A 122160-nucleotide genomic window follows, 5' to 3' on the forward strand; every position below is an offset into this window, starting at 1 on the left:
CAGTCCTTCACTTTGACCCCCTCACAGCCTCCTATTCCTCCAAAGCTCTCATCAGCCCTCAAAGCCACCCTCATCACCCCTACGTCAGCCCCTCACAGCCCCTCCATCGCCCCTCAGAGCCCCTCACAGTCCGTCACAGCCCTCACCGTCCGTCACAGCCCCTCATAGCCCCTCACCACCCCTCACAGCCCATCACAGCCCCTCACAGTCCGTCACAGCCCCTCACAGCCCGTCACAGTCCCTCACACCCCTCACGGCCCCCACCACCCCTCACAGTCCGTCACAGCCCCTCACAGTCCATCACAGTCCGTCACAGCCCCTCACAGTCCGTCACAGCCCCTCACAGTTCGTCACAGTTCGTCACAGTCCCTCACACCCCTCACGGCCCCCACCACCCCTCACAGCCCCTCACGGCCCCTCACAGTCCCTCACCACAGCCCCGCTCGGCCCCAGGGCCGCGGACGCTCCGCGCGCGCCCGCCCGGCCCGGCCCCGCAGGACCGCGTGCGCGCGCCCGTCCCACCGCTGCCGCGCCCTCTGCGCAGGCGCGGGGCTGCTCGCGCCCCCAGTCCCGCCGGACGCGGCCCGGAGCGGCGGAGAGCGGTGAGGGCGAGCGCGGCTCCGGGAGTCGACTGAGGGGGATGGAACTCGGTGTCGGGCGGTAGCATCGCGGCAGCATCCTCCGGCGAGGGGCCGGGAGGGAGCCGGAGGGGGCCGGCTCCGAGACCGGCCTTCGTCAGGCCCCCGTGTCCGGGCCGCGGGTCGCTGGCTGTGCTCGTGCGAGACCAAGCAGCAGCTGCGGGTGAGGCTCGAGCGGGCCCCAGCCGCTGTGTCTGGCCGCGGGCTCCAGAATCCGGGGCGGAACCTCCGGCGGTGTCGGTGACCGGAGAGCGGGCGCTGGTCCCTGCGGCGAGCCGGCCGTGGGGGCTCTGGGCTGCGCCTGGGGCTGGCTCGGTGTGTGGAGGGGCTGGAAGATGTTCGAATGGCTTGCGTGAGCCTCAGGAGCCGGGCAATGCCTGAGGATCTTCTGCCCGCTGGTGACGCTCGCCCTGGCACGCACAGTTTACCCCTATTCTGCCAGCCCACCCCCGCAGCGGGGCAGCGGATCTTGGCAGGGAGAGCTCTCTAAGCCTAGCACTTGTGTTCTGCTGCCTCTGCCTTCAATGTTTTTGAAATTTCTATAATGAAAGTAGAATTTTGTTGAGAGTTTGTTTTCACCTTGGTCTTTCCGGCCCATCCTTCAGTGAAAATTGCTGCTGGAATATTTGGGCTGGCACACTGTTAGCCACCAAACACCAAATTTAGAGTGCTGGCTGGAACCTGCCAAAATGCTCCCCAGCCTCTCTGGGCCTGTGAACAAGCAAGCAATAGCCGGGTGGATGCAGCTGATGCTCAGCTGATTCTGGTCCCAGGGCAGCAGGAGGGAGGGCACCTCTCAGGTGCTGTGGACTTGTGAAGAGAGGACAGTGAGACCTTCTCCTTTGAACTGTATTATCTCAATCCTTGTGTTTTTATATCCAATTCCTACAAGAAGCTGGAGCATCTGAAAGCTTTTCTGGCTTAGAGGTAATCCCAGTAGGATTTTCAGAGCATACAGGAGTACCCAGAGCATAGAAATAATATGGATCATATCTAGGGCACTGTATTACCAGAACAGGGAATTCCCTGGTGTTGGAATTTCCTTCTCTCTGTAATCACTAGCTGTTAGACTGTTGCAAAAGACTTCTCCAAGGTGGTTACTCAAGAACAACAATGATAACTCAAGTTCAAGGATTCCAGCAACATTTTATGGTAACTTTTTGTTCCTTCCAAGCAATACATGATACTTATATCCTTTGTAATTTTCAAAACAGCTGTGGATAGTATTGAACAATAATTAGCTGTTGGGAATCTTTGTACTGAAAGTCTTTTCTGTCATTAATATTTGAAAGTTTGCAGGTGTTCCCATGGCCAGAAATTTTAACCAAAGAAAAACAGCTTTCTCCCTGTTTTTCTTTGGGTTTGTTTATTTGTTGGTTGTTTGTTTGTTTTGAGGGGGTTGTTGTTTTGTTTTGTTTGAGATTTTTTGGTGGGGGGGGTTGTGGTTTTTGTTTTGTTCTTTGTTTCTGGGGGGTTTGTTTGTTTGGGGCTTTTGGGTTTTTTTGCTGTTAATGATTAAGTGCTGCCAAGTAAATGTTTCTAGCAGGCTGTTTGTGGATCCATCACATATTTAAGTACCTCTGCTCTTCCCAGCTCACTCCTTTTTTTTTTTTGATCTTTGTTTTCTCCCTTTGGTTGTATTCACTTATTTGTTCTGTTAATCTGAAATCTTTAAGGGCCTCCATCCTCTGATCCCCCTGTTATTTGGACTGTAAAGAAAAATGGGAAAAGAAGCTATCCCTGTACTAAAATAACTGTCTGTGTGTTTAAGGCAAGCAAAGCAGTCCACACTGCATGGGTGTCTCACCATCTCCAATACCAAGGTTATTGCAGTCTGATAATGCATTGTTTAGGCATTATTGTTGGCTTGTGTTGTCTGCATTGTCTGGCATTTGTTTAGGTTGTAAGTGCCTTTGCTTTAGTGCTGAAGAGACATACAGCCAGGGACAAGCACATTATTGGTAACATACCATAACTTAGGTCCTTGCTGTTGTTCTGGCTCTGCAGAATTCCCCCTGCCTTCCCTGTTAGGTTGGAGAGGCAGCTGGAGCTGCTGCTGTTGGGCTGTGTGGCTGCATGCTCAAGCACAGATGAGTCTGTGTTACCACTCAAAATTGATAAACTGTGTTACTGGTCTGAAAGAAAAGTAGCTCCTTTTATTCTGTCTGTACAGCCTTGAATTAGGACCAAAGAACTACAATTTTTCTCAAATTTGTTTGGGGATGCCTTTATTTTCAGGTTTATTTGCAATAGTCTGACACAATTGAATGGAGTGTGTTGGCGGGTGCAGTAGGTTTTGTTGCAGAAATGGTGTTCTTGAGCTGTTTCCTGCTTTGGTACTTGACCAGTCACCTGATACAAAAATAGGTCTTATTGCACTATAATTAATGACTGACTGGCTTGGCGTCCACATGTGTTGGTGGGAATATGTGCTGGTGAGGTCCTGTTCTGGACTCGAATGTTTTAAAATCTCTGACGTTAATGGAAGTGCTTGTATCTGTGGTGTTCATACTCTTAGGCTTTAACAGAACTCATTTTTTCTCCTCCTGCTTAAACTTCTGCAGTTAGAGAACAATTGCCTGAACTTTCAGAAATGTTGCAAAAGACCATGAGCTGTTGATTCCCACTGTCTTGTGAAGGAGACTCAGGAGATATCTAGGCGACTGCCAATGTCTGTGTTAAGGAGTGTGCTGAATGTTGCTTGAGGTGTAGGCAGCTACATCACCACAGAACCACAGAGTGGTTTGGCTTGGAACAGCCCTTAAGGCCCATCTTATTACACCCCCTGCCATGTCCAGGGATACCTTCCACTGTCCCAGGTTGCTCCATCCAGCCTGGCCTTGGACACTTCCAGGGATCCAGGAGCAGGGATTCCAGCTTCTCTGTGACTGCCAAGGCCTCACCACCCTCACAGAAAAGAATTTCTTCCCAGTATCTAATCTAAACTTACTCTCTGTCAGTGTAAAATCCTTTCTCCCTCTCCTGATTATGTTGTCAAATAAGTGTAACTCAGGTGTAGCTGCCAAAATTCACTTCATTATTTTGTTATTTTTTATGGGGAAAAAAACTTAAAGGAGAAATAAATCATCCACAAGTACAAGTGTAGTGACTGTGTTTCAGAAAACTTGTACTGTTATTGCCAAATCTGCTACACTGACTATCAACATTTTGAAAAGAAAAATAACATTCAGATTAGTTTGAATTTTTCCACTTAATAGGACAAGGGCCAGCTACCAACTCTCAGCAAATCAGCTGTTCTAACCCCATTGTCCACTGCATATCATCAGAGTATAGTTGGGTTTGTTACAGAACTGGTGATTCAAACACTGCAGAGCTGGAATTCCAAAATCATGTACCTATGCAGGAAGTACCTATTAGTCCCTGGAAGAGAGACACTTTCCAGAGATTGCCTATTTAATGTAGACTTTGTACATCCTGTAGAGAATAGGGGGGGGCTAAAAGTATTTGTGACACAGCTGCCACAAGTAGTAATCCTGCTTGTGATTTTAGAGACTGAAATGAGTTGTTGATGCTGCAAGCACTTTAATAATGTGGTTATTTAGCTGTTCTCTTTGGTGAGGGTGTTTGTCATCTTGTTTTCTATAGCACAGTTTTAGGAATGAAGGTTGGAAGCTATGCATGCAGATAACTTTTTTTTTTTTTTTAAGGTGTGGAGGTCAGTGGCGCACCTCATGCATATCAGCGTTGCCCAGTGCACTGTTGAAAAAACAGTCTAGTTTTTACAGATTATTTTTCACCTCACAAACAGACCAAACAGAAGGTAGTAAGTTATAAGAAGATCTGTACAGTCACAAGTTCTAAGATAAGGGTTAATAAAAGCACTTCAGTCTGAGTGGCAGAGGAGTTTTGGGATTCTTTTTGTTTAATAGTTTTGTTTTGTAATATCTTCATTCTATAAAGAAAATGTTTGTTTTCTAATCTGGATGTGGAGACAGGATTCTGCTTCTGGTTTACATTTCAATATGCCTGTATCCTCCAGGTGAGAGACTTGGAATCCATTGGCCAGTACAGTGCCACTGGACAGAGAAGTAGGTGTGTTGTGGGAGCGTCGGGGGGTAGGACGGAGACAGAGATCTCTGAAGCCAGGTCGTGGAACTTGGGGTTTATTGCAAAGGGCCTGGGGGCAGGGCCAGCCACAGCTCAGAGCAGGCCCAAGAGAAGAGAGGGGTAGACAGGATGAGAGGGTAAGAGAGCGAGGTTCCCATTCCAATACAATAAATCTTCTTCTGTGTTGAATATTCTAATTCTCACTAACCAATCTAGTACAAGATACAAATCCTATAGCATTTACATACAGCCTATAAGAATCATTACATTGCCATACTGTGTTACATTTTAAACCCTATAAACTCCTCTTTGGGCCCCTTCTGCCAAGCTGTAGGGTCTGCTCTGACCCTTGGGCCTGTCTGCAAGCAGAGGGTATTGTTTCATCAAAAGGGAATCACCTTCAGCCGGCCATACCATTGTTTTCCAGTTGTTCAGTAACTAAGATGTCTCAAAGCTTGCTTTTATTTCAATCTCACTTATAGTTTCCATATTCTCAACATCTTTTGCCAGACAATCATATTTATAAGGCTTTCCTGTTTCATCTTCCCCAACAGTGTGTCACGTGTGTTAAATCTCTTCAAGTTTGCTCAGAGACAGCACATGGGTACAGAGCACCCTCAACAGCAAAGCTTCCTGTAAAACCTGTGCCCTGGATTCTGAACTCTATGACAGGGCCAGTCACCCAAAGTTCTCTCCCCAGAAAGACTAGAAGATTAGCAGTATAGTATACACTAATAGTAAGATTATAAACTTTGCAACCCGTCTGTTGTCATTTTGAAATCACAATCAAAGTAATGCAGGACTAGTGTGGGATTTCACACTCATCAGTTTTTCATTACGTGGTGCTGTTTCTGTACCTTTGCTGCTACACAGGAGTGTTTGTTGCTATTATTTTAATCGAGCATAAGTTTAGAAAGATGACAGAAATAAGTACCAAGATAAAGCAACGTGTTGTTCCAGTTCCCTGAAATGGAGCTTTTGGCTGAGCTTAGGTTCTCCTTTACTTGTAAAGTGTAGTAGGTGTCTGAATATCTCCCCTGTGTAGGGTAATCTACACTTGATTTCAGGAAAGGGTAGTCCATTACAGGGCATACCAAATTATTGAAGCTTTTCTTCTGAGCAAGGTCAGAAGAAAGGAAAAAAATCTGTAGGGTTTTGCAGGGCTGCAAAAAAATTATATTCTGACTAAAATGACAGCTTTAACTCTTTTTTATAGGCTCATCTTACTGTAAATTGGCTTTTGCTTTCCAAGAGAAAACTGCTGTGCCCTTATACTTAATGTATACAATCATGCAATAGTCTGAGATAATAAGGTTTCCCTTCCCTGTTTTTAGCTGCTGGCTGAAGTTATGGGAACACAGATCTCCCCTGGAATAAAAACGTTGTGGGGATAACTGTTGGCAGGAATGAAGTGTACATCTCCATTTGTTTACTACACATACAAGAAGTGTGTGTAGTGATTTCCATATGCTCAGCATGGATAAGGATTTGTGTGCTCCATTACACCAGGGTTACGGCTGCATCCACACCCTTCCCAATTTAGGTACCCCTTAAGCTCTCCAACACTGCCCCTCAAGGCTTTATATGTTCATGTGTTGTTGCACTGAGGAGATCTTAAACCACTATAAACATGTATTATCAGTTAATTTTACAGAAGAATTAAACTGGCAGAAGTATCCCCACAGATATTTGAATTTTTTTTTACTAAATTGTCTTTTTGTTCTGTTTTAAAGATGATATGGGGAATTGGGACCTTGGCTGGTTTCCTTAACAGACTTTAAATGGCACCATTCATATTTTGAACCTTTCTCAAGAGAGAATGTCCAGCAGTCATCTGTGTGGGTGTGTTTTTGAATATTGGGGGGAAAATTATTCTGAGCATTAGTTTTTAAAAATGACCATATGTATTTGTTATATTGTATATATACAATATATTGCCATGCACTGGGAAAGGCTTCTTGGCAAACATCTCTCCTAGGGATGCCCTTTCCTGGTATTTCAGATTGTGTCTTCTGCTTTTGAAAATATACCTGTGTTTCCATTCATGCTGTGAACTGCTGTTCTGGACCTGAAGAAACTCTAAATTTAAAGAAATAACACATGGCTGCATGTACCTGTAAAGTACATGTTCCTGCACCTTCTGGTTTAGATAAGAGGAAAATGAATAAATCAGTGTTTGACAGAAACCAATGCAGTCACTCTGTCTGAGAGAAGAAAATATCATCAACAGATACTTAAATATGTTTTTCTGCCAGTAAAAGTAGTGGAAAAGAGTCTCAAGGTGATAGATGTCAAACTGACAGCATCCAGTGCAACAGAGAGGGAAAAGGGATTGTATTATTGTGTATGCATTTGATACCATATCAAGTTTATCACTGACAGTCAACACTGTCTTTGGTTCTACGTAGCTGACTGTACTTCCAAACAGAGAAAGATATAAGTGTTATGGGAAAGTTAAAATAATAAGACCAAAGATTGTATGTTCAGAGTCAGAGGTTGCTGTTGAGGGGATACATGTTTGTAGTTATTTCCAATTTTGCAACCAAGGGAAGACAAATAATTAGCACAGCATGAAGGATTTTTTCAGCCTTACAGTTTGGAAGGACCAGAAAGAAAACTCAGGCTATGTAGTCAGAAAATTGTATTGATCTTTTTGCACTACTTTGACAGATATCTTTTTTATAATGGATCATTTTTAATGCATCATGTAAGATAGTTTTGCAGTTAAGTGCAGTTTTCGTCTGGAGGCAAAAAAGGTAGGAATTACCCTCTCTTTAATTTTACTGTTTGTTCCTTGAGTGTTTTTATGGTGTAGGCAGGAGAGAAAGCTACTGACCTATGGCTTTGATAACGTTTGCCTCCAGTATCCTCTTACAATGCTCTGCTCTTTAGCCTTTTTGAACCTTTGTGGAGCCATTAACCATTTCTTTCCTCTTACATTTTTTCAACAAAAATGTGTTGTGTTTTTCCCCAGACTTTTATCTTGTTTGGTTCTGTGTGTGCCTTTTTGGTATCTTACTGCTCACAGCACCCACAGGGACTGGACATCAGAAGTGCTTGTGTCATCCCAACCCAGAGATGGGAAGGAGGGGATGCTTTGTAAGTGCTTGCAGCTATGAGATGTATTTAAATTAGATGTTAGGAAGAAATTCTTTCCTCAGAGGATGGTGAGGCCCCGGCAGAGGGTGCCGGGAGAGGCTGTGGCTGCCCCATCGCTGGAAGTGTCCAAGGCCAGGTTGGACTGGGCTTGGAGCAACTTGGGACAGTGAAAGGTGTCCTTGTCCATGGCAAGGGGTGGAATGAGATGATCTTTAAGGTTTCTTCTGACCCAAACTGTTCCATCGTTCTATGGCATACACATTCTCCTAAATATATGCTACTATCACTTACCTGCCCAGCAGTGAGGAAGTGCTGTGTCTGAATGTGCGTCTGAACTTTAATGAAGTGCACAACAAATTAATTACAGATAATTTAGACTGTTTAAGAAGGTGATAGTATGTTCCTAAGAAAGAAAACATGGGATTCTAGGACAAACTCTGTTACTGTGCTTCATACACAGTGGTAATATCTCAAGAGAAATCATCTAAATGCCTAAAAGTATTTGCCCTGTAGCGTGCTCTGATATCAGGTCTTTATCAGTTACTTGGGAAATTGAGAGGTTTTTAGACTTTGTCCTAAGAGCATATCAAAAACCCAGCAGGAAGCATCTAATAATCTGCTATCACACTATTGCTAAACTTGTAATAGAACATTGTCAGGAATTTTATCGTGGCACCCAGCTTGAGAGTACAGAGTGCCCAGGGCACATAGAGATCGAACTGCATTTAACCACGTTAAAGCAATCCATCGAGCTCTGTGTACTCTGCTGGAAGGGATCATCACTGCACAATGCAGCCACGTGCTCCCAAACACTCTGCATGAAATGAGATGGTCGCTTTCTGATGCTAAATGGAGTGTTTAATTCAAGCTTTGAAACACATGTGCACCAGGGAGGGGTGGCAAAGTTACCGTTGAGGCTGTACAACTGTACTTCTGATCAGGCGGTGTTTGGGTGCAGGGGGAACAGTGATGTCCAGTCTTGTTCCCAGATCCATGTAGCAGAGATGTCAAGGTGTGCTGCTGTAAGTCCAGGATTGGGAAAGTTGCAGGATGCACTGAAATACTGGGGGAGAAGAGAGAAGCTGCCTGCCACTTGTCTTTTGTTCTGCAGTTATTACTACCTTGCTGAGTTGCTTTGTGCTTCTGTCAGACTTTTCTTTATGAAGCAAACATCTCAGAGGTGATTGAGTACCCCTCAAGATTGGAATTCATCTCAGACTTTTGGGGTTAATTTCATCTTACTGGGAAAAGGACTAGTAGCAAGCAGTCTTTAGGAAGCAGTTCTCATTATCTCTTCGTGTGCCTTCTGCATGGATTAGTTGCACAAGGTTATGAAAAAGAATAAATTTGAGTCTTTTCCATGCCTACAACACTGTTGTGAGAAATATAAACAGAATTTCTGTTGTCAGAAATATAAACACCAAAGGATAGGCTGCAGGTCTGGAGGATTACGTTACTCTTGATTTGAAGGGCAGCAAAAAGGAAAATTAGCTTTCTATTAGAACCTTAAAAATTGCCTGCCAAAATGTTGGTTGTAAGTATCTAACTGTATCTGTACATAGCAAAGAGCTAAATCTAAGGTGGTGTAACTGCTCATGCACGAGATGAAAAATGTAATTTTCAAATTTGGTAGTTCCTTTTATAGAGCAACTACACTGGATTAAAATAAGTGTTTTAATAATCTTTTAAGGTGTAGGCAGACTTTCAGAACACAAAGTTGCAAGAATACCTAAATGGAATGGGGAACCAGGATCTGCTGATTAATTATTGCTTGGGGTTTTAGGACACTCTCTTATGTTTATTAAAAGCAATATCAAATAATGTAATCGCAGGCTTCAGCCAAAGTTGGAATTATTTTTAAGAAGTTTAGACTGTGAATATGTTACTACTGTAGAGTATTTTATGTGCTGTCACTTTGAAAGAAATAATTGCCCTCTGAGTTAGTTGTAGTTCAGATATTTCAGTTTGCTAGTTCCTGCATTTTGTAAAGAAAAAACAAACAAACCCCTTTAATAATAAGATAATTATTCTAAATAATAAAATTGTTGAACTTGCCCTCAGCCATGTTATCTTTAGTAAAATTGTAAGCTTATATTCCCAAAACTGAAAATAAGTAATAATTCAAATATTTTTTTTTTCTGATATGTTTTTAAACACTTTCTTAGAATTTTTCTTTGTAGACAGTATGGGAATTTCCCTGTCACACTTGGCTTCACTGCTGTGTGTTTTATACAGATTCAGACAGTTTTCAGCAGTCTTCTGAAAGCAGTCCAAAAGACAATGGGAAGAGCTAAGGGAATGAAATGGAAAATGTGGCTAGAATAGCAAGCTAAATATTTCCTGAAAATTCAGTCATTGACTTAAAATCATGCAGGTTGCTGTGGGCTTTGCTTGGGTTTAAATTGTAATGGTTGCTTGCCTGCTTCAGAGTTTAAACTTAATCTTGAAAAAGCTTTTGCCTGTGCTGCAGCCATTGTTGGCAGATCCTCAGTATGCATTTTTCTTGTTCTACTTCTCACTTGTGTACTTGCTTTTTTTTTTTTTTTTCTATATTGCACTTACCTGAAGAGCTCAGTTAAAAACTAATAAATTTAACAATCTACAATTGCAGGGTAGGTATGAAGAAGAAAGCTCTTTCTCCTGATTCTGTTCTTCTATGTTAATTCCTGCTTTTTTTTAAAGTCAGTCTGATTAGAAAGGATAATGACTGCTTACTACAGAACTTGAAAGTTTTGTGGCTGCTCAGGGAAGCTGTAGCTGCCCCTGGATCCCTGGAAGGGTTGGACAGGGCTTGGAGCAGCCTGGGATAGTGGAAGGTGTCCTTGCCCATGGCAAGGGGTGGAATGAGGTGAGCTTTAAAGTCCCTTCCAACCCAGAATGTTCTGTGTTTCTATGGTTGTTACAAATAATGCTTTTTTTTTTTTTTTTTTTTTGGTACTTTATCCAATGCCCTTATCATTCTATGCCAACACATACTAGACTGCATTTCAGTTCTGTGCTGTTCAGGCGCTCATCCCTCCTGTTGTCTCCGTCTCCAGTTAGAGGACATTTACCATAACATGATGTTGACTTCTCTAAAGCAGGAGGGAAAGTGGTTTGCTGCAATAAGGGGCTGTAAATGAGTCTCTGCCTGCCTATAGCCATATCTGTATATATACATTTTATTCTGAAATGGTTTTTTCTCTTCTGCCTGTCTTACCCTCCTTTATATGGAGGGGTAAGCAAGGTAGTTCAGGTGAATATGGGACTTTGTGACACAACTGAACTCTCACACAGCCATCCTCTAGTTTTACCCCCTTACTGAAACTCCAGCCTCCCTCCAAATACAAGTCTGTACTGCCTGCTCATTTCCTTGTGGTGGGAGGGTTGGGCAGGAGACAGCCCTGACTCACTGGCTTTTGACTGCTGAGGGCGACATCTTCTATCTCCTCTTCCCAGCAGCCCAAAGTTAAACATTGCCCTTTACACGATTACCAGAAGAGAGAGAACTTGCCTCACAGAAGGGGAGGATGATTCAGAAAGAGTTGAGGAGGAGTTGAAGTCTGGCTGGAATTTTCCTGAGATTTCTTGGGCTCTTCTGTGGCAAGTAAATCCTCCCTGTTTGAGGCCTGCTGGCTTACAGTAGCTGCTGGCAAGGTATCAGGAGCTATGCACCATTACACTGGAGCACACAAGTTCTGTTGGTTTTGCAAGCACAGTTAAGAGCTGGTCATGCTCTGGCAGCCCTGACAATGCCCAATTGCTTTGCTGTCACTTTTTATTTCAACATCTAGACCTGTGAAAAGTATAAGCAGCCAGACCTACTTGCAGACCCCACAGATTTATCCCAGCCAAAAAATGTATAAAACTGTGAGCTCAAATTAAAACTTCTGGCAGTCTGACTGCCACGGATTTCAATGAGCTTCAAGAGCAGATATTAATGAAATTCATTAGTTCCTGGAATGGGCAATAATTGCTAGAGTGAAAAATGTCTGTTTGATGCAGCCTCTAAGTATGCCTGTGTATCTTAAAAAATAAGACAGGAGAAGAAGGTTTACAGGGGAAAAAAGAAAAAGCCAAAATGAATCTGGGTGTCTTAGAAGTTGTCTTATATTATGAACATTTTACTTAACCCTCCCTAATATAAATCTAAGCAGCTCCCAAGGGATGATGGCAGAAGGTAGAAGCGTGCTGGAGATACCAGCAAGCACAAGGCAGTGATAGTTTCTATGCTGAAATGTCCAGGAACAGAATGGTTCATCTTCCCATGCTTTTGCCACTGCAAAGTAGGATTAAATTTCTCTTCTACAAAAGGACGTTATTTTAGGATTTTAATTAAAAAGGAATGTTTCTGTGATTCCCAGGTGGAGAATTACTGAAAAATGTTCACTTCCCTGGAGCTGACATTGGCTCTGCGATGGACTGGTGTCCTGCTGTTACTGGATCTCCAGGAAACACATGCTGAGCTCACACTGAGACCCCACAGCTGAACTGTGTAAGATATCTCACTTTCAGAACTGGAGTCAGGACTATGTGTTGCCTCCTTTAATTACAGTCTGAGAATTGGTTTTATATGTGGAAGAATGCAACAAAAAGAAATGGTGAGCATTTCTGTATTGCTCTTACACTGTAAGAATGATGATCTAAAACCAGTCTTCTTTTTATAAAAAAGGCATGAATTAAATATGGTAGAGAAGAGCCATCCAAAAGCATTCTCTGAAAGGCTCCTGCATGCTGCTGCCAAACTTTTAAAAGAGGAGTTAAATTTGGGACTTTCAGCATGTGATTCCAAAATACCTAGGTTAGCATTTACTCAGAATCTAGAACTGTCTGGATTGGCTGCTATGGCTGCTTCAGGCAAAATGTTTGATTTTCTTTTCCAAAGGTGCAGCTATGAGGATGAGATCTCATCTTGATGGTATATCTTCCTTAAGAGCTTCAAACCATTTTAAAGCACCTGATTTATGGAATGTAGCAGTGTGGAAAATGGATGGTGTTTGCTGCTACCTTCCTGAAAGCATCTTCTGAGAAAGCCGCTCGGGCAGGCACAGACAGTTCCTCAGTCCACACTCACACCACAGATAGGTCAGCGAAAAAAGATGGAAAAGGTCTCTGTAAAGAGTTCCAGCAAGGCTTATTGTAGAGTCATGCTGAAGGAGTCCAGGGACAGAAGACAACGAAGCAATGCAGTGTCCTGGGTTAAGTATGGGTCAGGGGCGGTACAAGGGCAGGGCAGAGGGCAATGACCTATAGGTAAAGGGCAGTGACCTATAGAGAACTGAGGTAAATTAGCATAGTGCTGCAGAGCACCATGGGAAAAAACCTTTTCCTCTCACCCTAAGCAGTGACACATTCTCAAAGCCTATGGCAGATTCTTCCGGGGCATTAGAAGTTCCCTTAATAGGCTCAAAGGCCTCCAGAATGAAAGACCATGCCAATAAAGGTCAAATTCCATGCGTTTTTCAGTCTATCAATACCAGAATGGCTAAGAGTTCTTTGGAGGCCTTTCAGTGAATATTTTCATTGCTTTAACCTTGCTATATAACATCTTAATTGGACAGAACAGTTTTATGGGCCTGTTGGATTTTATAGGGATTGTCTGCCTTTGCAGAGTGTGCAGCTTCCACAGCCGTGTTTGCAGCTTCAGTTGGACACTGAGGGCACATGGGCAGAGGTTCCAGCACTCGGCAGAGCTGCTGCAACAGTGGAGGTTATTGTGCATCCCCTTCTGGCTTTGCACTGGCTGATTAAAGCCGGTTTGGATGTAGCCTTTAGTGGTCACAGCCACACTCTCTGCTGGGACACAGGTGTGCTTTGAACCTGGAGCCAGCAGGTAGATCAGGTAAACCTGGCACAAGGCACTAGAGACCTGATGTTTCAGCTCCTGGTGCTGTCACAAAGGTTTCTGTGGCATCTCCAATGGGAGAGCTGTTGTGTGCCCCTGTCACAGGGCATGGCCAGCATCCAGAGCAGCACTTAGAAAATCTAAGTGCTTTAATGAAGGTGTTTGAAACTGACTTGACCCTGTGCTGCAGTCTGGAAGCCGGGTTCTTGTCCTGCACAAGTCTCTCTTCTGGCACTAGCAGTGATCTGGCTGACTGTACAGCTGCACACTGTCATTGAAGTTGGAAAAGACCTCCAAGATTGAGTCCAACCTTTGACCAATCACCACCTTGTCAACTAGATAGAGCACTAAGTGTTACATCCCATAATTTCTTGAATGCTTCCAGGGATGTTTCTTGAACACTGTTCAGGGACAGCGATTCCACCACCTCCCTGGGCAGCCTGTTCCAATGTCTGACCACTCTTTCCATGAACAAATCTTATCCAATGGAAGAGGAAAATTGTACCAGATTAACAAGCTAATCTCAGTGACTATGTGGTCACACAAGTGTTATTACAAAGAAATTACTTAGAGGATGTGGCTGTGGTTAGTAGGAGCACAGTGAATCTCCTCAGTAGCTGCACTGTCTGAGAACAGCGAACACTACCTATGAGACTGCATCCTTCTAGTATAAGTGTCACTTTATACTTCCCCAGAGAAATGGAAAGAGAGATTGCAAATTGAACATACTTTGCAATATGTTTTTGTTTTTTTTGCAATGGGAGTCTTCTGTTCTCTTAAGTAGGATGTTAATATAAAGGTCCGTGCCTCAGCTTGGACTTTCAGTTAGGGAAATTAATTTCTTGGAGACATGTCCTCAGGATCAGCCTCTTGGCTGGCCTTTGATCAATTACTGCAGTAGGAGTTACTGACAGAATGGAAGAAAAGTTTGGCTTAAAAATAAAAAGGCATCTTTAACTTTCTTTGCTTTAGAAAACAGTTTTGCCATTGCAGGAACAAGTATGCACAGATCTGTGTTCATAAAGAAAATAAGACATTATCTGTTACTCAAATGTCTCGGTTTTTACTTCCCTTTTGCAGAAAAATCCAAGAGTCCATCAATGACTAACTAAAGTCTCAGTTTTCATGATTTATGTGATTTGCTTCTCCTGGAGCCATGGATGAATACAGCCGCTTTGTGGACTGGGACAAAATGGATGTGAGTGCCCAGAGCCAGGATACAAAAGAGCTCACCTGCACAGACTTACATGAGCTCAAGCAGCTCGCCCGGCAGGGCTATTGGGCCAAAAACCACTCTCTGAGAGCCAAAGTGTACCACAAACTCATCAGCAATATCCCATGCCGTACAGTGACCCCAGATGCAAACGTGTACCGGGACATCGTGGTGAAGATCATTGGAAAACGCAACAGCAGCTCCCTTCCACTACCAGAGTTTGTGGACAACAGCCTGATCCCCACGTACTGTCTGAACGCGGAGGGCGTCGGGGCTGTCAGGAAGATCATCCTGTGCATCGCCAATCAGTTCCCGGACATCTCATTCTGCCCGGCACTGCCCTCGGTGATCGCGCTGCTCCTGCACTACAGCAAGGACGAGGCCGAGTGCTTCGAGCAGGTCTGTCGCATCCTGGCTTGCAATGACCCATCCAAGCGGCTCATCGACCAGACCTTCCTGGCCTTCGAGTCCTCCTGCATGACCTTCGGGGACCTGGTGAACAAGTACTGCCAGGCAGCCCACAAGCTGATGGTGGCAGTGTCTGAGGATGTGCTGGAGGTGTACTCAGACTGGCAGCGGTGGCTCTTTGGAGAGCTCCCCATGGCATACATTGCGCGGATCTTTGACGTCTTCCTGGTGGAGGGGTACAAAGTTCTCTATCGTGTCGCTCTGGCTCTTCTGAAATTCTTTCACAAAGTCAGAGCTGGGCAGCCCATGGAGTCTGACAGCATCCAGCAGGACATTCGAGCCTTTGTGAGGGATATCGCCAAGTCGGTGTCCCCAGAGAGGCTCCTGGAAAAAGCCTTTGCTATCCGCCTTTTCTCTCGGAAGGAGATCCAGCTCCTGCAGATGGCCAATGAGAAGGCTTTGCAGCAGAAGGGCATCACGGTCAAACAGAAAAGGTAGGGCTCAGCACAGGTAACCTGAGCAATCTCCTGAATTTTCCCAGTGTGAGGAGCAGTCCTGGGTGACTGGTGGGGAAGCTCCACTGGTGCATGCTGGTGTCTGCTGATGCACTTTCTCTGCAGAAAAACTCAGCAGCTCCAAAATCAAGTGTTGCTGGGATTGTAACGGGAACTTTAAATGAAATACTGTGATACAAGAGGAACAGAAGTTTCTTGTAGTTTGCTCAATTATGAATTTATATGGGTATATATTAATTACAAGTATCATATCTCAAAAGTGTGTTTAATAAGCAGTTCTCAAACTAAAAGGCATTTTAGCAAAGTTGGTGTAGTGGTTTTGGTTCGCCAATTTGAGATTTCCCGACCAACGCACCAATTAATGTAGTGGGTCTAGTGCTAGCTAAATGCTAGTGCACCCACTATAATATACTTACTTATTTCCTGCTGTGAGGTAGGATTAGGAGGAGGGCAAAGAAGACTCAAAGCTTCAAAAGGGTGTAAAGAAAGCTTTATTAACAGTAACTAAAAGAAAGAATAATAAGAATCAGAATAAAACCTTTAGAACACTTATCCTCCCCCCTACAACCTTTATTTCCCACTCACAACATATAGAAACAATTCAGTTTATCACTTCTAGAATAGTCTTTCTTCAGTTCACTTAGGTAGAGGAGTCCCTCTTGTCAATTTAAAACAGTTCTCTCCTGGCTTTTAATTTCCATGAACAGCAGCCGCCCAGAAAATCTGCTATCGTGAAGTCCCTCCCATTTTTCACAGCTTTTCCCACAGCATGGGCCATGTCAACGTATGGTGTACTATTTTTAGGATGAGCTGTTCAAGAGCAAAGGTTTTCTTTATCTATCTCTGAGATCATCTTCATCTCTAGGAACAGAGGTCTTTTCTTCTTTCCCTGGAGCAGAGGGTCTTCATCACTCTTTCATCACTCTTCTCTCTCTCTCTCTCTCTCTCTCTCTCCCTCTCCCTCTCCCTCTCCCTCTCTCCCCCCCCTCCCCCCCCCCCCCCCCCCCAACTTCTCATAGGATCACAGCTATTTTAACATCTGCTTACTATTGTATTTGCTGGGACCCCTGTGGCAAGAAGGAATGATGAATCTGACTGCATGTTCTCAGAAGGCTAATTTATTTTTTTATGATACTATATTATATTAAAGAATGCTATAGTAAACTATACTAAAGAATACAGAAAAGATACTTGGAGAAGGCTAAAAAGATAATAATGAAAACTCGTGACTCTTTCCAGAGTCCTGACACAGCTTGTCCCTGATTGGCCAAAGAGTGAAAACAACTCACAGCAGAACCCAATGAAACAATCACCTGTTGGTAAACAATCTCCAAACACATTCCAAAGGAGCAAAACACAGGAGAAGCAAATCAGATAATTACTGTTTTTCTTTTTCTCTGAGGCTTCTCAGTTTCTCAGGAGAAAAATCCTGGGCCGAGGGGGTTTTTCCAGAAAATGTGAATGCCACAGCTTACTGTAGCTTGGAGGCCTTTGCTCATATCTACAATTTGAACGCTTCATCTCCCCATATTTTTCAATGAGTCACAGGGAAAAGGAGTCTGATGTATCAATTACATCCTTCTCCATAGCTTTACAAGAGAATTTCAGCCCTAAGATCAAGGCATCTTCTCATGCCTCCCATCTGGGACTTGACTCTTTCTTCACTGACCTTGGTGTCTTCGTGTTGTTCTTCTACATGTTCTCACTCTGTCCTTTTCTCTCATCTGAGGGAGGACTGAAGGTTTGCAAGTCTCATCTGTGCACTGAAAGAGTCAGTGTCTCACCCGGGGCCTGCAGGCGGTCACCTGAGCCCGGCCAGAGCTGAGGCTGGGCCGGGCGGGGCCGCGCTGGGGCAGGGCCAGGATCTCAGCAGCCAGGCCAGAACACCGCAGCAGCACGGCCGGGGCCGATGGCTTCTCTTCCCCCTGCCCGGGGGTTGCGGGTGAACCCCGACGGCGGCAGAATCTTGGCCGAGCGGGCCCGGCCTGGGGCTGCTCCCAGGGCCCGGCAGAGCCCAGCTCAGCCGGGGCTGGCGGCGGGGCAGGGCTCAGTCACAGCAGATGCTGCAGCCGCAGCCCTGGCCCGGCCTGGGCCCCGCGGCCTCCCCTGCCCCTGGCCGGCAGCCGATGGGGGTCTGGCCCCATGGCAGAGCCCACCCAGTCCAGCCGAGACAGGGAGGGGCCGGGCTGGCCTTGTGACCTGCTCTCAGGCCAGAAGAGAAAAAGAGAGAATTCCCGGCATTTTTCATTTTTAACATCGGTGTTCACAGAGGCATGTTCGGCTTTCTAGTGGCTTAACAAAGTGTCAATATTCAACACCACTCACTGATTAGTTTTATCAGGCACAGAGGAAGCTCTCAGCAGCTCCAGTGATAAAACCAGCACTGATAAAGTACTTGGAAGAAACATACCAAAAGAAATGTGAAAATTGATTCTTAAATATGATATTATTTGTATAAAATGTCAATTTGATGCTGCCCAGTACTGTGAATTCAGCAGTTTCTTTAGTGTAAGACACTGTCACAGCTGGGAACATTGTGCCTGACTACGGAGCTGTTTTAACAGAGCAAGGAAGAAATATGTCTTATTTTCAGGTTACTTTTTAAATAAATTTGACTGCAAGCCTCCTGGAAGTCAAGAGTGTAGTACTCACAGGTAGGAGTTGACCTGTTTTGTGGCAGGTTCATGTATTATTAGAAAAAATAATTTTGAGAGAACCATGGAAGAGTGACTATACAGATCCAAGAAACTGTTGCAAAATCACAAGCTCTTCTCAGAAATAAGGGGAAGAAGAACTAACTCTGAAACCAGTAAATGAAATCCTGCTCTGTTGTGACAGTAGAAGTCATACTCATAAAAAGCTTAGCTGAAAGGCCTCTCGATGGATATAGAAAAGGCACCAATATATTAATCTGAACAATATTAGCATCTTGGCAAGTGCAAATGTATGTGCAGGTAAGTAGTACATGTTCTGTTTTTCCAGAGGCTTCTGACAGCAGAAAACTTCTCCCAACCATTTCTGAACTCTCAAGTTCAGAACTGTTGGACAGTTTTATGAACTGCCCTCTGAAGAGAGGTGACTTCTCAAAGTCCCCTGGGTCAGTGAGTGTGGTATCTGGAATTTGGTGTTCTAGACGCACAGTCTCACTTTCTCTAAATCTCCACTGATGTAGTAGGATCTTCCAGCAAGCTGCGATGCTGAGTTAGTTACAGTAGTTGCAAAGTTACCATTCCATGGCATGGCAATACATACACAGTACATTTCAGCCTAAAAGATGACACAAATATTAGCTGAACCTCCTTCATGTGTCTACATACCTGTAAAGCTCCCCCTGGTCTCTTCCAAGGGTTAATTTTTTAGACTCACAGCTTGGTTTAGAAACAGCTTCAGTATTTTCCTGTCAGTCTCAAATATTTCAAGGTCTTTAGCCACTGGATTGTCACACTAGAGGCAGTTCAGACCTTTGTATTTGAAACTTGTAACAAAATATTGACTCCTCCATTGTGTCTTCCTGTTGGGAAGTTCAGGAGAGTTGTAATATCCTTGAGTATATTGTTTAAATTGGAATTAGAGCTTTAAATTTAAAAAAAAATTAAATAAACCAGAGAAAAAGAAAACATGCATCAAGCAACTACAGACGCTCCAAAAGCTCCTGCTGTGTTAAATGTTGCAGGGAAATTCTCACAGCAGTGATGCTTTCAAGGCCAAATACAGTAATATGCCCAAATAAAGCCAGTAGTTACTGCTATGCCAGGCAGAGTTGTCACTGAAAAATTTTCACCCTCTCTTGGCTACCTTTGTAAACCCACTGAAATTTCTCAATGTCCCTAGGCACGGGGCTGCTGGGAGTTTGGCTTGGCTCAGTTTGGATCCCAGTGTGGGCAGATGGAAGTGCAGGAGAAGTGAGCTGTTCTCCATCGCTCCATGGGGTGCCAGTGAGTTCTTTTCTCCACCTGTGTTTGGCCTGTCCAAGGAGAAGATGATTTATTTTCCCATCACATAACAAAACAGGGACAAAATAAAAATATAAATGTTTTAACCTGTCTGATTATTTTTTAGTGCTTGATGACTCAAATCAAACCTTGCTTTGTTTCCCTCCAGGCTCCTTTCACTCTCTTTGTCATGGATGTAGGAAGTCACTGATCTTTTCTATCTTTTTTGTCTTTCTCTTTGTATGTTCTCCTTCTGTCCATTCCATCTCCACTGCACCACTCCTGTATGCAGTCTTGCAACTTCCAAAAGGTAGGTTAAAACACTGGAGTCTCTGCACTTTGCTCATTCCTGCTGTCTTTGGCTTGTTGTTTTTTCCAAGGTGGTCAATATTGCTAACATTGGGGCAGGAGAAGCATGCCAGCAATCAGAGCACCCAATTGCTGTGCCACATCTCCAGAATACCCTCCTGCAAAGTTAGTTCATAGCACCTGCAAAGCTGTGAGAGAAGGGATAGTGGGCCCAAGGGCACAGCAATTCAGACAGCAATACACCTGTGTTTTCCAGAGTGGGCAAGAGTACTGTACATAGAGAAAGTACATGCTGGGATTATGGTTATGGCTATAAAAGGCCTTTATAATAATGGTCCTTTCTACTCTGGAAGAAAAAAATGTCATTTTTTTTAAACATCTCAACAGCTCAGAAGAGCTGTTAGGTATCATCCCAACTCCAAACCTGGCATATGCTGTTGCATTAGGTTTGAAATAGAGTCAACTTTTTATCTTCTTTTGAAGCTTTCTGCAGTTAATTGGAAAATTTTTGAACTGACCCCAACTAGGCACACTCCTAAAAGTGACCTGTCTCTATTCACAGTAGCTTATATTTGCTTTTAAGTAGGTAGGGGTTTTTTAGAGCCAAGACAAGACTCTCTTTCTGTGTCAAGGAGGTCAGAGTTACTCAGCTGTAGAGCATTAATGGTTAATGAAGTCATTTATCAAGTCTTGGCCTGAAAAGTAAATCTTAAAGAACGAAACCCAGTGAATGGATTGTGATGTCTGATAAGCAGAGAACTTGGAAAGAGAAAGGCAGCCCTGTGAGTATTAAATACCAGAGATGTTTGGGTTTAAATTCATGCCTTTGAGAATCCTCTGGCCTTGCTGCAGGTGCCCTGAGTTAACTTTAGTGAGTGATGCACACTAACATCTGTACTAATTTATAAAATCAAAGCTGGAGTTAACTTCCTCATGTCTTCATGTTTGAAAGAACACCTTAAGAGACTTAGCAAAGCATGTTTCATTCCGTAACTTCTGTGTTGAGGATTTTACCTCTGATAAATCAAAAATCTGTTAATCCCAGTCAAGCGAATCTTCAGCATCTGTGTATTATTTTTGCAGTTAGGTTGTTCTGAAAGCAGCAGAAAGCCTCGATTTATGCTAGGAAGCAGTTTGGATTTGAGGGGACTTAGGGAGAGCAGGGTGTCTGTTGACGCTGATCTGGACACAGGATTAAGTTTCAGGCTTATATGTCACAAATTACTTATATAGCTGTTTATGACTGAAAAAGAAACCTCCTTTTACCACACAATTATGCCCTCACTGAAATTATAATGGATTTCAAGGTTAATGCATCTCCTCTAAGATTTGACCCAAGCCAGAGTAGAAAAGGAAGGTGCCATTCGGTAAGTAATCTTTGGAGTTGGGTATTTTTTGTTTTTTGAATAATACAGGGCACATCCACTTTGACAGGTGCCACTGCACGTCCTCAACCTTGGCTTTACCTTTGGGAGCTTTGAGGTCTCTGAAGCACATAGTATTAATGATAATAGCTGGAAAAGCAACATTCCTATGAAATTAGCAAATGCTGCTTTATTAAACAGTAATTGTGCTGGGTTTCAAATCTAATTCCTTGGAATAATAGCAGTTGAACAAGTCTTTCTAACATCAGCAACCAAGAGAAAGATGTCATGGCAATCCCAGTAAGTGAGGAAAACACTAATGCAGGGTAAAACCTTCTGAATTTGTTCAGTCCTAGTGGTAGACTTTAATGCTGTCCAAATTTACTGGTCTCTCAAGCTACAATGTTTTCACAGGTGACCCAGAAAAGAGTGGAGCGGTGAAGGCTAAACTGAATTTTCCTCAGTGAATAAAAACCAAAACACTTGGGTTTTTTCATAGCCCACTTGTGTTCTGTTCATTTTCACTCATTTACTACTTGGAAAAGCAACTACCAAAGTGAAGGAGATGATTTTCAGTGTCATTAGATAAATACTGTTAAAAACAAAGATAATTAATACAGGTTAGATTCTTGTAACTAGTTGCAATTAATACAGATTGGATACTTGTAACTAGTTGCAATCTGGAACTCCCCCCAGAAAAGTTATATTTTTGCTCAGCAGCATGGAGTTTGGTTTGATAGGTGCAAGCTGTATGTGGACACTTCTCAACACAGGGTCAGGTTTCAGTCTCAACCATCCACAGCTGTGATTTGTTACTGGGAAATAACACATCATTTTGTTTCACATTCTTTGGCTATGTTCTTTGGTTTAACTAGATGGTGCCATTAAATAGAAAATTATTTACCGTGATAGTCAAAAGGCAGGAACAGTATGCCTGGTACAGTTTTAAATGGTCAATACAGTGGTAAATTCTTTCTAGTAAATCAGAAAGATCTGTTTGAAAAGGTGATACTCTACCTACATTAAAGAGTTGTGGGAAGGCACAGGGTACTGAAAGAGATGTGTTCAGAATGCTGCTGAACAGGCTTTGAGAAGGGTTTGGGTAGGAAAGTCTTTAAATCAGCAGTTTATAGTAGCCAGGAGAAGGAAAAAGTACAAAAGCAAAGATACTCTGAGTGAGAGCCTTTTAGGAAAAAAGAACTGGAGTTTAGTTGCCCAAACAGCTCACAGAAATGTGAAAAATGTACAGACAAGGTACACAGATAATTCTGAGGCTTGCTTGAGGTGTCAATTTAAACCTGTTTTGATATTTATTATTAAGTCTTAGCCTATTTATCACCATTGCTTTCCTGCTGGAAATTCATTCTAATAAACAGTTGACTGCCCTGAATATTTTTTAATTCCTTAAATGTGGAGGGAGGAAAAATCTTAATTTCTGCTGAGCTGAAACCAAGTCTTAGTCTCTCAGCTCTGTTCCATAGTGACATCAGTTTTAGCTGCAGACCTGCCAGAACACAGAGGATGAGACCTAAAGTAAGATTCTGAACATGGAGGTTCAAGGCTTAGTCCCTACTTTGTTTCAGTGGATCTCTCCTTTGCCTCAGATTGCTGTGTTTAAAAGTACAAATAATGTTCCTAGTCAGCGATACTGTAAGTTTTAAAATCCATAAATAGTTACAGCTTGCTTAATAGCTGCCCACAAAAGTTCCTTGCATTAAATAATGCAGGGTAGCAATGCAAAGATTGATTTCATTCATTTGGCTAAAATAAGCAGTAATGAATAGTCACTTCATTCAAATTGCTGACACCAAGGTGCCTACAGTGAATTCCAGATGCAGTTCCCAGTGTCTCCAAGCAGGCACTGCTCTGCATTGCAAATGCTGCTGATTTTTTGGTACTACGAGCATGAAAAATAAAATGTTTATATCTTTGGTATGTTTTAGGGAGTGAGCTAAGGTATCCAGATCCGTGCAGATGTACAATCCTCAGATGTACTGAGGGCCCCTTCATGATCATGAAACTGAGAGAAAAGAAATGTGTAATTGTCAAAAAAACCCCATCAGAAATAGGCAAATACTTGCACCCAAACCTTTGCATGCAGAGCAAAGTAATAAAGCTTTATTTAACACCTGGCTGCCCAGTAATTCAGTGACTTGTGTAAATTCTGTGTCCTTGGCTGTCTCCATTGCATTTTAAGCATTTAACATAGACCGTGGAAGCAAATAACATTTAATGCCCAGGCTCTGGGTTTGTGTGCTTGTTTAATTAGAGAAATGAAGACTGGTTAAGATGGTGATGATTGTTACCTTCAAGTGTTTAAAAGCCATGAATCAATCCTAACTGTATCAGACCCTTCTGGGGGGTACAGGGATTTCCTTCCCAGTGGCTCCATCTGTAACCATGATCCCAGGAACATTTTTGTTTCATAATGAAGTGGAAGTCACTGGTAATTGCATGTTTCCAAGAGGTGGAACTTCTCAAAAGCTTCAAATATTTGCCTTGGATTAAAATTGCTTACCCTGGTAATACTGATTCCTCTAAAGTTTCTGAGGGGTTTAGGAATTCTCTAGTCACATGATACGGGCAGGACTTCAGAGGTAGAAAAAATACTACCCCTTCCTCTCAGATCTTGTCTCTTTGTTTGGGTATTCTGTTCTGTGCTTAAACACAAGTGCCAGAGAGAATTACAAACAACAAATATAAGGCCATGGTAATTTTTAGTGGCTCAGTGTTGTGTCCTCTGTGTGTAAAGGTGCAGGCCACAGCTGCCTTACAGAGGAATAGAAAATACAGTCAAGCCAGATCTCTGCCTCTGAGGATTATGTTAAATTGCAGTAGTTTATTACCTTCACCAGGGCACGACCACCTAATTCCGTGGACTGAAACTTTGACCAATAATTTGTATTCTGGAGTCTGTTAGCATTCAGCTGTCTTCTCATGTTTCAGTTCAGTAATCTGAAACTTGTTAAATTATTGCTTCTCAGTGTTTTGTGTTGTATTTCTCAGGCAGAATGTGCACTTGGCAGTTCATGCTGAGAACTTCAAATCAGAAATTGTCAGTGTGAAGGAGATGCGGGATATCTGGTCGTGGATCCCAGAGCGATTTGCACTATGCCAGCCCCTCCTGCTTTTCACCACCTTAGAACATGGCTGTAGTCTAAACAGGTAAGGAAAACCTTCCTCTCTCTTCTCTACTGTAGGGCAGAAAGGAGCAACTGATGAAGTATTTGCTGGATTGACAAAAAGCCCATGCTTAGTCAGGATTTGATCTGAAGAATATCATTAATGATGGAATATAAATGTGACAAATTCCTGTTGCCTACAGCATTTGACTGGGATATTTCCTATGCCATAGTATTTTAAACTGTTCAAGATCTATTGGAAAAGTCAAACTTGGATCAGTTCACAGATTCTGCAGGTCTGAGTCTGGTTCCTTAAGGGTTTGAATGGTTTAACTCAGTGGCTGCTCTGCAGGCACTTTTGATAGATAACCACATTCATATTGATCCAAGGAAGAAGAGAACTGGAAACTGGAAATTACCTATGAATGATTGGGGTTTTGTTTAAGTGAGATAAACTAGGTGTGAATTGTCCTTGCACCTGGTACGGAGCACTATAACCCTATAGCCCCTAATAATGACTTTGACAACAGCAGGTACTGAGGCAGGAAGTGACCTGCTCTCCCAGCCTTATATGCCTATGAGGAAAAGCAAAAGCAAGCAAAGGGAATACATCTCAATTAATTTCCTTGAGGACCTAAAGCCCTTCAAACATGGTCATCAGTCCTAGACTTTTAAAATCTTTTAGGTTGTTTCAATTCAAAATGCTGTAAAAGGCTGCAGTTCATCTAGGTAAGCTTCTAGTTATTCTTCAGAGACATAAACTGTACAGGGGACTGAGTAGAGAGCAACTGCTTCATAGTATTTGCTTACAATCAGCTGTATTATTTACATGGACTGTATAAAGTATTTGCAGGAATATTCTCAGTCTTCAGGTGGTTTTTTGCCATGGCACCATGGAGAAGGAGGCGGTGCCTGACATTGAGGAGGAAAGGAGCTGCAGTTGGTGGCAGTCGAATGCTCACTTTGTTGTGCTCTGCACTTCAGGTTCTATTCCCACAGTGAGGGACATGAACCAACTCTGCTCCTCATCAAGACAACAGCAAAAGAGGTGAGTGAGGCGAAAGACAAGTGATTAAATTGGAGTTTGGGCAGTATGTAATGCTGTGTTGCAACACACAGCTGTTTTTAATAAAATGAATAAGCAAGCTTTGGCTTTGTTTTTTTAAGAATCCATGCTTTAAATTATTCTATTTGTTGGTTATAGGAATATGTGTTCTTGGGCGGACCTTGCAAACCAGGTCTTGGTTAACTGCTTTTTCTCTTGCAAGTAGTGTGGGGTGATGGACTAGAGTAGCTCATTTTGCTCTTGGACAGAATGGGAATCAGAGGGACAGAGTGGGAATTGTGCTAAAGTTATGATTTGTAGAAGACATTTTCATTTTCTCAAGGATATGAGGAAAGAAAGTAGCAGAATTTAAATGGTATGAATAATGTTGGACTACATGATGAGAAAACAAAAGTTAGTTGATCTCATTCTTGATTGGGAAAAAAATAAGCCAAGAAAGCTCTGAGGACCTGAGGAGGAGTGCACATGTCCCTTTTTTCTGCTCCTGTGTGTGACAATATTGGACAGCATAATGTGAAAACAGCAACATGCTTGTTTAAAAAAATTAATAACTAACCAAGAAGTCTTCCCAGAACCTTCTCAGGAGGGCACACACAAACTTCCTGTAATGGTGTTGTTGTCCATGCCACTGTACATGACTTTTAAATATTCTTTATCTAACATTAAGCTGTTACTGCAGCCTTTATTCCTGCTTATCACTGTGGGCTTTATTCCTGTCTATACAGAATCACACACAGAATTACTGGGTTGGAAGAGACCTCAAAGATCATCGAGTCCAACCCAACCCCAACACCTCAACTAAACCCTGGCACCGAGTGCCACATCCAGGCTTTTTTTAAACACACCCAGGGATGGTGACTCCACCACCTCCCCGGGCAGAACATTCCAGAACTTTATCACTCTTTCCATAAAAAACTTTTTCCTAATATCCAACCGGTATTTCCCTTGGTGCAGCTTGAGACTGTGTCCTCTGGTTGTGTCAGTTGCTGCCTGGTGAATGAGACCAACCCCCACCTGAGCACAGCCACCTTTCAGGAAGTTGTAGAGAGTGATAAGGTCACCCCTGAGTCTCCTTTTCCCCAGGCTGAGCACCCCCAGCTCCCTCAGTCGTTCCTCAGAGGGCTTCAGTGTTCCAAGCCCCTCACCAGCCTCGTTGCCCCCTCTGGACGCGCTCAAGCGTCTCAATGTCCTTCCCAAACTGAGGGCCCAGAACTGGACACAGCACTCGAGGTGTGGCCTCCCCAGTGCTGAGTACAGGGGAAGAATGACCTCCCTGCTCCTGCTGGCCACACTATTCCTGACACAGGCTATTGGTAGAGGATGATACATTCCTGATCCAGGCCAGGAGCCATTGGCTTTCTTGGCCCCCAGGGCACACTGCTGGCTCACGTTCAGCCGGCTGCCAACCAGGACCCCCAGGTCCCTTTCCACCTGGGCACTGTCCAGCTACCCCGTCCCCAGACTAAAACATTGCAGGGGATTGTTGTGGCCAAAAAGCAGGACTGGGCACTTGGGCTGATTAAACTTCATCCTATTGGACTCTGCCCATCCCTCTGGACTCTGTTCCAGGTCTCCCTGCAGAGCCCTCCTACCTTCCGACAGATGGACGCACGCTCCCAGCTTAGTGTCGTCTGCAGATTTACCAATTAAAATCTCAATCCCCTCATCCATGTCATCAATAAAGATATTGAACAGGGCTGGCCCCAGCCCAGAGCCCTGAGGGACACCACTGGTGCCTGGCTGCCAGCAGGATGCAGCAGCGTTCACCTCCACTCTGGGCCCTGCCATCCAGCCAGTTCTGAACCCAGCACAGAGTGCTCCCGCCCAAGCCCTGGGCTGACACCTTTTCCAGGAGTGTGCTGTGGGACACAGTGTCAAAGGCCTTGCTGGAGTCCAGGTATACAACATCCACAGCCTTTCCTGCATCCACCAGGGGGGTCACCTGGTCATAAAAGGAGGTCAGGTTGGTCAGACACGCCCTAACCCTCCTAAACCCCTGCTGGCTGGCTCTGATAGCCTGGCCATCCTGTAAGTGCTGTGTGATGACACTTAGTATAAACTGTTCCATTACTTTACTGGGTACTGAGGTCAGGCTGACTGGCCTATAGTTACCAGAATCCTTCTTCCCACCCTTGTTGTGAATGGGCATCACACTGGCCAGCTTCCAGTCATCTGGAACCTCACCAGTGAGCCAGGACTGTTGGTAAATGATGGAGAGCAGCTTGGCAAGCTCATCTTCCAGCTCCCTCATCACCCTGGGGTGGATCCCATCTGCTCCCAGGGATTTATGAACATCCAAGCAGCTCAGCAGTTCTCTGACTGCCTCCTCCTGGATAACAGGGGCCCATTCTGTTCCCTGACCCCATCTACCAACCCAGGAGGACAGCTGTCCTGGGGACAAGCCATCTCCCCACTAAAGACTGAGGCAAAGAAGGCGTTAAGCCCCTCTGCCTTCTCTTCATCTGCAGTTACTATATCTCTGCTGGATGGCTGTCCATGAACAAGCCCATTTCTACTCTTATTTACACCTACATAATGCTCACCCTCCAGGCCATTTCATAGTTTTGCATGTGGTTTATGTCCATTCAGGCCTGTATTGAGATGCCAGTGGTTTATGGAATGCCCCTGGTCTCTGAAGGGTAGAGGGGGGAACAATTCTTTTGCTTCTTGTTTTGGAACCTGTCAAAAGTCTGGCTTTGTAAGGGATTCTGTTTTTTATAGGTTTGTTTCTTACCCCTCAAAAAACCATGTATTACCCAAAACAAACAAACAAACAAAAACTAGGATAAAAATATGGGGTTTTTTTTCATGCTTATGAATTTGGAGGGTTTTTGCAAAGGGTTGTTCATCCTTTATCCATATGTCTATGGTTAACTTTTAGAATGAGGAAAATTTGCCTTCTGATTTTCTGCCTCTCATACCCATCAGGCATATCACATCAAATGGACTTCTGGATATTTAGATTTAATTCTAAATCTGAATTTACATTTAAATCTAAATACAGATTTATCTATGTAAAACAAATCTGATCTTCATTAATTTTGTCCTAGAAGTTCTGCTTGTAATGTTTGTGGAGGCCAAACAGCAAATGTACCGTAGAACAATTCTGTATAATCATAATTGTTTTTCTGATTTCTAGGGAGGGAAAGCACAGATGCTTTCATCCCACTTTTGGAGCTTCATTGTTTCCTCTGTGTGCACATGGCAGTGATGTGTGTTGCTGGTAGCAAAAACTTCTAGTCTAAACACAAGACTGCAGAGACCAGCTCAGCCCTCAAACGGTGCTTCTCTTTATTGGAAACTAGTGGCCCCCATGTGGTTTGAGTGGATGCTCTAAATATCTGAGCTAGTTCAGCATTTGCTTAGCTAAGCTGGCTTTAACCTATACTTTGAAATGTCAGAAAGCCACCAAGGCCACTGTTTGACTAAAAAGTGTTCAGGCAGAGCTGCTCATATTGTTACTTGGGACAGCACTGCTGCTTTGGTTGCCAGAGTGAGTGAGTAGGAGTCAGGCTGTACAGGCCTGGAGTGATCTATATTTTGGTACCTGAGGTTGTGTTAGAAAATTGTGTTTAGAACATTTCTCTTTTAAGGCATCAGAGGTATGAAATAATCTATGACACTCTTAGGATTTAGAGGTCACCAACAGCTTTAAAGCAGCTTAAATCTGTCTTTAGATATAAGTGCTTGTGCTGCTTTAATCCACTGGTGTAGAAACTCTGAAACTCAAACTGAAGTAAAGCCTGCAGTTTTGCTCTCTTAAATGTCAGTATCAGTGGGTTTAACACACTTTCTTCTTCAATGGGAAGCCTAACTGTGCTGTCTGTGCCAGGTCTGTGGGGCTTACCTGTCCACTGACTGGAGCGAGCGCCGGCGAGGAGGGAACAAGCTGAGTTTCTTTGGAACGGGGGAGTGCTTTGTGTTTAGGGTGAGTAAAATTTTGTTGTTACTGCCCAGTACCAAGACAGAACAACTGTACTGGTTAGCTTTCACCTCCCTTCCACTTCAAGAGTCTGGATTATGTGGAGGAAAAATTTTACTTTTAAGTTTTGTGGTGACTCTTTTTCTCCCCTTGCACAGAACATTTTCTAGAAAGATCATAGAATCATCAAGGTTGAAAAAGACCTTTAGGATCATGAAGTCCAATCACCAACCCAGAAATACTATCATGTTCATTAGTAAACTGTGTCCCCAAGTGCCACATACACACATTATTTGAACACTTCTAAGGATGGTGTTGTTGTTTGACACTGACCAAATGCCAAGCACCCATGAAATCTGCTCACTCACCCTCTTCTGCTACAGCTGGGCAGAGGAGAGAAAATTTAACAAAGGGTTCATTAGTTAAGGACTGGAAAAAAACACTCCAAAGGCAAAACAGGCTCAACTTAGAGATATAGAGTGAATTTATTATTAACAAGATGAGAGCAGGAAAATTAGAAGTAAAGTAAGCCCTTAAAAACACCTTTTTCCCCCCAACCCCTCCCTCCTTCCTGCCAACAGTGCAACGAGACAGGGCCTGGAGGGTTTGGTCAGTTCATCACCCTAGGTTTTTTTCCACTGCTCAGGGAGAGGGGTCCTTCCCCTGCAATGCTGTGGGGTCCCTCCCACATGAGTCAGTTCTCCATGAACTTCTCCAGTGTGGTTCCAATCTCTGTGGTTCCAAGCAGCAGCTCCATGCGACCTACTGCAACATGAGCCCCTCCCACAGACAAACAGTCCTCCCCAAACTGCTGCAGCGTGGGTCACTCTTCCACAGGGTGCACTCCTCCAAGGATGGGCTGCTCCAGCCTGGAAACAAGGGCCCCCTCTCTCCACCAGGTCTCCAGGGCTCACAGCCTCCACCAGTACCCACCTGCTCTGGCCTGTGCACCTCCCACACAGGCTGCGGGTGGATCTCTGCATCCCCATGGACCCCCACAGGCTGCAGGTGGATCTCTGCATCCCTATAGACCCCCACAGGCTGCAGGTGGATCTCTGCATCCCCATGGACCCCCACAGGCTGCGGGTGGATCTCTGCATCCCCATGGACCCCCACAGGCTGCGGGTGGATCTCTGCATCCCCCATGGATCCCCACAGGCTGCAGGGGGACAATCTGCTTCACCACTGCCTGCAGAGGAATCTCAGCTCCAGCACCTGGAGCACCTCCTTCCCCCTCCTTGGTTATCACAGAGGCATTACCTCCATTTCTAACTGGCCCAGCCTTGGCCAGCAGTATGTCCATCTTCAGAGACATCAGGGATTGGCTCTGCTGGGCATGGTGGAAACTTCCAGCAGCTTCTCACAGAAGCCACCTCTGTGGCCTCCCCACTATCAAGAACCAGGGTGTGCAAAACTGACACAGGTAGTCACTCTACCCCTTCCCTGGGCAGCCTGTCCCAGTGCCTGACAACCGTTTCAGTGCAGAAATTTTCACAATATCCAATCTAAACCTTCCCAGGCACAACTTGCAGCCATTTCTTCTTGTCTATCTCTTGTTAACTGGGAGCAGAGCCTTACCCCAACAGACTCCACCCTACTTTTATGCAGTTGTAGAGAAAAATATCTAGAGATGAGAGATGTAGTATGGTAACTCGGGAGTTATTGCATCATTTCTTCAACCACCTAAAAAGCAAAGGAATAAGGGATAACATCTGGCCTAAAAGAAAGATCGAGCCAAGCTTTACTGCTGACTGTGCAGGTGGAGACTGAGGTGCTGGAATGTTCTTTTCTGAGCAGAACTCTGTGTAGTGTGCGTACACTAATGTCAACTCTGCCCTTTTCTACCTCTCTGCAGCTGCAGCCAGAAGTGGAACGCTACGAGTGGGTGATCATAAAACACCCAGAACTAGCCTCGACTGGATCAGAGACAGAAAACCATGCCCAACCAGTTTCTAGCACCCTTTCCTCCAGCAGCATTCCCTCAGATCCTTCAGATCGCCTTTCTCCCTTCTTAGCAGCTAGGCACTTCAACTTGCCTTCCAAAACAGCCTCCATGTTCATGGCTGGCAGCAGTGAGTGCATCATTGTAGGTGAGTCCGTGTGAGAATTCGAACACAGATCCTACGCATTTCTTCCTGTCCACCTTAGAGAGATGATAAACATGTACCATGTAAACATGGTACCTGACCCCTTTATCTATTTCAGTATTGCCACGGGTAGAGGTAAAATTGCCCAAAACCTGACATCATTTCTCAACCAAAATTTTCTGTGGGAAAACCTGCATACAAGCATTTTAGAGAAGAAAGTAAGTCATGGCTTGAAGTATAGCCGTTACTTCATACTGCCTAATTCACAATGAGAAGTAGTTCTCAAAAGGACCTTACTTTTCATCAAGGCTTTTGAAACACAGAGTAAGCTATAAAACATGTTAATTCTCCAGGAACTTTATTGGATCTGTGGTGCTGCTGACTTTGGCAAAAATCTACTTAGTAAGGTTGTCACTTAAATGGGATTTACAAGGAACAGATCTAAAATCATAGTTGTCATTTTCCCAAAAGTCTTTACTTGACACTTGTTAGGAGAGCAACTGGCCTATAATTTCCTCTGTAATGTCAAGTGTTGGCTGGTTTCCTACTTGGCAGCATGTGCTCTAATCATAAAATCATGGAATTGTTTAGGTTGGAAAAGCCCTCTAAGACCATCGAGTCCAGCCATTTCCCCAGCACTGCCAAGGCCACCACTAACCCATGTCCCCAAGTGCTACATCTACATGGTTTTTGAACACTTCCAAGGATGGCGACTCCACCACTTCCCTGGGTAGCCTGTTTAAGTACCTGACCACCCTTTCAGTGGAGAAATTTTCCCAATATCCAACCTAAATCTTCCCTGGTGGTTGAGGCATTTTCATCTTGTCCTGTTACTTGGTCCTTGGGGAGCAGAGCCCAACCCCCATCAGGTTCCACCCTCCTTTCAGGGAGGTGTCAAATGTGATGTGTCTCACCAGCTCTTTCTACCAGCTTTAGGTAAGGGAGTCACTTATATTTACTGTATACTACACTATACTCTACAGGCTTGGGTAGTAGATACATGGAAGTGAGTGTTGTACACAGCTCCAGCCGTGGACCAGAATTCCCACCCTTTTGATTCTTCAGATGGCTTTAGTAACTGTTCTTTGATGGTTGCCCAATAAGCAATAGGGAATCTTCCTTTTTGTTCTCCTAACATATTTCTGTCTAACTTTATTTCACTTCTCTGTGTTTTCTGACTGAAAGCTCTGTGAACCTTGACATAGACCCACAGATAACCAAAATGCTTTTAACACGTACATGGTTTATAATTATTTTGAAGACCAAGCCCGTGCTGTTACTTACTGATCTTGTTCTTCTCCCAACTTTGATTTTTGACTACTAACAGAATTGTTTGGTTTTCCTTTAATGGAGAAAAATTTGAAGTTGTATTCTGATATCCTCCAGCACTGAAATACAAATCTCAAATGCGGGTAGTTTTTGTTCTTGCTGAGTTGCATTACTTTTCTTTATTACCATTGAAAGAAATCATCCAGTTCTGATATTATCATTAAAAACCTGTACATCTGATCCTATACTGTTACATCTGAAGACAGCAAGCAGACATTACTGAGGGCTTCCAGTTGTTCCCCATGGGAAAAGCACTAAAGTATTTGTAGAGCTGTTTCCCATGCCAAGAAATGCGGAGATATCCTTACCCTGTCTTTGTCTCTTCCCAGGAGGTGGTGATGGCCAGGCTCTGTACCTTGATGCAGATCTGAACCACGGGAGAACCAGCCACTGCAACACTTTCAATAACCAGCCACTGTGTTCTGAAAGCTTCCAGATCTCCATCCTGGAAGTGTGGGGCTTCAGGGACACCATGAATGGTTGATGTGACTATCATTAATCAGCTAGTTTTCCAGTTGTCCAAGGTAAATTCCGATACAGGAGCTAAGTTAGAACATCCTTTCTGCTGGGCTCAGTGCTGTGAGTCATTCCTAAGTGGTGCACTTGGATGCAAGCCTAATTGTTTACTATTACTTTATTTAAGACAGGTCAAGGTGAAGTAATGTATCTGGTTAACTGTTTGTCCCTTTACCTGTAGAGATCTGTATTCAGGGACTGTTGGTAAAAATGAAAATGTGATGAATTCAGAGCCATGCTAGATGGATACAGGCCCTAATCATGGGATAGGTTTGAGTCCACAGTTCCTCAGAGGCACAGCCCTGGCTGAGCTCTGCTGCAGAGCTCTGAGCCACTGGCACCAGTTCCCAGCCTGAGCCAGGAATATCAAATGTCTCCTCACAGGGAGCACTGGTGACCTCAGATCTGACATAGAAGAGTAGTTGATAAAATTGGTGCCCTCCTATGAGCAGATGTTGTATAGACAAATCAGTATCACTAAATTATGAAGCTCTTCGTTCACACCAGAATATGACTGCTGATCTTCTTGTACCAAAACCTTTGACATGTTCCAGTTGCATATGTTAGAGCAGTCTGCCTCTGAGAAAGGCATCCAGGCTGGACAGTGATATCTCCAAGTCTTGATTTTGTTTACATTCCTATTCCATATCAGTATGATGACTTCAGAGTGACTTCCTGTGTCAGGCAGCTGAAAGCCAGAGTGTATCTGCAGTGCTCAGAAATGTTCATTTCCTCATCTTTCCTGGGAACTGAAGTGAAGCTTTAAATCTGAAAATGACTGTGCTGATATCCCTGTGTGTTTGGGGAATTAGACCTGGTGATAGTGGGAACTTAATCCTCTCCCCTCAAGTAAAGAAAGGAAGGCAGGAGGCTAATCTGGGAGTGAATGGATTCCTCAGGAGAACTAGAGGCAACACTGTTTCTCCAGATGTCTTCCCAGTGATGAGATCCCTCCTGAGAAACTAACACTTTTCTTCCTGTATATTCTGGTAGGGTTTGGGTAATGAAAAGAGGCTTTGCTCATTCTTGAGCATTCCTGCATTCTCTGCAGGCATGCCCTGTGGCATGTGGTGTCTGGAGGCAATTCCCCAGAGTCTTTATCCAAAAATTGCATTATCTGTTGTGGAAATTCTCCCACATGAAGCACAAATACATAGAAGTCAGTGAGTAGTCCACAGTATACAACAGGATGCTCAGAGCTTCAGTGAGTAACTCACTAGTAAGATTTATCACTAGTAAGATTTATCACAGGGAAAATGGAGGGAAAGAGAAATTGCTGATTTTCTAAACAGTTCAATCTAAAAAATTGCTGTAGAGTGGGATTTTTACTTAATGTCATTGCTACTTAAGCTTGAAGTTCATTAAAAGAAAAAAATTTAATAATGTTAAAAGCTAGGTTGGACAGGGTCACATTCATATTCAGAGGTCTGAGGTGAGTTTTTGGTCATGCTGGCTTGTCCAACTTGCCAGCTATGACAGTACTTCATGGCTTGGGAAAGAGTTGCCTCTTGCAGAGTATGTGAATAAACTTGGCAAAGATAAGATTTGCTTCTTAAGGTGCCATTTTGAATTTTTGTCAAAGTAACTCTTTGAAAAATTAGCCTATGTGCAGAACAGTTTAAGATGTCTTTTGCACCATTTGTATTTGCAATTGGATTCTCTCACCCTGTCTGAGAGTCAGCATTGGGCCTCCCTTTCTCCTTCCCACACAGTGAGTTCTGCCCGGTTGTCTTTCCACAGGTTTACCATAGGCTTGATTGAACTGCAAGAGGTAATTCAGTTATACTGATATGTTTTGATGTGGAAGAACTCAGTCATATCTGGCTTTTTGCAAACACGGCTGATGCTGCCTTCTATTTTTCCAAGCCACCCATGTCTCTTTGCCCTTGCAGGTATCCCACAAGCTTCCTCAGACAAAAGAAATCACTCAGAAAGTATAGATTCTACTTACTGTAGGTGGGATTTCAGTTTGGTTTGCATCTCCTGTTTTGTGCTTGTCTAAGGAGGTGCCCTTGGGAACAAAAAGCAACTCAAAAACACAATAGTAATAATTTCCAGTTTGTCAGAAATTCCCTGGAGCTGTGTGTTGGTAGGATTTGTGGGAGTGTAATGTTCTACTCCAAATGAATAAATTTTATCTGCAAAAACTTGGCTGCATCTGGCAGTGTGATGGGATTTCCTCGCTCCCATCCCTGCTGGGTGCAACTATGTCAAAACCTTGTCTTAAGCCATATCTAAGAAACATTCCTCAGAAACATGTTCTTTCCCTGCTCTGTTCTTGGTGCACAGAGCACCAAGATTTGGGTGTTTGGAATCTGAAATAACTCGTGGTTCCTCAGAAACTCATCATAGGATATCAGTGCAAGAATCCAAGGAGCAGCACTGGATGCCAGGCATGGGACTGGTTTGGCTTGATGAAGTACTGCCCTGTCACAGCCACCATGTGGGACTGATCTGTGTGGTTCGAACTGGAATAGCCTGGATGAGCAAGAAGCAGCAATAATCCAGGGAGAGCTGTTCTGCAGTGCTGCAGCAACTTCACACAATCCTTGTGTTCAGTAAAAATGGATATTCCTTGTCATGTGCAGGTCCTCATCCATCATTCCTGTTGTGGTTGTGAGACACCTTAGCAGAACAGCATTTTGACTTGGTTATCTTTCTAGTAGCAGAGAGGCATTTTTCCTGTCTGTGTAGTTAAGTTGTTGCTGACTAACTGTATATCTAAGTTCAAACCCTTTGTTTCATGCAAAACTCTTGAGATGGAGGCCACGGGCTGGTTTTGAAGACAGTGGCTACAATGGACACCTTATCAGAAAGTGGAGTTATCTCAAGTACTCCAACCATGAAGTGCTTTAGTCAGTTGTTACTTGCAGCTCTGCACACCTGTTGAAGTAGGCTGTAATCCCTGTTTGTGATCCTGCTGGCAGTAGCAAGAGTACCAGAGTTACAGGATGGGCTTGGGCTGGGAGCTGCAGGCTAGGCATCTCAGTTCTGTGAGAGCATCTGTGCTTTCCTGAAAAGCTGCTTTTTGCTTTGTCATATTCCTTGAAGGCAGAAAATATTAGAACCTCCTGACATCAGAAACCTGACTTCACTGTAAATGGCAACCAAACTGTTTGCAGACCATGGGAACTGTATCCAGCTGCAGCCAGGCTGAACAGACTTCATTGCACCTGAAGTGTCTTTCCTGCAGCTCCTGCAATTTGCCACACTCCTTTTTCTGATGCAGCATGTTAATCAACCTCCTGTTAATAGAGACAAATCAGCCAAGGGAAAGGAAAAATTCTCCTTTCCTCTCTGATGACATATCTGAAGTCAAAATGGAGTGGGAGCCAGTACTGTTCTTTGAAGAGTTAAACCATGCCAATAGAGATCTGTGGTGAGCCACAGAGGGGTGACATATGCAGATCCATGAACTGCTCATCATGTGTGTGTATTGAAATTGTGTACCTTTGTCCTTGGAAATTCATCCTCATTTTTGGTGGGGCATAATCTCCTCTGCCTATGGGGACACTGATGCCACAGTCAGGAGCTGATCCACAACTGTGGCTCTGTGAGATCTCAGTTCCTGCCAGCAGCACTGAGTCGGGCTGTTGGGTACAGCTGAGGCGTGGGCACCTGGCTGTTCTGCAGCTCTCTGTCATGGATTTCAGACTATTCATAGTCAGAATGAATGTGTGTGTACTATTTGGGGTGATGTTTTCCTCAGATGAGTGGTGATGTGCTGCCGAGTTGGTTTTCTACCCTATCTTGGAATCACTGCCCTATGTCAATGGTATTTTTGTCACGGTGCAGAATCTTGGGTATTAAAGGTATTTGACTGTGGAGGCTGCTGCCTTTGTCCTTTATTCTTGTCTTTTCCTTCCTTTCGGGCTCGTAGCAAAAGGCACCCTAAGACCAAGAGAAACTCTGGAGCATGTGTTCTCTGACAGAGCTCTCACTGTGGTGAGGTGGTGACATGGTTCCTGATCATTTCAGATCTCACAAGACTTCCCCTGAGATCAGTTGTCAGACTAACTCTGAAGTCTCTAGATAGCAAATTCTGACATGAGTCTTCTTCCCTTTGCAGGGCCAGAGAGCACGGTTTGCTCCAGCCCAGCCTAGGTTTAAAATGGAGGTTAGGGGTGTCCTCTGGCCACCAGCACCTGTAAGTTGCAATCAGACCATACAGTGACTAAGGAATTAAATGAAAAAAGTGGAATTCCACAAAATCTGGGGGTTTAAACAAACTGCTGTCAGGCCAAAGAGATTTGGGTATTTCCTCTCAGAAATAGTCCCACCCCCCTATATCCACCTCATACTCAAATCTGGTCGCCTCGTGCTGCTGTACATTTCCAAGAGCAGAGCTGTGGTTTAAGGCAGTGCAGTGTGGAAAAGGGATTGCTGAGCTGGCAGACGCAATTCCCAGGTGATTAATTCTCCGGCCAGCTCTGCACTGCCAGGAGGTTTGCTGCGCAGGAAGCCCATGGCCACTAGAGGTTCCTCTCAGCCTGGTCCTGTGCTTCCATCACCAGTAAATCTATCCTTGCAATCTTAAAGAGCTTTCTTTGCATGGTTTCCAAAGGTGACCTGAGCAGTCATAAATGCCATAAATCAGAATTTTACAACTCCCTTGAAATCTGTAAACTTAATCATGAAGGTGCTTAGTAGCAGGAAGGTGTAAGTCAGGGATAGTAAGGAGCTGAGCAGCGCAGGCAGCTGTTTTGGGACCTTGCAGCTGCTGTAAACCCAGTGACTGAGACCTGAGAGGGGAATGTGCTTGATTGCATCAGGCAGCAGAAGCTTGGTGTCCTGCCTAGAAAGCAGGGTTGTGGGAAGGTCCTGGATGATGTCTCAGGGCTGGTAGCAGCTACGGGAGCCTGAACTGGAAAAGGAAGGCTGTGCTGTGTCTTGCTGTGCTGCCACAGTGTGAGAAGAGCCTGATGTTTGTCAGTTGTGCTTTTTTTTCTGGATTTTCTGTACAGGCTTTCATGTAAATGTCTCAGAGACACGTGCTTCCTTGAGAGATGTTTTATAACTGGCTGTGGCACAACATTGCCTCTGGCAGCAAATTAGAGGGTTTTCTGCCTTTTCAAGCCCCTCACTGGGTGTTTTCAGCTCTGCCCTGCTATTGCCCTTCCCAAGCACTGCTTTGGGCTGCACAGCCTGTGCCTGAGCCTCTGGGAGGGTCGTGGCTCCACTCCTTGTCTGTATTCTGGTGACATAGACTGCTGCTGACTGATTTCAGACCACACAAACAGCTCTTGGGTGGAGCTGGGTACAGAATTCAGCTGGGGAAAAGTGGAGCGTGTTTGTTCCTGCTTTGCAAACCTGCTGCTGGGCAAGGGTAGATAAGGCACCAGGACTGTTGGCACTGTCCTGAAACGGGGGATGCACCTCCCAGTGCTGACACAGCTTCAGTCCATGGCCTCATGGTGAGTCACCTCCCTTTGCATGGTTAAATGTCCTCCAGAGTTACGGCTGTGCCCTCCAAATGTCATTGAAGGGTTTCTGGCTGGGCTCATCCTCCTGATCCCTCAGCCATGAGATGAAGGAGGTAGGTCTGGAATCCCATGGGGAAAAGTGCAAGCCCAGCAAGCCAGTGATCAGTACCTCATCCTCCCAGCCTGTGTGATGCTGAATCCTGTATCCCCTAAATGATTGGGAGTACACATTTTTGATCCGTGAGCATTCCAGAGCAGCATTGGCTGCACCAGCTCAGCAGCCCAGCTGGCTGCAGCCAGAACTCTCCCACTGGCAGTGGCTGGGGCACAGTCTGTTCCTCTTCCTTAAACATCCTCCTCATACTGAAATCCTCCTCCTTAAACTTCTCTGGGTTTATGTGAAGACGCATTTTTGCTTCCTCACTCTCTGAAGCTCTTGGCCAATCCCTCTCCTAGAACATGTTTTTTCCTTTTGCATTCTTACCTGCTGCAGGGGTCTGAGTACACCATTCTTGGCACTCTCAGCTTGATGATGCTCTGAATTCAAGCCAAGAAAGACCACAACTCAAACAATGTTGGCTGCTCACTGTGAATCCTGCAGAGCAACACCTTGTCCAGTTTTGTTCAAGGGAAGTTTAGGGCTGAAACTCCACAAGCTATCACTGGTGAGCTGGGTCTAGGTGTACATCCAGGCCAGTATGTTATCCATGGACTTCCTGCATGGCAAATCACACCTGCCTGAGGATAGCCCTGCCAGCTCCAGCAGCACAAAGCCAGGGGCTGTGCGGCTCCTGCTGAGCTGTGATGCCCTGCAGTCTGGGTTCTGGCAGCCAGCTGGCACAAGGGGTACATCTGCATCAGTCCTTGGCACCCCCAGGACCAGCTGTGTCTCTGTACTGCAGCACACCACAGCCACCCACACCCCTCAGCTGGACAACAGGATAACCCTAGGGCACAGCGCAGCAGTGGAGGCAGCTTCCTCGCTGCCTTCACAGCCAAAAGGACTTCCCCATGGCCCCACTCAGACCAAGTTGTTGGGGAAAGAGGCAGCAATGTCTCAGAGATCTGAATTTCCCCAGGTTTGGCTGCCTGTTCCACAGAACCAGGCAGTGAACTCCAGCACTGCTTCCCACACAGAAGGGCTGTGGTGGGGTTGGAGCCCTGCTGGGGAGTAGAATCCCCCCCAGTTCCCCACCCTTCGGACAAAGCCAGAGGAGAATGGATTTCAGCGGTTCCACAGCTCACAGAAATACTTGTGGATGCTCCTGTAAGGATCTGCCTAATGAACTGCCACAACCTCTCTCTCAAGTTCATTAAGCTTTTCTTGCACTCCAGAACACCAGCCACAGCTCCTGTAGGATGCTGTACTCTTGTGGGGTGAAGTATTTCCTAGAGTCATGGCTTTCCTCGCAGCCCACCATGGGTTGTGCCGCAGGGTTGACTCCAGCTCAGAAGCTGAACTCAGCAGTTCAGCTGAGTTCAATTTAAGGACTGCAGAGCCATAGCTCCCAGAATTCTTCAGAGTGTGTGTCTCCTCAGGATGGCTTTCTTCCCTAATGAGCAATAACAGACTCATGAACAGATTTTTGAAATTGCAGAAGTGGAAACCACAGGAGGAATAACTGACTTACTGAGGAAATCTTATTAATGTGTTTGACAGAGCCTTGGGGTGGAGGCAGGGGCAACTTAAGGCTTTCAAAGGAAGTGTGGGAGCACCTCTCCAGACCAGCTAGCTGCCTGCCTTGTGCTCAACCCTCTGACAATGTTGGAGACGCCTCCGGCTCAGACAAATCTCTTGGGGAGCACTTCTAGCTCATATTTAGGAGGGAAATGTGCTACTCCTCTGGTTGGTGGGAGCAGATGTTTGCTCCAGCTTATTCCCTGGGTCAGAGCAACCTCTATCTGGGTCAGATCCAGTCCCAGCTCCTGGGCTGTCCTGAGAGATGTTTACAAAGAAGAGGGTCCAGAGCTGCCCAAAGGAGGAAGGGCAGGCTCTTATCCTGTAAACCAGCACAATACACACCAGGCAGAAGCTTTTGGCCTGATTTACTCGTGACCTTTGCCGTGGTCCGTCCCTCAGGCAGCCAGAGCCTGCTCGCCGGCACTGGATCTGTGTTTCCTTGTACACACAACAAGGGTACACTCCAGTCAGCTCCAGCCCTGCCTTTACACTGGTTTTCTCAGGCAGGGGATGTTTTTAGGGGTTTAATATTTAATCTGACCCTACTGAAGAGGAGAACTTCTAGAGGTTACAAGAGCCTGGGAGATGGCTGCTCAAGGTCCTCGTCCTTCCCAGACTCTGTGTGCCTCCAGCCTGGGAGGTTTTCAGAAAGGCATTGATGTGCCTTTCAAAATTCAAATCCAGGGATGTGAATCCATGTGAAAAGCCACTTGCCAGAGATGATGAAAGGCACATGATGAACATACCCCTCCAGGCTGGAGAGCTGCACTGCAAGCACATGGTAGAGGGAAAATGGGGAAGTTTTGAATTTCTGGGCAGTTTTCTGCAGAAACACACTGCTCTGGGCAGGAGCAGCCATGTCCAACAGTGAGCTCTTGTGGCTCCAGGCACTGCCACAGCAATGCCGGTTCCCCTGGTCACACCAAGGCTGCAGAAATGGGGATTATCCAACAGGTCCCCCTTGATGCCTGGAGTCAGCCACTGTCCCCTGTGGAGCAGCCCTTCCCTGGCCCCAAACAACCCTGGTGGTTCTCCAAAGGACCTTGTCCTGAGCCCATCCTCCCTACTGCTGGTCCCTCACCGTCACCAAAGCAACCACGGATGGATCTGCCGTGAAAGCCCTTAGGGGCCAAGAATCCCTATATCCGAATCCCAGATGTTCCCTACTGTCCTTCCTGCATGCTGTGCCATCCCCAGGGCTGCCTGGTGAGATCCAGCACATCGAGCTGCCGCCTCCCACCCAGCCGGGAGCTCTGAGCCTGCAGCTCCCAGTGAGATGCAGAGATCTCCATCCAAGGGCTGTTGCAGCACCTGGAAGTTTTCCTGCAAGCATGGAAATGGGGAGGGAGGGCTGGACCATGAGGATGAGAAGTGCCCAGGGAACAAGCAGTGGCTGTTCCAGTGAGCCAGTGCCTCAGCAGATATTACTAATACACATGTACAGGCGTTCTGAAATAACCAGCTATTCCTGAGCTCAGCTTCCCCATGTGATCCTGACTTCTGTCAGCTGATGGGAAAAAATCTCTGTGTGGAAGAAACGGCTGTTCCTTGAAAAGGCCTGAGACTGTGCAGGCCATCCCTCACCTCTGGGCTCAGCCAGCCTGGAGCCAGCTGTGTGTGAGGGATGGGTGAGGACAGAGCTTTGTGTATCCTGGAGGGAAGATGGACAAGGAACAGAACTGAGATTTGGTTGAGATGTTTGGCTTGGTGGAGGCTCCCTGTCCTGACCTTAGATATGGGGCTGCAATCTAAACACAGTTCCCGTGTATTGCAGGGAGGTGTCCTCCCTTTCCCAGCATACACCAAGAGTGTCCAGCTGCTTTCTCACTCCAGGAAGAGGAGAGTGTTTTGAAGGTGAGAGTCCAGTGCAGGACCAGGCTGTGAGGACATTGTGTAGCTGCACTCATCCCAGCTGTCTCCAGTTTCCTTCAGGGCCTAAAGGTGCTGGTATTTCCCCCTTTCCCAAAAGGAGTCACAAAGTTGGTTTTATGCTCACTGTAAAACCTCTTGTTTTTTTAAACCCTTGAAGCAGTGCTGGAAAACACAGTGCTTGATTGTCACTTTTATTATTCCCTGGGCTTCATGCCATGTCTGTCCTTACCTCTGGCTTTCTGAAGAATGCACAAACTTTCTGAACTAAGAAATAAAATATATAAAATCAGCTTCTTTTAATCTGTTCGACATATGCTGCCCTTTAATTTCTATGCTGTACTTAGGGGATATGATAGAAAGAGGAACCAATTGTTTTCATATCTCCCCCACATCTTTCCACTGAGTCTCCTCTTCCTCTTCCCCTTTTCTGAGCCAACATCCCTGTATGATCTTTTGTCATCTGCAAATGCTCTTGCCCTTTTCATCTGCAGCCACTGAACTTTGCCATCTTGGCTGTGTCTTCTGCAAAACTCAGTGATTAGTGCAGCTCTGCCCCAGCAAGGAGCCCAGACTGAAGCTGTCTCTGCAGTAGGCAATGCCTGCAGAGCCCATGACAACTGCCTGTGGTCAAGAGTAGCCAGTGACACATGGCCTGTACCAGCCATGGTGTGGCAGCAGGACCAGGGCAGTGACCATCCCCTGTGCTGGGCACTGCTGAGGCACCTCCAGTCCTGGGGTCAGTTCTGGGGTCCTCACAAGAAGACAGACATGGAGGGACTGGGGCATGTCCAGGGAAGGGAACAGAGCTAGGGAGGGGCTGGAGCACCAGGAGGGGCTGAGGGAGCTGGGAAGGGGCTCAGCCTGGAGAAAAGGGGGCTCAGCCTGGAGAAAAGGAGGCTCAGGGGGGACCTTGTGGCTCCGCACAACTCCTGACAGGAGGGGACAGCTGGGGGGTCGGGCTCTGCTCCAGGGAACAGGGAAAGGAAGAGAGGGAACAACCTCAAGTTGTGCCAGGGGACAGATTGGGTATTAGGGAAAATTACTCCATGGAAAGGGTGGTTTGGCACTGGCACAGCTGCTCAGGTAGTGATGGAATTGCTATTCCTGAAAGTGTTCAGGAAACAAGTAGGCTTACAGTATCTGGGGACAAGGTTTAATGGTGGCCTTGGCCAAGCTAGAGTAATGCTTGAATTCAAGGATCTTGGCTGCCTTTTCCAACCTAAACAATTTCATTATAGATGGGCAGCCTAAAAACCACTAGAAAAGAGAGGACTGGGCTTTGGAAACCCTGGGGTCATTATCCAGATCTTTTGCTTTGGTGTCATTGACATGAGCAGGTCCATGGCTCACAGTAATTTCTCCTAGCAAGTATCATCTTTCTTGGGTATTTCAGCCCCAAGGGCAGCACACCTCCTGCCAGCAGTGGTGGTCATGGGCTGAGGCCTGGGGTGCACCTTTGACACAAGTGTAAGTGGCCAGCAGGAACCTGCAGGTAACCAGCTGTCCCCCACTCTACTGGAACTTGAACTGGAGCCTTTGGGGGTCTCTGAATTTCCCTGTGGTGTGTTCTCTTTGCTACAACAGGTCTGAATAAGACCATCTTTGACTAGGCATGATGGAGCTTCCTTCAAAGGAGGTATTGGATGCCACACCCATGGCCAATGATGAGCTTGGGCAGAAGAAATCCCAGTCAGGCTCTGGCACACAGGAGAGAGGTGAAACAGCCCCAGACTGAGGTCCCACATCCAGTGCATCCAGCCCCCACTTTTGCTGGCTGCAGCCAGAGACATTCAGGGCTCAGTCCCCTTTGCAGTGTGACAAATCCCAGCCCCTGGGGCTGGGCTGGTGGTGAAATCTATGGTTTTTTCTTCTTCATCCTGTCAAGGCAGTTCTAAAATACCGTCTCTGTCTCCTGGGGCTGGGTATGTCCCTGGCTCCAGGCACCAGCACTTTGGTCTCCAGAGGCTTAGGGGAGAAGGCAGCACATGAAGCCAGAGAGAGGGCAGACCCTGAGAGCTCAGACCAGTGTACCTGGTCTCAGGATATGAATTTTGGGTTTGGGTGAGCATTTCTTCCAACCCAAGAGGAACAGAAACTCCCTCTCATTGCTGCAGCTTTTTCTGCTTTCTGGTAGTCTGGATCCTTCCCAACTTGCTCGTTCCAGAGGAGGTGCTCATGCTTTTGGAAAACAGGCACTGGTCCCCGCAGCTGCCAGTGGGTACTGGGCTGCCTGCCCCGGGCAGGGCTCATACAAGCAGATGTCACCTCGTCCCCATGATTAGCCAACTGTCCTCTTGCCACGGCAGGACTTTCACAGAGGGGGTTGGAGAAGAGGAACTGCCCACAAGGGAGATGCTAAACCCAGGAAACACAAAAATTATGCTTAAAATAAAAAGGTCTCATGCCTTTTTGCTCAGCAGCAGCTCCAGGGGCATCCAGGGCTCGATTTTCCCCAGCAAACTGAGCAAGGAAACACCCTGAGAGGGGAATAATGATAACAAAGGAAACACATTCCTTCTGCCTTTCAGTTTGTCTTTCCTCAAACAAAGTAATAACTGAGTGCTGGTTAAGTTGGCTCATCCACAATATTTTAGGTTGAGTGGTCCTGGGCAGCAGGGACACGGCCAGGAAAGGCACTGGCTGCCACATCCTTTGTCCAATAGTGGGGCAGGGAGGTGAGGCCGTGGGGTGTCCTGCCCCACTGTGAACTAATGGGGGCTGCCAGGGGTCGGAGCACAGCTCCCGTGGTCCCCCTGACCAGCAGAGTAAGACTGGGGCACTGCCAGCACCCACACCCAGAAATACATCTGCAGAAAAACTGGTCACCCCAGCCCATGAACAGAACAATTGCTGGGGACAATCTGACCCTGTTTTCGCAAATTTCTTTACCCAGTCAAAAATATCCTTCTCTAAGTGTATTAGTCAAGCCCAACAGACAATGTGTGCAGGAGGAGAGTGGGAGGTGGGGGTAACACTGCATCCATGAACTACAGAGGACAGGAGCTTCAGGGGCTCCCAGACAGCTGCCACTAAGCTGCCACTGGCACCAACACCATCTCAGTTTCATCTCTAGCTCTTGAGGGGTCCAGAGGCATGGGAACCTGGAGGAGAGGCCGGCAGGCACGGCATGCCAGAGGTGATGCTCTGTCAGAGTGCAGGAGCCAAGGCAGGAGGAGCACAAGCACAGCAGCTGTGTAGGAATACTTGGGAAGTGACAGAGGTACCGATGCAGGATGACCCCCAGCCAGGAAATAACGTGCAAAGACTCCATGATTCAGAAGGCTGAAGAATTGCTTTATTATAGCTATACTATATTATACTATACTATACTAATACTATACCATACTACTAATGTACTAAAGAAAACCTTTGACCCCTTACAGACAGTCACAATGCAATTTTGACCTAATTGGTCAATCATTCAAAACAACCATCACCAGAGTCCAATAAACAAATCCCTTTCGGTAAACAATCACCATAACACATTCCACATGTGCCAAACAGGAGCGGCAAGTATTTTCTCTTCTGTCTTTGAGCTTTCTCGCTGCCTTTCCCAGGAAAAATCCTGGGAGAGAGAATTATGTCTCTCTCTGTTCAAAGAATATGTGAATACCACACAGAGGGATTGGATTTAATTTGCTAATTGGTAGTGAGGACCCTAATATGTGCTGAGCCAGGCAGGGAGGGAGACAGGGAGAGGAGAAGAGACTCCAGCCCTGGTGCATCTCGCAGCAGCGGTTCTTCAGCACCTCGTCCTCAGCAGCTCTGCAGGAAGGTGCTGTTCTGCCAGCCAGCCAAGGTTTATCTCTCTCCCTACCTGCCAGGGCCACAGGCCAAGGGAGAGCTGGCAGCACAGAGAAGAAGCAGGTTGTGAGGGCAGAGCCATGGCACTGTCCCAGCTCAGTGACAAAGGCCGCGTTGGGAGCAGTGCAGCACATGGTTCTGAAGCAGCTTCCACCCGGGCAGCAGAAAGTTTCTGCCCTCACCAACCTGGATTTTCTCCCCAAAACTGAGTGTAGTGACCCAAAATCATCCTTCCCTTCCTTGGTGCCCTGTGGCTGCCTATTCTCAGCATCTGCCAGCAGCTCTATCCTCAAAAAGATTGTGGCACCCTGGGCCTGGATTTGTCCTGCCACATCCTGTCCCCAATATGCTCCTCTCCCCGTGTCTCCAGGGCAGCTCCCAGTGCTGGAAAACATACCAGTTTAAAAATTTTTTATATAACTTTAGCCAGGTTTGTTCACCTTTGCCCTGGGGAAGGGAACTGAAGCTTTGTTTCCAGGACATTGTTTCTCTAGATGAGGCCTGATGGACTTGGAGTAGCCCATAAATACCCAGAAAGATAAAAGGCCATCAACGGAACATCAGCGGCCATCTACCATCACCTACCCCAGACTCTGCCTCTGGCAGAGTTAGAGACATCTCCTCCAAAGAGGACTTATGAAAAATCGAAGAATGAAGATCTAATTAACATCAGAGGTGAGGAGATTCGGATCCAATGGGAAACTGAATACTGGGGGTTACTCAACTCTGGACCAATGAACTTTAAAAAAGTGCATCTCTATGGGGTTTGACTATATAAAGTTTGGGGAAAATCTTGTAAAAGAATGTGTCATGGAATTATTCTCTCTGCATACCCAGACTATGTGTGGATGAGATTATTTCTGTGGTACATCCTGGCCAGATAATAAAATAATGCCTTGACTCTCTAACATAAAAGTGTTGTTGGAGGCTTTTTGTTTTTCCCACAGTTTCAGTGACACCAGGGCAGCAGGAGAAGATCCACAGACAGGAGAGTCCCAGTGGCATTCCAGGCTAGCTCCAGGCTCTCTCTGTGGGGTGATGTCTGCCATGGCTGTGGGAAGATAACAAATAGTGCCTGCACTCACAAGTCTCTGGCAAGAAAAAGCTATGGCTGAAAGGCTCCAGTGCAGGCTAACCTGAGCACTGGGTTTGTACTTCTCTGGGTGTTTCTGCAGGGAGCCCTGGAGCACAGCCCACATGTGGCTCCCAGCCACCAAGCATCCCTCCCACGCTGCATGCCCATCTCACCAAGCATCCTGCCTCCAAAATTGCCTCTCCAGGTTATGTCAGCTGTTCCAGGCCCCCATTTGCAAACCAGCTTCCCAAAAACCAAGGGTGGGAGGTTGGTGTGCTGGGTCTCAGTGTCTGCTTCTAAAAGCTCTCAGATGCAGTGTAGGGACAGGCTATGTGCTGGGAAAACCACATTGGCTCCTCCTAGAAATACAAACCCTGTGACTGGGGACTGAAAATCCCCAACAGCACTGCAGGTACAGCCAGTGGGTTGCTGAAGGGTGCTAAGGGGGAAGGGGGTATCCCATGCAGAGCCCACCCAATGCCCAAGAAATTCCTGCCTTTTCCATGCATGAAGGTGGAACTAGACAGTGATGCCATAATGGAGAGAATGTCCCAACTCAACAGCAGGAGCCACATGACTTCCACCAGTAACTATGGTAACCCAGAGCAAATAAATGCTATTTTCAAACCATGGGCAGAACCTCCTTGTGGGAAGCCTGGGCTGATCCCCACTGCCAGCTGAGTGCTGGGAGCCAGCATGGATCCCCTGTGGAAGGAAGGATGAAGACCAGCCCCACACAGTGTGCAGTCCTGGATAGGGCATTTCAGGAAAAGGATGGCAGAAAAAACCCAGCTTCTCTCCACACCATTCTCAGGAGCTGAAGAAACTGTAGGAACACGGATATTTTCCCAGCTGCATCACACAGAAATGTGGTGTGGAAAAGAGGAAGATCAGAGGGTTTACATAGGGTAGGGAAGTCCTGGACAAAAAGATGAGAAGAGAAAGAGATTAGGATAGGATAGGATAGGATAGGATAGGATAGGATAGGATAGGATAGGATAGGATCAGAGGCCCCTGATTGCCTTATCGGGAAGTCCAGCACTGGGGAAATCCCAGGAAAGAATTAACAACTCAGGGTGGGCATCAGTTAATTAAGACCCAAATAGAGCAAGAGAAACCCCTTTTGTAAATGCCCCAAAGTCCTGACTCGGGGAGGGAGGAGGAGCCCGGGGATGGGCACCAAGGCTGTGACTCCTGCCCTGTGATTCAGTGCCTGCAGGAGGCACTGAATGAGGAAATGCTCCATAGGTTTTGCTCTGTGGCTGGCCAGCGCTTGCTGCCGAGGCTGTGAGCAATGCATCCACTGCCAAACCTGCATTTCTCGTTCCCAATCCCTGCACCAGCTCAGCTCCACTGTGTCTATCAGACCTCCAGACTGAAAGCCCACCTGGGCTTGTCCTGAGCTGAGCTGCATTTTTAACACCTTAACACAAAATCTGTCATGGTACCGAGGGGGCCAGAGCATTCCCTGCCTGTTCTGCAACAATGCAATCCCACCCTGGCATCTCTGTACCCAGACCTGTCCTGCAGGGGCAGGGTGCTCCCAGCTGGCTTCACAGATGCCTTCCACCTTGCTTCATGACATGGGCAAAACCACCAGCACTGCCGTTGCTTTTAGAAATAGATCCTCTGGTAAACAACTCTCCAACTTGCCAAAAACCAGCTGGGTCAGGGCAGGTCAGCAGCCCTGGAGTCCCATATGTAGCATGGAGCAGACAGTGTCCAGCTCCTGCTCACTGGAAGCAGCTGACAGAAGCTGGAGCCCTCTGAAATTGCTCTCCAGGGTGTTTGGTCCATGCATAGACAAGGCCCAGGGCAGTGGGAGAGTCATATGCCATGAGGCCACTCAGAAAATACCCCTCAAAAGGTGGTGGCACCTCTCCCCTGAAGCTGCTGGAAAGCCCACTTCATGCCTCTGCTCCTTCCTTGCCATGGGAACAGGCAATCCAAAATCCCTCTCAGGCTGGGTTTGGTTTGGTGTGGTGCCATGCCATGCCATGTGGTGAATCCAGCTCAAAAGGAAAAGGCAGCACTGGAGGTGCCACCCTCACGTCCCCCTGGTGAGTGTGGGCGTGTTGGTGCCAGCCTGGCGAGCGCCTGGCGAGGGGGTGACTGCTGGTTGCTGTGGGAACAGGAATTCATTTGGGTTCTTCTGCATCCAAGCTCTGGCCATTTATTTGCCTTTGATGTTGTGTTCACCTCCCAGTTTGCATTGAATTTTGTTCCTCCTCCCGTTGCCCTTTCCCTGAGGAAGAAATACCCCTGCAGCTCCACAAGGCAGAAGCAGAACTGGCATGAGAGCCTTGGTGTCCCCACTGAGGGGTGGCAGGGGGGCAGCGACATCCTGGGGAGAGCTGGCTGAGTGCAGCAACCATGGGGCCAGAACAGAGCCAGGTTTGACTGAGAGCCCCCAGCCAAGGGTGCCATCACTGCCGGGCCTGCAGGCGCAGCTGCAGCAGCCATGCTGCTGGTGCTGGGAATGCCACGGTGCTTTCGAACAGCCCTGCTCTGGGAAGGACTTCAGTTACTCTTGGGTACCTGCTGCAACACACCGGGCATGACAGGGAGCCCGGAGAGGTCACGTGTCCTGCTGTCACCAGTATCCAATGAGTCCTTCCTCTCCTCTGGCCCACGTGGGCTTTGTGCATCCCTGTGTCCCCTCACTCCACCGATCACTGCCACACCCGGGCCACCAGTGTGGCTTCACGGGCATCTCAGGAGGGTGCCTGGCACACGCTCCCTCCATCGGCCTGGTCAGTCTAGGGGGGAGTGGAGAGAGTGAGGAGGGCTGGGCAGTCCCGCATGGGTGAAAGGAGGTGGATGCTCTCATTTCCAGCACCCAGACCTCCCCTCTGTGCAAACCCTTAAGAGTGTTGGCGCCAGTATGCGCAGGGGGAACCACACTGACTCCACCATGACCTCCATGGCTCCACCCGGGTAGGAGGAAGCTGAATAAATACATGCAGCAGGGAAAATGTAAAATGCAATGGTTTGAAAGGAAATTTTGTTGCCAAGACCTTAAAAGTATCCTTGCTGTGAATCAGCAATTTCAGGTGAAACCCAAACAATTTATTGTACCTTTAAGGCTGGAGAACTGAGACCCAGAGACATTGAATGAGTCCCAAATGAAGAGCATGGGAGGTGGAGAAGGAAGGAGAAGAGGGCTTGGCTCAAGGTGCTGGAGCACGATGCAGGGGCAGGGAGACTCCCGGCAGTTCCAAAGGGTGGAGGGAGGCGAGCTCGGCCCTCGGGGCGCCGCTGCTCAGCCTCTCCGGAGACACGGCATCCCCGGAGCGGCACCGCCGCCGCAACTCGTGAGCTCCCGGCTACAGGAGGCTCTTTGTGGGCCGGGATGGCCGCTCGCCGGCAGATGGAGCGGGGATGGGGCCGGATGATCGGCGGGCAGCGCCGGCCGGGAGGAGCTGCGGGAGGAGGAGGCGGCAGCGCCGCGGCCACGGAGCCGCTCCACGGCAGCCAGGGCTGCCCACCGGGACCCGGGAGAGGCACAGGGGGAAGAGCATCCTTTAGGGGCCCTTAAAATCCACCCTGGGCCCTGGGTCCCTGCTCCAAATATTGTTTCTGGTGTTGCTCCAGTCTCTTGGTGTCCTTGGGGGTTTGAGGCTCTCGCCCAACAACACGACAGCACCCATCACCCACAGATAAATTCCAGGGGGCAGAGATCTGGGCTCATCCCTGCCAGTCAGCATGCGCATGGCACTCTCTTTGGGCTCAGCACCTTGCAAGGTCCCCTCACTGCAGCCAGGCCAGGCACAGTGTTGGGAGAGATGCCCACTACAGGTGAGGGCTGGTGGCAGCGTGGCCAGACCCAGCCCAGGTGAGCACCAGGAGGGCACAGACATGAGCACCAGGGTGGGATGAGGCACCACAGGCCAGGCCACATTTTCACTCACCAGCCCAAATCTGGTGAACAAACTGCTGATGCTGCCAGTGGCCCAAGGGGTGAGAAATTCACTCAGTGACCAATTGCTCTGGAGCCTAGAGGCAGGGATTGTCCTGTGACAGTGAAAGGTTAATTTGAGGTGCTGGAAACACTGCTAGCAGTGACAGCCACCACCACAGAGTGATGACAACAATGACCACACTGAAAAAGTTCGTGTCCCACTGTGGACAAGCAGCAATGGGGGGAGTGGTGCTGGTGGTGGCAGTGATGATGATTGTGGTGCTGGTGGCGGTTATGATGGTGGCAGTGGGGATGCTGGTGACAGTGCTGGTGGCAGTGGTGGTGGTGACAGTGGCAGTGTGCTCCCCAGATGGGATGCACAGCCCCTGCACCCACCTCTGCCAGGGCTTAGGACAGGCTCCACCTCTATGGCTGACCCCCAGCCCACTGCTCCTCTTTGTGCCTCCAGCCAACCTCTGCCATGGGCCATGTGCTGGATGTCCCCATGAAGACTTGGTGACAGCCTGCCACAAGACAGTCTCCCCCTCAGAACCAGCGTGCCCTGCTGCCAGTCCCCAGCACATGCCAGCCACCTCTGCCCACTGAAGTGCCAGGGCCCTTTGTGCTCAAGCAGCAGCAAGGAATTTGCCAAAGTAAATCCTGTCCTCACCTTCCCTGTGGGCTCTAACAAGGCTGAGGGGGACAGAAAAGTGGCAACACAGGGGAAAAGGGAGGTGGCCCTTGAGTAATTAAGAGACCTGGTGTTTTGGGACATGGGAAGCTCAGCCAGATTTATGGCAGCAGGAACTGTTAATGACCCCCCAAATTCTGGGTAACAAAATGGCATGAGTCACCCTTCCAGGATGGGCTGTAGGAGCATCCATCTGGGATGATTTGGGATAGGTTTGGCTCAGGGGAGTGCCTGCAGGAGAGAGCAGGTGGCAGAGCCTATGGAGGGATAATACCACGGTTCAGACCCAGCCCATCCACTCACCTCCAGCCTGGGGAAAAGGATGGGCCAGGGGCTGGCTGTCATATCCAAGGGAGGAGGATCGATGGATGGGACAGCAGTAGAACTCCAACAGATGCTACTGGTACTGTACCCTTGGAAGATGTGGAGTGCAAGGGCTGGAAGGCCCTAGAGGGGACCCCAAGCCAGCAAGGCCCCACGGGCACAGCTGATGCCTCGTGGGAAGCTCACAACAGGTGACCACAGCTCAGGTGACAGGGTCTGACAGGAAAGGGGGCACAGCACGCAGGCAAGGCACAGGGCAGGTGGCACCTGGCACACAGGATGTGCTGGGGAGGACATGGCATGGGGAACACGGCACATGGGACACAGGACATGGCACCGGGATCACGGCACATGGGACACGGGACATGGCACCGGGGTCACGGCACATGGCGATGGGATGCACCGTGGGGGATGCGGCACCGGAACACGGCACACGGACATGGGGATACGCGGCAGGAGCCGCGTCCTGGGGTCAGGTAACGGGACACGGCCCAGGCGGTGCTGCAGGGACACGACACACAGACAGGACAGGGGGACGGGACAGGCCAGGGGCAAGAGACACAGGGACACTACTCCAACATCACCAGCCCGAGGCAAGGCCGCCGCCGGGTGGGCGGGGCCGTGACGGGGCACGCCCCTTATGCTAATGAGAGCTGAATCACGCTCAGCGGACCGCGGCCGTCGGGCCGGACGGGCTCAACCAGGCAGCGCGGAGGGGGGAACGAGGGGAGGGCATCAGAATCGGGCAGCCAGCGCAGGCAAGCGCCGCCGCTGCGACCTGTGGGCGGGCGGGGAAGCCCGGATGCCGCTGACCTCGCCGGCGGCCGCGCCGCGGAACCGGGATCGGGGCGCGGGGAGAAGGAGTGAGGAGCGCGTGAGCGGGCGTCCCCCCTGCCGCGCGCGTGGTGTGCGCCGAGGGCGGGGCGGGCGGGGGCGGTGTGTGCGATCACGTGACGGGCGGGCCGCCGCCATTTTGTCCTGCGGAGGCCGTATTTAGGGCGCAGCGCGCGCGCCGCTGCCACTCCCGCCGGGACGGAGCTTCCGCGCCCTGGGCCCCGCCGCCGCCCGTCCTGCGCCCCCACCCCGGCTCCCTCTGCCCCGCCCGCTCCCCCGCCATTTTGTGGCCGAGCATTGCCCGCCGAGGACCGGCGCCGCGGCGGAGCTTTCCGCCTTTCCCCCGCCCTCTCGCGCTCCGACTCTAGCGGCGCCTCGGCCCGGCCCAGCTCGCGCAGCCATGTCCTCCGGCGCAAGCCCCGAGTACGCCTCCTTCTTCGCCGTGATGGGCGCTTCGGCCGCCATGGTCTTCAGCGGTGAGCACCGACCGGCAACGGGAGGGGCCGGGGGGAGGGTGGGGAGGAGGGGGAGCACGGTGTGGGGGAAGCGGCTTCTTTTTCCCCGTCACTCCCCTGCCCCGGCGAGGCGCCCTCGCCGGCAGGGGCTGGGATTCTTGGGGGCGCCCCCCCCCCCCCCCCCCCCACCCTCTCCCCCGTTCCATCCGGGCTCTCGGGGGCAGCGCAGGGTCCGTGCCGGTGACGTCACCGCCGGCGGAGCCCCCGAGGCCACGTGACTGCGGCGGTGCCGCCCGGGCCATCCCCCCCACCCCCTCTTCCTCCGGGCAGCCGCGGGCCGGGGTCCCCCCGGGGCTGCGGACGCGGTGCTGGTGGGGGGTCGTACACCGGCGCCGGCTGCCCGCGGAGTCCCCCGGCTCTGCCTCCACTGGCCTCCGCGGCGGCGGCGCTTCTCCCACTGTGAATCGGACGTGGTGTCTAAGCCATTCCCCGGATAACGCAAGACCGGTTTTTAACGAGATTAAACATAAATGTGCGGTCGTTTGGCGGGCAAGTCGCCTTAGAGACGTTAATGCCTTTGCGGGCGATGGACGGGCTCCTGAGCTACCCCGTGGAACGGGGATGGCAGGGCACGGGGGAAGCCCTGCTCCATGGCCCTCCCTCTGCGTCTCCAGGCAGCGAGCTCAGTGCGGTGTAAATTGGGTCATCCTGCGGCACTGCTCTTCCCACTGAAGGAGCACAGATGTAGGGACCATAAATGCTGGTTTACACCAGAAATACCATCCTTTAATGCATTGTCTCTCAGAGCCTTGTTAAACCTACAGAAGGTGACTGCTGTTCCTGCACAGGGTTTACTGGTCTTTGGTGGGTGCAGACCTGCTGTTCCCTTTTGGATCTAACATGGGGAAGGCTTCAGCTCTTTTTTTCCCAAATGCAGGTATCACAGTAATTGGGAATAAAACAATTAGGAACCAATCTGGCTTTCCTTCCTGAAGGCTTAGCCCATGTCTCCACAGACGTGAACATACTTACTGGTCTTTGGCTCCCTTCTAGTCCTGAATTGGTCGTAGCTCAAGCTGCGTAAGTGCTGTTGAGGTGCTTGGGATCTCATTGTGTTAATATGGCCTCTGGGATGGTGGCTGGGTCTGCAGGATGGATTTTTGGGAAGCTGCTCTTGATTGATGCGTGTGGGAGATGAAATCATGCAAAGAGTCAAGTGGACAGTAAGTTAAAATTAGTGCTTGAGAGGAAGCTGTCTAGCCATGCTGGTGTGGGCACCATGGACTGGTTCCACACCAGCCATGTTTGTGACTTAAATTTTTGATAAAACAAAAGCTTGGTTAGGTGTGTTTAGTCTTGCTTAGTTTGTACATGGTGGTGGGATGCAGATGTTCATGCTGAGGGCAGTCAGTGGCCTGCCACCTTGGATTTCAGACATTGTACTCACACTTGACAGGTAAAAATTTTCTTGAAACTCAACGGTTGAAATGCCGTAGTAGCCAGAGTTGGGACTGCTGACCTACTTGCCTATTGGCTACTGAAGATAATGGAGGAAGAAACTAAGACTTAGTTACTTGTTGGGAAAAAATAGTCAATGGTTCACTGCATTTTGCAAAATGGTCCTAAATACTGAGCTTTCCTTCCAAGGAAGGAGTTGCTGATTTCCTCTTGCAGAATGGATTTTGGAAGCAGAAGAACATGTATGGCTGTATGGCTTTAGACACCATGCTTGTGATGTGTGAGCGTGCCTCAGCTGAAACATCAGTGAGGGATGCAAACTTGAGTCAGCTCTTTAACAGGAGTTTGGAGTGGTGCTGGCGTGTCTGAACCAGCAGAGAAGCCTTTCCTAGAAGCTGCAGCATGACAGCATGGTGCTGTGGGATTGCAAGGGGAAGGAAGGTTTGAGTAGGAGAATGCAAAGTCAGTGCATAAGCTGTATTGATGAAGGTTTGGTGTCTGTTGCATTGCAGCTGTTTTGTGAGAGGTCCTTGATGCAGAATCTGTCTAGTCAATACATCTGAGAACTTAAAAAAACACCAGTCCTGGATTCAATGAGTTCAGAGGTCTATCCTGACCTTAATGATGCTGTAATACCAGCAGGTCTGAGCCATGCAGGTACTCTTGCCAGGGCCAGTGATGTGTTCAGGTGCTGGACAACAGGTTATAGATAGTGCTGATAGGAAATTATTTCTTAGATGTGGCTGTTCAGTGAAGCAGTTTGTATTTTTAAGGCAATATGGCAGAGGTGTCAACAGAGGATAAACTAAAACTTGCAGTGTTATGTAGCTTTTGTAACAGGCATGTTGCATCACAGCATGTTCTGATGGTAGTTGTTAAAAAAACCCCTGATTTTGAAGTAAGGAGCTAAATCTGGACAAGCAGTTAAAAGTCTAAAATTTTCCTGGATCCGTGTTAATTAGTGCAGTGAATCATGTCTGACTCATGCTATAGCTAAAGATCACATTCTTGTGGAGCTTGTAGTTCCAAGATATGTTTCTAGTAAACATGTTCAGGTTCTATACTGTCCAGGCTAGCTTGATGTGAAAACAAGCGACTTGGAGCAGTCCTATGTGCTATGTGAGCACTACTTGCTGATGGTAAATAGATAGCAGAACTTGTTCTGGTCAGCAAGAGACAAGAGCAGGCTGCTGTGACCTTGGCCATCTTTGAGCCTGTCTGGTTATTTGCAGATTACAACTTGTTCTCATTGCTGCAGTTCCTTATTTCCCATGTGTGAAATGTGGTGGGTCAGGTGCTGTTGAGTGATTAAATTATTGTAGCTTTTTCATGTGATTTGAGCACACCAGAATGGACAAGTGTGGTGCTGGGCAGACCTGTCTGGTTCTGTGTGTGCTGGTGCTCTGTGCAAAGCTGTCACAAGTGTGCCCACTGTGCCCTCCATGGTGAGAGGAGTTGTCCTTAGGCCTGAACTCCAGCTGGGCATTCAGTGCCTTCAATACCTGCTGTACTGCCAAGCAGCTGGAAGATTCTTCATGAAGAGAACTTTAGCCACCAGTGTTAAATTAATCCTAATTTAGTGTCTTCTAATTTTTGCTGCAGTGAAATAGTACTTTTGTTTTAAACTAGGGCTTTAGATCTCATAGCAGTTGGTTGGCTTTTAAGGGACCTCCATGGTGAATTAGCTGGCTCAGAACATGTAGTTTGGTGCAGCTGACAGCCCTGCACAGTCTGATTGTGGAAGGCATCATGACTATAAACAGCTTGCATCCTCAAAGGCAAATGGCACCTGTGCTTCCCAAAACACTGTCTGAGAGGTGGGGAGCTGGAACAGGAGAGCCGCTTGCAGGTAAAAATAAGATGGTGGAGTGCAGCTCAAGGTAATTTTCTGCTTCAAATGAGGGTGCTTGTGATGTGGGCAGGTGTGTGAACTACCAGACTGCCTGCAATAGAGATTAGCTTAAGCTTTTGTCCTTTGCAGCAGGTAAAGTAGTGGATGGCTAAGACCTAAGTGCTGTAACAGAAGTGAGGTAGGCGATGTTTCTGCAGCTTGAGAATGAGGGAAGGCGTCTCAACAAGGGCATCGTTTCCTCTCAGTAAATGCCAATCTTGGGAACATCTGAGAATGAGATGGATCATCATTATGAACCATTGGCTCTGCGGAACATGACTTAAGCAGTTATGCTGCAGTTTGTACTTAGGCTTCCTGATGGATCCGATCTGTGTCACCCTGGAGTCACTACACAGCCTGCAGGTGTTTTCCCTGTGGTGGGAACAGCTGCCTCAGGACCTCTTGGTCAGCTTTTTTTCTTCCTAGAACTGGCCTCTTCCATCTCCAGAACATGACTGGTTTTACACAGATGTTGCAAAGTGAACAACATCCCAACCTGACCAGGCTGTTGGGTACTCCTTGAAGCAATGGTTTACAGCACTGTGTGCTTCTTCAGTGAGTGTAACTGGCTGCACTCACTTCCTTCAGACTGTGAATCCTATGAGCCTGAGGCTTTCGGTCAGGCTGCTGTGGCCACAGGAGTGTCTGCTGGGTGCAGGCAGGGGCTGTCCCATGCCACAGCAATGGGGCAGCAGAGCTGTGGGTGCTGCTGAGTGTTAAGCTCCTCTGAGACCTGCTGGTTAGGAAGGGGTCTTGCTAAGTGGTATAACACACTGCTCTGCCAGTCAGTACCTGGAATACACTGATCACCTGGTTTGTGAAATGGGTCGTCTTTAAGGTGTTGTGAGGGAGCCTCTTTGATGATAAAGATATGTAACAAGTGTCTGGATGGACTTTGCTGCTTGCAGGAGGACAAGCCTGTGCTCCATGGCATAAGTGCTTTACCATATTTAAAAAATCAAAGAGCTCTGTGTGCTGTGTCAGACAATCCAGAGTGCCAGTTGAAGCAGTTCATGGACAGTTGGCTGGCAGATCCTTTATTTTCCTTGAACTGCTGCTATTACACCAATGTCTAAAGGAGCTGGTGTTTTTTTAAGTTCTCAGATGTATTGACCCAAGACTAAAAGGCCTGCCAGTCTTGGAGAATTTTTGATAATGCTGTAAGCTGACACTGTTAGCTGCCTTTCATTACATTATGGAAGAACAAAAAGTTATCCCTACTCCTGAAACAGGTGACTCACTACAGGGTTCAGAGCTTACAGCTTCCTGTAGAGCAGCTTCACTGTTTACTCCTCGGGTTTTCATTGGGGAACAGGCTTCAGCCAGTGTGATGAGAATTTGCATAGGCTCCAGTACAGTTCCCCTAAGGAAGCTTGTCTGTTCTGTGCAGCTGCACCTGGGCAGAGCAGCAGGCTTTTTCCAAAAGTATCCATTACTGTAACTTGAGGTGGAGCTGTTGAATGTGGTGGGGTGGGAGGGGGCAGGGCCAACCTGTGGGAAGCAGCCTGTTTCTTTGGAAGTGTCCAGGTTTCTGGTATGGCAAAGCAAGGACTGTACTTCACCTAGATGTCACCTCGAACATTTCTCCAGCCTTTTAAGAACAGCCTGCTCAGGGATAAATAGATATTGGTGAATTGGTGCCTGTCTGCTCCCAGGGAAGCCTGCCTACTGCAGAGGCAGCCCAGTTGATAATGATTAGTTTTAAAAGGCTCCAAATGTAAGTGCTCATCCCAAATGGTCCTTCATGCTTGCTGTGATAGTAACCAGTGGTATCCTAATTGGAAAGCTGGCTTTTATTACTAGCTCACTTCTTGTGCAGGCAAGTTCTGCATGTTAGTGCTCTGCAAATCTCTCACATGCAGTGTGGAAATCTGCTTCACCATGGTGGGACGTGGGAGGAATCCCTGTTTTTGAATGGACCAAACGCTGCTGGAGTGTATGTGGCTGGTTCTGAGCCTGTTTTTGGGCTGAGCCTGTGTGAATATATCAACTGGTGAAACTGGATCTGTGCTACTAGATCTCCTGACTTGGAAGGCTCCTCACAGCCTCTTTCTGTATCAAGGGAGTGACTTGCATCTGATTTAATTGCAAGGTTACTCTTCTTGGTGTGTGACCTGACTGAGCACAGTCACTTGCTGGAGCTGGAAAAGGTTGGTTCTGATGTAGGGACTGCCCTTGATCTGAAGAGCAAAATGCTGGCGGAGCCCTGTGGAAAGCTGTGGCAGTGGCAAGAACACGACCAGTCTTCAGTCTTTGACACTACAGCCTATCTGGCAAGTGTTTGTCTAGTTTATACTTGATCCTGGAGCTGCACAGCCCCACCCCCTCTGCTATCACTTTTAAAGGGACAGATATAGTGAGGTGCCAGGCAGTATATCCTCAGCCCAGAGGGGAGGGCATTTTGCCCCCAGGAGCAGTACATAAATCAACTCTGGGCTGTGAATTCAAGGAGTAAATCAGGTATTTCACAAGGGGGTTAACCTTTGAAACAGGATTACTGGGAGTATGTGGTCTTGAGTGATGTGCATTGCAACTTCTCTGTATTGTAACATCATTGAACTTCTAAATGGCACAATTCCTGGTTAGAGACCAGCATGGATTCTGTCTCTGGTGAACTAGATAGGTGAAGTGCTTTTTGACCTGCCAGGTAAATGTTTTGGCAGGTCTACCTCTTTAAAGGTAGTGTTTGGAGCTTGCTTGGCCTGTATGTTAGAGGTGAGGGAGCTGGATGAGCTGACACAGAAACCCAGAGTCCTGGTGTGTAGGAGAGGTACAGCTCTTGCCCCATTTCCAGTGTCTGCCACAGAGCTCTCCTGAAACTCTGTTTAGCAGGATTTTGGAAAACACATCCTTCCAATCGATCAGGGATATTTAAATGTAGCATATGAGTATATGTGCTTCAGTTGTTTGGAGCTGCTGCAAGGTAGAGGTGAAGGAACATTGTCCAGGGTGTCCATAGCCCAAAACTGAGTGGCTGTGCCACTTAGCGGCATGGTGGGAAGCAGGTATTGTCTTTGCCACCTTCCCTGTAATATTGAGATAATGTCAAAGATGCAAGGACTACTTGCCAGACTAGTAAAGCTGCCTTGTAAGGTGCTGGAGATGTCTCTTGATTGGGGTGGTGGTAAAGGCTTCCTTGGGAGCAGATGTTCCAAGCTCTGAAGCTCTGTGTGGCCACCAGTGGGAGTTCAGTAGAGTTTCAGTGACATCTAAGACTGTCATGTGAAGACTGGTAAACCATAGGCTTTCTTTCAAACTGTATCTAAAATAAGTTCAAGGCATAAGATCTGGCCTCTTCTGGGATTTTAACTGGGAACTGACAAACTCATGCTGCACTGCCCCTCCACAAAAGCTTGAGCAAGCTGACTTTCTTGTAAGTGGGGTTACAAAATCACCTTCTCTAATCCATCACTACATTAATTGGGACACCCTCAAGTAGGCTTCATGCTTTTGGAGGAAGTGATGACTGATAAAACTTTAAATAGTGAACTTCCCTCATAAGCCTCTGCATTTTTTTGAGAGGTTTGTAAAAGACTGTAGACAGGAGAAGTGGTTTCTGCTAAATTCTATACCCAGAGTAGACAGTGGAACCAGGATTCAGGCTTAGTTCCTGCTCTTAGAAGGTGCTTTGTCAACAAAAAGGTTTCCTAGTTCAAGTCAGTGATTTCTTTCTTGAGTTCCTAAGGGCTAGACCCTAAACAGAGCCATCACTGAAATGGCTGATTAAGTCCATGTGCTCATTTCCGGGTTCATCTTATATTTGCAGCTAGAAGTTGCTCCTGGCTCAAGCTTCCTAAGTTGGGTTCTAGTTCCGAGTAGCCCAAAATAGCCCTTTATATCACTTGGTGCCAGTCAAGGTTCAAGAGCTTTGCTAGCACAGAACAAATTGGTAGTTAATGAGACTTTCCCTTCAGGTTTTTATAACTAAAACTGAACTTCCTTCTGAGAATGAACCTTGTGTTAGTGCAGCGGTGCTGCTTGTATGAATGGTGTGGGGTTCTAGTGGCAAGCCAGGAGGATGACTACTCTAAATAGGGGCTTTATGGGAGTGCTGAGTGAGAAGCAGGGAAGCATGTATCCAAATACCTCCCAGCTACTCTTCAGGACAAGGTGCACAATCTCACGCTTTGATACTGGTGTAAGGCAGTGACACATCTTTGTGGAACAAGCAGGTCTCCCTTGGAGAAACCTTCGTTTTCTCTGGGTGGAGCAGAGTAACTATTAGGTCTCAGAACAGTACAAAGACTTTAAATGCCCACAGTTTAAGTATACTCCAGCAGCGTTTTAGAACAGATGCAAGAACATTTTCTTGCCAAAGAGGATTGACCTCTGAGGATGATCTTGATGGTGTCAGAAAAAGAGACTGCCTGCCCTTCCATATGCCTGTCTCTGCTGCTTCAGGGGCTTATTCCTGGCTGGCAGTTGACATGCATATCATCTCTGGGTGATGGTGAATACAGTAGGAAGCTGTGGAGTTCCAGAGTACTCCCCAGTAAGGCTGAAAGGAATGATGTCTTTTCAGGTACTGCAGAATCAAAGAACAATATATTTGAGGAAGTTTTCAAGGCAGAAGTTACTTAGGGATAGTGCTTTGGACTCTTCCAGCAGGTCTCGGGTACAGGTGATAAACCCATCATCCTGTGCAGGTCTCTGCATGCTCAAGTGTTGACAGAGATGATGAGTAAACCTTAGGTGTAAGGTGGTTGTGGTCCTCTATAAACTACAAGCAAAACTCTTCTTTGTGGTTCCAGTGGCTGGATTGACAAGTGTTCAGACCAGAATCCTTCATAGGTGAGGTCACACTCTCCATGTGCCAGAACCTTTCTCCAATGAATGACATGGAGCAGTAATATTTGAGTTGATTTCTATCTCGGTGATAAAGCTGCAATGGCACATTTAACTCCAGGGCCAAAGCATAGGCAAATGGGTTTTGTGGGAGAACGGGCCCCACAAAGGAGATCTGTGCAGCTGAACTCAGTTCAGGTGGCCCAGCTCTCAGCTGTGTTCTGCTGGGGTAAACAGATGTGCTTTGTTGAGCCTTGTAGTGTGGACCCTGGGAGGACACAAACACTGGAGTTCCCCTTGGGACTTTGGATTTTGGCTCCTAAGGAGGGGCATGGATGGCTGCTGGGGGTGTGCCTGCTGTGAAGCTGCACTGGGAAGATGTTCTGCTATCGGTTGTGTTTGAACAGCACTTCTTATTCATTTTTGGAGTAGGACTCTGGGTAGGTCACTTCCTCATCCTTTAAGGGAGTATTCCTGGCTGTCATGTGACTGTGTTAGTTTTTCACAATCCTTCCTTGTGCTGACTTAGCTGTTCTAACTGCAGCCTAGTGAAAGAAATGGTATTTGGGGATATGTGTAATGCATTTTTTTTCTCTTCCAGCCTTGGGAGCTGCATATGGAACAGCAAAGAGTGGCACAGGTATTGCAGCCATGTCTGTCATGAGGCCTGAGCTGATCATGAAGTCCATCATCCCTGTGGTCATGGCGGGTATTATAGCGATCTACGGCCTTGTAGTGGCAGTGCTCATTGCCAATGCCCTCTCGCCTGAAATCACGCTATTCAAGTAAGTTGCTGCATCTGGCAGTTCTGTTTCAGACTGTCCTGTCACTGTTTGATGCTCTCTGTGGGGGTGGTTTTGGCTCAAGGCCCCTGGAAGGGCTGGCAGTGCTAAATGTGCTTGGCTAGGCTTTGGAGCATGGGCTGGATTCCAGCTGTCCTGTCAGATGCCTCAGCCCCAGTGGAGTTGGCTGTACTGGCTGTCACAGATCAATTGGGCATCCCACTGCTCATGTGGTGGGGCTGTGGCTTGAAAGAAGCCATGTACAGGCAGCACTGGGAGAGGAGGCAAAGCTTGTGTCATGATGCCAGACTCCAGACCTGGATGCACAGGTGTTTCCAAAACTGTCTAAATAGATCTGCTGTTGCCTGGGAGATGCAAGTAAATAATTAATATTGCTTTTGCTGTGGTAAGTCAATCCTTGAGCTATACATCAGGCCTCTAGCAGCTACAGTCTGAAACTTAGTCTGCTCTTGGCTTCTGAAAACAGCTGGAACTGGTGTGATTGAGCCCTCTTGGAATTAAACAATGCTGCTGAAGTGACAAACAATCCTGCTGTGTTGCTGTAGAGGCTGTACCTATGAGCAGTGTGCTTGGCCTAACAAGACATGGTCTAAAACAGCAGATACAAATAGTCCTTTGCAATTACCAGGTGAGCAGACACTGATAGGGACTGCTCCACAGGATGCTCTCCTTGGAAAACCAGACCATTCCTGCCCAGCTTCTGTTGTGCAAGACACCTAAATGTGCTGTGGCTGAAGGTTGGAGATGAGCAGCTACTAACAGGCTGCAAAGTACTGTGGAACAGGCATTGCTGCAAGTGCTATTCTGACAGCATACTGAGCCTGCTGGTGGCCAGATGAACCCAGTAACTCAGTTTTGTGTATGAGCCACGATGTTCACATCAGGTGAAGATCCTTCACTGCTGCTTATCTTTTTAAGTATCAGAGTTAGGAGTGTCAGTAAGCATTGCTTTGAGACTCATTGGGCTTGTTGAGAGAGTTAGGGGCTTAAGACTGGGTGTCTTGTTCCTTGCCACTGAAATTCTTCCATCTCTGTCCCACAGGAGCTTCCTTCAGCTGGGTGCTGGCTTGAGCGTGGGTCTCAGCGGTCTGGCTGCTGGCTTTGCCATTGGTATCGTGGGCGATGCAGGTGTCCGGGGCACAGCACAGCAGCCCAGGTTATTTGTGGGGATGATCCTCATTTTGATCTTTGCTGAAGTCTTGGGTCTCTATGGCCTCATTGTTGCCCTTATCCTCTCCACGAAGTAAATGTTGCAGTATGATGTAAAGAGATGTAACAAATCTACGTTTAACAAAAAAAAAGCTCCAGAATGAAAATGGTTTCTCCAATGTGTACAGTTGTCCCAATTTGGTAGTTGATCTCTTGTAAATGCGCAATATATGTTAGTGACTCGTCTGTCCTGTGTGTACTTCAATATTAACTTGGATGGGTTGCTCCAGGCCTGCTGCATGGCTTGGGGTGGCCCGTGTGCAATTTTCCACCCATTGCTGTTAGTATTTTATGTATAAATATGAACTAGAAATGTAATTTTTTCTCTTCACTGGATGTTTATTTATAAAAGACTTGACATGTTCATACATCTATGGAGCAAGGATTTTCAATTTCCCATGCTATATATATTAATCTTATATATAGGTAGATTACACTGTGGGGTAAATTGTAAGTGCAGAGAATTCCTTGGATGTAATTTTGATTCTAAAGATTGCTGTAGTGTCCTGGTATTGGAGTATGAGAATTTTGTGTTTTATTACAGCAATTGTCCGAAACACTCCCGTGTTTCAATAGTAACTGCGTATGCTCCGGCATCAGTCGTGCACCCAGTGTTGGGTTACAAACTTCTACCATGTTTCCAAATAAAACTTCCTCACTACATTGCTGTAATGAGTCCCTGGCTCTGATTTCCAGCTGTTGCTGCTCCTTTGGGAAGTGGGTGAGGTTTCTTGAGGCAGGCAGGTTCCTGAAGTGACTGGGCAGCATGCCAATGATGCTGCCAGCTCTGCCACAGCTTTCCCTTTCTCCTGGGCTGTGGCAGTGTGGTTCCCAGCTGCTGCCATGGGCCATATTTGTGGTGAGCAGGGATGCAGGGCTGTGCTCACCCTGATCACACCTGGCTCGGTGTGGTGCTCTGTAACCAGGGGTCAGGGAGCTGCAGCCTGCGCCAAGGGCCAGGGAGAGAGGGTGCAGGCTGCAGCCTGTGACCAGTAGAGGAGCTGCCTTGTCAGGAAACAAGCAGCCTGTCCTTGTGCTGCCCCTGCAGAAGCTGAGCTGCTTGGAAGCTGTACTGTGAATAGTAATTGCTTCTGAAGTACCTCAACAATAGTCTCATCAACAAAATGGCTTCAGTCAAGAATTTGTATTTTTATCTTATAAATCACAGGACCATTTGAGCTGGGAGATTCTGGTGCTGCAGCTGCTGAGTGCCTGGAGCATCTTCCTCTGGCCTGCTAAGTACTGCTAAGCTTATATGGGAAATAGTGTTGGACCTTTTCAGTGGTAAAGCCAAAATGTTACTACTCAGACACCTTGGTACTAGCAGTGCCGTTGTCATCAAACCGGGCTGATGTATTTGGAGGGATGTTTCACGTGGTTGGGAATGAAAATACATATGTGTGTTTCACCAAGGTACCTGTCCAGTGAGTGGTGCAAGTACTGTGAAGAGCTGTGGCCAGAACATAAGGAATTCACTGAAGCTGTTCGGAGCTTCTAACCTGGCAAGGGTGGTGCCCAGCCCAGGCCTGGTGCCACTGTGTGCACCTTCTGCGCGTTCAGGAGACTATAGCTATGAGCTGGTTGGCCCATCAGGGTCAGCAATAATTATTAACAAAGAATGGGCTTATTTTTTGCTGTTTGCTAGAACACTGATCTCTGTGCAGTCACCTCTCAGTGGGCTGGTTTTGCTTGGACAGTGCTTTGCTTTGTGGCAGTGTGCGATGGTGGTGGGGCTGTACAAAGGTGTAAGCTGACTGAAGGAAAATCCTGCATGCCTGCTGAAGCAGTGGCTGGTAGAAGGAGAAATTCCCGATCTGAATGGTTTCAATCATTCCTTTCATCAGCAAAAGTAGACTAAACCTCTGAATTAGGCTTTCCCCAGGGGGTCATAAATGTTTATGGAATCTGTAGTTTAATTGTCTCTCACTGACTGCAGAGGGGGCTTTCCTGGTGCAGTGTGACATCTTGCAGCTGAGGGGTGAATCCCAATCCCAGGCTCTGGAGAGGATGCTGCATCCAGCTTGCAGTTCTGCTGAGAGGAATTGAATTTGGCAAGTCAAATTGTGTGAAAGGATAGGAGAGGGCCCTGTCTGCGGTTGCAAATATGCTTAACATTTGGTTCTAGCTTCTGTAAGGGGACCCTACTGCCAGTCTTGTATTTAAGAGAGCAGGCAAGTGCTCTCATCTCCAAAAGCAATAAGCAATTGAAAGGCCCCCAGTTCTAAGGTACCTTAAGGTCCCTTGTAAGTTGGTGACATCATGCAGAGGCAGTTAATAGGACCAGAACCAGTGCAGGGAAAATCCTTTCCAATGGCATTTTGCTTCATGCCTTAGAACTGAAACCTTAGTCATTAATATACCCATGCAAGAAGAACAGAGCTGGGGTGAGCATGAATTGGGGAAGGATCGCTTTGTGCCAAGTACCTGCAAATACACCAAGAGTCAGATTAACATTAGTCTGTAGTGCCTCAGCCATGACATGTGACGCTCTGAATCCTCTGTGATGACTCCCAACTGAAAACTCCGATTTCCAGTCCTTTTCTGGTACTATTGCATCAGCACATTTCTCAAGTGACTCGCGGCATTAAGAAGATGAGGGACCTTTGGGGTTTTTGAAATTCTTTTACTGCCAGGAGCATGGCAGATCAGAGGGCAATCCCAGCTGGCAGGGATTGACTCAGTGGTTGGTTTGGAGGAGGGGAAAGGGGGTGGCTGTGCCGGCATAGCCATGGTGCTTTTGTGTTCCGTGCGTGGCTGGGAGCACTGCAGTGAGTCAGCCCTGCAGAGAGGAGAGGAGAGGAGTGGGGCCTCTGCAGCAGCACCACAGGGACAGGGCCATCCGCAGTCAGTGCAGGCTCTGGGAGGTTCAGGACCAGATGCCAGAGCTGCCAGCACAGACAATGCCTCCACAGAACCTGCTGACCTTGTTCTTTGTTAACCCTTCCACACTTGTTTTTTTTTTTGGTTTTTTTTTTTTTTTTTTTTTTTTTTGTTGTTTTTTTTTCCAAAGGCGGCAATTTTTGTTTTCACTGCTGTTGGAGAAGCATTTTTCAGTACCAGCCTTTTATCTCTGACTGCTCAGAGATCGGCTTTCCTGGGGAGATCTGGCTTACAGAGAAGCGTAGTAACCTGGAAAGGAAAAGCTTTGGAGAAATAAAAGACCTTGTTATGAGAGACTGATCCCAGAAACTAAGTTGCTGTTTGTAATTACAGAGTAACAGCAGAGCTAATGACTACAGCTCTCAGTAAACCTTGTTTCCTTCCCAGGCTGGCCACGGGATACTGATTGTAGGGCATTCTGATGTTTCCAGCCGGCTGTACTGTCCAAACCATCACTGTGCTCAGGTGAGAGTTACTCATCTCTGATGCACAGGACTTGCAACCTCTGGCCTTAGTTTTACAGCTATTAACTATCTTTTTCTCTTGACATGATTAAATTAAACCCAGAGCACATCTTTGCAATTCCACTTGCCCTGAAGTGAGAATTTTCTGTTTCACGGTCAAAGGATTTTTCCCAAAATGTTTCTCCATTTTTGTTCCTGTTAAAGCTAATAAATGCTGTTATTTTTTCTTCAGTGAGCTCCTGACAGACACAGCTTTGCAACTTCTATCAGTGGTTTTCAGCCAAGCTGGTTCTTGTGTCACAACACAAAAGTACACAGGGAAAAATCCTGCCTTGACCTTATAGTATTTAGGGGCCGAGGCTTTTGGCACCCACACTGTACCCACAAGGTACCTACTGACCCCTGACAGCTCTCTCAGACCTGAGACCTGAGAGAGCACAAGCTGGGCAGGATGCAGCTCCTGGAGGACTGGTGGCTTGTCTTTCCCATTTTCCTTTTGCTGAGGGACAAGCTGCCCTCAACGCAGGATCAGGTTTGGCTCTTCAGGATTCATCAAGGGGATACCAGGGACTGTGTAAGTTCCAGAGCCTTTTCTGGCACTTTGAACTGCCCTGTCTGTGCTGTTACAGCTGTGCTTTCTTCCTTTGCCTTTGGCAGAGGGGAAAAGGGTGACTTGAGTGGCAGAGAGTGAATTCAGCCACCCTCTTCTAATGGCTGTCTGCATGAGGTAGGCTAAGGACAAATCTTGGGAAATCATGTATATTCCCGAGACTGGCAGTTTGTTCTAAGCAGCCTCCATGGCTCCTGTGTGCCTTGGGACAATTTCTTACACATCTTTGTGAATGCCTGTGATAATCAGAAGACAAGGCCATATTTCAACAGCCCCTCATGCAGCAGCAGTGCTGGCCCCTGCCCCGCCCCTGCAGCTGCTCCATATGCTCCCCAGATCTTCCCAAGTGTGCAGGTACAACTGCTCTTGCTGCCAGGCGGTGAACCTGATTTGGGAATTGAGCCAGATTAAAAATAACTCAATCTGAAGAAAAAAACCCCACGTTTGCTAAAGAAAATGCAAGCAAAACTACAGTCTGTGATTCCTTCCACCTGTTACTGGGGCAGTGGAGAGAAAGAATATGGAATTATTAAGGGAGTGTGCAGTATTGGCGATGCAAGACAGGGCTAATTTAATGCTGAGAAGTAAAAGGAGAACATCCAAAGGATTAAGACTTTAGCAGAACATGCCATAAGCTGGGCTGGATGATATACCTGCAGCCTCCAGGAGCAGATGCCCGTTGCTTGGCACAGGCTGTTTGCTTCTCCCAGCAGCGCAGACAGGAGGTCTCAGCACTCTAATCCAGGCTTGGGACTGGCAGCCTGAGGATCTGTGTGGCTGAAGGGTTCTGAGGTGAAGCTCTGTCACTGCTCCAGGTGGGCTCAAAGGCAGGATATTTATGGTGGGTGTTCCTATCTCTGCAGTCGGTATTTGCCTTTACCTCAGCATCTCTTCCACTGCCAGCTCAAGTTACTGTCATAGCCCTGTCAGCTTGTGTGTTCCTAGGGAAGGGACCTGTTTTGGCCACAGGCAGTTTGGGTGCTATACATGCCTTCTGACGTCCAAATTCGATTTAGCAGCTTGGATGGGCCCTTTCTTCTTCACAGACAGATAAGCAGGGCTGAGAGCTGTTTTTAGAATTCATCTTCTCAGCTTCTGATTTTGAGGTCTCCTCATCTCCACCTGTATGAAGCTAAAAATCCTTCCCAGCAATACAGTGCTGGGTGCCCCAGATCTGCATAATTTCATGAGGAAAACCTTAGAGCTCATCCAGTTCCACCCCCTGCCATGGGTAGGGACACTTTCCACTATCCCAGGTTGCTCCAAGCCCTGTCAATCCTGGCCTTGAATACTTCCAGGGATCCAGGGGCAGCCACAGCTTCTCTGGGCACCCTGTGCCAGGGCCTCAGCACCCTCCCAGGGAACAATTCCATCCCAATATCCCATCTAACCCTGCCCTCTGATAGTGGAAGCCATTGCCCTTGTCCTGCCCCTCCAGGCCCCTGTCTACAGTTCCTCCCCAGGTCTCCTGGAGCCCTTTTAGGTCCTGGAAGGGGCTCCATGGAGCCTTGTCTTCTTCAGGTGAACCCCCCCAGCTCTCTCAGCCTGGCTCTAGAGCAGAGGGGTTCAGCTTTTGGAGCATCTCTGTGGCCTGAAACAATTCTTAGCCTCAAATTCCCAAAACAGTGCTGCACAGTTTTCCCAGCCTCAAACAGCATCATTCCCATCTCTTTCAGGCCCCTTTCCCAGCATCCTGCTGACAACAGGAGTAGCTTGTAGCGTGGATAAGCACTGACATCATGGAATGATAAGCATGGCTCAAAACCTAATAAAAATCCAATTCCAGGCCAGACAGGGATATTACATTCATACACAATTACATCCCTCATCACTTTTCTTTCCTAGGAGAGATTCATCAGCAGTACCAGAGCCTACATCACTTGGGTGGAACCATGTCTTGTCAGCTTCCCTTGGGGCTAGTGGGCCCAGGGTGTCACAATGGGGATCTTGGGATGGAGGTCTCAGGATGGGTTCTCACAAGACGTCTCACAATGGAGATTGAGACCTCCCTCAATGGAGATTGAGATCCCTCCCTAGGATGGGGATCTCCGGATGGAGTCTCACGATGGATGGGGTGTCAGCATGGCTTCACGATGGGGTCTCATGACGGGGGTTCAGGATGGGGTCTCACGATGGGATCTCCTGACGAGGGTTCAGGATAGAGTCTCACGATGGGATCTCATGACGGGGGTTCAGGATGGGGTCTCACGAGGAGCGTTTCCGCCGCCGCCCTTCTCAAGATGGCAGCGCCCTTCTCGTGATGGCGGCTCTCCGGGGCCGGTCACGTGCCGCAGGGCGGGTGGGGAATCCCGGCACGTGCCGAGCGCGCTCACGTGACCGGGAGTGGGCGGTGCTGCGGGGCGAGGCCGCGCGCAGACCACGCCCCCGGGCCCCGGTGCCCCCGGGGTGGGACAGCGCCCCGGGCCGGCGCTCCTCGGGTGTCGCGGCGGCGCCTGCCCGCGTGGCCCCGTGGGGCTTATTCCTCACAGCGTCGGCTCAGAGCGCCGGGCAGGGGAGGGAGCTCACCCTCCGCCTGCCCCGGGGGCGGTGCTCCGGTGCCTCCGCCCCTCGCCGGCTGTCCAGTCCCGCGGCAGCCGCTCGCACCGGAGCCGCGGCCTGGCTTTGCTTCGCCACGCCCGGTCCCTTCCCCCTGCGCCGGCCGCCAGGGGGTTCGCGCTTCCCGCCGGCTCCCGCTGCCCCGCGATGCCGTCCAACAAATCCGTCTCGGACGCGCCCATCGTGCAGTTCACTAACTGCCGCATCCTGAGGGACCACCAGCTCCAGCGGTGAGGGTACCGGCGGTGCCAGAGTGGCTGGGGGTACCAGGGCTCTTGGGGGTACCGTGGTGTCCGGCGGTACCAGGGCTGTCTGGGGGGTATCGTGTTGTCTGTGGGTACCAGGGCTGTGGGGGCTGCCGGACAGGCTGCCGAGCTGACCTGACACCTGCAGTGCCGAGGGACGGTCGCCAGCTCCCTTGTGCACCGGCTATTGGCCCTCCCCTTGCCGCGTTCTACCATCCCATGTCCCCTCTGCCGCGTTTTGGAGGGAGATGGGGTGGGTGTGGTGTACGGTCCCTGTTGTTTTGCCCCTTCTGCCAGCCCCTTGGTGTTTTGGCCATCATCACCACCACCTTCGAGGGGCAGCCCGTGAAAATCCCACTCCTGTGAGTTTTGTAGAGCCAGAGCCAGGCAGAGAGGGCTGCTCATTGTGTCCCAGCTGAAAGAGCAGCTGTGCTCTGACAGACATCGCAGAGCCCGTGGCTGGAGCTGCCGGTGGGATGCACTCTGCTCAGGATCGCTGTCACTGGGGCACAGCCACCTGCTCCACGTGCTGCAGATGGCACCAGAGCTTGGTGTGTGTGACTGTCCCTCTAGGGAGGACCTGTGGGTGCGAGAGGGGAAGATCCTCAACCCAGAGAAACTCTTCTTTGACGAAAAGGGCTCTGCTGATGTCCAGCTGGACTGCAAGGACAGCATCATCGCCCCAGGTTTCATCGATGTCCAGATCAATGGTACAGTGAAGCTACATGCACTCACAGACTGGGGGCATCCCGGGTTTGTCCATCCCTGACCCCCAGCCCCACTGCCCATGGCCACGTTTCAGTTGCTCAAGGGAGGTGTTAGTCACCCAACCAATGACAAAGAGCAATTTTGCCTATGGTAGCTGCTATTGTGTAAGTGATCCCCTTTGGCCAGGTGAGGGTTTCCTCTGAACGCATTTTTATCTATATTTTACCCTGCCCCTGCACTGGCAGGATCCCTGCCCTACCCTTTCCAGGATGTGGGAGGAGAGGGCAAGACTTCCCATAGGAACAATAACAATTAACAGCAACAGCTCTCTTCAGAAGGAAAGAGGGGCTTGTTCTATGGTAGCTAAAGTTGGTAGGCAGTTCCCTTTTCAGCTGGGAATTGTCACATTTTGCCCTGCATCAAACTAAAAAGGTTGTGCGTGCAAAACACTGGGGTGCTGTGGGAAAGAGCACTTAATCAGGGCAGTGATGGTGAGATTTGTACTTGTGGAACCTTGGAATGTAGGACAGAAGTGCTGGTGGAGTCCTCTATGTCAGCACCCTACAAATGGAACATCTCCCTCCAGTCACACAAAGTCTTTCTGCAGTGTTTCTGGGTGGAGCACACTCCCTGGGGAAGCGGCAGTTTCAACCCTGTTTTGTTTGTGGTGCAGGAGGCTTTGGGGTGGACTTCTCTCTGGCTACAGATGACTTCAAATCAGGTATTGACCTGGTCAGTCAGAAAATCCTCTCCCATGGAGTGACCTCTTTCTGTCCCACCCTGGTGACCTCTCCTCCATCTGTGTACCACCAGGTAAGGAGCCTTCTCTCCCATCTGCAGGGTGATCAGGGACTGAAGTTGGTATCAGGAGGTGGGTAGGCCAAGACTGGGATAGCTGCCAGGGCAGAAAAGCCATGGGCATGAGGAGCTGGACTCTACCCTAGGTTTCTTGCCCTCAGCATTTAAAATGCTGAGACAGCCATATCTCCCAAGCAAGCTCTGCACACCAAGGTTTGGAGACGGCTTTTCCTTTGTGGGCTGTGATGGTCCCAAGTGGTCCAGCTACAAATCTCCCTCCAGACCTGACATTTGGGTCTGATTTGGCAGGCTGGGGGGCTGTATCTGTGTTGCCATGTCTGACAAACCCCTTTCTCTAGGTTCTCCCTCAGATCAGTGTAAGAAATGGTGGAGCCCATGGAGCGGGAGTCCTGGGTAAGTGGATTTGTCCCTCTGTGGTGCTACTCTACGTGGGCAATTATCTTGTTCATGGTTGAGGTGAAAGAAGTTACAGAGCACAAATAGGGGCTGGAACTCTCAGTGGGAGGGATGCACAGGTGGGCACAGACCCACCTTGTCCCTTAGTCTATGCCTGGCTTTTGCTGTGTTTTCTGTGGTCGTACACACTGCTCCAGCCCCTGGAACAGTGGGGTGGCTTGGCTTGGCCAGTGGCCAGCACTGCATCTTCACTGTGCTGAGCTCACAGTTGCCTGAGACGTGTTTTGCTGCAGAAAATGGCAAGAGTGTGACTGGAGCACAATAGACACAGCAGGTTTCTTGGTCCTTGGCAGGGGGAGGAAGGGTCATGGTTCTTTGTTCCTGTTTGGACAGGAGCCCACCTGGAAGGGCCGTTCATCAGCAAGGAGAAAAAGGGTGCCCACCCAGAGCACTGCCTCCGCACCTTTGAGGCAGGTGCTTTCCAGGACCTGCTTGCCACCTACGGCTCCTTGGACTGTGTCCAGATAGTGACCTTGGCCCCTGAAATGAGGAGGAGCAGTGAAGTGATCCAGGAGCTCACCAAGCGGGGCATCTGCGTCTCCCTGGGTAAGGGCTGGGGCACCCAGGGCTTAGGGGGAGCTCTGGCCACCCCTCCCTTGAGGCTGTGGCATCTCTAACAGTGTCTCAGTGCAACTGGACGGGGTGGGATTCTGGATGGAGACGACAGACCTGTCACAAATGGGGACCTCGCTTGATGCTGTCAGTCTGTCATGGCAAGGGCCAAAGTTTGTATCGACTTAGGAGCCCCTGCAGTAAACACAGGGTGCTGTTCTAACACAGGGAATAATTGCAGTCTTAGGTGGAGGTTTGATGATGTGGAAGGTTCAAACTCTGAAGTTCCACTGCTTTAGGCTTTATGTGACAGGTGAAATCATTTTCCAAAGGTTACTGTTGGTTTGATAACTCTGTTTTTTAACCAGAAGTACTGTAGGAACCGCTCCCTCCAACATCTGGCTGGCCTCTGACTTAAAACTGGCTGTGTTTCTCTTTCCCTTTGCTTCACAAACTCTTCTTTGTCTCAGATCATTGAATAATTTTTTTTTTTAAAGGGGGGAAGTTATTCAGGGTGAAATTAAACGTCTAGTGAGAAGGGCATTCATACAGCAGACTATCTCTTATCCCAAAGCCACATAAAGAACTCCAGAAAGGCAAGGTTAGCCCACAGAGCTGCTGTCCTGTTGGGGAAACAGAAGTTTCTTTCTGGATAGTTTGATTCCCATATGTTTTCCTGGCAAAGTTCCCACTGTTGTGAGGGTGTCCTCTGATAATTCTCTACAAAACATTTAAGTATCTGAGGCCAGCGGAAAGGTGTATCATTGGACAACAAACTCAGCCTGAAGACAAGATGCTGTGAGCAAGGCAGCATTGTGACAGCTGTGATGTGAATACTGAAGGAGTTTGGGTGAAGCACCCACTCCCAGAATCCCCCTGGGTCATGGCCAGGCACATCTGTGTCGAGGCTGCACCTGAGACCTCAGGCCAGGGTGGGCATTAGAGCATAGTCCAGTGATGGAGTGTCTTTGCTCCTATAGGGAAATCAGTGGAAAGATGGGCAGAGGAATCAGGCATTGGTCTGTGTTCCCAGGTCACTCAGTGGCTAATCTGTCCCAGGCTGAGGAGGCTGTGCAGCACGGAGCAACCTTCATCACTCACCTCTTCAATGCCATGCTGCCGGTGAGTCCCCAGAGGCACCTGCCCTGCTCCAGGGCTGCTTTTGGGCTTTCTCTCCTGATCCCCATGGGTCTGTGTTCTCCCCAGCTGGTTTTGTACCATGCTTTGTAATGAGGTTTTGGCACTGAACCTCTGGCTTCACATTCCTATTGCTGGATCTGAAAGAGAGTCAAGGATGTAGCAGACTCTTGAAGTTCATCACTGAGAAGGACTAGGAAGTGTTGGTGGGTGAGAGCTGGACATGCCCTTGCTGTGTGCACCCAGACCCCCTCCTGTGTGTGAGCAGCAGGGAAGGGGGGATTCTGCCCCACTCAGGTGAGACCCCACCTGCAGAGCTGCCTCCAGCCCTGGGGCCAACATCAGAAGGATGTGGAGCTGCTGGAGTGAGTATAGAAGAGACCACAGAGATGCTCCAAGAGCTGGAGCCCCTCTGCTCTGAAGCCAGGCTGGGAGAGAAGGGGTTGCTCACCTGGAGAAGGCTCCAGAGAGACCTCTGAGCCCATTCCAGTGCCTAAAGGGGCTCCCGGAGAGCTGGAGAGGGACTTTGGACAAAGGCCTGAAGTTGCAGGACAAGGAAGAATGTTTTCCCACTGCTAGAGGGCAGGGTCAGATGGAATACTGGGAAGAAATTGTTGGCTGTGAGGGTACTGAGACCCTGGCACCCAGAGGAGCTGTGGCTGTCCTGTCCCTGAAAGCATTTAAGGTCAGGTTGGATGGAGCTTGGAGCACCCTAGAATAGTGGAAAGTGACACTGCCAATGTTGGGCAGGGGTTGGAACAAGATAAGCTTTATGGTCCCTTCCAACTCAAACCAACCTGTGATTCTGTGATTCAAGGGAATGCCCAGGTTTGCCTGGTAAAGCTGCCAGGCACTGTGTGATAGAGATGGCAGCTGCATCCCCTGAAGTCTCAGCCAGTGTGTCCTGGTCCTCCACAGCTTGTCTCCTCTTTCCCCTCGAGCAGTTCCACCACCGTGACCCTGGCATTGTGGGGCTGCTGACAAGCGACAAGATTCCTGCTGGGCGGAGGGTCTTCTATGGCATGATTTCTGATGGCATCCACACCAACCCCGCTGCCCTGCGCATTGCCCACCGAGCCCACCCCAAAGGTGAGCCATGGCAGTCCCCACAGTGTTACCAGCCACTGCAAGCACTGCACCATCTCCCAGAAGACATTTGTGCTGCCCTTGCTGTCTGGAAGGTCACAGCCACATGTGCTGATCCCTCAGTCCTCTTGCTTTGGTGCGATGTGGCTGGAGACACCTGGTTCCTCTCTGGGAGGGTCAACAGAGCACAGTGCTTGGAGCTGCAGCAAAATCAGCAGCAGTGTTGACAAGGCCCCTTTCCTTGTGTTCCGTAGGGCTGGTGCTGGTGACAGATGCAATCGCTGGCATGGGGCTGGCACCGGGTCGGCACACACTGGGTCAGCAGGTAGTGGAGATCGATGGGCTGAACACCTATATTGCAGGTAAGTGCTGTCCCCCTTGCTGGAGAGCCGGGGACAGTTCTGCCACTGGCACCATTCCTGAGGAGCTGAGCACGCCTTGTTGTCCCTGTTGGCGTGTGGCAGCATTTGTGCCACTCTCTTGGGTTTTGATGCCTGGTGGATCTGCAGTGACTTGGCCTTGGGGATAATGAAATTCCTGGTAAAGAAGAGAAGTGTGCCACCCTCGTGGAGGAATCTGGCCAGTTCTAGCTGTCTGCAACATCTTGGAAAGAAAGCTTCATTGCCCAGTGTCAAGGGTGCTAGAGGTTCAGGGTATCAGTAAGGACAGAGAAATCTTAGAGATATTTATTGTCCCTTTTCTTCATTATAACACTACCACTTCCTGCTAGCTAAATTCCCTAAGTTTCAAATTCCCAAGCAGATGAAGACTGGGATGGTATTTCAGTGAAGGAGCATTCCTTTCTCCATTCCCTTCCTCTGGCAGCAGATGCCTGTGTTGTGAGCTGGTTTCACCTAGTCCAGCTGGTCTGATAGTGGAGCTGGGGATAACACCCACATACCTCTTCCTGTGCTCCAGTAGGAAGTGGCTGCAGACTCTTCAGCTTGCTCCTCCTGCAACACAGGACTTCTGCACTTCTGGTCCCATTATGCTTCCCTCGTGCCCTGCTTCTTGCTGTGAGCTATGGGCGCTGCTCAGTGCCATCCTGTTTCTTCCCAGGCACAAAGACCTTGAGTGGCAGCGTGGCGACCATGGACACCTGTGTGCGACACTTCCAAGAAGCCACAGGTAAGAGAGCCCTGTCCACAAGTTGCTGCTCCCTATGTTGACACGGGAGGAGGTCTTGCTTTTGCCAGATATGTCCATTTCACCAGGAATGTTCCCTCTCACCTGAGACATGGCAAGGGCTGGGATCAGTGCCCTCAGATGAGCACCTTTTTGAGGGGGAACTAATAGAACTAATGAGAGGTGAACTCTCCTGCTTCTTCCTCACAAAAGTGCATGGTTTTCTCTTCTCCATACCCTAGGTATTCAGTTTTCCTATGCCTGCTCTCTCCTGTAGGGATATCTCCCTTCCCAGCTCCAGCTGGCTGTGCTGAGGGTGTTCCAGCTTGGGTCCGTCAACTGCCTGGTTGGGTGTTGCCTTGTCCAGGGGGATTTGGGCTGCTCTGGCAACGGGGCTCTGGCTGCCCTAACATCTCCCAAATTCTCTGTCCAAGGGTGCTCGGTAGAGACTGCGTTGGAGGCGGCGTCTCTGCATCCCGCTCAGCTCCTGGGGATTGAACATAAAAAGGGGACACTGAATTATGACTCCGATGCAGGTACTGGTGTGGGCACAGCACGTACTGGTATGGAGACAATAGTGTCAGGGGTGCTGGAGCAAATCAGGGGCTGCTTTGTGTGCATATGCTCATCCCCTGTTTTGGTGGGAGCTGCAGGGAGACTTGCTCCACCTGGGATATGTTCTAGGCTTTTGCTCCAGTGGTTTTTCCCTTTTGCTCCAATGGTTTTTCCCTTGGATGCTGGTGGTGTTTGGGAAACCCTTTGGAGTGCCCCCCACATCTCAGCTGAGCAGAAAGCAGAGTTGCCATTGCCAGGATTGCACTGCAGTGCCATCCATTGGGGAGAAGTCCTTCTCCAATGATCTCAGCTCTCCCCAGCCAACTCCAGCAGCTCCATTCTGACAGCTGCTTTCTTTCTCTCTTGTCCAACACAGATTTCCTAATGTTGAATGACAGCCTGTATGTGCAAGCCACATACATTGCCGGCGAGGAAGTCTGGCGACAGGATGCGTCGGGCATGTGACACTGGGCTGTCCCAGTGCCCTCCAAGGCTCACTGGCACTGTGGTTAGCAGCTCTGGCAACCAGCCCACTTTTCTCTTTTGGTTTTTTTTCCCAATTCTTTCCTGCAACTCTCTCAAAGGAGCCTCATACCAAAGAGCTGCATTTTCCAGCTTCCAGTTACAGCCATGCCTGCTACAAATTTGTTGGTGCTCAGTTGGTGGTATGGGGAAAGAAGGCAGCTCTGTGCTGGCAAGGAATGCCAGTCCTGGAGTGACCTACAGAACTGCACAGCTGTCCTGCCCCCAGACAGGTGCTCCTATCACCATCTGACAGCAGTGAGGAGTTGTCCCAGCCTTTGCACAGTTTATACAGCACACACAAACCTGCTCTACACCTGAGGCAGGCTCAAGCCATTACAATTCTTCTGCCTGCTGTTTGCTTTGCTCCCAGGCAGCCATGACTTGTTAGACATCAGCTTCCACCAGCTCAGTTCACAGCTCTTCCCATGACAAGGTTTCTGTTGTGTAAGCAGAAGCTGAGGATCATATTTGGATCTCCTGACAGCCCTTCTGTTGTGTGTCCTCAGAGCAAGGCTGCCACAGCTCGCTTAGTCGGTGTCCTTGTGAGGCTGAATCCTCAGGGCAGAGATCAAACCCAGGAATACCAAGGCATTGCTGGTCCTTTGTGCCTTTACCCTGCATGGGCATTGAGTCTACAGAGCTGGAGATATGAACAGTGTTCTACCACATAAAACAATGTTCCTTTCACTCCTTGCTCTATCTGGATGGGTTCTGCAGGCTCTGTGCCAGCCATACCAAGAAGAGCCTTTGCATCGCCTGATGGGTTTGTTCATTCCTCAGGCTATGGATGGAAAACTTTGCTTTAGGGGATGCAGCCAGACTGGTGGTGACAGGTTCACAAGCCTTCAGTCCAGCTCCAGGCACTGAGGGAGAGGAAAACTGCGGTGGGATTCTGGCCTTTCAAGATGGATATGATAACTCATTATTTTGTGCTCATTATCTTCTCCAATACTTGACTGTCAGATTTTTTCCTGATGCTGGGACACTTGTATATGAAGGCTGAGGCTAATTTCGACCCTACTCAACCACTCAGAATAAGCCTCGAGATAAAGTCTCAAGACAACCATGGTTAGGGCTCAGACCACTGAGGTGTTTTTTGTAATGAGGAGAGGGCTCAGACAACGGCTAAGTCTCAGTGAGGGTGGAGATTGTAAGGCAGACAGAAGTCAGGTTGGGATTGGCAGAAATGTACCGATTTTTCCAGTACTATTTTATAATCTTTAGCAGCAACATTTCGAAGTGGTTCCCCAGCACTTTAGAGCCCTTCTGTCAGCCTTGGAGAATTTCTAACATCAACTGCCAATGTCAAGAAAAATTATAACCTCCATGGTTTGAAGCATTTGAGAGACACCACACCCTGTGCAGTGACACGCTGTGCTGCTGCAGTACTGACCTCACGGGGATCATCTGGCTGTTGTTGGAAACAATCCAATAGGGAAAAATGCCTATGAAACAAGGTGTCTAACTTTTTATTTACAAAATTAAATAATCAAAAAGAAATCTAAACCAGGAATGGGATTAGACAGTACCAGTAGGTGTGTATGAACCTTTTTTTGCCTGCCCTGGTGCTTGCTGGCATGGCCTCCGTCAGGCTGGCATGCGAGGGGCCGGGGCTGGTATGGGCGCTCCTGCGGGGATTTGGCCCAGGGAAGGCGGCACCGCCAGATACCCGCGGCCCGCTCCGTGGGCACACGTGTGTCCGGCACAATGCGCGGCTCAGGGGAGCAGGAGGGAGGCGCAGGGGTCACAAACGCGCGGCCAAGATGGGCGCTGGGGCCTGCGGCCCGTGGGGCCCGGCGCTCTCGGGCGGAACGGCGGCGGCAGTGCGGGGAGCGGCCGGAGCGCTGAGCGCGGCGCGCACCGGCCCGGCCCGCCCGCCCTGAGCCCGCAGCCGGGGGAGGATCCGGGGGCCTCCGAGAGGCCCAGAGCGGACCCCGAGCTCCAGCTGGTGGTGCCGGCCCCGGGCGGGGCTGCTCCCAGCGCCCACACGAGGCCCGTGACCGGAGGTGGGCGGTGCGGTGGGGCCGCTTCCTCCGGCGGCGGCGCGGGGAGGCCGGCATGGAGCAGGTAAGGCCCGGCCCGCGCCCAGCCCCTCTCACCGCACCGGGCCCGGGCCCAGCTCCCGCAGGTTCTCCTTAAAGGCTTTCCCAGCTCTGGTGCCTTTCCCAATCCCTGCTCGTCTCCTTATCCTGAGCATTCTTTTCGTTCCCAGTGTTTTAGTGTGCCTTGTCCCCAGGCGGGCTGCAAACCTTAACTTCCACCTGCTTATCGAGAGGCAGCCAGCGCAGAAGTATAGCACATGGGGTCTCAAGGGCTTGTGTTTAGGCTAAAGACAAATTCTGTGTGTTACCAGAGCTGTGCTAAAGGGAAATTTCCTGCTGTGGAGACATTATGCCATTGCCTAAGCTTCAGGAAAAAATGAGAAATCTTCCATTTGGGGCTTTTAAAAAGGGACAAGTGGAGAAAAAGATGAAAAAGAAATCTGTGGGAAGTCCTGGCTTGCCGGGAGTAGTAGGGTTTCCTGCTAGTAAGAGCTGTAATTTTTGTAATGAAGAGGGCTCATGTGGTGCTCTCCACACAGGACATGTGTCCCTGTGCTGTGTTGATTTATGGTATAAATGAACTGTTACACAGCACACTTCCAATGTAAAAGCCAGGTCTGACCTCCTGTGAGAAGGGAGGCCTCAGAAAACTCAGTTTTGGAGGTGAGAGATTTGTGCTTCTAATCATTCTGCCTTCCCCACACGATGTCCAAGGCTCCCCAAGGTGTGTTTCAGGAGGAGCTGGAGTGGTGCATTTCACAACTGGAGGCAGATCTCCATCTCACTCCACACCCCAAACTAGGTATGTTCCTCTTTATCAACCCACATCCCCCCTATTCTGGTCTTGGGCGTGATTTAGCGGATGTGTATGTTTTTCTGTTTCTTCTCTCCTTTATATTCCCTGTTCTTGTGTTATTTGGGATTTGTTCTAAACACAGGACAATATTGGGCTTTAAGGATTGTGTTTCTGGAAGCAGTTTTTATCTTTCATTCATTTAGTGTTTGTTCTCCCTGTTTTCTGTATTCTTTGTCATGTTCTTTTTTTCCCATATAATGACTTGTTTAGTTCTGCTACAGCTCTGTCTTTGTTTTTCATCTTAAGGAAATACTGTGCCAGCATGTCTGGCCCTCAAACACCAGTAGGTTTATTTTTGTGAAGCTTGTTCCAGGGAAAAATTACATGGAAGATAAAATTCTATAAGGTCATAGTTTGATCTCGTTAATCCAATTTGTAGAGCTGCCGACACATGTCCTGCTGCTGGTCCATACCTAACCTTGGCAGAGGACTATGAACCCTATGTAAGATGCTCAGGTGAGTGTTTGCTGGTCCACCTGAGGATGGAGCAGTGACTGACAGGTGCCTACACCTTGTGCTTGAGCATCAGGCTCCAGGAAAAATTAAGGCTTTTGGGAGAGGGTTGTGATTGTTCATCCTGGAGAAGAGAAAGCTCTGGGGAGACTTCAGAGCCCCTTCCAGTGCCTAAAGGGGCTCCAGGAGAGCTGGAGAGGGACTTGGGACAAGGGATGGAGGGACAGGACAAGGGAGAATGGCTTCCCACTGCCAGAGATAATGCTTAGATCCTAGGAAGGAATTCTTCCCTGTGAGGGTGGTGAGGCCCTCGCACAGGGTGCCCAGAGAAGCTCTGGCTGCCCCTGGATCCCTGAAGTGTCCAAGGCCAGGCTGGACAGGGCTTGGGTGAACCTGGGATAGTGGAAGGTGTCCCTGCCCATGGCAGGAGTGGATGAGCTTTGAAGTTTCTGCCCAAGCTATTCTGTGATCAGACCATTTTGTTAGAAATGTGTCCTGTACTGGTCCCCAGTGCCCAGCAGGAGGGAAGACAGCTCCTGGAGGGGAAGCAGGGGCTGAGCACAGGAAAGAGGCAGCAGAAGCAGTGCCCTGGCCAGAACAGTATGTGAGCCAAGAGAGCTCAGCAGTGCTGCTGATGGTACCCAGGCTCTGCCTGGAGTCCCAGTTGCTGGAGAAGTCTGGTGAGGAGGCTGATCCAACATCTAGCCAGGAATTCAGGGTCTGAATCAATGAGTTGTTTGGGTGTAGCACTGTATGCATGAGGTACTCAGCTTAGAGTAACTCCCAGGTGAAGGAGGGAAGCAGCTCCCTGGAGCTTTCTCTAGCTCTTGTTGTGTAACTGGCCTGGATTGCAGCTAGCCAAACCCCTTGAAACAGGAATTCATGTAGTCAGGACCCTGACACCAGATGCTGTGAAGGTACATCTCACTTCTGTCCCACCGTGGCTGGGGGTGCATCAGGCTCAGCATTGGCTGAGACAGGAAGGGGATTGTCCCACCCTGCCCTGCCCTGGGGCAGCCTCACCTCCAGTGCTGGGGCACCACAATATCAGAAGGGTCTGTGACTGTTTGAGAGTGTCCAAGGAGAGGGATATGAGGATGGGGAAGGGTCTCAAGGGGAAGCCATAGGAAGAGCAGCTGAGGGCACTTGGCCTGTTCAGCTGGAGGAGAAGAGATGGAGCACAGAGCTCATTGGGGCTGTGGCTCCTCCTGAGGGGCAGCATAGGGGCAGCTCTGATCTCTGCTTTCTGTGACCAGGGACAGGGCCCAGGAAATGGCTGGAGCTGTGTTAGGGGGTGATTTTTAGACTGGATTAGGGAAAGGTTCTTTCCTGAGAGGATGGTCAGGTGCTGCAGCTGGGAGAGGTGGAAGGTTCCCATTCCACAGTACTACTCTCAAGTTGTTCAGTAGCTTAAAATAAGTGGGACAAACACTGCAAGACTATATTTAGTGCTTCCAAGTTGAGGTCTTGGGGACCACTGTCACAGAACAACTCTGTTTTTTAGAGAATTTGTTCTAACACAAAAGCTTTGGATTCTTGTTGTGTTCAGGCTGGTTTGTAAGCAAGAGCGAGAGTCCTGCTTTTCAGGGTATGCCTTCTATTTAGATTTTTTCCAGTTTTCCAGAGAAGAGACACTGAGTTAGGTTCTGGAATTTGTCTTCTCTTGAGGGAAAGATTGCTAAGCCCTCTGTAGTTTCTGTGCCATTAGCAGTGCACTTACTGCAGTGTAAGAGTCTGACTGTAAGTAATAAGTTAAGATTTTTTTTTCCCCTCTCTGCAGGAACATGTCACAGTATTTGAGCTTCTGGAAGCACTTGGAGCTCCCTTTCAATTGAATGCTAGTTATGGATTAGTTAGAGGTGATATGAACACAGAGCACATTAAGAGAACAGTCACTCATCAGCATCCCACTGTGTGGATTTTAAGGCCCCCTGTAAACTGCTTCTTGTCTCTCTTGGTGTTTTCCGAGTGCAGCAGAGGAGACCCAACACATTTTCGAGGACCTGCACTCCCCTGCGACTCCTCTCGCAGTCAAGCAACAAGTGATGAGCAATGAGTTTGGGGATTGTCATCTCAAGATGGATGAGGGTCAGAAGAGCATTGAGAAAGGTGAGCTTCAGCTGTCTCTCGGGGGATGGTGAGATTTGGTTCTTTTCTGTAGATTTCTTAGGTTGCAGCATTAATTGAGTCACCTCTCTGGCAGTGCCTTAGAGTGGAAACTGCAGTGGCACCCCCATGGTAGGAAACTGGTTCATTGAGAACACCAGTATTGAAACAATATTCTTTGTCTTTTCTAGGCATGACCCCTGACGCAGTGGAAGTACAGCCAAGCAAGGGGCAGACTGCAGATGGTGTGAAACAGTCTGACCCAACCCCTGAGGCAAAGCCTGAGTTGTTCACATCATCTGGCAGCAGCTTCCGATTTGATTTTACACTTTCCAAGACCGACCCAGAAGCTGACTGTGGTGACAGTGGTGCTGAGCAGGTACAAAACACTGTCAGAGCCACCAAGCAGGAGAACTGGAATGGCCCCTTGAGGTTTGCTGCCTCTGGACAAGAACCCAAGTTTGCTTTCAACTTTGCCATCCCAGATGAAGACTGTCCTCATCTTCAATTACTTCCAGGAAGCCAACATACAGAGGACACAGCAGATTCTTCACTGCCTGCTGAATCAGCAGCTCTGCCACAGGCTGCAGCCTTGCAGAAGCCTGAGGTGACTCGAGTGACAGGGAATGCACCCAAAGAGGATAGAAGCCATGTCACATCAAAGATCCCCCAAACAGAGACAGCCCCTGCAGATGAGGCAATGACAGAGAAATCAACAGGAGGTGGAGCTGCCCAGAAGAAAAAAAAGAAGAAACAAAAAGCACCTGTCAGTAAAAACAAAACAGAAGAAACTGAGACCAGCAGGAAGGCAAAGGCGGAAGCTAACAGCTGTAAAAATACAGATACTTCCCATCAGGATGAGACCTCTCAGGTAATTAAATACTGATGGAATCCCATTATTTATAAACCCTCGAGCTAAAGAGACACTTTATCTCTTTGCACAGATGAACAATTAGCATACTGCCTTGAGATGGAAGCTGAAGGACCACATTTGCTGCTTACATGTTCCAGCAGCTGTTTGCTTTCTCTGCTACACAGCTGAGGAACCTGACCAGAGCAAAGGAAGTTAATGGTCCTTCAGATTTGTGCTGAAAGATTTCATATTTAGGCTTGTGACAGCTAATCCTGGGGAGCTGGATGCCATGTTTTCTTAAGAAAATAAAAACAGGAAATGGAGGTAACTGTCTTTAGTTTGTGCCAAGCTGGTGCCTTGTGGGTGCTGAGGCAGGCCCTGTAGCTCTGATGTGTGTGTTGCAGGATGAATTGCTTTCGTAGTACAAGGAGCAAAGCCAAGGCACAGAAGTGCCACCTGGTGTAGCCAAGGACTGTGGCAGAGCTCAAGGGTCCTTCCGAGAAGGTTCCTCTGTAGGGCATGGCCCAGAAATCAACTGAAATTGCAGGTTATGTGTAAACACAACATTAAGGCACACCCTGAGGTCTTCTATTCTGCTACGGTCAAGGTCTTAATTTTATTTCACTTTTCAGCACTGGTGTAGGTTTTACTAACAAACAGTGCCAGCTGATCCATACTATAACACAAGATTGCACAAAACCTTAATTTTCTTAATATTTTGCAAGGAAATTGCACTGAGTGTTCATCTGCCTTTGGAACATTTCATCCAAAAGTCTGCTTCACCTGCAGTCCTACCGATAAACACTGCTGAGCACCAGAGACATAGGAAGAGTTGAAGGTCAGGTAAAGCCCTTCCAGTCCTTTGGAAGGAGACTGTTGTAGGTAAAAGGAGACACTGTGAGGGCATTTGTATTTACATGTACATAACAGTTAAGAATTGCTTCAGTCCCAGGGTGCAGCCCTGTTTCCCTGTCCCACCGCTGAGTTAGCCGGCTGGTTTGCTCAATGGCGCTTGGCTTCCTTCATCTCCATGGGCTTCATTTTCTTTGTCCCTCATGCATTTCTGGCTGAGCAAGCACAGAGGAGCTGAGAAGAAAGACTCAGCTTCTGATTTTGCCCATTGTTTGCTGTTTTAAATTTTGTGCAGGTTTGAGGATAGGGGCTTTTTGTTGTTAATGTTTATTTCTCCCGTCTGTAAGTTTCTTTGAAAGCTGAACAGCTTTCCAGAAAACAGCGCCTTCTGAGTGGCAGCCACACATTAAATCCATCTAATAGAGACAGTGAGTTGCAACTAAACATTTGCACAGTGCTTTTCGTTTATCTGATGAAAAACACTAGAGGGAAAATGTCATGAAGTCTATTAAATGATCGCCCGAACATAGTATTTCAACTAGTCCTGACTTTATGGAGTTCCCTTTCATCCTGTGTAGCAACTGCTGCTGTAATTTTTGGGTGATTTACTTCCTCTTGCTCATGTGCCTCATGTTGATAGCAGTCAGATGAGCAGCTGTGGAAAGAGGTGGACTGGTGTGTGAACCAGCTGGAACTCGGCTTGAAGACACAGAAACCCACTCCAAAGCAGGGTAAGTATTGAAGTAAAGAAGAATTCTTTCCTGGGGGCAGCATTGGCAGGAATGCAGGGGCAGAGCCAGCAGGGAGCCTTAACGTGCGTGTTGTTTCTCCTTTGCTGCAGCTGAGGAGGCTCTCAGGGCAATCAGGACACTGCGCAGTGACAAGGCTCCACTGGTGAAGAAGCGTCAGCTCATGAGAGCCATGTTTGGAGACTACAGGAAGAAGATGCAGGAGGAGCTGTGCAGAGAGCTGAAGCTTATGGAAACAGGTAGGAGAACTTTGCATGTGAGAAGGAGAAGAAAGGGCTTCAATCCTGCCCTATACTTTGCAGACTGAGGCCTTGCTATATGAGATGACTGATTGCCTCTTATTTTTTCTCCTCTCTTTAAGCTGCAAAATCTGCCAGGATCGTGGAGTTGAAGGGAAGCGTCCGCAAGAAGAATGGCCAGTTCATCCGGAAGTGCTTGGGAGCCTGCAGGAAAAGCCAAGGTTCAGCAGAATCCTCTTCAGAGTCACACAGGACACTTAACAGAGGCTTATTCAATTTCACAACTCCCCAAGAATTTCACTTTAATTTCTTCTAGAAAAGTCACTTTGACTAAAACTGTGCCAGATCTCCTGTAAACTGAAGAATGGTGGAAAGGTGCTGGGCAGTAGGAAATGTCATGCATGAATCTCTGGATCTTCTTCCTGGGTGTCTTATCCAGAAGTTTAAATCAGATCTGCCTAGTATGTATATGACCCCAAAACTCAGCCTACATAAAGTGCTCCTCTGTGCTCACGTCGGAGAAAGGCACCTTTGAAGGGGTGAGCAGTGTGGAAGGATCTGCTTTCTTTCCTGTAGAATTGACATTAACTGTAGAGTCTGTCTTCTACATCGTGAGATTTTTCCCTTTCTCCCATTGCTTTTAAATAGAGCAGAGCCTTTCTAGCAGCTAAGGTGGCAGTGCATACAGCAGGGAATGGTTTGGAATCAAGATCCAGAGCAGTGAATCGCTGGGTGCTTCCACTCCCCAAGTCTGTGTGAATGCAGCTTCTGGCATCCAGCAAATACCAGCAGTGTGGCATCCCTGACATGGAGGAGCATGAGCTCAGCGTCTTTGGGGAAAAGTGAGACCCATTTTTGCTCATTCATCTCTTTCATTGACAGGTACAGACCTAGAATAAAACTGCACATCATGATTTAATCCAGCCTAGAGATGTAAGGACAGTTGTTTCCAGGAAAACTGGGAAATTTTTTGTTGCTGAAGCCAGGTTCTGGACAGCTAGGAAGGATGTACAATCAACTCTTAAATAAAGTTTACTTTATTAGTAGCTCAGTTACGACCACTAGTGCCTCAGAGGGAAAATTAGCTGCATGCCAGCCTTGGGTGGTGATAAAATAAGCTGTCACAGCCCAAAGACTCTCTTCCATTTGATTTGTATTAAATTTTGGCTTTTTGAATGTGTGTCTCCACTCAATACTGCTTGAGTCACTGAACCCATCTCTTAAGTTCATGCAGAAGATCTTCCCACCAAGCATATGAAATGCTGTGAAAGGCTACATGGTATCAGGTGTCCGTCCCTAGGGAGCAGTGCCTTTTATAGTCCAGTCAGCCTGTGTGAGAAGTGGGAAATGGGAGTGTAGCCAGATTCCAGGGAATGCTGAGAGCAGCTGAGAGATGGTGAAAAACATTGGCTGTGAAAGGCTAAAAACCTGATTGTGGCTCTAAAAAATTAATTTTATTACTAAGCTCTGATGGCAGGCAGTTGCATCTACAATACTTTTTTATTTCTTTTAAATTGTAAATATTTAAAAATAGTATTTTAAAGAATTGCTGTGTGGGCATAAGAAGAAACTGAACCTGGGTAACATATGATGGGGAGAAACAGGTAATATACATGATGAAGAGAAACATGGACAAATTAATTTGTCTCTTGTAAGTCAGTAGATGAAAACTGGAAGTTGAGATTGGCACACTTTATTTGCCAAGGAGCACAGCTGTTACTTTGAATGTATAGAACAATCTTAGACAGTATTTTTTTTTATTTCCCGGATTTTACATTTAACATACAAAAGCTGTGTCCTTGTCATGCTTTTCATGTTTTCATGCTGTTTACTGAGATTCAAGAGCATCATCTACATGACCTTGGAGCTACAGCTGTTTGCTTCCCTGGCTGATTATGCAGGAGATGTCTGGGAAATAGTTACTTTTTTCCTTGTCATGTCTCAGGTAAAGCTAGAGCTGCTAAAATATTATAAAATCCTTGCTGCAGAAGGCTGCAGAAGTATTCTGGAAAGCATTCTTACATAGTTACTTCATGTTCATTAGGCATTCACAATTAAACTAAAGATACCAATGAGGTGGACATTTGGTGTAACCCAATCCAGCATTTATCTTCAAAGGGGTCAGAGAAAACTCCATTCTAATATGAGAACAACTCCTTTGGTCTTCCAGAGGTCTGAATAATGCTGACCTGTAAAACCAGCTCCTTTTCCCTTTTCTGTTCCTTCATTACTGGAGGACTTATATCTATGTTTGTGGAAAGGCAGATGTTCATCAGTGTGATACATCGTGTTCCTCCTGAGTGTCGTGTCGGCTTGGTTCCATAAGTCAGCCATGGATCTTGGACAAAGCATTTTGCCTTTTTCTGTCTGCTCGCTGATTTTATAGTCAAGGTGATGCCTCCTCTGAGTTTTTGACAGATGTGCCCAAGACACTTCATTAGTGATTGTATCTTGAAGGGGTGTCTGAAACTACAGCAGTCTGTACTTCACTTTTAAGCTTTGCTGTATTATATTTGTTTGAAAGGAAGCAAGCAATGATATTAGAAGTTAGGAAATTCCATGGCTGCTCCATCCATCCTTTCCTCTTTTAGAGAGGCCACAGTGCAGTCTTAATGATGTTTTTAAATGCTGTGTTTTCCCCTTTTAGCATTTCTTTCTTTAGGATTTCAGTGCTCTTTAGGGTTTCAGTGATGTCTCTTATTACAGCAGTGTCAGGTTTGGATCAGGGCTTTGCTCTACTAGTAACTGTAATACCTGTGGCTGGAGGTTTGGTCTATGCCTCAAGGCATTAATGATGTATAGCAGTGAGGGAGAAGGGAGATATTCTGATCTACCTGGACATCTCTGACCCACTGTTCTTGCTTTAAGGAATGTATCTCAGTTTTGATAAAAAGTTGATCTCAATTCTGACCTGCCTGTTTCTGCATCCTCTCCTCAGCTTTGTGTGTGGCTTTTGAATTTGGTGCCACCAGGGTGACTGGACTGGGAATACTCTATCTCTCTGCTGACTGGCCACCTAAATGTAGAGCAGCAGTGCCGGGCCCAGGCTTGTAGGCAGCAAACTGCTTACAGAAGTATCCAGCACAGCTGTGGGCTCAGGAATGAATTAAAGACAAGGCAAAAGGGGATGGGAAGTACCACAGTGCTTCTAGAGCAAAACTTACTTCACAGCATCAGTCTTGGAGAACTAAAAGCTGAGGATCAGCTTCTAAAGAGAATAGGGGGTTACAGAGACACTGTAACTTGTCTCAGACCATTCACTGCAGCAAAACTGGGGAAATGTCTCACTTTTGGGAACAAAGTGAAGTATTTTAGGGTTATTTCTGTGGCAGGGTGAGACCAAAAATGCACACAGAGGCAGCAGAAATCTGGGTGTGATCTCTGCTCCTTTTAGGCTTGGCACCCTCCTCTATAAACAGATCCCGTGAGAAAAGGTTAGGAAATACAATTCCATTCCAGGCAGACCCTGCCTTCATGGCATGGCCTGCCCACCCCCCACAGGCTGGTCCCCATCCCAGTTGGCATTTTGGCTGCTACCCTGGACACTGGGCACTAATCAGACATTTGTCCAACCCCTTCTCCTGAGCTTGGTCAGTAGAAATGCATTTATTGGTCCTTGGGCTGCCCATCTCTGAGTAACCAGGGGGCAGAGTCACCAAGGAACAGCCCACAAAGAATCTCCAAGGGGTCTCTACAGACAGTTCAGCTGGAATTATTTTCAGAATCCCAGGAGGGACTTCCTCTCCCAAGACCAGAAGGAAGCCAGCATTGGTCCTGCTGATCCTGTGTTTCAGGTGACTGATGCTACCTTGTCTCACTTCAATTTTCTAGATGCTGAGGCTGTGGACATAGCATCCAATCACTCCTAAAGGATAACACATTATCTTCATTTGGGGAGGGAAGTCCTAACTTTTCTTTGAATTAGAAAGAGGAAGTACTTACCACTTCAGGAAACTGGAAAATTCTAACGGAAGGAGAGTTAAAGATCAATTAACTTACAGCTCCATAACAAAAAAAAAGAGGAGAGATGCTGCTGTTTTAAGACCATAGAGAACTGTGCCAGATGATCTTGTATCTTTCTAAAATTTTTAGAAAGCTGCCTAAAATTTTTATGCTCCTCACTGTTTCTGCTGCTTTAATCTTTAGAACTGTGGAAGGTTTATAAGACATGTTGCTTTAGAAAATCCAGCTGTGGCATCCCCAGTGGTTTGATTCCTGACACCAGTACTCCTGTGTATGCTGGCAGCTGGGGAGTTCTGACCACTGGTAGTGTTTGGTCCATTTGGCTTCTTCCCTGTGAGTACATCAACAGGCATGACCAGCTCCTGATACACAACCCAGACTTCTTCCATTATGGAGGTATCTCCCATTATCATCATGCTTGTTCTAATGAAACAAAACCCAGGTGTGGAAGAAGCCAGGAAAGAGAGGAAAAGAAAACTGTCCCTGCCACCCTCTTCTTCTTCCCCCAGTAATGTTGGCATACACCTGGAGTATACTCAAGAAGAGCTGGATAAGTATCTGGAGAAACTAAACCATGTCTTCTTTTACACAGAAGCCAGAAAAAGGGATGGCCACCATGATCAGAAGCCCCTCCATTGCAGAAGTGCTGATGTTATGTCAGAAATAAGGAACACTCAGGAAAGGAGGTGGGACACTCAGCATCTGTCAGGCTACACAAAAGTTCAGGTAGGAGACTTAAAATGACTGTCAGACTCAACCCAAGGTAGAGCTCCTGGCTAAGGTGATTAATCCTGGCTGATACAGTGAATCCTGATGAAACATGTAGTCCATGAACTTAGAGGGGAAAGAGGTGGGAGAAGTCATCTTATTTTGGAGGTAATGCATTCCTATTTTTGCGTTGCTTATTTCAACATTACACAGTCTTCCAGAGAGAGCTCTGTGACTTGTGTGGTGTATATGTTACGCGTGAAAGATGTAAATGTTGGCATTGGCATCTATGCATGTGTGTGTAGCTATTACGTAAATTACTGCTTCCCATAGAAACAGGCATAATTTCTTACTTCAAGAAATTATTGTGCAGCTCTTCAGCTGTTACAAATCTCCCACTTTCCCCTCACACAGCAGTGTTTTGCCAATTTTCCCAACTAAGAGTCTGGCCCAGTACAGTACAGGAGCTCTGCAGACATTTATCTGGAGGACACTGCATGGTACTGAGCCATAGGAAATATTTCAGGAATTTTTCTTCTGTGCACAATGATCAGGCAGTGTACTCTGTAAACATGAAAGGCAACCTGCAAAATTCTCTTTGCCTTGACCGAAGCCATTTTTAGGGGCTGAAACAATGCAGGCCTCTGTATTTTTATTATTAGCATCATTGCAATACATCAGATTTTGCCCTTGAGTTGACAGTTTTCATGGCAGCTCCATGAGGCTGTGGCACTTTATGCCAGCAGCTGTTTCTCCCACTTTCTCCCTATCCAGCAGCTGTTTCTATTCTTCATTCCTGAGACATGGATCCCTTAGTGCCAGTGCCCCACTGTGTCAGGGAGCACCTCCTGGGTCCAGGTGGGAGCACCACCATGAAGCCTTCAGTGCAGAGGAGACCTTGCTGTCAATAATGGTGCCCTGCCAAGGAATCAAGAGACAGATGTGAACAGCCTTTGCAGTGAGCTAGGATGTTGTAACTTCCTAAATCCTCCAGAGCTGCCTGAGCTATCTGAGGGAATTAGTACAGCTGAAGGTGGAGGGACAGATACACAAAATATGTGGCTGTTTTTTGAAGTACATAGGCAGGAAGAGTAACTCAAGTTTACTTGGTAATTCAAATTTATTTAGCAGCCAATTTAATTTACTGAAGAAGATGCTATTTTATTAGATCTGCTACAGATAAAAAAATAGCAATGATTTTTCATTGTAGAAATAGATCACGTTGCAAAGTAACAGTGTTGGCTTATTTTTCTGCTATGGTTAAAGATGTTGCCAGAATACAGACTGGGAGAAAAGGTGCTGTGATCACTTTTCACACAGTTTAATCTAGTGCTAGCTAGCTTCAGGGAACATTCACTTGCTTAGAAAAAGGAAGTTTTCACACACAAATCACAGTACAGTTCACGTTGGAAGGGCCCCCAGTGGCTCATCTGGTCCCACCTCCCTGCTCAAGCAGGGTCATCCCAGAGCACATGGCACAGGATTGTATCCAGATGGTTCTGCAATATCTCCAGTGAGGGAGAGTCCATCACCTCTCTGGGCAGCCTCTTCAGTGCTTGCTCAGTGCACAGGAAAATTCTTCCTCGTGTTCAGGTGAAACTTCCTGTGCATCAGTTTCTGCCTTTGCCTCTTGTCCCATTGCTGGGCCCTGGAGCAGAGCCTGGTCCCTGCTCAGAGCCCTCCCTGCAGACAGGGACAGACAGGGATTTTTTTTGTCATTCATTAGACTCATCTAAGCTTTTGCCTAATAGGGTAGAATTAATATTTTCTTAAGAATTCCTATTTGTTGCTATAACTTATGATCTAAAAATCCTTTCTAGATTTCCCCCTCCCCCCATTTCCCACTTCCTGCCTGTTCTTGTGGAAACTGGGCAGTGCACTCATAAGAGCCAAAACAGGAACAAATGAACAGATTCAGAAGTGCAGGAGGGATAAGATGGGTGTCTGTCACACACAGCAAGAGTGATAGAGCAGTAAGCACATTATTTGGGAAATAAATTTACTCAAAGGGTTTCCTGCTTCATTAAATTTACTCAGAGTTATTTTTCTTGTTGCTTCAGAAGCAACAAGAAAGGAATGGTGGTAGATGGCAGAGAGGCGTGGGCCTCCCACATGCTGGAAAAATAGATTGCCAGCCACTCTGCAGGACATGCCATGGGTGGCAGAGCACATGTGCCTGCTGGGACAAGGCAAGAGTGGAACCCTTTACATAGCCATGGATTTAGAAAACCCACAGTGCCAGCTTTGAGCCCCACAGGAGCAGGAGGTCTGTGCAGTCGGGAGTCATTTCCAAAGGGTCTGTGTCCTGTCACAGCAAGAATTGGAGTTCAGAAGAAGCATGCCTGGAGTGTCTGTCATCAGGGACTGGGAAATACCCACTGGGTAAGTTAATGGTGGCTTGCCCAACTCTGATGGGCCTGTAATTGTGTATGCAGAGTTTGACATGGGTCAGCCTCTGCTGGAAGTGCTTCATAGTCAGCAATCTCCAGTGCTGTCCTTAACCCAAATACAGAATCACAGAATAGTTTGGGTTGAAAGGGACCTTAAAGCCCATCTTGTTCCAAACCCCTGCCATGGGCAGGAGCACCTTCCACTAAACCAAGTAGCTCTGAGCCCCATCCAACCTGGCCTTGAACACTTGAGGCAGCCACAGCTTCTTTGAGTTGTATCTGTGGAAATCCTCATGGTGATGTTTCAGTATCAGCACAGATTCATGTAAGCACAGCCGAATGGACGGAGTTGTGAGGAAAAGATTATTCATCTGCACAAGGTTCACTTCTATTGTGTAGTACTGGGCCTTCTCACTTTTCCAGGTCTGACAAGAGTAGCAAACTTTCTGCAGTGCATTCCTGGTGGATTTTGTGTGTTTTCTTTACACTGCAAGAGCCTCTGCACCTTCAGTCCATCACCTGATTCAGTCTGCTTCCTCAGCCCATCATAGGCCCTGAAAACTACCTGGATGACTAAGACAGTCATGTGATTAAATCTCTGTGGATGTCATGGTGCAGTGATAGACACCTTAAATGACATTGCCTGAGGTAATACTGTTAGGATGTTTCTGTAATCCTCTCAAGCCCTGCCATCCCACTGCTCTGGGAGGTCAGTGTTGCAGCTGTTGTCTTGCAAAGCAGAGAGGTTTGTAGAGAGAGGATATCTGTCATTGCACCTATGCAGCTTTTCTGCCTGAAAGGTGTCATTTGCTCTCAGGAAAGATCATCTGTCTGCCACAGAGTGTTTCAGGGTGCCTCTATCTATGTATAGTAGAACATCCTGAGCTGGAAGAGACCCACAGGGATCAAGTCCAGCTCCTGGCCCCGCACAGATACCCCAGCAACCCCACCCTGGACATCCCTGGCAGCGCTGTCCAAAGGCTTCTGGAGCTCTGGCAGCCTCGGGGCTGTGCCCATTCCCTGGGGAGCCTGGGCAGTGCCCAGCACCCTCTGGGGGAAGAACCTTTCCTGATATCCAACCTTACCCTCCCCAGACACAGCTTTGTCCCATGTTGTCTCTTGTAAAACTACAGAGGGGAATGAGGTGGGAAGGATGAGATCAGCTAGCCAAGCCCCCCTGATCAGTGCACAGTCAGCTAGAGCATTTTTGCCCAGGGCTACATCCAGTCAGATTTTTGGTATCTCTATTTGGATACTGGATGTTCTCTAACATATGAAAAATTGAGCATTTGTGCAGGAAAAACAAAACATTGTTTTCTCTGAAGTCTCTGCTTCTCTTCAGGTCCTCCATCTCTGTATTGCATCTAGATCTTTCCCACTCTCTTTAGCTCTCTAGCACACACTAAACTCAGAGAAGTAATTTAGGCAGACAACAGGATGTGTATCTGGAAAATGAAGTTTCATGTTTGTGCCTCAACCCTGACTTTTAATCAGATATATTCCAAGCAGAATGAGCTTCTAATTGTCTCTTTTAATGTGAGGAGACATTTCTACCCTCTTTTTTCTTGCTGGTGAGAAAACCTAGAGTCTTCCAGCAAAATGATCAGAGGTTCAATAGGCTTGGAGCCCATCATCAGTAACAAGCATTTATTTACAAGTGCCAGAATTTCCTTCTTGAATCTCTCCTACCTCAGCAGCTGGTGACACTTAAGTAACAGCTATATTTGTAGTCTAGAAGATTAGGATTTCTTTTACTTGCAAGATTTAGCTTCCAGTTGGCTGAACAGTTAATTGTGTCACAGTCTTTGTGTGATTCAGAAGCTCTGTAAGGACCCAGCTTGTCCCAGCAGTCTGTAATGTGAGCCAGCACTCAGTGATGTGTGCATGGATGCACCTCATGCATTCAGAGAGAAGGACTGATAACTGGAGTGGAGCACTTGATTGTTCCTGCTTTGTTAGGCAGCGTGTGGGAGGTTTTTGTGGACTTGCTTTCAGGACTTGATAAAAGAATATTCAGAGAATAAGTGAGTCAATATTGTCATCCTATACACATTTCCATTTTTAGGCTTGTTGAATTGATTTCCCATTTCAGAGTGAATGTAGGATTCAGGTTAAGGGAGATAAAAGGAAGGGTATAAAGTCACAAATTAGTAGAAATATTGAAATGGCAAAGGATGGATATTTACAGCCCTCTGTGGACCTTTGCTCTCAAAAGGCTCCAAGAGCTCTGCCCCTGGATTTTATTTGTTCGGTGACATTGTGTAAGTTTCAACCTCCAAGTTATTCATAAGCTGACTGTATTGCTGCATACATTGCCCATTTGGTATCACTGTGAGGCTTTGTGATGAGACGTTTTTTAATCATGTGGCATGTGCTTAGAGACCTGGGTGAGTCAAAGTGAAGGAAGAGAGAGAGAACATCTACTCAAGAAGATGGTTGGTTCTTGGGAAAAAGAGTGGAAAAAGTTGATGTTATTTTAGGGGAAATGATAAACAAGAGTTCATTGGAACAATCTTGCCAGCTCTTGTTTCCTTTCCTGGCTCTTTGAATCAGGCAGTGTTGATGCACATCCCCTGCAACTGAGCTAGTGCTGAGCTGTCACCTAAAGTTTTGCCACCTGCTTATGGTGCCACCAGTCGTGGCACAACCTGTTTATTCTTTCCCAGCTGGGGTTAGGAAGGTCATAGCATCTGGGTCATATTTGCCATGTCAAATCTGGGGATCATTTCAGTGCTCCTGTCTTTGACTCTGGTTGTTAAATAGGACTTTGTAGTGTGCTTTAGAGACCCCCCCAAAAGGAGTTAAGAGCAGCAGGAGAAAATGACCATAAACAAGCAAGTGACCTCTTACTATATACAAAATCAGCCTGGTTTCATCCTTATAGCTGGTCATGCCCACCAGTGTGCCCTGCTAGTTCTCATGTCAGCAGTTTGTCCTCCAAGCTCTGCTCCACAGTGACAGCATCCCAGCCCTTGGCAAATAGGAATCTGTTTAACTGTGAGGGATTTTTGATCACTGTGTTCTCTGTACTCTCCTCCAAGTACCTGGAACTGTATCCCTGCCAGCTTCTTATGGTGACCAGAAGCAGCCTCAGGCATATTCACACTACCTAGCTGCAGACATTAAATGTAGGTGCACTGGGAGAGAGGTGTGGTTTGGAGCACTGAAGGTAAGAGCAAAAGTAAAATGCCTAAAATGACTTCAGTTAATTAACCACACACCAGCTCCCTTCCATTAGCTGGCCCCTAGCCTGCACCACTCCAACAAGCCACGGCATTGCCACTGGAAGTTGTGAGTGCAGATGTGCAGCTCAGGAGTGACAGTCTTCAACAGTGAACAGCCTGCAAGTGCTTTAAAGAGACGAGCCTAAACCTTTAATTTGTCTAATGCAAGACATACATGGGAGGAAAATTCCTGTGTGCAAACGTAGGCACCTAGAAGTTAGATTTGCAAACCCTGAGCTGCCCCTGTGCTGCCTCTCAGGAGGATGTTGAAGAGCTCAAGGAGGTCTCCCCTCAGTTCTCCTCCACACTCAACACACCAAGTACCCTCAGCTGCTCCTCATATGGCTCCTCCAGACCCTTCCCCATCTTCATGGCCTCCTTTGGATGCTCTCCAATGGCTTCATGTCAGACTTGAGGTGAGGCTACCCCAGTGCAGAGCAGAGCAGGACAATCCCCTCCCTGGTGCCACCCAGGAACAGTTTTCTTTTGGCTTAGCTGCTGGTGGAGCATTCAGGTGCAGTTTGTTGATCCCTTGGAGTAAGTCTGAGGAAGGATGGAGCAAATGACCATTTACACTTGGTTGCTCCAAGCCCTGTCCAGCCTGGCCTTGGACTCTTCCAGGGATCCAGGGGCAGCCACAGCTGCTCTGGGCAACCTGTGCCAGGGCCTCACCACCCTCACAACCAAGAATTTCTTCCTCGTACCCAATCTCTAGTCACTCTTTTTCAGCTTAAAGCCAGCACCCCTTGTCCAAAGTCCCTCGCCAGCTCTCTTGGAGCTCCTTTAAGGCATTGGAAGAGGCTCTTGTCATGGTTAGACACTGGCACAATGCCAGTGCCTCCATGAGAATACTCTCTCCCTGGTTTCTGCTGTGAGATGTGACCAGGAATAAGCGAAGCAGGCTCCCACTTAGGAAAAAAAAAATTTATTAACTAAACTACAAGGGAAAGGGAAAAAAAAGAAACACACAAGGAAAATGAAAACTTCACAAATACATCTCCTCCTCCTCCTCCCCAAATCCCCAATACAATACATCCCCCAAATCATCGACTCTCGGTCCAGCACCACCCTTCAGAATACTCAATCCTCAGTTCATCAAGAGGAGAAGGAGTCCTTCTTGTGCCAATGGTGACCTCTTCCTTTCATGTCCACTGCTCTCACCACTGAACACAGACCAGAGCTGCTTCTAGGGTCGACTTTTAAGGATGCTTCGTCCCACTGCAAAAAGGCACAGTCTCAACTTTGGGACATCTGTCCCCCCCATATTTTTCACCCCCTGGGGCCGAGGGGTACCCACACCGAACCCTCTTGGTCCTGAGGCATCGCCTCCCCCTAGAATGCAGTCCCTGTATCACAAGGAAACGTGGCTCTGTCCATGGCTACACACAAAGAGTCCAGCATAAGCTACTCCATCATCTCTTCCACCTGATTCTTCTCTATTTCTCTCGTGGCCCATTTCCTCTTATCTCCTCTATATCTCTCTTCTCATTCAACTCCAGGAGGATTAGCATTTGTAAGGTTTCCATCATCCAAGAAAAGGGTTAAAAATCTGAGGCTCTGTCTGTCCAGAACTCCCATGGCTGCCCTGCCAGGCACCTTCTTGCACTCCCCTCTTCTCCTTCTCGGCCGGCCAAGCACAGGCACCAGCTCTCTCTCTATCTCTCCTTGGGGGGGGGCGGAGGGGGGGGGTGGCTGCCCGATGCCTCTCAGTGCTCCTCCACCCTTCCATCCTGCAGGGGCCTTCACCTCCCTTCTGGCCAGGGCCCCAGCCTACCTCACCCGGCCAAGTGGCTTCCCCTGCCCCGCCCAGCCCGCAGCCAGGCAGGGGAGATCTGAACCTTTCCCTGACCGGAACCCAAGAGAGCCTCCCAGGGGAGAGCCCTGCTTTTAACCCCGTGTTCTCAGAGGCGCATCCAATGTCCCGATGGCCACCTTAGGTGCCAATATTAAAATCTGAGCATCCGTTGGCCTAACCACAGCATCCCAGAAAACATATTTCCTGTCAAACCACCACAGCTCTAAAATCTCCCAGGAGCCTTCTTTTCTCCAGGTGAACACCCCCAGCTCTCCCAGCCTGTATCCAGAGCAGAGGGACTCCAGCCCTCGGAGCATCTCCCTGGCTCCATTCCCGTCTGCTCCTGTTCAACTTTTGGCTTCAAGTTGTGGGCATCTCCACTAAATGGTGGTCCCAGGAAACCCACAGCTCTTGTTTGGAAAAGTCTTGGAAAACCTGTCTGTTGTTTAAAACCTGTCTCTGTCCAAGCAATGCCCTCAGGCTGCTGCTGCTGCCCCCTCCAAGGGCCATTCATGGGGCACCTGGCTCTGCCATGACTTGGATCCTCCTTCCAAAGGCAGGCTGCTGCAGGGTATGGACAGTCTGACACAGGCAGTGTTGTGTTACAGTCAGGCCCCTGCAGGAATGCACGATTGTACCAGTATGACCAGTTCAGATACCCCAGCTGAAAGCAGGAGCCCTTGGCAGGCCTTTAAGCAGAGGGGTCAAGTTAATGTCATAGCACACCTTTGCCAGAAGGAAAGTACAGTCTGGGAGCTAACTGGATATGATTTTCCCATCTGTTCTGTATTTTTCCATTTGTTTGTTCCCTCTCACCTGTTGGACCTAACCTGCTGGAGGAACATCAGGGTTTGGATGCTGGAGGGTGAGAGTGAAGCCCAGATGAGGCAGCGTTTCCCTCGGGTGGTTCAGGTGGTCTGTTTGGTTGATTTAAAGCCCTTGGATGGGTGGTGAAGTTCAAATACCCCTCTGGAGGGGAGGCAGTGCTCAACAAAGAGCCCACGTAGCAGGCCCCCAGCAACTGTTGCCTTCAGGGAGGTCTGCATGCTGAACAGGAGTTCTTGCAGCTCAAGGGTCAGGTCTGTTCAGGTGCTCAGACTGGCCATTCCAGTAAGAAGCACAGATCTTGCACCAGCTCACGTACAAGGAAACCTGGTGACCTCCAGGAACTCCTCTGAGTTCAGAAAGGGTAATTTCTCACGCATACAAGGAGTGGTCCCTAAAAGGTACCTGCTCACAGGAAAGCCTGTCTGTGACCCAAAATGCTGTCAGCTTTTTGCAGTACCAGTGCCAGGGTGTAGAGTTTGGGTTGGAAAGGACCTTAAAGCTCATCTCGTTCCATGATGCAGTAGGGTCCTGCCACATGGAATGTGGTTGCTCCAAGCCCCATCCAATCTGAACACTTCCAGAGATGAGGCAACCACAGCCTCTCTGGGCAACGTGTGCAGGGGCGTCACCACCCTCACAGGGAGCAATTTCCTCCTAATACCCAATCTAAATCTTTCCCAGCTTAGTTTAAAAACATTCCTTTTGTCCTATCACTGTTTGCCTATGAAAAAGTTGCCCTGCCTCTCTTATATTCCCCCTTTAGGCACTGAAAGGGACTCTAAGGTCTTCCTGGAGCCTTCTCAGCCCCAGTTCTCCCAGCCTGGCTCCAGAGCAGAGGGGCTTCAGCCTTTGAAGCATCTCCATGGTGTCCTCTGGACCTGTTTGAACTGGGGCACATATTTCTTGTGCTGAGGACCCCAGAGTTGAAGGCAGCTCTGCAGGTGGCATCTCACAAGGGCAGTGTAGAGGGGGAGAATCCCCTCCTCTAACCTGCAGTCTGAACTCAGCCTATTCCGTATAATCGAAGCAAACAAACCAATCAAAAATCACCTTAACATGGATGCTCCCCTACAACCTCAGCATGAGAGCTCCAAAGTCACTTGTGTCCAGTTCCTGGTGTGTAACTCAGGTGTGTAGCTCTGTGGACAGACTGCAGAATGCTGTCAGTGCTATCTGCAGTCACTGAGAAGGAGCGAAGCCAACTTCAGCCCTTGGACCTGCAAACTGACTCCCACTGCTTGGATCTTGCTCCAGCTCAGCTCTCCTCCCTCACTCATCCTCATTTACCAGGTCAGATACAGGAAGGATGAATACAGGACATGTGAAACAACGTGGAAAGTAGGGAGCTTTGGGCATGGCTCCAGTAGGGAGCTTGTGATGAATTAAAATGAGATTTGTGCACTGCATTCAGATTTTTTCCTACCAAAGACATGAGATTTTCTGAGCTGGATCCTGTGGTGGGCAGGGAAAGAACAGTGAGCACCCAAACTGATGGAAGAAAGGGCTCAGCAAGAAGCTACCAACAGCAGAGGGCACAAAAGGTAGTGCCAGCAGGGATTTGACTTAGCATTGGACTAAGGTGATAGTTTTCATCAGAATTAAATCAAGTCAGAGTTTTTTTTCCCCCCTTATGATTGCAAAAAGGGTTCTTTATTATGATTTTTGAAAGGTTCTTAAATTTTCTCTCTCTAAATTGTTTTTTTTCTTAATGTTTAAAATTTGCTGCCACTTCATGGACTCTGTGTTGTGATTTCCTTTGTTATCCCAAGTAACAAAGCATCAAATACTCCAGCAGCTGTGGGATCAATGTAATCAGTCTTGCCATTGACAAACTCAACCCCTGAGGAAATTTGTAGGATCATTTTACCTATTTCCTTTCCAAATTCACCTTTTTTTCCAGATATACTGTGACTGCCAAATTGAATTGATTAGAAAATGACATCTGCATTTTGAGGTATTTGCATTTATCATTCAGCTGCAATTAGGAAAGCCTCATCAGGCATTACAGGTCTGAGTGAGCAGGTTCCTAGATCTGTTCTTTCAGTGCAAGAGGGTGAGATCCAGCTCCTGAAGGCTTGGACATGTCTGCAGGCAGCTCTGATGCAGCTGCAGGAGGACAGGGTATGTTTAGATGGGTTTGAGTGCCAACAGTTGTGTGTTGTTAGAGTTTACTCCTTTGTTTTACAGAAATCTCTAGTATTTGTTTATTTAAAACATATCACTCGCAATAACTTTGTTTATGGGTTTGGGGGCAGCACTGTTCTCCGTGTGCATGTCAGTCACATTAGTGGTGTTTATCAGAAGAATGAACTGTGCTTTTCTTGCTTTTTTTTCCAAACTCTGGAGCAAACAGTGCCAATTTGTACCATTATCTTTTAAGGGAAGTTATCTGTTTTAAGGAAAAAAACACCCTGAGGAGAATAACTTAGCTCTTCTTGTGGTTTCACAGTAGCATAATTGAAGGCCTTGGGTTGGGATGGGTTGGACACCACACTGCTGGGTGGGGTGTCTGAAAACAGCCATGATGGTGCTGAGAGCAGGAGGGTGACAATTCAGTCCCCATGGTGTTGGTGTTAATCAGAGCTATGACCAGGAAAGCCCCACTGCTTCACAGAACCATAGATTCACAGAACATGAAATCATTAAGGTTGGAAAAGACCTTTAAAATCATCAAGTCAACCATTAACTCAGCACTGCTTGCTCTAACCTATGTCCCCAGGTACCACATCCACTGGTCTTCTAAACTCCTCAGAGACAGTAACTCCACCACTGCCCTGGGCAGCCTGTGCTAGTGCTTTACAACCCTTTCTGTGAAGAAGCTTTCCCAATATCCAACCTAAATGTCTTTGGCACAATTTGAGGCTGTTCCCCCTTGTTCCCTGGGAGCAGAGCCCAAACTCCCTCTGGCTGTCCCCTCCTGTCAGGAGTTGTGCAGAGCCAGAAGGTTCCCCCTGAGCCTTCTTTTCTCCAGGCTGAGTTCCCCCAGCTCCCTCAGCTGCTCCTCATCAGACTTGCACTCCAGAGACTCCCCCAGCTCTGTTCCCTTCTCTAAACATGTTTGAGGCACCTCAGTGTCTTTCTTTTCTTCTTCCTCTCTCAGACCCACAGGGCAGGTCAAGGGGCACTTGATGGGTTATTCCTTTCTTGTTTTGTTTTTGAGCAGTAAAAAACATTCCTTCTGGAAACACTGAGAATATTGTGGAAGAGATTGGAGAGTTGAGACAAACAAGATTGTGGCTGCTGAAATCTCCTTCTCCCATGCAGGCATTTGCTTCTGCTACTTCAGCCAAGAGTGATGGGCACTGCTCCTGGCTTTGCCATTTCATGCATGAATGTCTGCATACCAAGTATTCAGGGTCCTTCTTAGCATCCAGAGTCCAGCTCTAAGTGCTTGCATTATCCATCAGGCATTATCCATCAGGCAAGTGGACATTTCCCTGTGGCCTATTTGTTTTTGAAGGAAGCAAACCTACAGGAAACCAAAGAGCTGTCTTTGGGCATTGGTTTAATGAGGCTCAATGCCAAGGGATGGTTCTCCTGAACACTGTCTGCAGAGCCCTGAAGTGGGGTCAGTAGGATGGTCAGTGGCATGGCAGATAACCCTGGTGACACGTGGCTCTGTGGCTGGCACACTTGGCACATAGCACCTGTCGTGTGCCCGAGGGTGGGCTCTGGCTGCATGTGGGGCCACATGCGCATCCTGACCTACAATCACCAGAGACTCCTGAGGCAGCAGATACTCTCAGTCTTGCCTTCCCTTTCATTTTGTCACTCTCCTCCAGCCCAGCCCACTCTATGGGTGCTGGATCCCTTCCCTTAACTTCTCCTGCTCAGCCTAATTTGCAAATAGGTCATTGGTTTCAAAATCTAATTTAACATTCTCCCCTTACAAACTGCCCTTCCTCCATGTGAAAGCAGAGGGCCCAGAAACTGAGGTCCAAAACTGTCCTCCACAAAACATTGCTGGCAATTACTCCTGATGGAAGCTTTTGGAAACTTTTATTGCTTCTGTCCACAAGCATAACAGGCATTTTTGACAAAAAGTTCAAATAATTAAATCTGAGCTTTGTTTTACCACAAATCTGTTGCCAAAATTTCTACAGCCTCTAGTATTGTGTGTGCCAAAGGGAAGGAAATCTTCCTAATTTTATTTTTCTCTATTATATCACACCCAGGTAAAGCTGCTTTATTAACTTCCTCATCCTGCAGATTTAAGCTTGGAAACCACAACTTATTTATATACCACAGCTTATTTATGTACCTCCTTATGATGCTAAGTGTACGCACATTTAAGATGATCAGTGTTTACAGCAGTTCGCAATGGGCTTACTGACAGCTGCACAGAGTTTACAGGGCTACAGCTCTCTCTGCTCTGCTTCCAGAGCAAGTATTTCAGCAGACAGTGGGCACAGACCAGCGTGAGAGAAGACACCAGTGCCAGTCTGCTTCCAGGAGACACCGCGAGCGGTACTGCTAAAGAGCGCTTAGATCCATGGCATTCCTGTCTTGGCTGCTGCTCCTGTTGCCTCCCTTTCCTGTCTTTCCCTGCACTTCTGAACTCTGCTAAGTTCAGCCACATCCTTAATGGGTTGGGGTGAGGAAACAACTGCTCCTCCTGGTGTTGGTGGCTCCCCAGGGAGGTGTGCTGTGGGGCAGGATTCAGCTAGGGATGGGGGAAGCTGTGGAGATAGAGATGTGGAGGAACACAAAGGGTTCTGGGATATTTTCCCTGTTAGTGTGGGGCCGGAGTTGTGACCGTATGGAAGGAAAAGAGCTGAGTAAGGGGTGGTGTCATTTTCTCCCTGTGCAAAGAGGATGTCTCATGAGTGACTGGAGGAGCGGCTTCTGTCACTTGGTGTCTGTGTGCCTGAGGGATGGGACAGTATCTTGTCTGGGAATCTTCATGGAAATGGAGAGCCTGTTCCCAGTATGTGGTCCCTGGGTGGCAGCAGAGCCCTTGGTGGAGCCTGGAGTCTGTCCAGTAACCCATGGCCTGGAGGCACTGCAGCTTGTTCTCTGTTATCTGAGCTGTCTTCAGACAGTGTGCTGGGGGCTGCACCTGAGGGGAGGGGGAAAGGGATTTTTTCTGTTGCTGAGCCACTTCACAGCAGGCTTAGGGACCCAGAGTGAGCCAGGCTGGTGGACCAGAGCTGAACAGCCTGTCACAAGAGAGTTCACCCAGCTCCAAAGTTTACTGTGATCTAAGTGACAGGAAAGGAAGAAATGGCATTTATGGAAACCCAGTGTGGGCTCCTACTGCCAAGCAAGAAAGAGAAAAAAGGAGAAGGGTAAGGGGGATTTAGGGCTTATAGAAAAAGAAAGAATGCTTGTTATGTTCTTCAGCCATTAAAAAGCTTTTCCTTGGGATTTTATTTCTTTTTTGTTTCAGTGGTGAATGCTCATACCATCTCGAATGGTCCTGTAATCCACAGCCTGGGGGAGATGGTTTCACACCTTGTAGTAGTGACATGGTTTAACCTTGCTTTGGCTCTGCCAGGGAGGTCACACCAATGCTCTGTCATGGCAATTTAGACTTGACCCAGTATCCAAGCATCAGGTTATGTTGGCAGCTGAAATAACCTCCCTCAGGCATCCAAAACATCTGCTGATGTATAATTGGAACCCTTTCCTTGGCAGCTGAAGTTCAGAGGAAAATGGGGAACAGGGAGGAGGGATGCTCCAGACTTTTGGACATGGGACCCTGGTGAATCATGTCAGCCCCTGTCCACCACATCAGGAAGAAGGTGAATCAATGGGACCTGCTTCCCCAGAGTGCTGCTGCTGGCAAAGCCATGCCCTGAGTCTCAACAGGGAGCCAGGGCCCAGCCCTGCTACTCCATTCTCAGCTGGTGTCCAGGGCCAGGCAGATGCTCAGGCACCTTCCTGTCTGCCTTTAGCCCAGAGTAGAGTAGGGAAGTATATTCAGAGAGTCTATCTCCCAGGAGCTGCTGAGCAGAGAGGAAGGTGTCCTTTTCTGTCAGGGCCACAGGCAGCAGAAAGCAAGAACTCCTCATACTTCTTGGTGCCGAGGGTTCTGTGCATGTGTCAACCCCCTTTGGAGTCTGTTCAAGCACTCACTGGACAGGCTGAGCCTTTCATAGCTGGGATGTCCCTCAGGAGTGGGACTGCATCCTGGAAAGGCCATTGACAACTGCTCTGTTGTGGCTGCTGCTTGTTCACAGCATGGACACAGCTGACTGTGCTGTCACAGCTCACTGCTGCAAGGTTCAGCCTGGGGGACTGAAGGCTTTGGACTTTGCACCAGTGACAAGACGGGCATTTGGGCTGGAGCCATAAGTGAGCAAAGAACTCTGTGACTAGTTTGTCCCAAAGCTGTTCTGCACTCCCCAGGCCTTTGGTGGGCTGAACTGCTGCATCCTCAGCCCATGAGCAGCAAGGTGAGACCATTGGTGACTGTACTTCTCTCCAAGGGTGACACCACTGTAGTTTTTCCTTTCTTCAGTTTGCAGCTGTTATCCCCCACTCACTGACTGGTTTGGTTTTGGTTCTTTTCTTGCAGGCCTGAAGCAGCTGTTCAGCCTGAGACTGTGTCACAATCCCTGGTACAAGTGGGAGTCGTGATGGTTCCTTAACTGATCTCTGAGTGCAAAAACAACACAGAGGGTATTTCAATATTAATCAAAACAAATTCCCCTTTTATTGAATGACCACAGCAAATGCGATAGAAGGATTAGAAAGGAGACAAAGACTAGAGAGAGAGAAAGGGTACGGGGGGAACATAGCTACCAACAGAGAGACAAAAAGTCCTCGTGGTCCAGCCAATAGATCCGTCTGGTCATGTTGGGGAGAATCTCAAAGTCTTTGGTTAACTCAGGTTAACTCTTCCACCGGGAGAGGAGCAGGCGGTACATTGACGGAGCAGGCACAGGACGGTGCAGAATAAATCCCTTGAGAACAAGTCCAGACAGTCCAGTTCCAAACAGTACAAACCAGTCCCAGCAGTGAGCGGGACCCAATGTTTCAGGACTGGTTTACATGGGAAACCAGTCTTGGTCCAGTGAACACACCTGCAGGCAGCACTTGGCATACATCCTGCTCCAGTCAGCCCAGCGTCCCCCGGATAGAATTTTAAGGATCTCAGTCCTTGGAGGGGGGAGGTGGGGGGGCTTCCTGAGGCAGATGAGGGATTTTCCGTGGGGGATCACCAAAGTTACCCCAGAAAGTCAAACTTTCTCTAAAGCAGGTGGCATTTAGCCAGGAGATGGGGAAATTCATGGGTTATTGTGATGAGCAGGGATCGTGAAGTAGCTGTAAGACTGTGGTGACAGAGCAAGCACACCTGCAAACAATCACTTGGGAAGCATCCATCTCAACCAGGCCAGAACTGCAGTCAGGGTCTTCAGGGTCTGAGTCTCTGTCCTTGGGATGGTCATGAGGCAAATGAGAGAAATTTCAGACTGTCTCTTATAGACAGACACTGTTTGGAGCTGTGGCTGGTAAGTGTCCCCTCAGCACACACTGCCTCTTTTATACCACTGCATTGGCTGAAGGGGTGAAGTGGCCACAGCCTGTGACACCTGTCTGCTGACAGTTCTGTCCATCCATCATGTTCCATGGATCAAGCAGCTGCAGAGCACAAGCCTGACGTCCTGGGGGTCCTGGTTGGCAGCCGGCTGAACGTGAGCCAGCAGTGTGCCCTGGGGGCCAAGAAAGCCAATGGCTCCTGGCCTGGATCAGGAATGTATCATCCTCTACCAATAGCCTGTGTCAGGAATAGTGTGGCCAGCAGGAGCAGGGAGGTCATTCTTCCCCTGTACTCAGCACTGGGGAGGCCACACCTCGAGTGCTGTGTCCAGTTCTGGGCCCTCAGTTTGGGAAGGACATTGAGACGCTTGAGCGCGTCCAGAGGGGGCAACGAGGCTGGTGAGGGGCTTGGAACACTGAAGCCCTCTGAGGAACGACTGAGGGAGCTGGGGGTGCTCAGCCTGGGGAAAAGGAGACTCAGGGGTGACCTTATCACTCTCTACAACTTCCTGAAAGGTGGCTGTGCTCAGGTGGGGGTTGGTCTCATTCACCAGGCAGCAACTGACACAACCAGAGGACACAGTCTCAAGCTGCACCAAGGGAAATACCGGTTGGATATTAGGAAAAAGTTTTTTATGGAAAGAGTGATAAAGTTCTGGAATGTTCTGCCCGGGGAGGTGGTGGAGTCACCATCCCTGGGTGTGTTTAAAAAAAGCCTGGATGTGGCACTCGGTGCCAGGGTTTAGTTGAGGTGTTGGGGTTGGGTTGGACTCGATGATCTTTGAGGTCTCTTCCAGCCCAGTAATTCTGTGATTCTGTGAATTCTCTGAACCTCCAGCTGTGCTTTGCCTTGCACCATATCTCCTGATGGGTTGGAGTCACAACATGTGCCTCTTCCTGCCCAGCTTGTTCCTGCCTGGAGCTGCCAGAGGATAGGCTGAACCCACCTGCCTGCATTGCCCACCCCACAGGGTTCCCACCTCAGCCCTAGGTTTGCGTGGTTCCCTGGGTATGATCTGTTTACCAGCTTTAGACTCTCTTGGTGCTGTCAAGCACAGTCTCTGTGAGAGCTGCAGAGCTGGCAGAGGATTTGTTTGGTCCAGAGCTTTCTGAAGCCACTCAGAACCAGCATTCCAGAAGTGCTCTGTGTCATCATTTTTGTCCTCTGCCTTCAGGTGACATTGGTGCTGAGTAGGTACTTTCTTTCCTACCAGGAAACCCTGTCAGGGCTTGCTCCTGCTCCTCCTCCTCCCAGAGTCACTGCCTACGTCCCATTCTTGCAGTCTTCAGACAGGTCTCATTCCCTTTTCCTTTCTGTCTCCTGACAGCTCCATCTTCCACAGCGTGTGGCAGCAGCTTGCAGCAGTAGTGCCCTGCATCCCTCCTGGAGAAGGCCTGGAGTGAACCAAGGGGTTCGGTGGGGTACATGGGAACGGGATTGAGATATCTTTAAAGGTTCCCATCCACCTGGATGAGGGGATCACTTGGTGTTGCAGTTCTGTTGCAGCCAAGGCAAAACTTTTTGCTTGTGCTAAGGCCAGGCCAGGTACATTTGCTGTTTCTTGGGGATAAATATCTCATTTTTTTTAGGACAACTGCAGTCTCCATCAAACCAGGCACTCACTGACTGGAGATAGATGGCTCCACAGCAAGCCCTTCCCTGCTCCTCTCAGCAGCCATTGCTTTCCACACAGCCCATGGCCTTTGCACACCCCATGGCACTAAGAGAAGAGGCGATGCCAAAAAAGAGGAGGTAGCATATCAGGAAACACCAAAGCTCTGGCCTGGCCAGCCTCTTTGGCCCATTTGGTGCAGTGGTTTCCTGTCCCAGGCCATCCAAAGCTATCCCACAGCCTGAGACTGATTTTGCTGGGGCTGCCTGGCTTGGCCTTTCTGGCTAAGAGGACGCACAGAGTTTGTGTGAACCCTGGTGGAATCAGGGGTGGGCATTGTTCCCACTCTCAGGGTCCATCCCAAATCCGTCACCTTTGGCTCCATTCATGTCTGTGAACAGAGAGGAAAGCCAGACTGTGCTGGCGCTGAGCAGTGCTACACATCCTTTGTCAGAGCTTTTATACCTGTTCGGTAGTTCTCCAAAGACCTCTCCTACACAGCAGCAACTGGAAGTCACAGTAGTTGGCTGTGTCAGTGGGAGGCTGTGGCAGATGCTGAATGGGGGAGAAGAGCCAATGCAGATGGTAGAAGTGTTCTGGGCTGCTGATCCACTCCATTGCCCTGCTGAGCCCCAAGTGCCACATCTGCTTGCTTTTTTAATCTGTCCAGGGATGGGGACTCCACCACTGCCCTGGACAGCCTGTGCCAATGCTTTACAATTCCTTCTGCAGAAATTTTCCCAATATGCAACCTAAACCTCCCCTGATGCAACTTGAGGCCATTTCCTCTTGTCCTGTCCCTTGTTCCCTGGGAGCAGAGCCTGACCCCCACCTGGCTGCACCCTCCTGTCAGAGAGTTCTGGAGAGTTGAGAAGGTCCCCACTGTGCCACCTTTGCTTCAGGCTGAGCCCCTCCAGCTCCCTCAACTATACCTGTATTCCTATTCCTATCAGACTTGTGCTCCAGAGCCTTCCCCTTTCTCTTCTCTGGACATGCTCCAGCCACTCAATATCTTTCACATCACGAGAGATTCATCTATTTGATGTCATTAGCCTTTCTGCCTCTGTGCCATGACCTGGCAGAGGTGGGAGCAGAGCCTTCCTGAAAGATGGTATAGGGATGCTACTCCAAGATGAATGTGGAGGCTTTAGTCTCTGCTTTGGCCCCTGAATGTCCTTGGTGTTCTGGGCTGAGGTGTGAGTTCTATGGGAGTCCTGCCCTTAGCACAGATGAGTGGGTGGTGAGAACTCCCCACAGCTGGGCTGAGACACTCCACCAGTTAAGAGTCCCTGCTGCTGGGCTGGCAGAAAGGTGCACAAAGGAGCATCTTACCTTTCCATGGTACAGGTGCGAGGGAGAGCCTGTGGGAAGCACAGCACCAATATGTGTTGTCTGCTGAGGGAAGAAAACGGCTCCCAGCAGGGCTCTCAATTCATGGCTGGGGAAGGAAGAAGGTTGAAGTGGATAAATAATAAGGATTTCCTCAATTTCATCTAGAATAGATGCAAGTGACCAGCATAAAGATACTGAAAATAGCCTTCAGGTGGACAGTAATAGCTCACCCTCAAGAGTTCTTGGAGCAGGAGGGATGGGTTCAATAGGAAGGAAAGGTATGGGCCACACTTCACCTGAGGCAGCAGATCCTGCTGGAGGGACAGTATACCCCAGAACCAAGCTGATCAGCTTGGGAGCATTACCTGTGTTCCATGGGACATGATCAGTCCCACATTTTCATTCATTGCCTTCTCTCATCCCAGCACCAGTGCTAGAGCCAGCCCGTGGTGGGTGCTGTTGCTCGGGGCAGTCCCTCACAGAAGAGGACAGGAACAAGGGAAAGCTGCAGCTCATGCACCTCTGCCCCTGAGGGCTGTCCGGGCCCTGACAGCTGATCCAGGCTGGGAGCATCTCCTGGCGGGTGCTGTAAAACCCCACATGGGACCTCACACCTCAGCCCCCTCACTGGTGCATCCCCCCCTGCCCCAGCTGTAAGAGCCTGGGCTTTTCCAGCCTGCAGGGGACAGGTCAGCAGCCCCCCAAGTGCTTTGCTGTGGGCAGCCAGAGCAGCACGCGTTGGGCTCGCTAACTGAGAGGTGTCTGCAGTGTAGAGTAGCCATAGCATGAAATTGTCCCGTAACTGCAGGGCGGGAGCTCAGAGGAATGTGTGTCTTCTGCATCTGCATGTGCAGCGGAGTCGGCTCATTCCTTGTACAAAATGTTTGGATCAAACCAAATAAACACTAAGCTCTGTGCCTACACCCCTCCCTGAGCAGAGCTCCCACACCGTGTCCTGTGCCATGTGCCACTAGCAGCTCTGCCGTGGCCACCCCAGCAGCAGGAGGAGGCACCCACGATCACAGCTGACCATCCAGATGTGACATTGCCACACCCTCCACACCCCTTGGTGCTGCTGAGCCGTGGGGAATACCCACGGCCAAGCACTCACCCCAGGCAGGCTCGTGGTGGGTGCCATCACCGCAGGCATTGTGGGGTCTGAGCTCATCCCTGCCATCTCCTGAGCCCAGCAGTGACACCCCACATGCCCAGTCTGGGCCAGGGGTAAGAGTGTGGGGAGGGCACAGTGCACTATACTGGACACACACTTGCTGGATACCCCAGGGGCTTTGCTGGAGATGGTTCTGCTGTGGCTGGTCCTGCACAGGTCCCTCCAGTGTCCCCCAGCTTCAGAAGCACCAACAGGTGATCCTGCTTTTCCCCTGTGCACTCAGAATCAGCCATCTCTGATCTCCCCACAATAAGATCTTCCACCCCACCACCTGAACAAAGCAGCTTCCTCTGCTGAGGGGGTATTTCTGTCAAGAGAAAAGTCTTCCCTTGTACAGTATTTTCCTGGATTTCCTGTTTTTAACAGCCTGACTGGCAGAGCTTGTTCAGAACACAGGTAGGATACACATTCCAGCAGTGAGATGTGTTGTCCTAGTGAAGAGGTTAAAGGTTTGGCAGGGCTGTACATGCTCAACTCTCTGAGTCCTGCTTGCCCTGGAGGTTGGGGAGCACAGCCATAACTGTGCCCAGCAGACACAGACCCCACAAAACAGTGAGACCTGCAGCTTTCCTACTGGTGCCTGCTTGGCCCAGAGCTGCCCTGCACTGGAGATCCACCTCCCAGCCAGACTGGGCACAAGGGGAATTTTGGCATCAGTCCACATGCCGGAGCAGAGTGGCCATGGACAGGAGGTGCTGCCCGTCACCTCTGCTCTTCTCTCTGGGGGCCCAGCTCTCCCCCACCAGTCCCTGCTCATCGTGTGAGCAGCAGCCCCACTTGCTGGTGGCTCCACAGAGGCTCCCTTCACCTCCTGGCAGGATGTTTGGTCTCTCCCCAAAGCACACCTGACTGTTCCTCTCCACAGGCTGCTGGGCCACGGTGTGGGTGGAGAAGTCAGAGATAAGAGGAAACAGCTTTCTTGGGATCCAGGAGCTCCCCACCAGGATGTGGTGCCACCGTGTGCTCTATTGGCACAGAGCAACAGTGGGTGAAGCAAGTGGAGCACACAGGGACCAGAGCAGGTCTGGGACCCACCACAGGCATGACAGAGTCATTGAGTCCTGACTGCATCATGCCAATCCAGCAAGGGATGAGTCAGGGCCCTTTTCTGGGTAAGGGTGTTTCCCTTCCTCCACCCTTTGTCATTTCAAAACCTCATGATTGCATAAGTACAATGTCTCAAAAATGTGATAGTTCAACTGTGGATGCCATGGGACAGCGAAACAGCAAGCAATTCTCACAGTGGCTTGTGAGAATTTTCAGGGAGTTGTAAGGATGTGATAACTTGTTAGTATAAACAATCTGTAGGTGGTGTTTTTCAACTTTGTGTTTCTGTTCGTCTCAAGGACAGTGTATGAGGAAGGTGTTTTTGTTAACTAGCCAGCCAAACAGAATCTATCATATCACTCTATAAAACCCACACGGTTCTCTTGAATAAAGCTTCTTTGCTTTTTCTACAATCCTGCCTCCTGCCAGTTCCTGTGTCATTCTCAGGGCATGAGTGACATTCAGCTAAATTAACTCTCTCAGAGGGATTGTTGACTTCACTACCCTGTCATGGAGAAGACCCACAGAGCACTCAGGGCCAGCACTCAGCTCCATGTGCTCAGAGAGTTTGTTTTGCTCAAGCTGGGGGTGGGAACTGCCCCAGCACCACTCAGCAGACTCCAAACTGCCTGAGACTGTATCTAGGTCACTGGGAAAGCTCATCCTGCCCCTCCCTCTCTAGGGACAGACACCAGTTGCAGTGTTTTACACTCCAAGGAGCACTGTAGGGGAATAACTGTGGATCCTGTGAAGACACTGAGTCTGTAGGGGCAGAGGTCCACTCAGCCCAGCTGGCAAGACCCGGGACAAACATGGCCCCTCTGGAAGAGTTTCTCACTTACTCTGAAGCAAATAGAAGAGGAAGGCATCAGGCTGCTGAATCGTGAGTAGGAGTTGGATCCGGGATAGCAGCAGGAACAGCTGCTGCATCAAATGTGTTCAGCACCAAGTCCAGCCCAAACGGGATCCACAGGATCTCCTCCTCCTCCCAGTCCCTGTGTCTGGCAGAGTGAGGCAATAATCACACACATCTCCCATATGGGGATCCAGGGAGGGGGCTGGGCACTCCCATGAACACATCTGGGTGAGCAGCACCTCAGAGTTGATGGGGAGAGGAAGACCAGGCCTGCCCCTTCCCCATCTGCCAGGGAACAGGATCCCAGTAGAAATCAGAGGGGCTTCAAGCTCCCCCTGGGCAGACCTGGCCAGACCTGCTGGGAGCTGTGCAATGGTGTTTGCTCTTCCCTCTGCACTCAGACAGGCTGGGCACTGGATCCTGCACAGCAGGAACAGCACAGTGGCTCCTGGAGGCTGCAGGGACAGTCCTATGGGAAAGCTCTGCCACTGTCACTGGGGCAGGCTGGGCACAACCGTGCAGCCCGTCAGTTCCTGGCTCAGCCTCTGAGGCTGATCCAAGGATGGACAAAATGTCATCCGGGAAGCTGTGCTAGTTCTGACTAGGGAGTCCAGTGGAGTGAGGGAATGGATATGAAACCAATGGACATCCCTCTGTCCATCCATCAATAAAATCATAGAATCACTGACTGGTTTGGGTGGGAAGGGAGCTTAAAGACCATCTTGTTCCGAAAGCCTGCCATAGGCAGGGACATCTTCCACTATCCCAGGTTGGTCCAAATCCTGTCCAGCCTGGTCTTGGACACTTCCAAGGATACAGGGGCAGCCACAGCTGCTCTGAGCATCCTGTGCCAGGGCGTCACCACCCTGACAGGGAAAAATTTCTTCCTAATATGTCATCTGAATCTCCTCATTTTCAGTTTAAAGCCATTCCCTCTTGTCCCATCCCTCCAAGCTCTTGTCCACAGTCTCTCTCCAGCTCTCTTGGAGCTCCTTTAGGCACTGGAAGGGGCTCTTAAAATCTCCTCAGAGCCTTCTCCAGTCTGAGCACCCCCAGCTCTCCCAGCCTGGCTCCAGACCAGAGGGGCTCCAGCACTTGGAGCATCTCTGTGGCCTCCTCTGGACTCTCTCCAGCAGCTCCACATCCTTCTGATGTTGGGACTCCAGAGCTAGAAGCAGCTCTGCAGGTGGAAATTCACCAGAGTGGAGCAGAGGGTGGTCTTGCCCTGCTGCCCAGGCAGCCGGGCACGCAGTTGGGATGCAATTGGCTTTCTGGGAACGCATCCCGTCGTCTGTCTACCTATTCCCACCTCGGGAAAAGAGCTGGGAAAAACCAGAGCGAGATCTCCTGGGACACGGAGACGAGTGAACTCATTTTGGGAACGGAGCCCGTGAACGACTCACCGTTCACCGCCTCCTCCTCCCGTTGCTCCCCCACCCGCCCTCCCGGAGCGGCCCCGTGGGCGGCAGCGGCCGGCGGGGAGTGCGGGCCACGGGCTGAGCGACCCCCGGAGGCTTCTCCCGTCCCATCCCTGTCCCCGTTCCTTCTCATCCCCTTCGGCCGCTGCCCCCTCCTCTCGGCAGTCGCGCCCCTGCCCTTCCAGCCTGCCGAGCTATGGGGCATTTTTTATCTTGCTGTTTCTCCCATTCCTCATGGGTTTTCTTCTGTCCCACACCCACCCCTGGATAGGAGCACAACCTGTGTGTTCCTCCTGTTTTCTTCCTACTTTTAACTGAAACAGCAAAGGGTGGTGGAAATTTGGCACTTTGTGGGATTTGGGGAGAGAATCTGATCCAGTTCCTTTTCCTTTGAAGACTGGGCAGGAGCAAGAGCCTGCCAGAGGGGGATGTTGATGGTGATTTTGGTCAAGAACTGCGCCTGGAAGGGAGAACAGCACTGGGCTGGGTCCTTAGGGGAGCAGAAGGTGTGTGGTGGAGGGGCTTCCCCATCCACTGTGGTCTGAGAGCAGCCACTCAAAGGGCTGTAGGGCAGAGCATTCCAAGGCACAGTTGCTCAGGAGCATCTCTCCACTGGGGCCTGCTCTTCTGTGGAATTTCTGTCAGCTTCATTCTCTGGAGTTACTGCTGAGTCCTCACGTTGGTGAGGAAACACCAGCCCTGGCATCAGCACAGCTGGCCATGACAAGGGGCCACAGGCTCGCTCACAGCCTGGGTGTTGGCAGCCATAGCTGAAGGATGTGATGCTGTGTCCCTCTGCAGCTGGCACTCTCCTAGAAAAGTGTTGCCGCCGCTTGGGGCGTGGCGTCCCGGGTCGAGGACGGTTCAGTGGCGGCGCCTCTGCCACACGGGCCAAGCACATACATACACCAATGTGGTGGACAGTAACTGGCATTTATTAACGGTTAGGCAGGGTCTTTTATAACAGGGGTTAACGGTCAGTTAACGGTAAAAGGGGAGGGGTTCTGCATGACCTCGCGATATCTCGAGACCTCGCGATATTTCCCCACAGAAAAGATCACAGGTGTCCACACCTTCGGACTGCTGTGGTCTGCAGCCCTGATTTTAAGCCAGCAGGAGGATTGGGTGCATTCTTGATCTGTCCCACTCACATGGAAGTGGCCCTGCATTGCAGGAAGGTAGCAGGTTCTCACTGTGCTGGTTCTGTTGCATGGGCTGGAACCCTCCCCAGGTTTGATCTCTACTGGCCAAGGGCTGCAGGGAGGTCACCAAAACTCAGCAGGGGATGATACAGATGTTTGGAGGAAGAGCTCTGGAAATGAGAAAACAAATCTCACTATTTTCCCAAACAACTTAAATTCCAGGTTCATCCCCACTGCATATTCTGCAACCTTGGCATCTGCAGTAGCTGCAGCTGGGTTGTTTGGTGGGGAAGTCAGTGGACCTGCTCTGCCATGTGTGTGACAGGAATCCACCTTCTGTATTCTCCTTCTCCACCTTCATCTTGATGAAGAAGATGGTTACTATCATCTTTGTGCCATTTCGTGTTAATTTCCATGGAATAAATTTGACTCAGGGAAGTAACTATTAACACTAATGTCTAAAATTTCCATTGTTCACACAAGTCTCAGGGTGTTGAACACTGCAGACTTCTGGGTTTGCCCCATTGCATCTTGATAAACCTCTGAGGAAACATGGAGGGGAAATTATGGGGCTTTAAGGCTGTTAAATGTCACTGGTGTGTTTCTATGTTTCCTAACACAATTCTTCTTTCTTCCCATACCCTCCCCCCACTGTTTAAAGGATCGAGCTGGGAATTCTCTTGTTTAAGCCATCCCCTTCAGGTCTGTGTGGGATTAATGTTTTGTTTGGCAAACCTAAACTCCATGAAGAAGAGTGCCTGCCTCTGCCAGGGAACAGCCTTCCTAGTGCCTCTGCCAGGGAACAGCCAGGTCAGAGGCTTCATGTACTTGTCCTGCACAGACTGTAGTAGCTTCCTGCTGTGCTCTGTTATTGGCTGTGAGAGGAACAGGCTCTCTCTCTAGACTTGAACTGTAACACAAATCCCATCCTTCATCATGGGAGTTACCAGGCACATTGGATTCATGGTACTTCTGTACCTCTGCTTTTCCAAAGGTGCTGCTCAAAATCTCATAAAACCCACCAGCGGCCAGGAAACTGAGCACACCCTCCTGATCAATGAAGTCAATGCTAACAGCCCAGGAGTGGACACTGCTGAATTTGTGGAGCTCTATCACACCAGGGGGCAAACAGCCCACCTGGATGGTCACTGCCTGGTCCTGTACAATGGCAATGGGAGCCGAGCGTACGAGGTGCTGAACCTCCAGGGCAAAGTCACCGACAGCCAGGGGTTCTTTCTCATTGCCTCCTCTTCCGTGAACCCTGCCCTGGTTGTCCCTAACAACACCATCCAGAACAGCCCTGATACCATTGCTCTCTACTATGGAAAAGGGAACTACAGAGAGGGCATGAGCATCACGAGCTATGGACTGGTAGATGCCCTGGTCCATAAGACTAAGAAGACAGACAGAGCAGACACTCCTGTCAGGGTGCTGACCTCTGGCAGAGGGGCTTTCCTGGAGGACCCCACCTAGAGGGCTGTGGATGAGTCAATAGAGAGGTGCTGTGGGAAAGATTCTCAGTGGATCTTCCAAGTGGCCTTGCCCACACCAGGCAGGGACAGCCACTGCATCCTGACTGCTGAACTCATCTGCTGTCCTGATCAGTGAGGTCCTTCCCTCTGCTTCTTCTGGCACATGTGAGTTCATAGAACTCTAGGGGCCCCACTCCATTGTGCTGAGGGATGTTGTCTTGGTGCTGACTGATGGACCAAAGACATTATTTCACTGTGGATGTCTACGGCCAGACCTTCCTAGATTGACCCCTCCTGATCAGCCCAGCATAAAGCAAAGCCCCCGGTAAGGACTGATGTGTGGATGTGGACCTCAGGGCTGGAGGAGAGATCAGCCAGGCTTGGGGCTGGGGGATGCTGTTGTGTTTATTGTTGCTTGGCATTCTGAGAGCAGTGAAAATGTGACTCAGAACTCAGTGGCAAATAAAAAAGCAAAACAAATGTTAGAAATTATTGAAAAAGTAATTATATAAAGAAAAGTGAATATCAGAAATTAATAGGAGAAGAGGAAAGAACGGAGGACAGCTTTTATGCCTCTGTATAAATTCATGGTTTGCTTGGATGTTTAACTGTGCCTTGTGTGGTTCAATATATCCAATCTCAAAAAGGATATAGTAGGATTGGAGGCATTCAGACAAGTCAGCCAGGATGGGTAGTGCTGTGGGGAAATGCTTCCACAGAAGAAATAACTTCGAACACCTAGAAAAGGAAAAGCTGAGAAGGGCCCTGGCAGAGGTTTTAGAGATGTGAGCAGCCCAATGAAAATGAACAGGGCTGGATTTCTTACTCTTCCACCTGGCATAAGTGCTAAGGGGCAGCAAAAAGAGGCAGGAGGCAGTTTCAGGGCAAACAAGAGGACGTGATGTGGCAGTGTTAGACCAGAGCCTCAGGTTAGGGACCTGATGGAGGTCTCCAGCCTATATTTTCTTTGCCTCTTAGGAAGATGCAGTTCTGCTCTCAGCACATTGCCAGGTCAGGTCTGGTTTTTATTATACCAGTGTCTCGGGTTCCTTCCCCACAGGGCTGCCATCAATCCGTTCATCCTCCAGCCTGTACTGGTACTTTTTTTTGCCCTGACCCAGGTCTAGGACCTTGTACTTGGCCTTGTTTAATTTCACAAGGTTCCCATGGGCCCACTCCTTCATCCTCCAAAAGCCATCTCTGCCCTCCAGTACCGCTCAGCTTGGTGTCCTCCACAAAATTGCTGAGGCTGCCCTCAGTCCCACCACTTGTGTCATTAAATTAAGATACTGAACCACATCAGTCCCAGCACAGACATCTGATGGGCACCACTTGCTACTGCTCTTCATTTGGACATAGACATGTTGACGGGAACACTTTGGATGCAGCCATTCAGCCAATTCCTTATCCATTGAATAGTCCATCCATCAAACCCTACCACTTCAATTAAGAGACAAGGGTGTTGTGTGGGATGTGTCCAAGGCTTTGCAGAAGTCAAGACAAATGACATCAGTTGCTCTTCCCTTGTTCTCCAGGACAGAAGAAGGCCACCAGATTAATCAGGTGGGTGAAAAATAGTTGCCAGCACAGGGCTGTCCCTTGGTATGCAAGTGTCCTGGAGGCACTTCTCAAGGGGTAACCACTTCTTACCCTTCTGCCTTTCAGGCGATTCTTTCTTTAATGTTTGTTCCCTGGAGCCATTTATAGAGCCAGAAAGCCTGTTTCTGAAAATATGAAAGCTTTTTCTGAAAATGTGAAAGCCTGTTTCTGAATGACCTCAGCAATTCCTCCTGGAGAAACAGCTTGTGAAGGGAACACTAAGCAGAAGGAAAGAAATTAGGAAGCTCATGAAATTGCAAAACTCCACCAAACCTCCACCTTAATTCTGTGTACTAGTGTCCTGGGCCTTGACTGTATGTGTGCGTGTATGTGTGTAGTTTATGCTTGTAAAAACCACAGATTGTTAAATGCTAGAGTAAAATGTAAACTTTTAAATACTGTTGTGTACTAAATGCTACATGAAAGATTAGTTGAGTTTGCAGATCTCTTTTAGAATTAAAAGTTAATGTTACTGTACAAGCCCACATCAGTACTGGCTGCCTGCTCACACGTAGATCAGCCTCTGCTCACAGAACCAGAACAGCAGGATGAACTCTGCTCAGATTTCCCCCTCCAGCTTCTTCCACATTGTGGATCTGGCCATGAATGGGGAAATTCAGCCTGAGCAAACATGAGAAGTGTTTGTGAGCAGAAAGATGGGGCAGCAGATGCCACATTTGTACTAACCAGACAATCCCTTCTGAGTCCTTGTGTGCTGCTCTCCAGAACCAAAGAGATGTTGTGAGTATTGCCCAGGTGTTGCTTACATGCCCTCATTGTTCCTTACCTTGGTGTGCAGTGGACCTGCTGTTCCCAGAGAACACCACCCATCCTGTCCTGAGAGATGGCCCCACTGCCATTGCCCTCTACAGAGGCCACAGCAGCAGTTTTGTGCCAGGGAAAATGCTGCTGGAGAGCAACCTGCTGGATGCCTTTGTGTGCATGAGCAGTGAGGAGCAGGACCAGAGCTGCTGCAGCCCCTGAGCCCTGGCAGAGCTGCCTTCCTGGAGAAGCAGTGAGAGGCTCTCCTGGGCAGGGCTGGAGCACAGCTGGACACCAGAGCTGCTCCTGCCAAATGGGCTCACCAGAGCCTTGTGCCCCAAACCCTGATAGGACTGGGAGACAAGTGCCACCTCCAGACCAGGGTCTCCTCATGGCAATATTGAGTTCCATCCTTGTCTAAGGCCATAGATATTCCCCTCTCCACATGGGTCCTGGTGCAGCTTCAGAATGAAGTACTTAAGGAATTTCCTGATCAGTTGATTGCTGGTTGTAACATTAATATTTTATTGTTTATGAAAGTGTAATGGTCAATTTAATAAATTCTTCAGTACTGCTTTCAATTAGAAAAGGATTTTCTTAGCTTCAGGATGGAATTTCAGGTCAAAATGAGGGTGAGGAAGGGACCTCAGCATTGCTTGCCTGACTCAGGTGGAAATCCCTGTTTCATCCAGACCAAGGACTGGAAGCAGGATTACTGCTCATTTGGGGTTCAGTTCACTGTCTTTTTTACTTTTGGGTTCCTTTTGGTCTTTGTGGGTTAAAGCAAATGCTAGAATCCTCAGATTTTTGTGAGATGAGAGAACAGTTTCCTTCTCATTTTAGTCATGCTCTAGTAATGTGAGAAAGAGGACACAGTGGATAGAGGGCAGTGGAGCAGTGAAGGAACAGAGGCAGTGAGGGGCCCAGTGCCTGAAGAGGGGTGAGGAGTATTAGAGACAGGCAATAAGCAAAAAACCATCTGGGCATACTCTTGCCTGTCATTTGCATGGCCAAGCACACCTGACACCTCTGGGTGTAACTGTCAGTACCAAGGTCCTGGCTCAATGGCTGAAAGAGAGTCACCCTTTCTGGATGGGCCTAAAAGATGATTTGAGACTACAGTGTGGTCAACCACATCAGGAGAAGGTGTAGTCCACAGCCACATCAGGGTCACCACTCATTCACAGCGCATTCCTATTCCTTCCTTTGTTCCTCTTGCTCCCACATCTGAGACTCAATTGTCCCTGGTCCAACAGGGAGGTGGTCTCCTTCCCCAGGGAGCTCTGAGCAGCTCCTCACAGTGGGGCTTCACAAAATCACAGAAAAGTTTGGGTTGGGAGGTCACTTAGTCCAAAGCTTGATCTTAGCCTATGAGTTGACGGCTATTGCTCAAGCATTTCATCCTCAGGTGCTGCCTTTTCAGCTTTTCCAGCTGCACCCACTGCTCTTCCCAGTGCTGCCAGGCTGAGCACAAGAGTGTCTGCACCATCTTACCTGTCTTCAGATCAGTAAAATTGCAGTCCATACTAGAAGAGAAATGGTTGTATGAAGCTCATGCTCCTCTCTCTCAGGATTTTATTGAATTGTTGAGGGAGTTTTTGTGAGACAAGGAGGTACTGGTGAGGGATGGGATATATCTCCAAACCCTGTGAAAGGAGAAGGCTGTGACCACAGTTTCACTCTCTGGTGGAGGTGTGTGTGACTCATAGTGACTGGCAGGCCATATTTTGTCTCTTGCAGACATCAGCCAGGAGATGTGTCTATGACCCAGTGCAACTGCTGCTCTGTGACCTGGAACTCCACATCCTCCATCTTCAGCAGGCCGACCCCTGGAACGTTCAATGACTGCCCCAAACAGTCATTTCAAACAAACATTTCAGCCAGGCTCTCTCCTTCTGCCTCCATGTAGCAGGTGGGCATTGCTTACTTCTGTAGGACCTCTTGAGGGCCAGAGCATGTCCACAATGCCAGGGTGACCACCCAGAGTCCTGCTGGGTTGTGTGAACTAATCCCAAAGGAAACTAAACCAGGACACCTGACAATTGTTCACAAAAATTTCATGGCAGCCCATGCCAAGCTGAGCTTCTCCAGTCTTCCCTCCCACCTGTAAATGACTGGGTGAAGAGAAGCTTTTGGGGTCCTCTGGGTAATAAGCAGGAATGGACCTGCACCCATCCCAGATGAGCTGTATCCCATGACCAAGCTGGCACTGGCCTGGTAACACTGGACTCTTTGTTTCCTAGATTACCAGGAGTGGCTTCTGAAGTAGGAGGAGATTCTGCTGACTCTGGTCCAGGCCCTTGATGCATCCAGCAGTGTTGGTCTCTTCTGCCTACTTCCGAGGTGAGCTGGGCAGGAGCAGAGCAGTCTAGGGACCTCCCATGGATAATGCCCACCTGCTCTTGATCTTCAGCCCAGTGTTCCCTCTCACATTGTGTCCTCCTGGCTTGGATGCATCTAATTTGGTCTTGGTGCTGATGACAGAGACGTCCAGGCATGGTGCTCTTCCTCCACATTCTGCAGAGCATTTCATCCCCAGCTCCCTCAACACACAGACCACCAGCTGCTCTGGCCTCGGGCATTGGCAGCCACAGAGGCTTGGGGAAACCAAGGCAGTTCTCTGCTTGCCTCTTCAGAGCCAAAAGCAGCCTGCCGGAGCTTGTGTTCACCACTCTGCTGACTGCCAGGTTAGAGGAACAGCTGAGCAGTGTTCTGCTGGCCTTCAATACCTTCCTGGAGACACCCAGATTTGTGAACTTTGATGGAAGGAACATCACAGCAGAAAGGTCCTGCCTCAGGGATATGAATGTGCTGGACTTGCCTCCAGGTACTGATGTGTACTAGTTGTTGTTTTAAAATTGTTTTAATATAAAAGTTAGACCTTCTGTGTTAGTCAGTTATAATGGTTTCTCCCATGTACCCCATTTTGTTCCCTCAAATAGTTTATTCCTTGGTTGTTTACCACAAAGCTTTCCCACCACTTGTCTGCCCATCAGTGTGTCAGACTCCCTGTTCCTCTCCTCATTCCCTTAGAAGCCTTTGTCAATCCCAGTTGTACTGCCCCTTACTCTTGTCAGTCTCTAAAGTCACTCCCCTTGTATTCTCGAATGTTCTGTGTCAGTTAGCCCTGCTTCAATGGCTGATTGGTTTATAAGGCTTCCTCCCTCCCCTGAATGAGCCCTATTGGTTATGTTGAGTGATGTGTTCCTCCCCTAAGATCCCCTCATTGGATGAGAGTTGTATCCACCCCTTGTACCATCCCCTCTTTAAAAATGCTAGTCGGAGCCATTTTCTCGGTCGCCCGTCTCTGACCCATGGTGGGGATAAGTCTTCCTTGGATTTAATGCGAGTGATCTCTCCCAGTTTCCTTCGTCCTGGTTCCTCGTGCCCGGTTTCCTTGTTGTGCCACCCACACCACAGCTGCTGCAGGGAGCCACAGCGTCCCTGTAAGCACCGCCACCCGCAGAGGCCTCAGGCGAGATCGGGGCGGCCGCTCTCGTGCAGCCCTCTGGCCACGGGAAGTGTGCTGCCGGCCACTTTGTACCCTGTGGCCACGGCGTGCCGCCACACTGAGGATTATCTCTGCAGGATCAGGGACACTGTGTGTTTCAGGGTGGACATGTGGGTCTGGCTCTCCTAGAAGAGGGAAACATCCTTCCCTCCCTTTCTGCAACCTAGCAAAAATCTCTTAAAATTCCATCGGGTCCTGCTGCTAGAGCATGTACTGCTCATTGTCTGAACTAACAGCAAGCCTTGTTGCTACAGCTGGTGTTAACCAGGGTGTTGCCTGGACTCCTCTTCTAAGGACTATAAAGAACATGGATGATGAAGGTGTGAGCCAACATCCTCAGTCCTCTGCTAAATTTTGT

General features: G+C 48.5%; 4 protein-coding genes and 2 long non-coding RNA genes across 13 annotated transcripts; 4 read left to right on the forward strand and 2 right to left on the reverse strand.

Annotated features, from left to right (window-relative positions):
• The first annotated feature begins 519 nt into the window (after window positions 1-519).
• Window positions 520-37237, forward strand: TBC1D24 (TBC1 domain family member 24). Of its 6 annotated transcripts, XM_071444591.1 has the most exons (10): window positions 520-602; window positions 12149-12279; window positions 12670-12869; window positions 14710-15744; window positions 19990-20007; window positions 24377-24535; window positions 25477-25540; window positions 29391-29486; window positions 31336-31570; window positions 33226-37237. In XM_071444591.1, the coding sequence occupies exons 4-10, from the start codon at window positions 14786-14788 to the stop codon at window positions 33378-33380; spliced, it is 1686 nt and encodes a 561-aa protein (XP_071300692.1). In that variant the 5' UTR covers window positions 520-602; window positions 12149-12279; window positions 12670-12869; window positions 14710-14785; the 3' UTR covers window positions 33381-37237. The 6 variants fall into 6 exon arrangements, with proteins under 6 accessions (XP_071300692.1, XP_071300689.1, XP_071300693.1 ...); XM_071444588.1 differs by lacking the exon at window positions 12670-12869 and having other exon boundaries at window positions 12149-12385; XM_071444592.1 differs by lacking the exon at window positions 12670-12869 and having other exon boundaries at window positions 12149-12277.
• Window positions 37238-45661: 8424 nt separating this feature from the next.
• Window positions 45662-52808, reverse strand: LOC139598329 (uncharacterized). Its single transcript, XR_011681851.1, has 2 exons — window positions 52163-52808; window positions 45662-51281 (listed from the first exon to the last, which is right to left on the reverse strand). It is a non-coding gene; the product is annotated as an uncharacterized lncRNA (long non-coding RNA).
• A 329-nt stretch (window positions 52809-53137) lies between these two features.
• On the forward strand, window positions 53138-64281 carry ATP6V0C (ATPase H+ transporting V0 subunit c). The gene is made up of 3 exons (XM_071444595.1): window positions 53138-53493; window positions 62208-62391; window positions 63452-64281. The coding sequence occupies exons 1-3, from the start codon at window positions 53418-53420 to the stop codon at window positions 63654-63656; spliced, it is 465 nt and encodes a 154-aa protein (XP_071300696.1). The 5' UTR covers window positions 53138-53417; the 3' UTR covers window positions 63657-64281.
• Window positions 64125-69850, reverse strand: LOC139598331 (uncharacterized). 2 transcript variants are annotated; one of them, XR_011681853.1, is made up of 3 exons: window positions 68226-69850; window positions 66043-67957; window positions 64125-65650 (listed from the first exon to the last, which is right to left on the reverse strand). It is a non-coding gene; the product is annotated as an uncharacterized lncRNA (long non-coding RNA). The 2 variants fall into 2 exon arrangements; XR_011681852.1 differs by having other exon boundaries at window positions 64125-67957.
• A 112-nt stretch (window positions 69851-69962) lies between these two features.
• AMDHD2 (amidohydrolase domain containing 2) lies at window positions 69963-78023 on the forward strand. The gene is made up of 11 exons (XM_071444599.1): window positions 69963-70358; window positions 70947-71083; window positions 71755-71894; window positions 72239-72293; window positions 72690-72902; window positions 73942-74030; window positions 74990-75134; window positions 75386-75493; window positions 76191-76259; window positions 76691-76792; window positions 77188-78023. Exons 1-11 carry the CDS (start codon window positions 70276-70278, stop codon window positions 77274-77276), a joined length of 1230 nt encoding a protein of 409 aa, XP_071300700.1. The 5' UTR covers window positions 69963-70275; the 3' UTR covers window positions 77277-78023.
• A 659-nt stretch (window positions 78024-78682) lies between these two features.
• On the forward strand, window positions 78683-86662 carry CUNH8orf33 (chromosome unknown C8orf33 homolog). Of its 2 annotated transcripts, XM_071444597.1 has the most exons (8): window positions 78683-78793; window positions 80093-80180; window positions 80614-80690; window positions 82662-82796; window positions 82985-83664; window positions 85139-85229; window positions 85340-85486; window positions 85609-86662. In XM_071444597.1, the coding sequence occupies exons 1-8, from the start codon at window positions 78778-78780 to the stop codon at window positions 85800-85802; spliced, it is 1428 nt and encodes a 475-aa protein (XP_071300698.1). In that variant the 5' UTR covers window positions 78683-78777; the 3' UTR covers window positions 85803-86662. The 2 variants fall into 2 exon arrangements, with proteins under 2 accessions (XP_071300698.1, XP_071300699.1); XM_071444598.1 differs by lacking the exons at window positions 78683-78793; window positions 80614-80690 and adding an exon at window positions 78818-79403.
• Window positions 86663-122160: the final 35498 nt, after the last annotated feature.

The sequence above is a fragment of the Agelaius tricolor genome, unplaced genomic scaffold, assembly GCF_023055355.1.
Source record: "Agelaius tricolor isolate 1412-34295 unplaced genomic scaffold, bAgeTri1.0.p SCAF_19, whole genome shotgun sequence".
Taxonomy (NCBI): Eukaryota; Metazoa; Chordata; class Aves; order Passeriformes; family Icteridae; genus Agelaius; species Agelaius tricolor.

Bases quoted from the DNA above. Each gene is read 5' to 3' on its own strand.
- AMDHD2 (XM_071444599.1), top strand. From the start codon at position 70,276: ATGCCGTCCAACAAATCCGTCTCGGACGCGCCCATCGTGCAGTTCACT. The intron at 71,895-72,238 runs GTAAGGAGCCTT...CCCTTTCTCTAG, and splicing joins CTCCATCTGTGTACCACCAG to GTTCTCCCTCAGATCAGTGT. The intron at 76,793-77,187 runs GTACTGGTGTGG...TGTCCAACACAG, and splicing joins GAATTATGACTCCGATGCAG to ATTTCCTAATGTTGAATGAC.
- TBC1D24 (XM_071444588.1), top strand. From the start codon at position 14,786: ATGGATGAATACAGCCGCTTTGTGGACTGGGACAAAATGGATGTGAGT. The intron at 29,487-31,335 runs GTGAGTAAAATT...ACCTCTCTGCAG, and splicing joins GGGAGTGCTTTGTGTTTAGG to CTGCAGCCAGAAGTGGAACG. The intron at 31,571-33,225 runs GTGAGTCCGTGT...GTCTCTTCCCAG, and splicing joins CAGTGAGTGCATCATTGTAG to GAGGTGGTGATGGCCAGGCT.
- CUNH8orf33 (XM_071444597.1), top strand. The intron at 80,691-82,661 runs GTGAGTGTTTGC...TTCCGAGTGCAG, and splicing joins ACCCTATGTAAGATGCTCAG to CAGAGGAGACCCAACACATT. The intron at 82,797-82,984 runs GTGAGCTTCAGC...TGTCTTTTCTAG, and splicing joins TCAGAAGAGCATTGAGAAAG to GCATGACCCCTGACGCAGTG.
- ATP6V0C (XM_071444595.1), top strand. From the start codon at position 53,418: ATGTCCTCCGGCGCAAGCCCCGAGTACGCCTCCTTCTTCGCCGTGATG. The intron at 53,494-62,207 runs GTGAGCACCGAC...TTTCTCTTCCAG, and splicing joins GGCCGCCATGGTCTTCAGCG to CCTTGGGAGCTGCATATGGA. The intron at 62,392-63,451 runs GTAAGTTGCTGC...TCTGTCCCACAG, and splicing joins CCTGAAATCACGCTATTCAA to GAGCTTCCTTCAGCTGGGTG.